General features: G+C 39.4%; 1 protein-coding gene across 1 annotated transcript; it reads right to left on the bottom strand.

Annotated features, from left to right (window-relative positions):
* Nucleotides 1-1,182: 1,182 nt before the first annotated feature.
* maml3 (mastermind-like transcriptional coactivator 3) lies at nt 1,183-91,860 on the bottom strand. The gene is made up of 5 exons (XM_056731621.1): nt 90,861-91,860; nt 36,434-38,011; nt 5,752-6,024; nt 5,416-5,491; nt 1,183-4,352 (listed from the first exon to the last, which is right to left on the bottom strand). The coding sequence occupies exons 1-5, from the start codon at nt 91,242-91,244 to the stop codon at nt 3,361-3,363; spliced, it is 3,303 nt and encodes a 1,100-aa protein (XP_056587599.1). The 5' UTR covers nt 91,245-91,860; the 3' UTR covers nt 1,183-3,360.
* Between the last annotated feature and the right edge of the window lie 9,967 nt (nt 91,861-101,827).

Genomic DNA, 101,827 nt, shown 5'->3' with positions numbered 1-101,827 from the left:
TGCATCCTCATTAAAAGGAGTGGAGCAATAACACATCCAGATAATTTTGCTGTATTTGACATGATGAACTTTGGAATTGGAACTGTACTTTTATATAAAAATAGAGAAGAATTTTAAGCTGGGACTGGAGCTATTCGTTTTAAAAATGTCAAATAAGCTTATTTATAAATACATATTTATATATTTAAGGTTTACATTGGTTTGAAAAACATCCTGGTGCTCAGGACCAATTTGATAATATATTTTAAAGACGCTTTCTGCCATCTAGTGGTCATTACAGGAAATAGGCTGCGCAAAGCTTTTCAGTCCTTGATTAAATTCATAGTAGTGCACAGTATAAAATTTTACATTTCAAAACATCATATTACTATCAGTGTCAATAACGTAAAATGTGTCTTATTCTATAAACACATGTTTCAAACATATTTGGGAGTAATGTTGCTTTATACACTTTTATTTCGTCTTCTGCTTGTCATTTAAAGTCTTCTGATGGTTGTTAGTTGATTTACAGCACTAGCTGTTTCACCAAAGCAGAATAAAAAAATATCTTATTTAACAAATGGACAAATTGCTGAGGGACTGAATGACCACATTTTGCAGAGGGGCAGCAGTCACCTCCATCCCACTGCAGCACCCAAACAAACCCATTTCCTGCACCCCAGTCTTATCCCTGAAGATGAATAATAGTATTGTCCAAGTGACATATCTCCATTCATCATCATCAGAAGAGGGACAGAGACACAGGGAAGTGGAGCATTTCATTACAGTAAGATATTAAACTGTGCTCTTTAGCATATGCCTCTTTAATAAGGACTGGGAACACCTGCCCTCCATCTCTCCCTGTCATCAACAATTTCCATTTCCAAACATTAGAGCTTCACGTTGTCCTGAAAGTATTTATAATAAACAAATTGGGGTACATCTTTGTATTTTCCACCTGTCTTAAGTTTGCAAACAGTATATTTTTAGTTCCCACCCATAGTCCTATTTTTTACACTTCAGAGGATTTTAGAAACTTTTAACTTTTAATTTAATAAATTAAAGTCCCACTTTCCACGTATTCTTCATTGTTTAGAAACGGATAAAGGCTTTACTGAGCATGCCTGCAAATTTCATACTGACTACCTTGTTATTCATTAAAATAACTGCATGTGTAAAGTGAAACAGGTATACAAATATATAGAGGCTCATTTTAATATCTGATCAGTGAGAACATTTTTAATGATCAATCTCTTTAATGTATTTTTTCTGAAAAACAATTTCTTTGCTGTAACTCTGGCAATACCATTTACATTATTCTGTACATGGAAAAAGAAAAAAAGCACTGCTCTAGATACAGAGTAAAATCTTAAAACTAGAAAAAAACCTTCAAAATAAAAATTAGAGGAGGTTTACATTACAAATTAGTAGTAAGACATTGTCTGAAGTGCAATGGTATAGCTCAGATGAGTTTAAAAGTGGAAAAAAAGATGAAATAAAAATACTTCTCTATCTTCAACAAACAGCAATATCTTTACAGTGAGTAGAGACGTATCCTCTGGTGTATTTAAAATTGTAAAAACATATTTACAAATAACTGTATCTGATATATATATTTTTCCATCACATATATGTCAGCACCAGTATGAAATAAAAAAAAAGAGTAAAAGATTGATGTCTTCAACAAAAATCAAACATCGCGTTAATCTTAAACTTGGTCCCAGATTGGTGATATTTGGTGAGACAAAATGGACCTCACCTCCTCCCTTTGCAACAATATAACATCAAACACTGTATTTGTGAATGTATCCCATTAAGACAAAAATTAAAACATTTTGTGTTGCCAAAAAAAAGTTACCAGGGCAAGTCAGTCACACTGTTACATTCCTGTTACATTCCTCAGAGAGCTGAAACAATCAGACTGGACTTTAAATAGAGTTTGATAACAGAGAACTAGACACCATAACTATGACATCATACAGCAACACTACAGAGGAGAAAAACTGATATTCATATTTATGTGGCATTTCAACAGAGTCAGTCAAACTAGCTGAGAACTTAAACGATGCCTTTTCATTTTGAACACTTGAAATGAGACCAGATTAAAACTTAGAACTCACTGAACACTAAGGAAAATTAGGTAACATGTACGAGATGGTTTGTACAGAAAAAGCTTCCCAATATTTGAAGTACCAGAGGCTAATGTGTAAAAATAAAGTAAATCTATGTCAAGTTAAAATTTTAGAAAGTAACGAAGTTATCGCAGCTTTGATATCTTGGGGGAGCTTGAAGAAATTTTGTGGGCTCAAAAATCAACTAGCAAATGTTTTCTAATTGGTAAAATGAAAGATAAGTGGTGTGAACCATAAGCTGAAATACAGTATGTAAGGTCTGTTTCCCTTTTCTATTTTTAAACCAGTGTTCACAAGCAATTACTTTTCAAAAACAAAAACAAAAATGAAGCAAGTCTTAAAGGTTTGAAAAATAGATGTTTCAGACACTAAACCAAAACACTAAATGTGACTAAATTATTTGACAACCTTTGAAATTGTGTGTGGGGTGTTAAATTAAACCGCCATTAATCCGCTTTGATCCGAACGAGTTGACGTTATGGTTGTATTCCTCTCTAGCTGCCATTGTGACTAAAGAAAACATCTCTGTCTCACAGTTTTACAGAAGGGAGAGAGAAGTTTGTAGCTGCCAAATCTCTTTGAGCGATATTAACGCACACACACAGCTACACTCTTTTGCCGGTTGCCTAGCGACAGCAGAGCATCCATCTTGCATGCACTTAGAGCAAACAGTCTGATGTGTTTGTTGTGATGCTCATAGTGCAAAGCACACATACACAGAACCAAGCACACAAAGCGGATCAAATGAAGAGGATCACAATATATCAAGAGAGAGAACAGACATGTGATACAGAAGGATGAGAGGAGGTGTGTTGAACTGTTTGGGTTTGAAAAAGCAATCTATAGTTGACAAAAGCCCACCTCAAATTCCCTCATACCTTTAGTTTTTCATGAAACAAATGGATGAATTGAAAACAAGACAAAGTTGGTCTATAAAATCTTTTCAAATATCATTTTGCAGTATTCAGTGCCTCTTGCCCTTTATACAACTTAAGGGCATAGGAAAAATGGATAAAATTCTTGAAGCAGCTAAAATGTTGTTTTAAAAGAAAAAAAGGAATTACAACATAAAAGCCTGAATTCTTACGTGAGAAGCGACCACCCAAACAGAGAGGAGTTGGTTTAAATATTGTGACATCACACACATGTAATACACGACATGTAATATATTGTTTAGAATTGTCGACCATGTAATAAAACAAAAATCACATTTCCCATGAAATTGTCCTATCAAAAAAAAATCTGTAGGCTATTGGTTGGGGAAAAACTCTTCCATCCAACCTTCCGTTGTATCCAAATCTGTGCCATCCGACAGGCCGAATGAAACTCCAGCCCCAGCCCCCGATTGGCTGCTGTAACCGTACGCCAGGTCCTGATTGGACGTCCTCTGGTAGCCCTGAGGCTGACCGCCTGGCATGTACGGCCCTCCCCCACCTGATGCACCCGGCATGCCCTGAGGCGTGCCCTGTCCAAAAGCAGTCATGTTGGGCACACCCTGGTTCATGCCTGCCATCACCATACCCCGTGGCTGGTTGGTCCTTGGCTGCCCTGCCATGTGTGGCATCATGGGCCCGCCCATTGCTGCTGGGTTTATAGAGCGTGGGTCCACCATAGCCTGCCCACCCATGGCTTGCCCGAAATGCTGCTTGGCCATCCTAGGAGGCTGCCCGCCTTGCATTGCATAGGCAGGATTGCTGTTAAACGCCACCATGTCGTTTGAAGTCCTGCCACCCATGGCCTGCATATTTTGCTGCTGCTGTTGCTGAGGCCATGTCTGACCTCCACCTCCCATCATGCTTTGCAGTCTCTGAACCTGGGATTTGGCCATCGGCTGCCCACCGGGGGCGACGGCGCCTGCTTTCATTTGCTGCTGTGAGAGTGCAGGGTTTATAAGCATTCCCTGTCCGTAAACGCCTCCTGCCCCTCCGGCGACCATCCCCTGTCCGACTGCGCCCGCCTGTCTCTGCGCCATCGCCATGCCCGTCTGGTTAGGATGGTGCTGCTGTTGCTGCTGAAGCATTTGGCCCATGCCCGGGTTCATACCCTGGTACATGCCTGTTTGTGCACCCGTCTGGCCACCGTACGCCATGCTCATGTCTCCTTGTGAGGGCATGGCGGCAGAATTCTGTACGGGCGTCATCTGGAGGATTCCAGGGTTCTGTTGCTGCTGTTGCTGCATAAGTCGAGTGTTCCGCAGGTTCTGTAGCGTCTGGTTCCTTGCCACCATCTCCTGGGACGTGCCTAAAATAATTGCAAATGAAATCACATTAACTGACATCTGTTGTGCTCTGTGCATATTCTGTACATGACAATCCTATCCCAATTAAACTCAAATGATCTTAGTACTCTCAATATGGGAGTAAATCACTGTCAATTGTAATACGACACGGAAAAAGAAACCAGATGTTTGTGTGTGAGGACGAAATTAACACAAAACGCAAAGTATCTTGCGTTTCTTAACCTAAATGTTAAAGGGATAGTTCACCCAAAAATCTCAATTTTGTAATTGATCCACCCTCATGTGGTTAAAAACCTTAACTTTCGTTCTGTGGAGCACAAAAGAAGATATTTTGAGAAATGTCCGAAGTGATTTTGTGTCCATACGATGTAAGTCAATGGGGGACAATGTTGTTTGGTTACCAACATACTTCAAAATATCTTCTTTTGTGTTCACCATAAGAAGGGAAAGTCATACAGGTTTGGAATGACACGAGATAAATTAATTGTGAAAATCATCTTGGCATAGCCATGGTAAACAAACCCTCCTATTTAAAGTCAAGTGCCTCTTTTACCAAAGCTTGTTTAAACAGAGATTGAGCAGAATCCACATGAGGGAGTGAAATATTACACCCATCGACACCTATAAGAGACCAAACCCCCTCCAAACACACATTTATCATAATTTAATATTCATTATGACCAAAGAATCCATCATTTGAGCGAATGTATGCGTGTATTTCAGCTTCATTAGCTCCAATGCTAGGAAATACCTTGTGTATTAGTGGACAGGCAGGAATTCGAATTGTCAAATAGAAAATGATTTATCAGTTTAAACTGAGGAACTGCTGCACTTAAAAGCTTTAAGGAGGAGTTTACATCTTTTTAAGTTGACATCATCTTGACAAGTTTACAATTTGCTGCAAGCCCCTTTAACTGTGCTCAAAATCCCCTCGGTCACAAAGTAATATAATCATTATTTCACATTAAGTGGCAATGTGCTTAGTGTTTTTATGATAAAAAGCTTGGGTGGGGGTTGTTATCCTCCTTTATCCTCTACATGTGTGTGTGTGTGTGTGTGTCTTGCCTTGAAACTGCTGGAGTGGGTATGGATTCCTCTGCGCCTGACTCATCTGTCTCGGGAGATGCTGCTGTTGCTGCAACTTGAAAAGTAAAAAAAGCAAAGCAGAAAACAATAGATCAATATCAACATTCCATATCATCAAACAGCTTAACAGAAAGCACATTTACATTTTTAGGTTGTAGTGTTTTTTGACCTCGCTGCTTATCATCAACACCCAGGTCATGTCTATTGCTTTATAACACTGCAAAATGTAGCAATGAAAATCCTACTTATTGCAGATTGTTTTCACCTGTTGATCTCATACACATGCATTGTAGTGTGATGTAAACAGTGACTCACCTGTTCTGCCAGCATATGCTGTTGCTGGTGTTGTTGTCTCTGTTCTCTCATCAGCTGTACTTTCTGCTGCTCCATCAGGTGTAGCTGGGCTCTCTTCTCTTGCTCCATAGCCATCATCTGCTTCATCATGGCCGCCTGCTGCTGCTGCTGCGGATTTCCCATATAACCGCCAGGCCCCGCCCCATTAGGCCCAGCTGAGGCCACGCCCCCTGGTGCTCCGTGAGGTGGCTGGACTCCACCCGTCTGCCGCTGCAGCCCAACCACACCTTGATCCTGAAATCACAAGAGAGGGGTTACTCAAAGAGTGTTCAGTACATCTATTCGGCCTATTGAACTGTTCAGACAAAACTTGGGGAAATTGAATCAAAACTTTCCGTTTACAATTTTAGCCCTTTCATTTCTATGCCTTTTTAATAAAAACAAATCACATCTAAGAACTTTTGAATTCCCAGTGAAATTAAACATTACAATGCCTATTTTCTCGTGAAATATTGTGTCATTTTCTTTTTAAATTCGGGTGCCCTCATAATCTTCAGTTAAATGTACTTTTAATGTACTTAAATGTACAGTTCGGAAAATGTACTTCCGTCCTGCAATGACTGTCCATCTTAAATGACATTGGGGCAAATCCATGCAAATGTCAACCTTAAGATGAAAAACTCAAGTTTTTACCAACGTTTTTTGCCATACGGATAGGTCAGATGTCAATATGTGGTGGTTTAAATACCCAGGTGAAGTCTCTTTATGAACCTTTTTTTTAAAGCATACCTTTCCATAAGAGAATTGTCACATCCATAAGGGTGCATATTCTCATAAATGGACACATGAAAATTAAAATAACTATTTTATGTTCTATAAAGAGTGACCCCTTCTCTGTTTGTTGCGTATTATGGCTTCTGCTTTGTGCATTTTCATTCACAGAAATCCTACATGTTGCCTCTCAAAAACGTGCATCTTTTTGTCACATCCATAACAAACCCTGCATTCATTTTCTCCACTTTCAAAAAACTCATGTATAGACTGATATTTTTCTGATGTCTGGACTCTATCATCATGGGTCTAGTCAAATATAAACAGATTTTGCTTGAAAATGTCTCATCCATAACTCTGGAATTACTTGAAGTCAAGACAAGTCCAAGAACTACACCAAGAGTTTAGGTTTCGAGACCTAGATCCAGACAAACACATCAGTCAACTGCAAAATTTGTCAGTGAACCAGTCATGGTGACCAAAAAAGCGCCCTATCTACACGAACATCTCCATGTTGATCACAGAGAGGCCAGAAGGGGGCAGTGTTGATTTGTTTTCTCTTATCACAAGACTCGTCCTCCCTCTCTCTCTTTCTCTCAGAAGTCATCTATCTCCGTTTCTTCCACCTCTGTGCTCATGTCTCCATTCCATTCTAGCTGTCGTTCCCTCTTTCCTATACATTTCCCCTCACCTCCCCTCGTTTTCTTCTCCTTCACTCTCGCTGCTTTACTTACTCTTTTTCATTACGACCCCCCCCCCTCCACTCCCTTCAGCTCTTTCTGCAGATGGCTTAATCATGAGCGGTGTAAAAGATGTGTCTCCTTTTCCTGCCGGATAATGCGTGTGAGCCAAATACTTCTCAACCAGGCGGAGAGGGAGAGAGGGAGAGAGAGAGACAGAGAGAGAGAGAGAGAGATGAGGGGTGAGAGAAAAGGACTCAGATGACAGAAAAAAACATTAAAGAGAGGGAGCAAAGAAAAAATAGGAAAGAGGGAGAGAGAAAGAGAGCAGGTAGCCAGGCAACAGTGGCTGTAATGTTGAGCAGATGGTGCTCATAGGAGCCATGATGGACGACAGCGGGCAGCAGCCGAGAGAGAGATAGAGAGAGAGAGAGAGAGAGAGAGAGATAGAGAGAGAGACACAGATAGAGAGAGAGAGAGAGAGAGAGAGAGAGATAGAAACAGGCTAAATCTCTCCTTTAACCTCTCATGCTCCTTTTCCACCTTCATTCACATTTTGTTTGGTTTTACAATTGTTTCCTGGACATCCACCTATCAAACTATACAGTCAATCAGGTCTTTCAATCCAGGATATATAGAGCATTAGAAGCAAGATCAATTTGAGTTCAATAAACAAATCCAACCACTAGTGCCTCATTGTCCACCTGTCTGTCATTGTTTGACAAACAGATAGTAGCACCCGGCCCTGCTTGAACAAGACGTTGACATGCTGGACTCATACAAACACCTATGTTTTGAAAGCACCAAAGAAACACAACTGACCTACTTACAGTTGTCTCACATTTCTGTGCCATTAGTCACCAAAAAAATGCAAAAATAATTATCACAATGTCTGCCATTGGGTTAAGCTGATGTTAGAACAGCAAAGAAAATTCAAACAATGTGATGCTTTGAAAGCCCCACAAAGCCAAACGGCAAAATCAACATACCAATGATTGACCTGTAGTTGTACAGCACATGAATGCATTTTAATAAAAAAACTACAAAATGCACCTTTAAGCATTTAGTTGGTGAGAGCATCAAGTGTGTTGATTTAGCAAAGTCAACAAACACACAGCGATTGGCAAGACTATCATAACATGCGAGAAAACTGTAGTTTGCACAATGCAATATAGTACACACCGCAAGACTGTATTGATCCAATACATACAAGAATTGATTCCAAGTAGTGAGCCTTGGCCCAGATCAGACACTAAACTTCCCCTCTAATAATACACCACAAAACACAGTTCTTATATAGGCATTTATGAGCGGTAGTAGGAGGACATAGTGACTTGACTACTTCACTTAAAGTTATGCCATTTTCAAATCCATTTGCAATTTGGGGTTGCAACAAAATACAAGCTGCTCTTTGTTAGTCGATCTATATATATATATATATATATATATATATATATATATAAAAAAAGTTTAATGGCTAGTGTCAATTATGCCAGCTACAGCTGAAAATCCCGTGCCATCCTCCTGCGAGAGCCTGCAGACTGACTGACCATCCCAGCTCAGGCAATTCCATCACCAATGGAGAGCAAAGACGGACTACTTTTCACATTAATGCTAAATTTACAATACTTGGTATTTAATGCTAAACTTAAGAAACATGAAAGAAGTTTGAAGTTATAGCTGCACTCAGTTACATTATGCCATTACTGTTTTCCATGCTTACACCATTTTCATTTGAAAACTATCACAAAATAAGACCAAATTAGACATAAACAGTTTCAACAACTTAAATGTCCTAAATCACAACTAATAAACTCTCCCCATTCTTCATAAACATTTACCCAGTAACCCTTAATCAAAGTCACCTAGTGCAGCTGTGACACGTCAGAGGAGACCTGGCCCTCCCAGCTGAGACTGGTTTCTCCAGAGTTTTTTTTCTCCACTTATTTATCATTGGAGTTTGGGTTCCTCGCCACAGGGCAGTGTAGGCTTGCTCACAAAGATACTGCATTTATTAGATTTTATTAAGAATCATCTTGCTTGTTCTATAAACACCATGCACTGTGCTGTGTTTTACTGTTTTTCTTATTTTCTCCTGTAAAGCTGCTTTGAAACAATGTACATTGTGAAAAGCGCTATATAAATAAAATTGAATTGAATACTAATCCGGCATCTAGAGAGCAAGGTGGCAGATGGTTGATATAATGGGAATATATAATTGTAAGATGTACAGAATTTTTGATTCTATGGCTAAAACGAAATGCATTTTATTCACTTAAAACTCCACTTTAAAGTGCAATATCCACCAGCAACATTTTTGGCCGATTTCGGAACTGACACTTGGCAGAAAGACCACTGTTAATCTAATCGGGCACAGTTAACATCTGACAATCTTCAAATAGCCAAATATTGGGCAATTCCTCAGCCTGGCCTGAATATATCAGTCTATCACCATTGCTCTTATTATTAAGTGTTAATTGGGATGTGTCAAAAAAAAACATGAAATATAAAATGACTTTTCAAATATGTATCCTTTCTCTTCTGGGAAAACAGACAGAAACCACTGATGACTCATCCTGCACACAATTTCTTGTCCAATAATAATTTCCTACCTTTAATAACAGCTGCAACTGAAAGGTAATTGGAAAATCATGCAACATCTGTGATATAAATAGAGCCTACTGGCTACTTCTCAAAGGGCATCTTCCTTTTTTTAATGTTCCAGCATAATATAATAGAAAATATGTTAACATAACAAGAAAACAGTATGCAGGTCTTTAATGTTTTAAACTATTTAAAAGTAGCAATGTTTACACAAATTGATGAATGGAGAAAACACTACCAGGAAAATATCAAGGGGGCGCTGTCTGTCACAACTACCAGGACCTGATGCCCCTTTCATCAGATTATTTGGTGGCATATCAATCACGCCAGATCTACTGAGAGCTTTCACAAAAACAAATGAGAGAGCCCAGCAGGCAGCAACAGTGAAGAGAAGCAAATAAACCCAGAGCTGAAACCAAGAAATCTGCAATCCAGATTTACCACTAACAAAAACACACATTTGTTCAATTACTCACTGATGCTTTTGATGTGTAACCCTTTCTTTCATCTGAACAAGGAAAAACCTAAATATTTCTTCTATGCATTGTCAAGATCTCCACAAGACACCTGTTGCAAAATAGGACTGGCAGTCATCTTGCACTCAACTGTAGCATCCACCCCCCCGTTTCCTACTCTCCACCTTTTCCTACCACCAACACTCTGCCCTCCCTTTCCTCCCCATGTCGCGTTATCTCTCCTGGCTTCTATATTTTCCCTCTCCCTCCCTCCATTTCTCTCTGCACAGAAGCCATTAGTGGTGGCCGTAAAGCCATATTTCTGTCTACAGCTCAATTACACACGGGCGTACTCACACGCGCGCATACACCGGTTCAGCATCAGTTCATCAAGCATTATGGATAGAAACTCATCCTCAGCCCTGCACACTTATTTCCTTATATAAATACTTAATAAACTTGCCATTGAACTGATTAAAACATCAACGTACTGACCTCAGTTGTGCTTTTTCAAAAGTTGGTAAGAAAAGAAGAAAGATTCACATCTACAAACTGCATCCTAGTTTTGTGCGTGATATTTGAATTGCAACGTTTGAATTGTTATAAACTTGAAACACCCAATCAGATTCGAGGAATAAACCGGAATATTTGATGCACGATTGGAATTGCGCGACAGTAAAACCTTCAGAAAATAATGTGAACCGTGCTGCAGAGATTCGCCCAAGATTGAAATTTAGAGTTCGCATTTGAGCCAAAATTCTGAAAATACAGCCATGCAGACTCTGTATAGACTCTAACAATGCACTGAACCCGCCAGATATACCAAAGCTTGCTGAAGCTTCATGTGGTACGGATCATTTATATACTCAGCACTGACCCACCGACTGACGGATGTTCGATTAGCATGTAAATCACATCAGATCTGTCACGTGAAACAACAGGAACCCAGCTCTTTAGAACAAGCGTGCATAAACACGCAACAGATCGAGAGTCTGAATGAGGCTACCAGCTTCCTTTGTTTGGACAAGCCCGTGGCCGTGAAATTGTTCATCGTTCACTGGCTGAACCTCAGACTTTAAGAAATAACTACAAAGAATACACAGACACCCACAAGGAGCACAATTAAACACAGGCCGACCCATTCTGTGTGGATGTGCAGGTAGAGGTAAGAAGGGAAAGTGATGAAATCTGATGTAAGGATGAGAAAAGGTAACAAAAGCACAGAATTGTCTCCCTCGCACTCTCCCTTCTCCATTAAAACTCGCCCGGATGCTGGCGTAGCCTTCGCTTGCTCACAGTTTTTCTTTGCGAGCATAAAACACAGTATTGGAAGCCATAAACTATCAGATTCAGTTCTGCTTTTATAAAAGAAAAGTCAAGGATGCGCGTGAGTCTGAATTTTAATGGCTTTCCCTGCAAAAAGCACAACAAACTCGCAGCTGAATGTCACAACAGGTGCTTGTGCGTATCTGTTTGTAAATCTTCCCTCATTCTTTCGCTCCTCTTATGTTTCCTTTGTTTCTCGCAGCTGCGCCTTGTTGAAAGCGATCAAGACTAATTATTCGAGGCTCGACAGAAGCAGAAATTAAGATTAACTTTATTATCTGAGTGAGCGAGAGACCAAAGGTATGTGTGTGAGAGAGAGAAAGCGAGAGCAGAGGGAAATGTTTTAGGCTGTTGAAACAGTGTTTGATTGGTGAAGGGTTTTCGAGAGCATCTGTGACAGATTAATTGTCATCTTTTACGGTCTCGCTTTCCTGGGATGAGTGAGCCAATCATGGCTCCCCTCTCAAGAGGAAAGATAAAACAACCAATCACGGCCTCACGTCTCTATTCTTTACTTTCCGACATTCCTACACAGAGAGACAAGAACAGGCTAAATTGAGTGTGTGTCTGTGTGTGGGTGGGTGGGTGGTTGTACGTGTGTAATGAGGAAAATAGTGTGTGCTAATACAACACAGAATTGTAGCACCTAGATAGTGTTTAAAGGCGTTACAGGCATGTGAAAGATGCTTAAAAGCGTTGGGGTCAACCATATGTGTACTTCATTTTGATTAAAGCATTGAAGATATCTTTTGCAGAAAATTAAAGGCCAGAACGCACTGCACCAACCACAGTGGCTCAGTTCATCCAAGATGATAAATGCGTCTTTTATCCATGTATTTCATAGTATTGTTAACCAATAAGAGCCTAGGAACAAATATATAGTATTTATATGCCTGCTGTGCATGTATCAGAGTATTGCATTACCTTACCATGAACTTTAATGGAATAAACTGATACAGTATCTAGTTTGCTTCGCTCAAAATTATTTAGCCAACCAAAAAATTAGTTAGTTCTGCACCGCAGAACGCGAGGAAGAGCAACTCTTGATAACAGAAATCACATTTCGACTAAACAAAATTTTGCAACGCTTGCCCCGCCTTTGAGGTCTTCTGATTGGTCCACTGCTATGGAACGGACATTGATAAGGCTCAAAGAACGGTCAAACGCATCTGTCTGCTAACGTGTTTACATGGAAAAAAAATGAAAACGTTCATCAGTGGAACGGAAAAACGCATTCGGTGTGAACCGCCCCTAAGATATCTAATCAGCTTATACATGTATTTCAGTTCCCTTATAGTCAATAACATTGTTGTCAAATAAAAAAGACTGCATGCCTTTACTTCTGTAAACAAGCAACATTGGAACTAGTGACTTGAACCAGCTCCGTCCATTTTTATATGCAATATGAATCGGTCAATCAAACAAATATTTCACATAAAAAGAACAGACTAGCATGGTTTAGGAGTGTACTATTGTATGTGTAAAATTGTATGCTATAGCTTTTTGACATACATGTTAAGTGGCCATGCACAAAGAAGGGATTGATGCATACGCACTAAAACACAAGACTATTTGTACAGAGGACACACAAGAGCTGCTTGTGTGCCCTGCTAATGAAGAAATTTACATCGCACACCATATGTATAGGCATGATACACCGAGGGCTTTAGCTACAGTGCTCAATTGGTTTTAAAAACAGAGCGGTATTGTTTATAAAAGTGTTCTGAATATGACAACACTTCACGTGCGCGTGTGTGTGCGCGTGTGTGTTTGCGCTTGTGTGTTAGTGCATCTTTAGTGTTCAGTTTCACAACCTCCCTCTCCCAGGCACTTTTTCTCCTGAGCAGCAATTACCAGGGCCTTGATTTATGTGTCCAGTCAAAAGCGGCCTCCTCCCCCCTCTCTTTTTCTCTTTCTTTCTCTCAGTACTTTTATCAGTAAGTCATTCTCAACAGCACCGCAGCCACCCCGGAGACAGACCTCATCAGATAACATGCGCACATACACGCGTGCGCACATTAAAATCTTTAAGAAAAAGCCTTGTCCTCTTGGGACGGGATGCAATCATTTAGATATCTGAGAGTGTAGCATCTGCGCGTACATAGACGTGCGTGAGCATGTACGCTTCATGTCGTATGTTAATGTGGAGGGCACCGCGCAAACGTTAGCGTGCTCTATCTGTCCTGCGTGTTCTGTCTATGCTGAGGGATGGGTTGGGGGAGGGACTGAAGAATGCAAGGCCTCGGGGACTTCCGAGAGAGAGGGAGGGTGAGAGAGAGAGAGGTGGAGAAAAAGAGGGAGGTAAACAATCCGGCACACTTAGAGAGCGCAGAGGGGAAATAGAAAAGATGGGTAAATGCGTTTAAGAACACACACACACAACGCAACCCAACACAGAACGAAGAGCTGTTCGTGGGCGAGGCTCTGAGACACGCTCGCTCGACAAGTGGAAGACGAGGTGTCTTTTCTTTTTTTACACAACGTGACAGTGTTGAGTGTTGACGGCTGGGAGTGTCATTGTGGGCAATGAGAGGGAATTACCAGACATGAAGCAAACTAATTACTGGCTGATTCACTAATTACCTACAGTGAACAAGACAGAGAGAGAGAGAGCTGCTAAGTGAGCATCTCCCCTCCTGTCACGAAATAATAGGTGGGAGAAAAAAGAACAGCGGCTTGAAACAATGTGCTTTATGACATCATAATGATAAAAGAACAAAGCAACGTTTGTCGCATTTTTCCTTAATGAATGTTGGTGAATGAACTGGCTGGAAAACTAGATGTTGTTTTAAACACAATAAAATACAGATTTCATAACATCAGGATTGCTTTTACGCTAACTGGCTGCAGGGCTGGGAATAGGTGGGCTAGGGGGAGCATCCCTCCAGACTTTCTTTGGGCCCTGTCCAGCTGACCAATAAAAAAAATGTAATATTACATATTTACTTTAATGTATTATCTATTTTTAAACAATGATCTGGCTAATCAGTCAAGGCTGACCCGTTGTACCAGGAATGCCAGCACAGAATGAGCGTACACAGAGCTTGGGGAGAAAACATCTGTCATTCAACACACCACCCTCCACCTGCATGTTTCTTATACCTATAGTATTCTACTATAATTTGATTATGCTTTCAGTTAACAACAAGAGCTAAATACTCCTAGATTAACAGTTTGAGTCATTTTCATCCAGGTTCAAGTCACAGAGAACACGCATTCTGATAAAAAAATCTACCTTGAATGTCCTGCAAGTAGCTTTGGATAAAGCATCTGTCAATTGAGATTTTGCAGATATTTCATCCCCCAGTACTACAGAGAAAATGTCGAAAAACTGAGTCAATTCCATCTGGGCCTAGGTTGCTAAGTTGTTACTATGGCAACGACTGGTTCCACCGAAAACGATTATCGAGGGCCCTAACGCCGCGTTTGCTGTCCCAACAGCCACCACACCCAAAGGGGATATTGTGGATCCTGAGAGGGTCATGTCTATATTGATTTCCTTTCTAAAAACGCTAAGGAGGAAGACGCAATGAAAGAAAGAGACAGACAGAAAGAGAGAGAGAGAGAGAGAGAGAGAGAGAGAGAGAGAGAGAGAGAGAAAGAGACAAGGAAGAGAGAGAATATGACAGCACCAGATATGTCGGAGAGGAGTGATAATTACTTGGATAAAGAGGCAGAGCAAAAGGGAGCGAACAAGACAGAGCCAGGGTGTGACTGAGAAAGAGAGAAAGAAGTAGAGTTAAAGAGAGGGGAGGAATGCTGACACTAGCAGAGAGGCAAAGATCGAGATCGAGGAGAGAAAGACGGCGGCTCATTTGCAGTCTGTCTTGGCGGAGAGGGTCATGAGCTTTTGCACACGCTCAGAGCGTGCCTGTCTGCATTAGCTAACGCAGCGCGTAGCAACAGGGCTAACGCTAGATCTCGCACACGCTCTGTAACGGAGGGATGAAAGACGCAGGTTAAGACCCTTAAATATCACTGGGATTTAGGTCTGAGAGAGGAAGAGCGAGAAAGAAAGAAAGAAAGAAGCGGTGTGCTAAAAGGTAGTTTGAGCTTAGTAGCAAAGCAAGCATGTCATTTTCACAACAATAAATACAGTAAGCATACAGTAGAGAAGACCCTACAATCACATAAAATGCAATCACACACGCACACAAGGCCACCTGCAGAGAAATGAAGCTTTTAGTGCGTACACTGACTCAGGCTTTTTCAGTTAGCTAATGATCGTGAAAAAGACCCACTGCTTCCAATAAACACTTGCAGTCATAGCATGTGTATTAGCCAATTTGTGCACCCGCCCGAAGAGTCTAAACCATTTCAATTCGTCACTCTCTCCCGGTGATGCGAGCTGAGGAGGGTGGGAGTTTAGAGTTCACAATTTGAGGAGCTAATTCGCCTGGGTGGCACCGTAGCTACATTTCACAGCTAAATAAAGTCAGTTTCACACTTACTAAAGGGTTACATGTGATAAGATTCCCGGCTAAATAGAATTAGATATAAAAAGTATGTAACATGAGCATATGGTTGCCACCAGCTTCTTGGCTCTCTAAAAGCTTTAAAGCTGCACAAGAGTGTTTCAAACTTGGGTTAATGCATGCTTCAAGTCTGAACTTGTCAAGCCAAAACGAGACAACCTCACATGTGATGGCGGATGTACTTTCTGAATGAAAACCCATCTTAAGCTGATGACTGTGTTTTGATACACTGTATCTGGTGCAAGCTGGTCAATATGTTCCGAAATTCAGTTCAGATTGGGCTTTAGCATCTTAAAAATGCATGACCAGTTGGTGGCTTGTTTGTTACTGGTCCAAGATGGTCTGCAACTGAATTACCCATGCCCATATTCCAAAACAATGCTAACCAGCTTATGTTGGATTTTCTAGCAGTTGTTATCGCTATCTAAAACAGGCAGGAAAACAAGCACCGCAACAAGCGAAATATAATTCATTAAAATCAGTCAGAAACGCTGATAGATACACACAATCATAGGCGTCTGAATGGCATGAATTCCCAGGTGAGTCCGAAGACATGACCATGGCTATTTTTGTCCCATCTGAAAAAAGGAGAGAAAAGAAACGGAAAAGGAGGAACGGAAACTAGACTCTAAATATAGTCCAATGCGACATTCCAGAAGAGAATAATACTCATTCCCGCAGTTTGCCCACAGATATAAAGAGCAGAGGGAGAATTGTAATACAAGCAATAAGTAGTGCCCTTAGAAACCAAAACATGATGTCAACTGGATTAAAGACTTTTGCCTGTTTAATGAACAACTTCATCCATTTTGTGTTAATGTGATTCTCATCACGTCACAGTGCGCTTTGAGACAAGCAAAATATTTTAAATGTGAGCCAACAAAGAGATACTTGTCAATTAGAAAAAAACAACAATAATCATTCTCTTTACAAGCCTGTCAGCTTCAAGAAACAGGTCAAATGAGAATAAAGCAAGCCACACAAACACAGTTTAGAAATATCACTTGTGAAAAACTGTTTAATTTCTATTCATAATCGTGCCAGTTACAAACACGAAAGACTGCCCACGCTTGTATGGCAGTGTCACTCACTATCTGTATATGTAGAGTTTGTTTTAAAACATGTACACATTACAATTTATGAATAAAAAGGCCCATTTAGCAACTTCAAATGGCATTCCCCACTTATCATATGTAATTGATTTATTTGTGATTGAAATAGTATAGTAATAATTTGCGATGAGTTTATTTGATTATTAGAAATTGATTGGACGAAAGTAGGCATACTAAAAAATTTCGGAATTGAGTCTGGTGGTTCGAGGGTCAAGCTTAGAATTTTTTTAATAGTATCCCAGTATTTCTGCTTAATGTTTGTCGGATTTTCATTTCTGCATTAGTACAACACAAATACATGACGTGGAGTCTAAATTTACAATGCACCTCAGTAGGTTGTATTTCTTTACTTAAATCTGGTATAGAGCATACAGCCCGACCTTTTATTTGAAAGAAATGGAAGGGGGGAGAAACAAGATAAAGGAAGAGCTTGTTTTCTGCCAGTTCAGCAGGAACTGTTTGTGCTATTCCAATCCAAGGGTGACATGTGGGAAGAGGGGGGGAGGCAGACATAATCAAACGCTCAAGAGCAAAAAAGCACAAAGAGATGAGATGAAGATGGGCCATTCAAACCAATCACACACTGAGACTGACAAACAAATCCATCTAGCTTCATAGCACACATCAGAAAGAAAGACAGGAAGTGTTGTGGAGAACACAGGAGACACAGCGAGAAAGTGAGAGAGAGTGAGAGAGAAGGGTGAGAGCACAGGTCAGCAGGAAAACAGAAGGTCTGCTGACTCGTCAGGTTTAGTGCCCCCCTCCCCTCATTAGGACCGAATGTACCACACTTTAACAACAAAAAAAAGAGCACAGGAGAAAACTATCGTTCGTTTTCATTCAAAGCAGGAGATTTGTAATTACTGGTAAAAACATTGCAAATTTATGTTTTTAAAAAAGTATTTCAAACTTAATGTCATTAAAGCAGAGAGCCCTCATCTCAAATGCCAACTTGAAACGGCAAGGTCAAACTTCTCAAATAGGAAAAATAGAACATAAAATTTCAACAATAGACTAATACTGCAATTTGCAACTATACAATTTTGCCCAAATCCCTTGTAAATAGACTTCAGGGTCCAAAATTTACAGTTGCCAAACGGAAAATGACAGTTAAAATTGGCTTTGGTGACTAAAGAAAGCTCGCCAGTTGGCTTATTGCAACATAATACTGTAAATGGCTAAACTGTAGGAATTACACTCTGACTTTTGCCAATGCGTATATACTCCAACAGAAAAAAACAGAAATGACCCCTGACAGCTGTTAACTCAAAAGTTTACTTTAGAAGGGTATTTACAGTTAGTGGTTTATTTCTTTCTTCTTTCAAATGACAGCCATGTGTGCCTATGTGAGTGTGTACTTTGTACCTTTGTGACGACCAGTTTGAGACCTTTTGGCTTGTCCTTACTTTCTGACAGCCCATTAAAGGGTTGTTTGGAAGATAAAACTTGGTTTTATTTTTAATATATGGGTTAGCCACTCAGCTCTGATGGTTAGGGTTTGAGTAAGGGGCTTGCGCTTGCATTATGTCATTGAATGTCCTCAAAAAATAGCTGTGCAAATCTTTGTGTGTGTGTTCTGTAACCTCTAGCGAACAGAGCTCTGTGTGCAGTTTAGTGATGTTACGCAACAGAATATGAAAGCACTAATGGTTGGGTAACTTAATCTATTTAGTATTAACCCAAGATCACCAGAACAATCCAGGATTTAAATGACCAAGATCAGCGAATGAAATCCACAATGCCAGAAATAAATACTTTAAAGGGGTAATTTGACCGAACCAAATAGAATATTATCGTTTGTTTAAGATGTAATGCAATATGCATTCACGATTAAAGGTTAAAAAACGCTGTATTTTCCACTAACTGTGCATGTTTGTATATCCTCGGTGCATCTATAGTTCCGACACTTTAATTTATGCAATTTTATGTGTCTAATACATGCATGGGCAACTTATAACACACCAAAGACACAGAAAAACACGTATTCGCACCATATGACCCCTTTAAAGCCTATATGGAAAACAGAAGACGACGACCAAAAGATGGTTCGAAATGCAAAAAATGAACAACAGAAATAAAGAAAAACGAGCGAGAGAGAAAACAAAGAGCGATTGAGTATTTACTGCCAGATTAGTGACTGCCGTAACATTATCACACTGCTGATAGCAGCAAGAGTTGGGAAGCTCAAACATTAGGGAAGAAGAGAACGAGTGAGGGAGGAACACTAGAAGAGTGGCAGGAGGCTGGAAGAAACAGACATTTAACTATGACAAACTAGAAAAAGAGAACTAGTAAAAAAGTAAGAGTGATGAACAAGAAGTATTAAGAAACTGGGAGAAAAGCTAGAAGAGACAATAAAAGGAGGGACTGAAAGTTTATAAGAAGAGCAGGTCCGTAGACCTTAAAACCGTTTCCCTAATGGATGTTCACTCCTTAGCATAAACTAGACATCAGATGATTTGAGAGAATGCCAGGCATTCCTGAGGCTGAGCCAGCACGAGGAATGAGTTTAAAGGGAGGATTGAGTGTCCTCAAGCCTCACATCTCCTTCTCACTGCTGGAATGCAACTCCTTAACCTCTTGCGTACATCCAAAGGTTAAAGAAACCAGAAACCTGTAGAGTGAGTGAACGTCTACTTTGGTCTGTATTAGGGATGCACTTATCTAATACTCTAGATCGGAATTGGGGCCGATACAGGTCTTTTTTCCTGGATCGGGTATCGGACTGACATGTTCCGTTCAAATCCGATCCGTTGCATCACCCGAGGAAGTTACTACTTACATACTTAATTACATTTAAAAAAACCTTATTTTTAAAAGTAAAAATATTTAAGTAAAAGAAAGTGGTAGGATTTAATGTCCTCAAGAATTAAAAGGTTAAAAACAACATTTATTTATGAAATGTAATGGAGTTAAAAGTATGATGTTCTTTACAATATAGGCAAGTATTTTTTGTCCAAAGTATAAGCAGATATTTTAAATTGTACTTGAAAGTAAGAATACTTAAGTTATATCCACCTCGGTATCGGCTGATTCGGATCAGGACCGGTATCGCCATTGGTTCACCAAATGTGAACTTAGCTTTGGGGGATTCTCAGACGAACAGAACAATGTTTTAGTGTCATATACTTTACACCTCAAGGAAATTATCATATAATTGCCTCACAGTTAAGTCAAAGTGTGCACACATTTAAACATAGATAAAAAAGAAACACTTCCGCTTTAAATGACACTTCAAGGTAATACTATACATTTCAGAGGGCCTGTCTCATTCTTCAGAAGCTCAAACATCTCTGTTTATTAAGCTGCCGGAGACGGTTTGTGAGTAGTGTTAAGAACTGCTCAATGCCACCAGGTCAAGATTTCCACTTCAGTTTATCATATGCTTCATGTAGTCGACACTACAGCCCTTGCATCTTACATAAAATAGGTTAAATTGCATAATTTGTCTGGTACTGTAAAGAAGACCATGATTGCTTTACTTCTGTATTTCTGAAAACCAATATTACATGACTGGAATACCACAAAGAAAAATAAAGCCATTCAAACCGTTCAGAAGAAACCATCATGCCGTATCCTTTGTGCTTTTATTTGCCACTCAATGTTAGGTTTCTAGCAGTCTCATGTCTTCATAACAAAGACATCTTTTTCACTTCGTTTTGGTCTTTCGTCCACATTGAGACAGTGTTTTTGTCAACAAAAACAGAGCTTTTCTGAAATGCACTCGAAAGTGGATACATTTGAAAACTGCTTTTTCGCATTGTAGTGTGGATGTGTAAAACGGAGGGGTATAAAAACGATGACACGTTTTTCGTCATGTGACGCAATTGGTTCGGCTGCTCTCGTGTTTGATACCATTAATGCCAGTTCATGCATACTTCAGATTGCATTTTAGGAGATGGAATATTAAAATACTCGCTGTTATTGTTTGGTAGCGGAGCGTGAGTTAAGTGTCACTTTCACAGCTTTATAGTCTTGTGTTACCCGCAGCAACATCTATATGTAACCTCATCATCCGTCTATTTAAAAAACTTTTTCCACATTTCTGCGACATAAGACAAAAAGTAAAAAGTGTCTGAAAGAAATGACTCATGCTGATGTGTCTTAGGTTTTCTTCATGCGCATTACATGGATGTAAGCGTTTCAGATGTTTCAGTGTGGATGGGCAACGTTTTGGAAATGCTTGAAAACGCTAGTGTGAACGAAATCGAACTGACTCTAACCTTAACCCTAATGGTGTCAATGAAGCAATACAGTCTCCTTCTCTTTCATCCACTCTGATTTATGACAAGAGCTACCAAGATTGCCTTTAACAGCCCTGACAACACAAGGTCTTGCCTCACCAAGACCTGCGCAAACACACATCTCCATGCATTCCTCCTCGCCAAGGTTAAAGCGAACGAAAACAAATAAATGATCGCATCACGACCAACGTGTCTACCGAGCACAGACTATAAAATAACCGGTAAGGGTTGGGGACACTAATGAGGCTGTGGAGGTGAAGGTGTTTATGGCTGAAACAAATGAAACAGCGGAGGAAGGGGGCCAGGGCCTCAATCACACGCCACGGACTCTGCCAGCGGCAGGTAGGTTCGCTAACAGCGGTTGCAAATTCCCTCCCCCTGACAGCGAAACCGAAGCTGGTAGCACCGGTGATAAATGGCCCTCTTCGCAGCAGGGGCGTCCTCGCGGGAACACCGGGTTTTTGTCTTTTGACTCCTCCTGGGGTCCGCAGGCCATAACGTTCCCAAATGAGTTCCGGTTTAGAATTTCTGTGTGCCCTCTGTGGCTCCAATTTTAGAATTCTTTCCCGATGCAGCGGGCACAAAGCTGGCATTTTTCATGGCAAGGTGCAAATCCCGAATGAGTGATTGAGAAAAATGGGGGTATAAAATGGTCTCTTGTTAAAATGGTGAGGATAGAAAGATCAGCATTGACAGAACATGGCAGGTGTCATATGAAGGGCAAAAATAAATACAAGGACCCTTGAGAACAGGCTGAAGTAGGGGTTTAACACTGTTATCATAAATCTGACTTTGAACATGTCAGCAAATATAGCACATATCTTACATCACACATTGGTAAAATGCTGCTTTATCATTTTGGGGAATAGAAATTATTTGCAAAAAATATATTTTCATAAATAAGATTAATTTAAGCAAAATTTAGAAGCTGTCTGCCCTGCTCATGGTTATAATAATAATTTCACCTGCTTTATTTACTTTTGTGAGTTAACATTACTGAAACATCAGCTGTTGGGTTGTCTCTTGACGTACATCATTCAGGGTTCTGAACAGGGCCATCACAAATTTTTACTTCATGGTTATCGTGCCCAAAATATGTCATGGTAGCAATATTATAAAGATATTTGGCTCTTAAGGCATAACTTTAAATGTGTCAAATTATTTTTGGTATCAGGGTTACTGCCAATACTGGTACATTCTGTACCCCTACTTCTGATGCCTAAAACAAAACCGTTAAACCTAAAATACCTACAGAAACCAAAAAGCATCCACAACAAGCTTTTCTCTTTCACTCAATTGCTTTCATCACATCTCTCTAGGATGCATGGCCTCACTTTCGTGTGCGCATTAACGTCCCCCCACTCTCTTGATTTAGCCTTCCCACCAGCTTACAAGGGATACACACACGAGCACACACACAAACACACACATCACAGTTCATAGGCAGAGCTTAGCGGCGTGGAGGGACAATTTCAAGCCTAGTCACTCTGCGGTGACCCCAAACCAGAGACTGCCACTGGATTAGACATTTGCTTGCTTTCTGTCACACACACACACCTTACAATGTGTAGCAATGTTCGTCTCTCATTTTCACACTTGCTTGCTAATTCATTCTTGATCTCTTTTTAGAAGACTGTGCTTTTCTCTCTCTGTCAAACACTTTTCCCAAATCAGCCGCCAGAAGCACATGACAGAGGATCTTTCTATTACAGTTCAAGTTATTGTCCATTATTAACACGATTTCAATTGTAAAGAATCTAAAATATCTGTCATTTTATAGTGTATATACACAATACACAATATAAAAAGAGATTGCCTGCTCTTTAACTATGGACATTTGGACACAGGAATTATAATAATTAAAGTAGTTCACCATGCATTTATACCAACCAACCTACTGTAGAAACACTGATTTATTTTAATTATAAATATTATATTTTTAAGTGTGCAGGCTAACTGTATAGTCTGTGTCTAAAAGCGCAATCATGACACATAGACCCAAGGCAAATGGAAACCATCACCTATACCAACAGTCTTATAGGGCTCTATTCTAAGCACACACACTGCACCACATACCAGTGTGTGTGAATCACGGTATTAAATCCTAAGGATCAGTGACAACTGCCTCAATATAAAGGAGGGCGTACTCCGGATCCGGAATTGGTATGCAGTTTTTCACCTCACTTTCTCCTCCCTCCCTCCTCCTCAATGTGCGTAACAAACCTACACGGAGCAGGTCCAGCATCTTGACATTCCCCCAGCGTGCGTCTCACTCATCGCATAACACCGCTGTCCCATCTTTTCCTTTCACTCTCTACCTTCACTTTCTTCACCTCTCCGTGTTATCGCTCGCTTTTGGAGAACTATCTCGCTCCCCGCTCCCCTTTGCCTCCCTTATCGGTCTGCTCCAGTCCACCACACACACAGGCAAACAAAGAGCTCCATCGGCCCTGGGAAGAGGTGTCGAGAGGGGGCATCGCAGCCAGGGGTTGGGCTGCTGGAGGGGGAGGAAGGGATTGGGAAGTGGGGGTGGGGTAACAGTTTTTATTACGGGTTAAAGAGGCAGATATGCTCATTAGGGTTATTGAGGAAGTGACTGTGAAAGGCGGCGGCGAGATCGAGGAGGAGGGAAAGAGGGAGAAAAACGTTATGGTCTTTGTGTGAATGACCATGTTTGTGAATACTGTTGAAATGACAGGAATGCTTGGGTTTTGATAGATGGCTAGTCAAGAGGACGAGGGTTGAAAAAACACTTTTCTGTATTTCTCTAAATATTGCTATGACACTGGAGAAGAAGATAGAGTTGTCAATTGGCCAATACTATCCTAAAGCTCCCACAAACATGACTTCACTTGCCTGCGATATGGACTGTACCTGCAGTCTCCTCCTCTCTGTCCCTCTCCCTCACTCCTCTCACTACCTCCGTTTCAATGGAAACAGGCAAAAACGATCCATTACCAGTAATGAATTGATTCAATTGGGCATAATGGAGTCATTTATCTATCAGAGAAAAGCCAATTCATGTTGAGAGAAAGAAAAGTGAGGCGGGAGGAAAAGCGAAATGGAGTTGGTGGTGGGGTGTGCATTTAAGGATTGCTCTCATCTTTGGTAACTAGGGCACGGCGCTGAAGCTTTGCCATAACATGCCATGATGCCGAGCAGCGCATACGCACGCAATATGTGAATGATTCAATTCCGCCTTAAAGCAGAGGGGAATGCGTTTCGCCGGAGAGAGCGGGGACCAAATTGAAAGTTAGTGTGCAAAGTGAATTATCTTGGGCTTCGTTGAGCTCTACTGGCTAGGGGGTGAGAGGGTGTTTGTGTGTGTGCGCGCATGCACAGGTTAAAGACAGGAAGCTTGGGAAAAAGATATTATATGACTGCAGAGGCAGGTTGAATGAGGTAGAATTTTGCAAAGAAAAAGAGTTTTATAGTTGTTGTAAAATATACTGTGATAGTTGTATTATTCCAAGCTATTCTTGAAAATTTAAATTTGTATAAATGATATGCAGTATATTGTTTGTTTAGAATATATATATATATTTTTAAATACATACATGTTATCTTATTTTTCAGGCTAATATTTGTGACTGTACATATGTGAACTACTTCCCCAACAGGACCACATAAAAAGACAAGGTCACAACCAGAAGCCATTTGTACCAGCTCTATCCTGTGGAATACCTCAAAAACTTTCTTCTGTTCCTTCCTCAAAACATTATGCCTCCGTCATAGGTCGAACATAAATGGTGTTCTGAAACACCATAAGATACAGAAGACCACCAAAATGTCTTCAAGCACTTTGTTCTTCCACTGAACTTTTGGCATTCATAATGTACACTTGATTTAACAGAAAACACCCCAAAATCGTGATAATAAATGTAATGGAAAAAAAGAAATGATAAAAAAGATATTAAATGAATGGTCCTCATTTGTTCACTCTTATGTCATTCAAAACTTGTAAGACTTTTTTTGTGGAACACATATGAAAATATTTTGAGAAATCCATAGCTTTCCATTCATAAATTGGAAGTCAATAGGGCCCCAAATGTTGGTCACCAACATTCTTCAAAATGTCTGCTTTAGTGCAAAGTATTCCTTTGAGGTACTTGAACTGTCCCTAGTAATTTCAGGTCACTTTGGTTATAGAATGAGGTTTTGCTCGCATTCATCTTGAATGTTTATTTTTCATTTATCACTCCAAAAACGCCTGGCAATCATATCCTGCCACGGTATTTAAGAGCTTCAATTGGGTCAAACATAAACGCTGCATTCGAACCCAAACTGTGAAAGATTATCTCAACCTGTTACGAAACAGACAGACGCTCTGTAATGTACCTACGTAAAACAATAAGATCTCAACGCCCACACCTGCTGGAGCTGAAAGCTCACGCTGTGTGTATAACCTTATACTGTCAGTCGAACCCTTTCCCTCCATTACGTCTCACTGGTTTAGACAAACACAGTGCAGTCAACAGATAAAGCACCAAACTCCACATCGTCGGCCTGAAGAGTCCTTATCGCTGCCTGGGGGACAATGGGTCTCCTCTGATAGGTGACTGCTGCAGTGGCTGATAGGAAAGCTGTCTTCCATCAAACTGTCCATAAATGTGATAAAATGTGCTAACAGTAGTGATGCCAGTGCGGTTCGCCTCGTGTAACCCATGGTAACGGGAGAGAATGGGTGGCGGGAAAAACAAATGAGAGTCAGGGGAACTAGTTGGCTTTACTCAACATGTCTACCCTCAATTTCTTCTATATGGAAACGCAACAACACCACGGATAATAACAAAGGTTTCTAGAGAGGAGAGTACATGTTGTACTCCTATAGCGCAAACATTTGTGTAGGAGTATAAAGGTATTTGTTTCATGTCTAAACAGCGAGCGAAAGGGCTGGTAGATCTGATGAGAAATAACCTGTGTGGTCACCGCAGAATTCCCTGCGTCCTCCGATGATAGAGCTGAAACAGCCAAACTCCCCAAATAACACACACACAGTCTCTCTCCCTCACTCGCTCTCTCTCTCTCTCACAGAGAGTCCACAGGCAGTGGAGAGTGGGTGGTAAAAACAGCGTGCACTGTTCCTCAGGTTGCAAACAGAAAGGAAGAATAGGAGCAACAAAGACAGGAAAAGAGATACACAGTACAGTAAATGTTTACCCAATGTTTTTAAATACTTTTGAAATGCGGTAAAAAAAATCTAATTACAGAAGCAAACTGTAAATTTACTAGTAAGTCAGGGGTCAAACTAAATTAAAAACATGTAATTTTACTTTACAATAAACATTCTTTTACGTTCTTTTAGGCATCCCATCTGCCTAAATATAACCACTTTTTACAATCTAGACATGTGATAAGACCTACTTTTAGTATTCGCCTGTTAACCGATATACTGTAGGGTATATGATGTTAGATAATGATTTCTTAAGTTTTAGTAAGAAGGATATAATTCAAAAATAAAATATTCAAAATGAAGATGTTTTAAAGTTATACATATCTACGGTTTCATCTTAACAACATAAACAAACGTTACTGCGCATGCGCACTCTTGAGACCCCAATTTAACTTCCGGTACACATTCAAAAGCAATAGAATGCCTGTAGATTATTTCTGATAAGAAACCGAGAACCGTTACATGGCCAAAGTTGTCTCTCCAATATTTTGAATTTTGACTCTGATACCAAGCTCCACCGATAGATGTCAATGTACCATACAATTTGTTTAAATGCGACCAAACTGCAGGACCCATAACAAAATTCAAAACAACTTTTATTTAATAAAATAATTATACAATAAAATAATAATATATATTTATTTTTATATAAATTAAATATAATATAAATAGTTATATTATGATAGACACTAACCATACACAAACCGTTAACTAGGGGTCAGGCACACGCGCATCTGATGAAATTCTAATCCTAATTCAAAACTTTATATTTACATATAGTGTTTATTATACTTTGTTAAGACTCTCCTTTTGTGTAATAGATCCATATGTCATTAGATAAACCTGTTGATTCATTTTTGAAAGAGCTACTGTAAAAAACAGTGGCACATCCATCAAAACTCATACATCAAAACGCACAGAGAAGTGTTTATGTTAACATACACTGTTAATCTTGAACAAACTAACTCTCAAGTGTCATTGAGTCTTGGTGTTGACAGGTTTGATCTGGTCTCATTCCAAGTATGGATGCGCTGAAGATGTTCACAGTTTTAAATCACCTATATACATAAACATCATACACGCATGCTTTACTTTCAACACGGTTATATCCTAAATCTCTTTGTCAACACGAATGACCTAGTGTCCCAGTCAGTCAATGACTTTATCAGGAGTGATTTTTGTATGCAGGCACTTCTTAAGAAAACTTAATAGGCTAACTTTAAACTTCAAACATAATGTCACAAGCCTAAGACGCAAGCGCATAACTTACAGTCGGAATGCTTATTTCTTGGAAGAAACAGATCACATGAAAAAAGTACACCTCTTGTAACTATAACACAAGACACTATGTTTTCTAAACTACCCATCAAACCACACCCACAGGATTGTGGGATATCATAGACAGGGAAGGATACTTCCAAAACTGGCCATGAAAGCACCTTTGCAGACATTATGTTACGCGAAAACTGAGCTAGGGCATGCCTTGATGCCTTCCTACCTCTAAATTCAGCCTGAGACTGCAGCAGTTTGCCAGTTTCACACAGAGTAATAATAAGAACCAAAGAAGCAAATTAAGTCACTCTCCAAATAAAGCACAAGTGGGGGGTCAAATAAAGAGCTAATTCACTTATAATACACAGTTTACTCTAAATGGTATGTTGACACAGTATGCACGTTCACTTTCATTGCCAAGTATTCAAGCTGACATATTAACTCTTTCCCCGCCCAAAGTTGCCAGCGCCAGCGTTTTTTTACATTTTCACAAAATTTTGATGGCTCACAGTACATTTCCTGTAATTAATTTATGGAAAACAATATATCAAATGAAAGAACAGAGTCTCAGCTTTCAAACAAAAGAAACTGTATACTTCTATCTTCATTTGTTCTTTTTTATCACCCCTTAGATATGAGTAGGTTTCTTAAAAAAATGCATCACTTTGTTATTTGTAATTTGTAATTATTTAATCAAAGACTCCACCCAGATTAAACTCAGAACAATAATTAAAACATATAAAACATATACGTTCAAGGTTCAGACCTTCTGTACTTTTCCCAAAGGTGTGTAACAGCGCCCTAAGTTCCCGGGAAAATTATGTGACTATTCCGAGTTTTTGAATAACCTCCGTCCAAACCACTTTTATGAAATGTCCTTTTAAGTCCTGCATGCAAATGTCTCCTGCTCAGTCTGCTTGTTTTATTATCCAACTTAGGTCCGATATAAAAAGGCAAAACTAACACTTCTCTTATCAGTGTAAATTAATATTACCGGTCTGACGCCAATCTGTCCGGTGTCCTTTCCCTCACCATAGTAGGAAAAAATAGCAATCTCTAACAAAGATTGATGTTTGCACATGCACTGGCAGACCTCCGTTACAATCAATCGACATGTTTTTAACTGATGAAGTGAAGTTGACGCCATTGTTACAGTTTATTGCTTAAAGCCAAAGCTTATGAACATGTGCACTGAGAGGGGGACCAACCAATCTCAACAACCTGAGAAACGGAAACTCACTGATATGGTAGGGGGTGGGACATCTTCAGACATACGCTTTATAAAAAAGCAGAAACCAGAAAAAATCCAATCGTTTTGTGAGTAGAGTGGCAGCGGTGAACAAAAGCCTTTTTTGAAACTAGAAACATGAACATCCATTGTTAAACACCCAAAAAACAATCAAAGCTTCGAAAATCAAAGAATGGCACCTTTGTGCCACATTGTGCAGTGTATAGTTCATTACCACTTTTTAGGATCTTAAACTATGGCAATTGAATTTAAATTTGTTTAAACGGATAAAATATTGAATGTAGATTTGATCAATATGTATTAAATGTGCAGTTATACAATAATAGTTAAATCTAGTATTCTTGTATTACATAAAAAATAGAAAGTCACTCTGCAGGCCACTGCTGCAAAATGCCAAATCTCAAAACATTTTTGAATCTAATCTAATAAAAAGCGGCCTTGCTTTCAGAATCAGACATGCATTCTACCATACTCTATTGCTGTAGTGTACAGTAAATATAAAGTGCAGGTCAAAACATCCAACACATTTGTAAAAGAGTGTTTAAGTTTACAGCCAAGTGTGCGACACTTTCTCTAGTGCGCTTTTTGAAGTGTGTGTGTTCGATCAGGTAGAGTAGAGCGCCAAAACTCTCGGTCTCTCTGCAGTGTGGATCAGGTAGCAGGGTTGCTTGGATTATGCTCTTTTAAGAAGGGATTAACCATGTTTCAGCGTTCAAGGCAAATTGCTCTGAGAAGGCATCTCTGGCTACAAAAAAGTTAAATTCTGCGCCTAATCCTTTTCAAAGCTCCTTAACTCGCTCTCTCTCCCCATCTATCGCACTCTCTCGACCTGTCAGTGAGCATTTTGAGAGCTGCCGCCTTTTTAAGACAATTCGCCCACCCTCCCTTCGACTTTCTTTTGGGAGGTGACGGTTCGGAGAGCCTTTCGGAAAGATAAGACGGCTCGCGTCGGCGCGAATGACGCGTCGATATTACGCTAAATATAAAATAATGACATGCCTGCTCGACTGGCAGATGTATAATGCCTCAATGCATTTTCCTACATGGAAGGAGAGGGAGCTGACACAACATTCTCACAAAAGTTCTTTTAATGCTTTACTATTAAAATGAAGTCAACGTGTCACTCGGCGGAGCAAAGTACGCCTCTGCCGTGCGGCGGTTCGCTTTAGTTCAAGGTGTGAAATGGTGAAGGTCTTTCAGGAGAGAGCGGAGCAGCTTGTGTTGATACTGCGTGCGTGTGTGCGCGTGCGATTCAAGTGTCATATCCATGACTTTGCCATATGGAAAGAGGCAGCTGTCGTTCTTTTTTTGTGTATGAGAGGGTGTGCGACCCAGGTGTTCCTCTCTCTTTAACTTCCTGTTTCTCTGCTTCGTTGTGTGGGAAAACAAGCAGTAAAGCCTGAGGAATGAGGATAGCGGTTGAGCTCATGTTAGTTCTTAGACACGAGCAGTTTGTCTAAGAGCAGTATGGTTAGTATGAATTATTAAACTACATTAAAGGTGCTGTGTGTAATAGAAAGGAGGACCTATTGACAGAAATGCAATATAATATACATAACTATGTCTTCAGAGGTGCACGAAGACCTTACATAATTAAGTGAATCTAAAATTGATTTCTTTTCTTCTGCAGAATGCAAAACAAGATATTTTGAAGAATGTTGGCAACCAAACAGAACTGCAGCCAAATTACTGGTATTGTATGGACACAGAACAACCAAAACATGTCTCAAAATATCTTCTTTTGTGTTTTTCAAAAGTGATATACAGGTTTTGACGTGCATGAGATTGAATAAATCTTAACAGAAATTAGATTTTAGGGTAAACCATTCCATCTATCAGATATGCAACACTAGAAAACAGTTTAACTTGGTGTCGATACTACTTACCCTTACTTTTGGTATCGACCTTAACTGAGTGGGTTTGTTTTAGGGCACAGAGATGTATGCCATCCAGCAACAGTAAAGACACTAAAGACTAATAATCCCATCTTTTGCTTATATTGTGTCAACATTACTATTAGCACACATACACTGCGGACATAGACAAAGCTCATACACACGCTAAACTCCCACCTTTCCTATCTCGAGACTGCCATTGATTTCGGAAGTAAAGCGCTATGAGCCATGGTATCTATGGCAACATAGAGCGGCTGAGGCAGCCAAAGTTTCTCTCTCTCTCTCTCTCTCTCTCTCTCTCAGTGGTGAGGTATCCTCACTGGAGGAGGTGATAGCAGAGCTTGGGAAGGAGAGAGAGAGAGTAAAATCATTCTTATTCTGCGCTACAGGCCAGAGTTGGCTTCATAGCAGACTGGCAGCAACGGCATCTCGGTCCCTGCATACTAAACAGAACTCTGTCGTCCGTGCGTACACAGATACACACGCTCACAAGAAACGTGACCGCTGTTTTCATATCCAGACAATTTTAGAAACAACATTCATACACACAAACACAACCGCAAATCACGTATGCCTCGGCACGAATTACACACAAGACAGGCAGACGTCCACTGCAGCTCCCAGTTTCACAGGACACCATATGCCCCAATACACATGCATCTCCTCCTGGCCTATGCACTTACACCCCCCCCCACGCTCTCTACCCATATCTCTCTCTCTCTCTCTCTCTCTCTCTCTCTCTCTCTCTCTACTGCTGCCATGATCCATGTGGTCTCTCCATCTGTTAGTGTGAGCGTGTGGACAAAGAGAAGAGTGCAGCAGGAGCGGTGCTCACAGACTAGTCACACCATCAGATGATGCACAGCACAGTCCGATTCAACCAGCTCACACCTGCAGCTTAAGACTCATTCACTGCAGGTTTGCATATGCACTGTAACATGCTATCACAGTCTAGCACACTGACCTCATGGGATAGGAATTAGGAATAATTAACATATAGCTTTATGGCTTTGTGGTGTTTTTTGCTCTTTTCACCCAACAAAGCTCTTAAAGACTAAAGCAACAATATCCTCAAATTGAACGCGGACAAGGATTTTACCAATAGCAAACCAGCCATTTGCAAAATAAGACAATAAATGTTTTTAAAATATTCATGTAAAATAAGAACTACAGCAATCAACTTAGTTGATGCTTATCTTTTATTCACATCTGTTTCTGACTTCCAGAACGACAATACACAATTAAATTAATATTTTTTAAGCTCTTTCAAAGTAAAATTTTGAGTGTGTTCTGTTGACGCAATATCATTTTTTTATGAAAAAGTATCCTAAACTAGAACACAATTTCTCAAAATATCTTCTTTTGTGTTCCACAGGAAACTGACCAACATGACAGTAAATAAATGCCAGAATTTCTTTAACACTACGCTACCAATGCGACAAGAGCGCACTTAGCATTAGCCCCAAAACAGCCACTATGTCCTCTTTACTGTTTCTTTAAGCTCATTCACGGCTGTGTCAATATAGTTCAGTACAGAGATGTTGACTAGAGGCCCCCTGTGAATACGCAATGGATAAACATACATCATTACGGGACGTCAAGTGGAGAAAATATTGTTACAACAGGGGATTGTGTGTGTGTTGACAAACTCTCTACACAACTACTTGCTAAAACAACACGGCGATCACCGTATCAAGCCTCTTTCCTTGTTGACACGCACAAACCCCTTTGTTTAGGCGGCACAGTCGGTCTGTGGTGGTTTTGTCTGGTGTCTGTGTTGTCAAGGATACAACGAGTGCGGTGTGCTTCAGCCCCCACCTCTCCCCTCCTGTCTTCACTCCTGCAGGATCTGAGAGAGCGGCTCGGCTCGATCCCTGATGCAAGCACCAAGTATCTGATGGGGGGTGTTTGAAGGAAAGCAATACCTCTCTTTCCTGTGAATAAAGAGCGGTGGGGGAAGGGGGCAGTGGTAGAGCAGTGGGGTGGTCTTTTTATGATTTCTTTGAATTCTCACTGTGTTTGAGGTTTATTTCACAAGACCCTGCACTTCCGTGACACATGTAGAAATACAGGCACTATAGACAGAAAACTGGATACAAATATGAGAGTACGGCTGTCATTATGAACCCATAAGACTGGAAATGATAAAGATAAAGATATATAATATATACCGTACTGTTACATCAATATGAGAAAAAACAACACACGTATAATGAGAGTACTTCCAATTAGTATTGATCATTAGGATCCATACGCAGATTGCAAAGATACTATGATTGATTTAATGTTAAATAAATGTTATATGGTTATTCTCAACATTGATTCAAAATTAAAGCAATTATATTTGCTATATGGGTAACCCAAAGTGTTATACTTAGGAAAATAACCAGAACTGAAGTACTACCACTTGTGGTAGTGGTGGTGGATGCTTCCATGATAGCACACTTACATCTGGGAAACGTCTATTTGATGTCTGCATTTACATCTGCAAAATGATTTTTTATTGTTTGCTCATTTGCAAAACGTCTCTGATATGTTTCTTGTCTGGTGGCATAGTGACGTCTATAAGATGCATGTAAGATGTTTGTGAATCAGACTGTATGCAAAACTGCCCTTTAAAAGACAATTATCAGATGTTTTTATTTATCATTCATAGATATCTTTTAGATCTCCTGAGTTAAGCAGACATCTAACAAATGTAACTGTGCTATCCAAGTTCTTATTTTGGCAAATATACCAAATATATAATATATTATATGCAAATATAATAATATTTATATTATTTTGTTATATAAAAACAAAAAGCATCAATTTAATCAATCATATCATAATAATGATACCTGGCACAGCCGATCCCCATAACATCCATGACTGTACAAACTTGCTCTACAATGACATTAGCACTACACACAAACACAGACCATAGCTCTCACTTCCCTCTGTGATCACTCACAAATAAATTACAGCCGTCACAGCGATATGCAAAATGGCATGGAGTGACAATCAAAGCCTGACTAACAAGCTTTTAAGGACCGCGGTAAAGTTTCATAATCACACGCTAATAAGATTATGCAAACTTGCCATTCTCAGATCCGTGTATAAAAGAAATATGAACCACAAGATACACTCTACGCTACATGTGTGTTAAAGAAGCCATTGTGAGAAAGCTTTGACCTCCTTTTTACAGACATCTTTACCTCCATAAACAACCATAAATATAACTAATTGCAATTCCACCCCCATTCCAAGACATGCCACTGACAGCATCCACCACACATTAATCAATAACCAGATGCTATTGTCTACCTGAAACCAATAAGATGCTGTATTTAATGAGCATTATCCAATCAAAAACTTTTTTCAACTATTTTTCAATTCCATGGGACACACCCTGAGCATAAAGAAAATCTTTAAAGTGTAAAGACCCTTGCACATGGAGTCTAAAATATGCATCCGACATTTCGGAATGTTAAAAAATTTAATACGACCTCACATTTTGTCAATCACATTTAAACACAATTCAGAGACTCTGTACAAACGAGAGCCAAATACGAAAAAACGCATACGAAAATTTCGGACTGTATGTGCAAAGACCTTAATTCTGAAGGAAAGCTGAAAACAGAATTTGACAAAAATGTAATTTTTAGAAAAGTAAAATCGTCTGAACTGTACGCAGCCCCTATAAACTAAGCTAAGCTAGCACCAGGACTAGCTTTTGTCTAGTCGACAATAATCTTGCTAAGTCTATCCCTTACTGTTCTAATATGTGTATAACAGAATTTGACTCTAATAGAGCTTGAAAGGTGGTGTGTTGTAAGGACGAAACGCAACAATTCTGATATACAGACCTCAGGCTAAACAAAAACTAGGATTAGTGATGAAGACACCAGTTGGCGTGGTCTTATTTGGAAAAAGAAACACGAATTAGCACATGTCTGGCATAATCATATCTACTACATTTAAAGCTTGGAAAAACACTTTTTGTTTGGGAAATCATGTGGAGTAAGGTATGTCACTGCACGGCATGTTTAAAACAGGATTTGTCAGTAAACATGCTGTTTTAACAGAGGGATAAGGCATGACTGCAGTATTTTAACATCGATAATGTGTTTTAAGGAGGTAGCAAATTTGCGAATGAGGATAAATTCCATCCGCCTGCTTTCATAACCCTTTCATTGAATCTCCTGTTACACATTTTCCATTATTCATATCATCTTTTACTTAAAGCTCTACCTTCATTCTGATTTCCCTGCATTCTCTCTTTTTCTTTCTCTCTACCTCTCTTCGCTTCTCTGCTGCATTTTCCTCAGGCAGCAAAAGAACCAGCCATCATAAATCTGCCCCTTTATTGCTTCTGAGGAAAGAGAACGAGGAAAAAAGGGCAGGGAGGGGTGAACAAGCGATGCGGGAGGGAAAAAAATATGAGGAAAAGGGGTGGAGGAATATCTAATCTCAGAGCAAGAGCAACAGAGCCCAATGAACAGATGGATAAAATGAAAGGAGGAAAGAGGGTGTCTGGGAGGGGCTGAGTATGTCACCATTAATGAGAATAATTTACAGTTCAGAAGCTAACAGACTCTAGACCTCTCTGTAACGGAGACCACCACCATCACCCATCCAATAACAAAAGGCAGACTAACACTCTGCTGCCATTTCGAGTAAATAGTAAATAACGAAATGTGTGATCTGAGGATCATGCAACAGACAGCATGGCACATCTCGTTTAAAGTGGATTAAACCATTATTAGCAACTAGCAGTGACAGAGCAGTGACAAGTGAGTGAACAGCAATTAAATTGAAAATCCTCTCAACATTCCTATTTCCATGAAATGGAGTGAAAGAAAAAGGGATTTTGCCGGCCACAGGGACATTGACAACCGGTGCATAGCCATAAATATATTGCAGCTTGTCGATTTCCTATTCCAAGAGCTAGCTGTTGCTCAGGGCAACGGCCACCATTATTGTCATACTACACAACACGGACATCAAATCCAGAATTATGGATAAAGAGTTATCGATTCAACTGATAGCATGGCATGCCCAACGTGTACCTCGTACCTCAATCTTTGAGCTTGATTTCAAATCAGTGATGTTTTTAATATCTGACTCCACCTTGAAAGGCAGAATAGTTTAAAACTACATCGGCTACTTTCACAATAACCCACAATAAACCTGAAAAACTTGGCTAAAGCCTGAATATTAAGGAATGTAATACCATTGTGCTTTTACTGAAAATGTCACAAACACACACGAACATAGACAAAGCACTCCAAGCATTGTTAGCATAGCACTAAAACGGACCACTCACTGTAAAAACCAGTTTTTTAACACTCCCCTAAAAATTCCCAAATGTAGCTCAGCAACTTGAATCATGCCGAATGAATTTCAGATTGCATTTAGTATGTTATTTGCCACCATATAGCACAAATAAAGCACAAGCCTCTTACCTGTACGTGTGGCTGCATAGAGCCATACGCTAAGCCTTGACTCATCGCTTTCTTCATCATCAACATCCTCTTCTGATCCTCAATTAGATGGGCTGTCTGGTTGGGCATTGGCCCTGGAGCTTGTGGCGGTCCACCCCCCTGCCCTGCGGTGCCCTGCATGTAGGGCATCATTGGGTTTTTGGCTTGATTGGCCATGGGTGGCGTCATCCGCTGACTCATATGGTCTACACCACTGAAATGAGTCAGCGGCTTGGTGTTGCTATAGGAGAGCTGCTTATTGAGGTTGTTTTGGGCAGCCAAGTTATTAGGTTGCTGCTGCTGCTGTTGCTGGTTAAGCATGTTCATGTGGTTCTGTGGGAGGTAGTTGTTCATGCTTGGTGTTTTTGGCCCCATTGTGTTGGCAGCGTTAAAAGTCTGCGGGTACATCATGGGGCTATTTGGTTTATCTGGGTTAAAGGGTCCACTATACGGGCTTGTTGGTGCTCCTGCAGGTGACCACTTCGCTGCCTGGGACTGTTGTTGGTGCTTTTGTTGGATGAGCTTGGCCCGTTGCTGCTGCTGAGCGGCCATTTGCTTCAGCTGCTCGGCAGGTGAGAGTTCAGAGTTGGGTGGAACTGGTACTGCTCCACCTGTGCCTCCTCCGCTGGGGCCCCCTGCTGTTACCTGGGTTGATCCCACAGGGCCGACACCTGGACCTGCATTCATCATAAAACCATTCCCAGGCCTCGAGGTCTGGGTCTGAGCTTGGGTGGGCGTTTGCGGAGAACGAGCCACACAGTTAGCGGGCGATCCCGATGCCATTCCAACTGCTGGTGACTGCTGCAAAGGTTGCTGGGGCGGCGTGCCACTGGCGGCAGTCGCAAATGGGGGACCAGAAGACGACGGTCGCACCTGAGGTGACCCCATGGGCATCTGACCACTCTGTGGTTGCGGTGTACTGCTGGGTGCCGTGGCTACAGGGTTAGGTGCTGGGTCTTGTGCAATCTGTGTTTGTTCCGTCGTGGCCCGTGTGAAGTCGCTCACCTCCTTTTTCTCCTCAAAGTCCTCGTTGAAGAGGTCGTGCATGTCATCCTCAGGCACCGTATTAGCCAGCTCATCAATCAACTCCTGCCATTCCTGGTCATTCAGATTGATGTCAGAGAATAGCTTGTTTTGATTTGAAAGTGAAGTATCCGAGGATTCGATTCCACCACCGTCGTCCAAAGGCTCCTGTTTCATGTCCTTAAGCAGGCTGAAGCCGTCATCCAAATCCAACGAACCATTAAGTTTAATATCAGGCATTCCACCGTTCTTGCTTAAATCCTCCTGTCGTCCGCTAATGTGGTTGGTGCCAACATTGCCATTGCCAGTTCCATTGTTTGAGGCGGCACCGTTGTTGCCCAAGGGCAAGGTGGGCTTGATGTCCATTTGATGAAGTGGAGAAATGGGCGGGAGGCTGCCGAGCGAGTCCATTCCAGTGCATCCTTCCTTTCGGAGTCTCTTTGTAGTGGGAGAGTAGCTCCCATCACTGAGGCCATTTTGGTCACCATTTAATGGAGACCGGGCACTGTCCAATTTCCTCTTCACTGTCTCCTGGAGCTGTAAGAGAAAGCAAAAAAGGGAGAACAACAGAAGGTTATTTTAGGTTTAGTTTAGAATTTAAGCAACAACATTTTTCTGTATTCTATCTTATCTATCTTATCTTATAAGGTTACCTACTTGAAAAGTTTAACCAAAAATTATATATGTTTTATTTACCAAGGAAGAATTAGTTAACCAAGGAAAACAGAAAGTCACACAGGTTTAAAGCTACATGCAGGCAAGTTAACAATGACATTGCAGTTAACAATGGCATTATTCAAATAGTTCTTTACATATCAGATAAAAGGCACGTTTACATATCAGAAAAGATGTACATAGGTAATGTATTTTTGTTATCAAAACACTTTTGGTTTAGCACACGTTGTGTCAACTTTCGCAACATAACTGTGGTTACAAGTAACAACAAACACTAAAAATAAGGCATTCACCACTGAGAGCACTTTGTATTTTTCAAAGTACTTTACAGCGGATCTTCCACTGGGGTATTCATTTGACGTCAATGAGGGCAGGTATTTTGATCTACACAAACGGCCTACACCTCCCACAATTCCAATGTTGGTTTTTTCGTAATCTGTCCAGGTGCTTGGGTTTAAACAGAGGTCTCATGAGAGGCACTAACAGGCTAATTTGAAACAGAAGCATGGTCCCGTGCAAGGAGGTCCTTTCAGCATGCCACTACTTTAAAGCCCACCTCAATAGGTATATGCAAACCAACACTTGTAATTTCATTCTGTTGTAGAAATGGAACAGGATGGTAAACTAGTTCAACAACCAACTCATCGCTTAGTCAGGCTGACCAAAATGTTTCAATGTACTCTAGCAACAGCGCTTTAAGAGAGTTGATTTAAGAGATGTAACCCTCAAGAAACACATTGGTTAAATCAAATTAACCTGGCAGGTTTCCTTAAACCAGAATAGCAAACGGGTTCATTAAACTAGCTAAGTATTTATTACCGAGCAATACAGCAAAGGGCAATGTCATAAATAAAATATAAAATAACTCTGTTTAACAATAACAATAAAACAACTAATCATACACTAAACATAATTAATAACATCTGGCATCACAAACATACAAACTTCCACTGCACTGAGAATCCCTAATACATAAAAGTGACAAGCTTCAGTTAACACGTCGTCAACACAGAGAGTGAGCGAGCATGGAGATGAGGGAATTATAGCTGCAAAATGAACTGACAGTTGACGAAGTTTCATTGTTCACACATGGTTACACTCTCATCCCACAATGCTCTCCTGCTTAATTTGTCCCAGGCATTAAACTGTGTATAAACGGCTCATCACAAGCTTGCGAGACACTAACACGCGTGTACGTGGAGACACAGATAAGAGATAGGATACGAGTCTCAAAAACCCCATAATATTTCATACAACAAAATGTTCATATATTCCTGAATTCATTTGTTTAACATTTTGTTGTGCCACTTTGCAGACGGTGCCTTTCTTGCTGCTATCTCAGAGCATCGCGGTGGGAATGGACAACGGCGAACACTGACGCAGAGTGATAGATGCCTTCTCAGAGGTGAAGATGGAAAAGGTGAGAAGCTTTTCTCATCATCTCCCCTCATTTTTTCATTTGTGCTAATGACTCTCACAGTGAACACATTTAACGGTGCGTTAATTACAGAGGTGAAGTGCGTGCAAGATGCTTTTTGTGAGTGAGCGTGTTAAACACAGAACGCAGACGAACCATAAGAACATTAGTGACAATTTTCCCCATGATACACAACAGCAGAATCCCACCCACCGTCTTTGCTTATCCCAGTGGACCTTGGTGGTGTGTATGTGTAAGAAATCTCACTACGGCAAAACATGCTAAATGAGATTCTGAAAACAACAAGATTCATGGATCTTCATGCGAGCTCTCATCGGAAGCAATGCATCTACTGCCCCTCCCTTTTTGCATTCCAGCTCTTGCTCACTCACTCTCTGCATGACCAAAAGAACAGCAAGATCATGATGGCACACAAGAAATTCAATTGTTCGCTGGCTAGCTTTTCGCAAAAGAAGGAGATAAGCATGATAAAATGGGTAGCAAACAAAACACTCGTTGTGTTGACATTTACCTCTTTGGGTATGAAACACTGTCTGGTTAGTGGTGCTGAATAGAAGCTATGCAATTTCAAATATGCACTTTGCATTCGTGTTGAATGTATGTGTGGAGGGTCTGGTTTTTCAATGTTACACCACTGCCATGTGCAACAGCCAAGGGGGTTGTCAAGGCAACCGGTGTCACGATTCCTGTCAATATTCGTGACGTTTAGCATGCCATAAAGATGATTTTGCCGACTGTCACTCATACACAGACAGAAAGAGCGAGAGAAAGGGAAAGAGAGAGACAAAGAGATGGAGACACAACAAAACACTCATGTTCTGAATATTTGTTGTTTATGAGAGGGTAATCCCAGAATGCATTCAAAATAAGTAAAAAATTAAACCAAGATGAAAAATAATCATTATTAAACATAAATTTTATTTTGTATTGAAGATGATGACCCTATTTGATTTGGTCAAACTCTTACTGCAATTACTTTCATATAATTTCATATTTCAATAGCAAGTCAAAAATTACTAAAAAGATTATTAGAAATCCCCAAAACGTTTCACAGGCTCTTTATTGGAGGTTGTTCAACATTTTGTGAAAATCTTTTAACATTTTAGGGAGCTTTGGTCTACCACTTTCATTTGGTTTTGGTCGAGGATCAATTTCAGGCTGATGTGCGTGCTTTAGTTGTACTTTGCTAGTATTCGCTGCACTGCTTTTTAAATCTGCCGGCACTCACAAAGCATGTTCATGGATACGGCATGTGCGGGGGGGGTTAGTCTGAACTAAAGCACATTGTCAACAAAACAGACATCAGTTCACTCACTGCATGCGGTTCATGTCTGGCATCTTTTAGCGCTGGGACGGCTTCATATAACAGTTTCAAACGAACTCCAAATCCAGCGTTTATATAACGTTCATCACCCAAATGCAGTCAACAAGCAAACACCTGAACTTTGTGAACATATGCTCTCTCCTGAACACAAATGAAAGTGACGTCTGCGCATGCTCCTTCTCCTGCTCTAAGCATGCCGAGTACTAAGTAAAATTGTTACAAAACTTTCCAAAACAATCACCGGGGGAGTGTATTGAGCACAGAAATACTACGTAATACGCCAAATTCGTTTTTTGACAAGTTGACCATGTTAAGCATGAGAAGACAGCACGTTTAACATTGTAAAGAAGTCAGAATGCAAGAAGCATTGCGAAGAACCACTTTAACAATGGATGTTGATGTTTCTAATAGGAAAAAAAAATGCTTTATATTTCACATATTTCAAATCTATTGTTCAACGCTATCTCTCTTCCCGCCAAACAACTGGATTTACAACTGGTCTATATAAAGTCCCTCCTTCCGAAAAGCTCTGATTGGTAAAGATGACCCGGTCTGTAGTGATTGGTTCCCCACTTAGAGTGTGTAAAGATGTCCCCCCCATAACATATCAGCCTCTCATTGCACGTGTCTACATAAACTTTGGCTTTGAGCAATAAAAAAAACAGTAACGTCAACTTCACTTTATCAGTTAAAAACATGCGGATCGATAAAACGTAACGGAGGTCTGCTAGTGCATGTGCAAACGTTAATCTTTGTTAAAAAACAAAATTTTTTGAGGGACATGACACAGGATCGAATGGCATCAGACCGGTTATAATAATTATGCCTTTTTATATTGGACCAGAGTTGGATAATAAAACACGCACATGGCCAGCAGACATTTGCAAGCAGGACTTCATAGGACGTTTCATTGAATATTTTTTAGACAGAGCTATGCGCGCACACACAATATCAGTGTATTACACAGAACAGCTTTCACAGCCGGTGTTTAAAGTCATGGGGCTGTTATTTGACCGTTGGTTATCTTAGAATGTGTGTTGCTGAATTCTTATTACCAGCTTTAGGACTGTGATGAAAGTGAAAGTAGTTTAGTGCGTAGCTCAGTCAAATGTTTACAATCTCTGATAACCGAACACTACTCCAGCGGCTCTTCCTCTTCTCTAAGGAACACTTCACCCATTTTTTTGTGTATTCCTTAGGGTGGAGGTTATTAAAAGCACTCTGAATAGTGACATCATGTGCCCGGGAACTAGAGGGCTGTAGTCCGATCCAGCCATTCTCTGTAGTCCTTGAAAAGCGAATTCTGTTACAGATGATATCTCGATTGGCACTGAACTTTGAGCTTTTTTATTTTGCAAGTATTATTTATGCTCTAACAGCAACATTACACATGAACTAAAGGTTGAAAAATGGGATCACGGGGATCCTACACCGTAGTCTTTAAGGGTGTTCACACTTCAATCCAGAGAACCAAATTCAAACCTCGTTCGGTTGACTCAAATGTCAACTGGGTTATTTTGCATTGAAGCAGGATTCAAACGCAGCTAACTATGTAGGCAGTTGGAAGTCAAGCAGCTTACTGCTTTTTGTACTCTCAATGCCTCTTAAATTCATCAATGATTTAGCCAAGAATTCCCTCACTCCATTCCTTCACCTATCTGTGATTTATTCCTCAGAGTGGCACACGATGGATATCAATAATGATTATCTTCCTGAAAAGACTTTGCATGCTAAGCATGGCGTAATTAGGTATGTTTAGCACAACCCCCACTAGCACATCTTCACCGACGTCTGGGTCGAATGTGTGAGGAGTACAAACTCCATAATTACTGACACGCAAACCCCAGGTAAACCACGGACAGACAGCCCCGGGTAGCTAGCAGCGTTCACCTCCAAAACACCGTAACAGGATAAGAACAACCTCCCCCAGCCGTAACTAGCATGGCAGGGTTAAGAAAACACACAGCCGAGATAGAGACAGAAAAAGCGAGAGAGAGAAACGAGAAAGCGTCTGTAGAGGGGGAGGCTGATGTTTGTTTTTCTCCATTTCACCGCCTATTAAAGTGCTCAGTAGCTCACACAAACACACTCCCTCTCTCCTGCTCTCTTCACAGTCACCATGTGGGAGAGCACACGGATAAAGAGAGGGAGAGAGAAATACAAGAGGGAGGAGGGAAAGACAGAAGAGCTCTTCAGACAGAAGATAATGCTTTCATGTGACTGGAGAGAGAGAAAGAGAGAGGGAGCACATTGGGGGGAGAAAACCACCAAGGTGCAGTTGTTATAGCAACCTCCTGATCCTAAAGCCCCTCCCCCCGGCTCCTGGGCTGAGTGCAGTGGACACTTCTGCCAATAATCTCCTTTTCTCCCTTTCTCTCTCTCTAGCGGTCTCTCCCTCCCTAATGTTTTCTTTCCTCTCCCTTCAATACGGGCACTATACTTTTCCGTCTTGCTGCGTTCTCCTGTATCTTTAAGCGCTATTCTCGCATATTTGTATCATGTATCAACCTTTAATCACATCCGATGCTAAATGTATGCGAGACAATTCAGGTATGGCAGCAAAAGCAAAGAAACTCGGTTTGTTAGATTTGACCAGGTACCGCCACACTTTTTTTGTGAACTGTGAGTAATCATTCACATAATTATCTAATTTGCTATCGCCTTTCCTCTGAATGTCATCGGACATTGAAAAACCCATAACAAGGGTTTGATTTCAAGTCTGGTCAAGGAAGACGGTTCATGCAATATCTTGTTAAAAGAGATTGATTGACTGAGGATTTCCGTGTTACTAACTAAAAGTTAATACAGTACGTACACACACACAGACAGGCAGATACACACCATCAGACAACAACAACAGGTCTTGGCTGACCTCAAAACACAAGCTTGTGTGTGGAGCGAGTGTTGGAGGCTGATCTGTGTGAGTGTGTGTGGGCGTATGTTCAATCCTCATCAATAAACTAAACTTTTGAATGTACATCCTAAAATAAAGGCAGTCCGACCTTTGACACACATCAGATAACACGAATAACCAAACACACAGACACTTATATACACCCTACATTGTAAATATCAATCAGACGCATGTCTGTGGGTTGTGCGTGTGTCTGTTCTTGGTCTAAACTCAACAGACTGTGTAATAAGCTGATCAAATCTATAGCCTTTTAATTTAAGAGGTAAAAAATACAACCAATGACATAGGCAGGCACACGCCAACTAAACGTCTTTGGCAGGTCACACGCAACTTTAAATTGTTTTGTGGGCTATACATGTCATGCACTTGAATCTGTTTTGCACCAAAATTTTGGAATGTTGTGGTTAGCGGATAAAAATGTGATTACCTCACGCCTCCTCTCTCTCTCTCTATCTGTTCTACCTCTCTCTCTCTTTCCATCACAAGTTCCTGTCTGTGGGATACAGAGGTTTATAAATAACTCTCAGCCCAGTACAGTGTTTTGCGAGTGTGTGTGGTGCCAGTAAGTGTTAAGATGGAAGAGGTGTGTACCGGCTAACTCTAACATAATAAGATATTAATGAGGGAGAAAGGAGAGAGAGAGAGAGAATACATGGGGGGAGGACAGGAGAAAGCAACAGCAGAAGAAAAGAGGGTGGAGAACGAGGGGGCACGGAGAGTCAGCATATGAGGCTTCCGCTCGTTGAGCAACACCGCCTTCTCCTAAACGCTGCTAAATACTCGCTCGCTCTCTCTCTCCTCTCCCTCCCTCACTGTTAATGGCAGCCTGTTTAAACACAGGCTGAGTGAATGTGTGTGTGTGCACTGTAGCGCCTGGGTGCATGTTAAACACAGCCCCTGAAATCCTACTCCAATCCAATAAAGCCTTCAGCAGCCCTGCCAGCAGAGACAATTACTGCACCTCACCAAGAGAGAAACTGAGAGAGAGAGAGAGAGACCCAAGAAACACAGGGAGCGAGAAAGAGAGAGAAAGGAAGCATGAAGAGGGAAATAGGAAAGACAAAGAGCAGTGAACTCCGCATAATAACAAACTTGTCATGATCATCTGTTCATTAGTCACATCATCTTATAGATAAGCAGGACTAGAGGTTTCTGGATTTTTTGCCCTGCCCATATTTCCACCTGCACAAATATGCTTAATTTATGGCTATGACCATACCAATATTTCGGCACAAGTACAGTTGAACCAAACCAAGCAATTTTGGGTAACTATTTTGATTCCACCACTAAACATCCTGTGGTACTCAAAATGCAAAATTTAAAACGTCAAACAGCTATACTATATAAACATTATGAAAAAATATTAAGGTTCAAATTTAGTGATTATTAAAGCTGCAATCCATAACATTTGTCTCAATAGCGCCATCTCTGTTTGAAACACAAAATTGCAGGCAAATTGAAATATATGTATTTTTCTTTAAATGGTCAAGTCTAACAAATTTGGCAAAATTGTACACCTGACAGCTCAAATTATAAATCATTATTATAAGCTAACTGTTGTGAACCAGAACAAGGTATGAAGTAAACAAAAATATGTTGGTCCATTTTCATTCAAAAGTGACAGATAGCAGTAATGTAAATATAAAAAAAGAAGTAGGTTCATAGGCTTCATTTACACTGCAAAACCAAAAGCCCTGAAGTTTCTTACATTAATTTTGTGTGTCATATTCTTAATCATTTTGAATCATACATTCTTCACTGTGTAATGAAAGTCTGATGGATTAACTTGTTTGACTTGCACTGCTTGCAATTACACAGACACGCAAGTTCTTACATTCACGTTTTAAAGATAATGGACGACTAAATGCCTTTGACCTAGGTCAGAATGGAAGCCGTATTTAATTTAAAAAGGAATGAAAATTAAGCTGTGAATGACAGACAAAGCATGGCAATGTCCCTGACTATGGTCCATTTACAAGAGTAAAGCGAGAACCCAAGAATTACATTCAAAACTAAAAAGAATTACTCCAGTACTGTAGGTGGCGCATGTACAAGGTGAACGTATCTGGTGTGTATATGCATATAGACAGATAGAAGATACCTTTTAAAACCAAAGCCAAAAATTTTAACCAAATTTACAGTACGTTCTGACATGTAAGAAGCAGCCTGCGGATTTTGTAACACTTTTATAGAGTGTATAAACATCCAAAATCTTACACAAGTCAACACTGTTCAAGACCAGAAAAGCCATTGCACACCGTAGATATTGCTTGTGGTCTATTTCCGCATGTAGTGGATACTTCGCGTTAAATAATTATTACCAACTGTCAACAGAGGGATTAACCAAATGAAGAGGTGCCAAAATACCCTCACCTGTACTGTGTGAATGAAGGAAATGAATAAGAAGAACTATTCATGATTAACTCATTCATTCCAAAACACAGACAATACTGTGTAATGTGAAGACTTGTAGCTGAATGTATGCGCTTTTTAAATAATGTCTGTTCCACACACGGTATCAATTCTTAACTTTTAAAGTGACTTTAATAATATTGAGGACAATGATAAATGCCATTCAAAATAAAGGCTCAAGTTTAGTGCTTTACAACCTGACAACCTTCTTCAGAAACTTAGGCAATGTGTGTTGTAAATAATGCATTTCGGCACATCTGTGTGGCTTGTGAGTTTTATCACAGCTATATGCTAATCATGCGCTAGCGTCAAATGAAAAGATATCAATAACTAGATGCCTCATTCAAGCGCTCCAGGCATCTGCCATCTTGGAACGGTCCACTGACATCACTCGCAGTTTACTAGAACGCCACAACACTGCACAGCCATGGCTGTGCATTTAAATTTCTGAAAAACTGCATACACTTCCGTTGTTGTCGAGTGTTAGTGTAGGAAATATTATGTTTAAATTTACACAACGGGTCGCCAGATCTGTGAAACAAAATCATTATTCACAAGCCTAACGTCCCTATTTCAAATAACAGAACATGATATTCATAAATAAAATCATCTTAAAGCGCAGCAAGGAGAGCAGGAGAAGGAGTATCCATAGACGTCACTTTCACTTGTGCGCAGGAGAGAGAGTATACGTTCGCGATGTTTAGGTGTTTGTTTGTTCACTCTATTTGGTTGATGAATGCTCTATAAACTGTGAATATTACGCTGAATTTGGAGATCGTTTGAAACTGATATATGAAGCCGTTCCAGCGCTAAAAGATGCCGCACATGAACCGCATGCGGTGAGTGAAACTGATGTCTGTGTTTTGTTGACAATGTGCTTTACTTCAGCCTACCCCTCCTCCCCGCACGCGCCGTATGATTTTGGAAAAAAAGTACAGCTGTATCGATCTTTTACAAATGTGATCAAACTAAATACTTCGAAGATAAGAAGTATGCAGTACTACACTATAGTTACTCAAGATTAATATGAGATTGGCAGAAACCGCGTGTGTTAGGGCCGCTTTAAGATTGACATCTATATAACAAAATCCTTTCACTGCTAACCTATGGATAGAACAAACCGGAGCAACAGTTACAAAGTAACCCAATTCCATGGAAAGGCCGCAGACTTAGCAACACAGACCGGCTCCCACTGTTCCAATATGGCGACCGACCCACATTTAACAGCCCATAGAAACAGATGCTAATGCGGCATCTAGTTATTTATATCTATGTTCCAATGGCTATTTAGAACCGACGGTACAGGTTAAACTCCTCATAAAGGGGGGGGGGAGTGACACCCACGAGTGCAGGAAATGAGAACTACCTCCCTTCTTATCATTTTGACTACTTTATAACTCGGAAATCTCCTCTCTACACTTTTCCATCCAATTACCCATCTGTTTATGCAAAGTATTTCTGTTTATATATTTCCATCCACTTTCACCATACCTCCCTCTCTCTCAAAATGCTCTTTTTCTTTCTGTCTCTATTTTTAGTGTTCCAGAGCTTCCTGTTCCTGGAGCTGCACCACGGCAAGGGACGGGGGAGAGAAAGAAAATGTGGATGGGCGGAGGAAGAAAGGAAGTGAGGAGAGGAGGGGCATGTGCCTGCTGTCCTCAGTCCTCTGTAAATCAAGCCGGCCATTTGCCTGTCCTTTTCCTCTCTGCACCACCTCTGTATCTCCCTCCACCTCTCCCCTCATGAGGAGATCTGCCTCAAAGCTGGAGGGAAGTCATAAAACGGTGAGGCGGGTAAAAGAGAGAGGAAGAAAAAGAGAGCTGGGAAAGGAGGGGAGGGTGAGTAGAGAGTGACCACCCGTCCTGCTTTGCGTTGTACCACACAGCATTTTCACCCATTGTCCCACGCGTCGCACATTGAGAAAATGGCCCACATTTTCATCAGCCTATTGGGTTGTAGTTGTCACATGAAGAAACGTTCTTTAACCCAAAACGTGCATGAGACGCTTGTTTGCACTATCGTTTATTTAACTATTTAACAGTTATGTGTCAAAGCAATCCAGTGCACACCAGTGTCCAACGAGCTCATACAAACGCAACTATGTTTTAAAGACTGACTTTAACCCAATGTGTGAGAAGACGGCACTGATTTCAGTCATCAAGATGCTGCATCTGTCAGTAGATGGGTGGCGATCCTCCCATGTCAACTTGCCGGACAGAAACTCACTACAACATCGTTAACTGTGTGGCTTTGAAACTGTTTATAGGTTGTGGTTAGCGTATTAAAATTATTTTCAAATAATGGAATGCATCATTTAACAATAATAACAAGTTTTCTCTACTTGAGAAGATCTTCAATGTGTACAACATGATGATTCTGCGTCTAATCTGTATTTATAATTTAAAGAGACAGTACACCTTAAATTGAAATCGCCATTACGATGGTTTTATGTTATATAACATTATCTATGCCTTAATTATGTTGTAGTTGGAATGGACTAAATAATAAATTATTTTTACGAGCTAAAAGCTAGAAAACATATATAAAGTGTTTCATTCCGTTATTATATCCCAGTTTCACGCTACCTTCAGTGTTGTCCCACATTGTCCCATACTAACGGATTTCCTGTCCCACATTTGGTTTGTTGGGTGGTGAAAAGTGAAAAGATGGACAAAGTGCATCTGAATTCAGACACAATGACCTTTGCATTAAGTTAAGGGAGTTATTTACACCAAATGTGAAATAGAAATGCATCATGAATTGTCAATGAATGGCCTTATTTACTCCAGTACAACAGGTGGCGCTGACTGACAAACAATTTCACTCTTGCACAACAAAAGAAGTGCACACTTTTAAGCTTAGGGCTATTTGCGTCAGTGCAAACTGTTAATGGTGTTAATGGATTTGCTTAGTTTTGCATAACCGTTTCATTCTCTTCTAGTGGATTGCACAGAAGTAGCGACATTGAAATGGTACTGCATCAGTGGTCAGACAGTTTTCATCATGTCAAAAGGTCTTGAAGGGACAGTTCAGCAAAAATACAGTATTAATTATTTCATTCAAATCCTGTGTATGACTCTTTCTTCTGTGGAACACAAAATAAAATATTTTTAATAATGTCTCAGCGATTCAATTGGGCTCAATTTTGTTTGGTTACCAACATTCTTTGTGTTTTGCAGAAGAAAGTCATACTACCTTTTGTTTAAACTCTCTTAATTATGCCAGCTGCAAATGGGGTTTATTTGTGGGTTGTATCTGGGATTTCCCCCTCAGGGTAGCATAGGGAGACTTTGACTTGATGCCATTTAGGCCAGGGGAAAATAGGGAGAGAAAGAAAGAGAGAGCGACAGAAAGAAAAGAGCTTGTCCTCCTCAGCTCACCGGCCAGATGGTATGGTCACCAAGGCTGCGTTGTTCCCGCAAGGAGGTGCTTTGATATGATGCGTGTGTGTCTGTGTGCATGTGTACAATGCCCTCCTGTGTTCTACATATAGTGGCTTTATGTTTCCATAAACATCACAGCGTCTTTACAGAGCGGAATAATTTGTTATAGTGTATGTTCATGGTTTGGGGGGTGGTTCCATTTAAAGGGATAGTTCGCACAAATGAAAAAGTTGGCTCACCCTCTTGTCATTTCAAACCTGTATGCCTTTCTTCTGCAGAACACAAAATAAGATATTTTGAAGAATGTTGTTAACCTAACAATAGCGATACCCATTGAATTACATTGGTTTTGTATGGGTCAATGAATAGGTAGTACCATTGTTCGGTTACCAACATAATTTTTTCAAGAAAAATTGCCGGTTGTGGGGAGTGCTCCGATCCTCAAGATCCTTTTCCATTCCCCTCTCTCCAAAATAGCCAACAACATACCATAAAAAAATATTGTAACATAAAACAATATATATGGAGCGGTTCATTTTAATTTATTCATGAGATTATTTATTTGTCAAATCCAAAAAGAACTCTTTCAGGGAATCATTAAGGAACTGGAACCACTAAGTGGAATAGGAACCAGAACCGGAACCAGAATCATTAAATCACTAACGTTAACCATCCCAAGAGCCCCTATTATACGGGCATTCTCGAACATATACAGCTGAAAACTAGACAAAGCACAGCAGCAACGATTACATTACAAGGAAAAGCAGGAAGAAGCTTGTTTTTCCAGATGCTTTCTAAGACAAAAAAAAAGTTGAGACAGTGACCTCACCTGACTCACATAAATATACTTCTTTAAAAGACACACACATACAATGGACACTAAGCGTCTTTGCAGATTTAATGATGAGCAAGACACCTGCTGACTTCAAAAAGGTGTGTGTGTTTGTTCATGATTGAGTCTGAAGTGTGTGTATTTGTATCTGAATAAGTGGATGAGTGCGCACCTGTGCGTGATTCACTCGGAGCATGTGTGCAGCAGTCTGTCTCGCCTAACAGGCTCACAGACAGCGGTTGGCTGAGTACAGCTGAGCCAATCGACCATCAGAGACGGAGAAAGATGCAGAAATAGGAAAAAACACAGCTAGTCGTACGGAGAGATGCAGATTATTTGATGTCATCGAGCATCACTGACATATTTTCCACTCTTGCTACTTTCTCCCTTTTTAACGTTACACTTTCTTGCGTTTTTTACCCCACAAAGCTGTTTTTTTTTCTTCAGGGGTGGCAGGGGTTTGGTTGGAGGAGAGACAGAGTGGCTACCATGGAAACAAAGCACATCACCGATATGAGCATCCCTGATGGCGCACAGGCGAGGCAATAACTGTGTCCCACTGGCCTCACTTTGAGCGAGCTTGCGAGTACGTGCCTGTGTGTGTGTTGTGGTATGAGCAACAGAGGATGCGCTGTGTTATTCAGTATTCTACGAACAAAGGTTTGAGAAAGAGTAAGATTGCAACAGTGTGTGTGTGAGAGAGGACACAGAGCCGCTCTCGTGTAATTGGCCCCAGTGTAGGCTCTCGGGCGGAGGGCAATTTAAATATTATTGAGCGACTAAGTATACTCTAATGAGGAACTGGAGGAAGAGAAAAGAGGAATGCCGTAGGAGAAATACAGCTCCTGAACTTACAGGCTCCTGCAAGGACCTGAGAAGCTGCCGCAGTCTAATTCTGGGCACTAGTATCACGAAATATTCAAAATGACGGCTCCTTTGTTTGAACACAACCTCTTTCTGAAGCCATTTTGGAGCAAATACATACAGTGATTATATGCCTATTAATGTTTTGTAGTATCATCCAATTCTCTGTGTGTGTGTCAACATTTTTCATTTCCTGTCAAGCTGCTCTCAGAGTGTTGAGGGGTCTCTGGGAGAATGTCTGGGCATGTGTTAATGCACATGTGGATGGTGCTGTAACCATTTTCCCGTTCAGTGGTGCGGATAAACATGCAGGGTGCTGCCGCCTACGTGAACGCTCGCACACAGACTAAATATATGTGCATAGATCGGAGATTCAAGTGGGACCCTATTCTCGAAACTACTGCAGGGCTGTCACGATTAATCGTTTGATTCTTATGCTCAGTTTCTCAATGAGTTACGGTTAATACCACCACATCAAAAAGCCAGAGGGCGCTCTCGCACAGAAACTCCAAATAAGCGCAGCGGCCGCAGTAACACAGAAGAAGTCTGATTTACAGCATACAAGGGCATATTTTATCGCTATTCTGAAAACCTTTTAACATATTTTTATGATGATAGAGTATATTAATGATGATGATGTTTGACAAGTGTTGCATTTTCAAATGCATGTTGTAAACGACTCAATCTTGTAGTGATTTTAGATCAAACAGTACTTCCTACTGATCAAATAAGGCGTAGTTCACGGAAGAGCAGTGCATAAAACACACAGACTAAAATATGTCTAACGATTATTTATATTTTTTAATAACAGCATGAATACTATTTTATATGAAACTTGTAAGCAGAAAAAAAAATCCTTAAATCTTAAAGACCCAGTGATATCAAAACTAACGTTTTTTTTTCCTTTTATTAAAAACAAGTGAGCCTTAAAGTGGCCCTGCAAAGATGTGTCATGCATTCTGACTTCTATACAATGTTCAACATGCTGTCTTCTCATGCTTAACATGGTCAACTTGTCAATAAACAAGTTGGGCGTATTACGTTGTATTTCTGTGATCGATACACTCCCCCAGCGATTGTACAGGTTTCAGAAAGTTTTTTCAAACATGTAAAACTGTTTTGTAACAATTTTTCTTAGTCCCTTATTGGACAATTCTTCCAGAAAAGCACGCGGCACGGCCACTCGGCAGCAATGTGAGCAGTGGAAGCAGTATGCGCTGACGTCACTTTCACTTGTAAGCAGGAGAGAGAGAGAGCATACGTTCGCGAAGTTCAGGTGTTTGTTTGTTCACTACATGTGGGTAATGAACGTTATATAAACTGTGTATTTAACGCTGGATTTGGAGATTGTTTGAAACTGATATATGGAGCGGTCCCAGCGCTAAAAGATGCAGCACATGAACCGCATGCGGTGAGTGAAACTGATGTCTGTGTTTTGTTGACAATGGGTGCGCACCTGCTTTGGTTCAGCCTACCTCTACCCTATGATCTTTTTATTCTTTTCATTAGACTTGCACTACTGTCACTGTGGCTATCACACTGTTAAATGCAGCGTTGGGTGGCTAAGGCTGACTGTGCGATCCGTAAATGCTAAAATTTAGAGTTACAAATTAAAAGGGGGAGGGGTTACTCGATACGTCTCGCGCTCTCTGCATCTTTCAATTTACATTACATTACATCAACATATCAAATAATGCTGCAGGTTCCAAGGCATTGCACAGGGCCTTTTTAAGTCCCCGTGAACCATAGGTTGCGATCGTTTTTACTTCTGTATTCTGACACATTTCTGAGTGAAAAGGAATTTTAAGGAAAAAATGAGTGGGCGTGGCATTCGTTTTTCACTGCGAATTGATTGGATGTGTAAAAACAGCTGTTGCATTCTGAAATTAATCTGGCAGCAGACAGTTGAATGTGAGGAGTTAACAGACACTCCGGCCAAGCAGTCTAATTTACATCTTTTGAGATGGATAGTCATGTCAGGGTGGAAGCATTTCCAGATTTTAACTGCAGGGTACATGGAACTTTTAATTGTAAAAAACACAAATCTTGATAAGCAATTCAGTATAAACGCTGAAATATTTCATGAAAAAATTTATCTCACTAGGACTTGCTTAAACCTCCTCATCACAAAGCAGAAACTTATTGTTCACCTGTCAGAGTTAATATTTGATGGCAACAAAAATGACCACCATTGTGGTACATTGCATCATAATATAAAACTTGATTTGCAGACTCCTTGTTATACTTCAGAGCATTACTATAATATATCAGTTTCTTTTTCTGACCGTTTGAAATAAAATAATTGTGTAGACATCCAGATGTTTCTTTTTGGCATATGTTGAAATCGCTCTGAGTTTCCCCACACGACTCTTAAGAAAGGGCAAGTACACCCACACACACACAAACACACACAACACCTCAGATAATTACTCTTAAGTAGTCTCTTTAAGGCCATATTAGAGGTCAAAACTCACAACAGGTGTAATTCAAAATATAACCAGTGTGGCAAGAAAATAAAGAGCTCTTACTTTAATCTTGCACCTGTCAAGACTGCATGCAGATAAATCATAGATGGGACAGTTTTACTCCATGGGAGCCTTTGATCGGTAAAAATACTGTTTGCCAGATTGATAATGCCCAAAGACTTTTAACATTAAACGTATTAATAGAAAGAGAAAAGCAGACTAATCAGGTTAAAGGTTTGGAATCTCTTTGTGACAACAATTTTAAGCTAAATATTTAGATCAGGGCACTAGCAAAGCCAAGGTCATGGGTTTAACTCTCAAGGAATGCATGCACATATGACTGGAATGTTATAAAAATAGCCAAAGTTTTGACTCAATTTCATATGATTGTTACATTTGATCTATTAGGAGTTTCTGTCCGTTAGTCTTACCTCATAAAAGTAAAGTAAAATTCTGTAAATTTCTGTGCAAACTGTAAAACAATTATTTTTCAAACCATTACGAAACATTATCCGATTGATTTAATAAATAAAAAAATTGTGCCACAGCCTAACACTATTGTTTGAGCCACATGGTTATACATTTTATTGGATGCAAGATATGAATGGTTTACTTTAGGTCATCATTGCATCTGATATTAGGGAAAACAAAAAACACACAATTCACATTTAAAAGTTTAAAAATGCCTATTCACATTAAATGTGTATTACTGATACAGCAAGATGTTTAACTGAAACTATGGACCATTGTTGTTGTTTTGTCGTTTTTTCGGTTCACACACACTGATCAAATATCATCAGAGTAGAAATATTTAATATATATTGTACAACCCGCCTACTCATTACAAAAGTTCTATCATAATTTCTATTAATAGTTGGTCTCCTAACAGAACCGCTGTTGCAATAAGGCAAATAAATAAACACATTGCTTCGTTTGCCATGAAATGTTTTAAAAAAATTAAACAAATGTGAAAACAATTCTATCCTAAAGACAGTTCTGAGGGACTGAGAGCATAGAAAATAAACTTCGATTAACATGAACTTTCGACTGGATCCAGAAATTCGTCAAATTAAATAAGTAAGAGAAAGCAAAAACGTAAAGGGCACATACTGATGACTCATCTGTATGTGTGTGTGTGCATGTGTGTAGGCGAGATAAAAGGATGGAGCTGTATCCCAGACAGCCTTCTCTGTTTGTTGGACCAATTAGGGATCGCTAAAAGAAGCTAATCTAATCACAGAGGCGGTCCCAGCTGCTGTTTACACACACATGCACGCTGAAGGGGAGACACAGAACACCCAACTTTTGTGAATGAATGCTGGGTGTTCAAAACACCTTCATTTGTTCATTCAGATTTGATTAATTCATGCGTTCATTGTTTCCTTCGACACAAATACCGTCTTGATGCAGATGCTTTGCAATTTGTATAGATCTTGACATGTTTACTGCCTGGCGTGTTAGCGAATGAACTTTCACCTCAAAGGAATACAAAGTGTTGCGTCTTCCTAACAAAAGCTTTGATAAGTGCAAGTGACACAAATACAGCCAGTTTGAAGCGTACAGAACTAGTTCCATTCTTAAAATTGAAATACAATACATGAAAAGACAGGTGATGTATCTTTATGAGCACACAGATAGCTTTAGTAAATCAGACTTAGGATGTGAATTGGATTCTAAACAATACTAAACATTTGGACACTTGACATTTAGCTGCTTGGTATAGTCTGTAGCTTCATTAAACATTAATAAACCCTGGGACATTTAATATCAAAAACACAAATTTAATTAATACATTACATTAAAGGTCAATGGGGCCTGTTTGATGGCCAGCAACTTGCATCACCTAGTGACAAATTGAAAACATTTTGAATGTGTAATATAATATTTTATATATATTATACTTAGCGCCTAACTTTTCATTTTCTCTATAAAGGTCGCCTTAACTAAGTGGACACTATACAACTTCAAGTGTGAAGAATGAAATACAGTAAAAATGCATCGTTATTTAATGATAAAAACAAATAAATCTGAGAACATTTACAGTAGAAACACATCATCAATGTGGAAAGTTTAGTTCATCCTGTTTCTCAACAATGTTTAAATAGGGACTTGGTCCCGCTGATGTGAACCATCTAAGAGGGCAGCATAACTTGCCGCGGCATGTAACTCAAGCGCAAGTAAATGCTCCTCCGTTTCGCACATTTTCTCAAAGGGGAAAAACACAGATGTTCTTTTAGTAAATGACAATGGCACACACGTTCACGCACAAACATGCACGCTCAAGGAAGCCGAGAGAAAAAGCGCAATAGCTAACAGCAATACTATTCATCAAGTGTGCCACAAATAGAACAAAGTAATTAGACTGCAGCAGAACAAGCTGAATTAGAGAGACTTTGAGATTGTAAGAACTGTGTGTGTGGGTGTGGAGATACAAGTGAGCAATGAGGCCTAAACGCACGGCAAAGCCAAGCAGCAAAATATTCAACAAAAAGTCTTGGGAGAAGATGATACGAGAGGTTTTTATAATGCGTCAGGAGAATTGTTTCTATGTCAGCGTGATACTATTGATTCTTACTCCCGAGTGTGTGTGTTTTTGTTAGCGCAAATAGACCCCAGTCTGTAATCTTCAGAAATCACAGTTATCACTGCTTTGGTGACTGTGTTTAAAGGTCAAAGGCGTGAAGTCACACCTACACAAACAACCTGAAACCTTTCAAAACACGATCGAAATGTTAGATTGACAAACATTGGTCGATTAATCGGTCAGATCATTTTCATCGTCTTATTTTTTATTTTAGTTTTCTGATTATTGACTGATAGAAAGGGTTGACACGCTTATTATCTGTTCCAAAATGTACCTAAAGCTATGTTGAATGAATAAGATAAGTGATAATTTGGTAATATTCTATAAAAATTATTAAAGATGCACCGGTGTATCGGCCAATAATCTGTATTTGTCGATAAAAGCAATTTCACACTATCGGCTATGATAAGGGCCGATATATTCTGTTAATCAAAATAGGACAGGAGAACGCAATGAATTTATGCTCCGTATAAACATGTTTTAACAAACATGACCAATTTAATATTATTATTAATAGTCATTATATGAAATAACATTCAGAAAGTAATTTAATCTTCAGAAACAGTAACAGCAAATATCATTCCGAATAATCGGGTACCGGTGGAATATTTTGTATCGTGCATCTCTGAAAATTAAGCTAAATAAGTGTCCATTAAAACTCTTTATTTATATATAATTTATATCTATATTATTTATATAAGAGCTTATTATTTTAACCCAGCGTTGGGTCAAAAAGGGACGAACCTATCCTCTGGGTCAAATTAACCCCCAAAAATGTTCACATTTTAACCAACGATGGGTTACAACAACCCAGAAGTTAATTTGCTTAACAGGTTTATAACCTGACAGGTTTTATTTGCTATAATTGAATTAAACATAACATGTGCTTTTCATGAGATGGCTACAAAAAATGTCAAATATGTATAAGATTTTTTGGAAGAACATCTCTTTTTTTACATTTGACCCAAATTCTAAACTTGGCTGCAACTACACCCATATTAACCACACAGACCTTAATGACTTCCTAACAGACCTTATATTCAGGGGGCTCTTAGAGTTCCTCTCAACATCTTTCTGAAGGGCATAAAAAGTCTTGAAGAGCGTCAGAAAAACACTGGAGGGCTGCAGAGAGTTTGTCGCACAGAGATACAGAAGAACATCCTCATCTGTGCCACTGAATCATGATGCTCTCTACAAAACCTAGTACACCTGAGCCCTGAGAAAGGGGGAGGAGGGGGAATCGAAAGAGAGAGAGAGAAAAATAATGATTTTTAAAGCAATGCAAATTGTTGCTGTAGAGTTAGGAGCGCCTGGCACACACACGGCTCGGCTCTCCCATCTCTGAAAATGACAAATAGAGCCCCATGGGCTCCGATCAACCCATCATAACGTCCGAAAAATAAATCCATCTCATTTACGCGGTACAAAAAACTCAATTCCAGTGGCACGAACGCACACAGTCAGTCTGGACGAATGACTGGGGCTGTACTCAGGTGGTTGCCCGCCCTGTTTACCCACAATGCCAAGCGGTGCGGTGGCTCCGAAGTCACATTTGGTTGGGTTGAGGAGTAATGGCAGGCTTCAGCGAATGTATTACGATGGCAAATGACAACATTAACATATAAATGACTTCCTACCAAACACATCTGCTAATGTGTGGTTAGTGCCAGAAACACACACAAAAATATGACTATTTTCTTACCTCTCACACAAATGTGACTAAGTCACAGCATGGACAAGGGCGTGTGCTTGGACACATTTGCTAGTCTTGTTTACCGATGGCGCCTGTGGGTGTTGTGTGTGTGTGAGCACTGGTTCGCTGCAATGGTTGTCCAATGTCACAATCATCATGTCGCTTAAACACACCCAGTCCCACACACACCCTCACACACTGAGTGTGTCAGGAGAGAGACTGGTTTGGACAGGAAACAGCATGTCCAGATTGCCCCCTGAGACAGGAAAAGGATTGGGTGTCTTGTCTGTTTCTGTGCCTGACGTTCAGTGACGCCACTGAGAGAAGAGCTGCTGTAGCTTTAAAGGGACAGTTCACTCTAAAATGAAATTTCTGTGATCCTTTACTCAAGCTCATGTCATTACAAAATGTCTGATTTTTTTTCTTTTTTGGTTGGACTATCCCTTAAAACTAGTTACGTTTCTGTCATTTACAATCATTGTTTAACAGCAGTATTTCCAAACCATATGGATGTAAAAGAACATGGGGTTGATTTAGTCACAGGTCTTTCATTTTGGGTTCACGGTCCCTTTAATAAATACACGAAATTCAGAGTTCACCCTGTAACATTCAAATGAACTCTAAAATGAGGAAAAACGATCTCGGTAGCAACAGCTTCCAGTACACCGCATTATTTCAGACAGGGCAAAACGGTCTGAGAGGGAACCAGTCTGAAAAGAAAGAGCGTGAAGGCAACAAAAGGCGAGAAGCTGTTGCCTGAAGCCTGTCCTCTTCCCCTTTTTCCTTCAGCTTTCAGTGTCTGTTCCCTCGCTTTTCCTCTTTTTTCCCCTCTTTCCCTCAGAGCGCCTCCGGGCATCAAGCCTGCCACACGTCACAGAGCCTGGCCGCAGAGAGGAGCGCGTGTGTGTGTCTCCCTGTGTGTGTGTGTGTGTGTGGGGGGTGGCTTTGTTCCAGAGCTGTAAGGACTGTTTACTCACATGCGCACTCAAGCCTGAGTCGCTCTCTCTTTCCACACACACACACGCTATGACTACCACCCATTTCCTGTCAGCCAATCAGCTTCCTCTCCAAACTCTCGGCTCCTAAACTATCTCCGTTTCACTCTCACCCCACCAACCCATCTGTCTTTCCATGCGCCAGTGCATGCGATCTCTCCATCTTCCTATGTGCCCTTTTTCATCGCTTATTCATGAGCTCTCCATCTCGGTGTAAAACACACTCTCGCCTTCTCGCGACCGGTGTTGTAGCTGTAACCATGGCGACACCGTTGACTGACACTGCGTGATAGGCACGCTACTTCTTTCGGGGGCCGGTTCTCTTTAAGGGGGTGGGCATTACAGTCGGGACTCTTAAAGGGGCAGTTATGATTACCGCTCCTCGAAACCGTCCCTCGGCAGAAACAAAGAGGTCGTCTGGAGAACAGTGGAGAATTAAAGGGATTTTTTTAGGGTAGAAGTGCTCTGGAAACGTTAGTATCAATTATGAATGACGAAAGGGCACCCTCTCCCCTTTCCATCGATTAGCATGAATGATCATTCTCTCATTTGCAGACTGTTTGATGTAATTAGCACGCATGCAACAGTGATTAATGCTACGGGTTTGAACAATAAATGATCAAGCACAAGTGCGTGTGTGTTTATGGTTGTGGTGGTGGTGGGGGGGGGTCACAGAGGAAAGGAGGGGAAGCGTGTCAGACGGATCTGATTGCAGCGTGAGGTCTTACAATATTAACCACGACTGTGACACTCAAACACACACTTGAGAGACACCGCCTGCGTGTTCACACAGACAAAGAAAGTCCATTTCTGCCAAACGGATGGGAAACATACAAGGGGAGTCTCGCAGTAACACGTCCAGGTCAAATTTCTGCCCAAAATCGAAAGAAAAAACAATTATAGTTGGCAAGAAGTTAATTACTGTAATGAAGTCATTACTGTAATGTGTCAAATTGTTACTTTTTTCATTCCCAGTATGCCTAGTAGTACTTTTAATAATATTTTCAAGAACTGTTATACATTTTAGTTATTTTATTTCTAAGTTCACCTAAAAATAAGAATTCTGTTACCATTATGAGTTTATTTTTGTCGTTATTCATTTTGGATTTTATACATTATAGTGCCTTTGTGGTGATTTAAAGGTATAGTTCAAACAAAGATTTTTTTTCATATTTATTTACAAGACCTAAACTCATTACAAAGCTGTATGATTTTCTTCTGCCAAACACAAATGATGATGTTTTGAAAAATGTTGGCAACAAAAAACCTTTGGCCCCCGTCTGACCTCTATTGTATAGAGACAAAACCAGTGAAAGATTTCTCAAAATATCTTCTTTTGTGCTCCACAGAAGGAAAAAAAAGAAAGTCATTCAGGTTTTAAATGACATAAGAGTGAATAAATGATGACTTTTTTGGGGGGGGGTGAACCATCACTTTAAATGAAAAAGCAATAAAGAAAACAGAGTATTACTGCAATAACAAATGAATTAGAATTACTAACATGATGGGAATTACAAAAAATAAGTGAAATATTAAATATGTAAATACAATATTTTGATCATGAAATATATATTGCTAATTTATTCAGTATCCTATAATAGGCTTCACTTTCTTTAAAAAAGAAATATAAATAAAATACTCTTCTTTTTACTTCACATCCCTCCTCACCCTTAATTGAAATCGTGTCAAACAGCTTCATTCAGAATAACAACATAATTAACGAGAGATCTGGATGTTCATGTTCCTCAAACCATCGCCCGTCTTCATCCCTCCTCTCTCCATATCTCTCTCAATCTCACTCTCGCTCTTCCAGCTCATATCCCGCGTGACAATCTCTCTCCTCAAAAACACTCCCATCCATCCTTTTCATGCGCTCTCTCCTTCTCAGCCTGTAGTGTGTAATCGTGTGATGGGGGCTGGTAGGTCTTGACTGGGGGGTAGGGACACACACATCTGTTTCTCCTTTATCCTTACTACTGTGATAAATGTCCAATTTGATGTTTTGATGAATATTAGAACCTAAGAGACCGTTTGCACACTCTTTCAAGGTGAGAAGCATTTTACCTGTGCATATACCACACAGCTGAGCGCACACGCATGAGAGTGTGTAAAGACGATTGTTCCGCTGTGCCGCGACGACACACTACAGCCCATCTGGCTTTAGACTCTTAAAGCACCCATCGCTTGAGATGTTCCAGCCTTTCACAAACACTGAGAGAGACGAGCGCACACACACAGTACGCTGCACTTTCCCTGGCTGCCTCCTTCAGCCAATCAGATGCTGAGGTGACTCTTCTACTTCCTGGTCTCCACAGACACTCTTAAAGTGATAGCAACATTTTCTTGCCATCATACACACTACTGCCTGTTTACACAATTGGAAATGGTGTGATGTTGGATCGCACACTCACGCGAGCCTACAAACATGTGCCCACAAAACGGTGCCAGAAAAAAACCTTCCTCCATTTCTCTCTCTGCTCCGTTTGGCATTTGAGAAGCTGCCCGAAGGCGTTCAGTAACCACGTCACCAGACACAGGGCATTGTCCACACAAAACACTGCCAGCTGCCAATTAGGGCAGCCGTCTGCTGGACAGACAACATGCGCGGCCAATGAGATTGTCCGTTTAGTAAGCGAAGGCGGGGGTTGGATGACAAGAAGCTGTGTCAATGAGCGGTGGAGCTAATGGGGGGCTACTTATCACGACAGGGAGAGACACACACGCAAACACACGCATACACACTCTCTATGACCCCTTCCGTCATATGTGCGTGAACACCTTTTGGCCACACTTCTCAAACAGAACGGCGAGCGTGTGGATGGCAGTACGCACGGTAACCATACGCACGCACACACAAAAAACGCAGAAAAGGCCAGACCTTGTAGCCCACCCCCAACAACATCGCTGATCCCTGGGGGTGTGTTGACTTCCTCTTACTCCCTGTCATTCAAATGTCCTCTGTCTTCGACAAGGAGATAGAAAGAAAGCAAGATGGAAGATAGAGAAGACAGAGAAAAATTAGCACAGTATATGAGAGGAGAGCGAGAGAGCACAGGAGAGAGATGGAGACAGAGTGAGAGATTCAGGGAGTACTGGATGAAACAAGTTCAGGGCAGTTCTTCTGCCAGTTCTTCCTCCACACGCATTCCTGTGGCTGCATGGGGCGCGCGTGTGTGTGTTTGTGTGTCTGTGTGTGCGCTAGGCAAGACAGACAGAACAGAACATTGTCAGGCCAGAAACATTAGCTACGCAAGTGCACAAATGTAGACGCGACTGCTTGTCCATCCACTGCAAGCATGTGGCCCTGTTGTATACTCTCACTGCATGCTAATGTTGTGGTAACACTTCAATACTCTAGGGGGCGATAGAGTAACCAGATGTGGATTTTGTGTGGATTCAGGTAGCTAGCAATAAACACTGACTTGAAAGGCAGCACTTTATGTTTATGTCTGCCATATTTGCACTTGTATCAAAACTATAAATATTGCTGGGATTAGATGCTTCAGGATACAATGATGCATGAATTGTAATATGACCATTACATATGTTTGTGCATGTCAAAACCTGTCCTGTCCAGCACGAAAAAAGTATGCTTTTAATAACCTTTACAAATTATTAGCATCCAACTTGGCAATACCACAATCACTCCTTCCACAACAGACAGAAACCTCAAAGTCATATTTGATATACAGCTCTCCTTCGATGATCACATTGCAAAGACAACGCGGTCATGCCGATATGCTTTATTGAACATTAGAAAGGTTAGACCCTATCTCACTGAGCATGTGGCACAACTCCTTGTCCAGGCCCTGGTAATCTCAAGGTTGGACTAATGCAATGCTCTCCTTGCTGGCAAACTGCTGCAGCTGGTTCACAAACGCAGCACCACGATTCGTCTTCCAACAGCAAGCAAGGGCTCAAGTGAAACCCCTTTCATCTCTCTCCACTGGCTACCTGTTGAAGCCTGTATCAGCTTCAAGTCACTAATGCTTGCCTATAGGACTATCACTGGATCTGCACCGGCATAATTTCACACACTCCAACACCCCATCAGGATACCTGCGTTCAGCAAACGAGCTTTCCAAAAGTTCAGTAAATCGCTTTCCAAATTTCCCTCATTCTCCTTCACAACTCCTTCCTGGTGGAACATTCTTCCTAACTAGGTCCGGTCAACCAAATATCTCACAACATTCAAAAAAAACACTTAAAACCCATCACTTCCGTGAATACTTGACAGACAAAGGAAAAAAACACATCAACATGTAGTGGTCTAGCTTTTGTTTAAACCAGTAACTTTGTGTTGGCACCTATTGCATCATTGCTGCTATATGACATATCGCTTATTGCTCCCTAAACTATTTGTTAGTCGCTTTGGATAAAAACGTCTGCTAAATGACTTAAAGTTAATTAGCATTCAAATAGCATCCAGTTAGCATGCATTTAGAACAATTATTAAAATGTTTTTAATTACTGTTATAGTGGTATAAAAACCATACTGCAAAACCCAATCCAAGTCGTCAGCTTTTATAGCCAATATAAACTCTTAAAACACTTAAAGGTTCTCCTCTAGAAAATGTGTCAAAGAGGTGCCAAGTAGTTTACTTGATATAGCAACAACCGGCAATTTCATCTCATCATCACAAATTTGTGGGAACATCTGATGTGCGATTTTGCCTAATTAAACTCTGCCAGAATCAAGTTACTTTCAGAGTAGGTAAGCGTAAAAAAAGGGAAAACTGAAATTCACAGACAGGTAAGTCATTGAATGCCTATGCTGTCCAGGAAATGATTTTCCACCTATGGAAGGGGAATAGTTACCCAGAACTGTCTATCTTCATACAATCCAAATAACTTTCTAAAACCCTACATAACCGGTTATACCTTACATGTGGAAGTGGAATGATCCCAGGAAACCAGATATCTTGTTTCATGACAACCCTGAACCTCACACAAACACAGATAAATGTCACACCTCAAACACAGCCAGAAAAAAATACTTGCACTGAGACCTGAGTAAAGATGAGAAGTGATACCAGCGGTTTCATAGTGACAGAAGGATTACAGTTATCATCATGCCAAGCGCTGCACGTTCATGCATAAAGAAGTTTTAGAGCACCTTGAATACGTCAGACTGCAGCACAAATCTGTCAGTTACAGAAACCGAAGAAGACACTACGATAAAAGGTAGCTTACAAATTGTACGATTTGAGTCTCACTTTCAAACTCAAGGATGGATACAGAAACGCTCCACTGTAAACCCTCAAAATCCCACTGTATTAAAACAGCAACAGTTCCTCTTTAATACCTGCAGTGCAATGTAATATCTTATTACCAATACAGTGGGTCAAAACTATTTATAAAGCAACTTGCATGAATAAAACAACACTTAATCATATTATAAGAATATCATTTTATGACAAGTGCTTTGTAAAAACAAGATCGATAATGCTTGGTTCTGTTCTTCTTTTATCGATCATTTGCAACTTGCACATAAAAACTCAAATGTTAGATGAAAAAAAATCCTTAAATATAAGTAGAAAATCTGGCCTTTTATAATCTGTAAACAATCAACAAAAGAGCTAGAGACAAACTGCCTTCAAATACCTTCCAACCTCTGCTTTCTCATGTTACTAATATAACAAGATTATTATTTAAAGATTCAAGTTAATATAACATTAGATACACATACTTGCAAGGCTCAGTATGTATATATTTTTTAATAATATGCAAGACTTCTCTAATATTATCTCAGTGCCCTGTCAATTCTCTAGAATAAACTCATTTAGTTCACAATGCGAACTGAATTGAGGTTCCATTACAAAACAGCTCAGTTCAGATCTGTGCAGCATTTAATCACTGCGTCTCACTGTTGGTGAGTATTACTAAAATTACTCAAAATTGAAAGATGAAGCAGGTTAAAATAAACTGGTTAAAATTCTTACCTTTACCCATAATGCAGCGGAGATGGGGTGGAATAACATAGAAAAAGGAGAAAGAAGAAAAAAGTAATTATGCAGTCCAGAACATATTACAATTCAACATCACATTTAACAAACAGCTTTACAGAGTTGTTTGTAAAACAAAGTAATAATCTGTATATCACATTGCTGTTATATGTGTTTTTGATATAAAAACTACTACTAATTAGTTTTAAAATGCAAGTATGTTTGACTGACAAAAAGAACACCTGTTGATCGGTGATTTTATCTCTTAATCTTTTTTTGGTTCTCAATCACTAGTTTTTGTTTTATTACCTAACTAAGTTACAGCACTTCTAGTTTCAAATAACTTTTTTATTTTACTCATTCACTGTGATATTAAATATACCATTCTGTTTTTGGTAGGTTAAACTGAACAAGCTTAATATATACACAACACATTTAAGTACAGATAAGGAGATACAAACATATATACACACACACACAACCTCTCTCACATATAGATAGAGCATTTACTACAAAGCAAACTCAGAGATACAGTGAGGAGTCATACCCACAAACCCACACAGACCACATCACACCTTTGCAAAGTCCTCCAGGCCATTAGGGGCTACTGACATGATCTTTCTGCTCCCGTTTCATCCTCATTTAGCTTACTGGCAAACTGCAATAATCACCTTTTTCCTCTTCTTACAGACATAATGAAACAACAAGCTCTCTTTATACTTTGTAGAACTTCTCATAGAAAGTAGCTGTATGCTGGCATCAAATAGTCTCTACACTTGATCTTCCCAATCAAACAAATACATCTTAAACTAAAATCATAAGAAGTTCAAGAGACATTTCTCAAAAAGAGAGATTTCAGATTACAAACCTAACAAATCGTTGAAAAACTATTTCTACAGTATGTATAAGTAAGTAAATCTTAAAAAAGAATCTACAGTAAATCTTAAAACTATTTCTGCAGTATGTAAACTGTGCGCAGTTTGCCAATTTTGTGTCCGAGGAATACCCAAATGACCTACTATACTTGCCAAAATGTGCAGTATGTAACAGAGAACTGCGTGGGATCCTGATTTGACCTTCCGCTTCCAGTGTGAGGAAAACCAGACAAGATATCAGCCGTGATTTTTAACATCTCCTTGACTCACTACTTGATCATCTTGCCAAAGCATTGGATTAAAAAGAATAACTGTATTCCGATCTGGATGCCACTAAATAAAACATGCAATACGTATAGATGTGCAAATATTTTAGTTTTCATTAATCATGAAATGAGTGACCAGTTAACCAATTTATGGCCATGCCTTCCAGTGGGTGGTTAGTGGACGGTGTCACAAAGATGTGCTTTTGGACAGACTGACCGTAAACAAGCCACAGTCATGTGATGTATTTTTGGTTTCGTATAGTATTTTATAGCAATATATAGTAAAAGTATGTTGTATGCTCTCGGCAGTAAGCAGTGAACAAAGGCGTAAAACGTGACGACATCTTAGCCTTGTGTCAGCCATCGTAGTACCTCGAAAAGGAGGGGTTAAATTAAAAAAAATGAACCTTTAAAAACTGCCTATTTCAGCTGTTGGGCTGCTACTTCCTATAGGCATAAACCTTCAGTCTTCAAGAATACAGAAATACCATTATTTCCTAACTGGAAAATCAAGATTAGATTCAAAAACAACAATAAAAACTGATCTATGGCAATACATGTAACACACATATATAGGTCACTGTGCAAGACATAAACAACAATGGACCAGAAGCATTTCCTTTTTCAGTTTAAAGGAGTCATTGGATTAAAATCAGACTTTTTATGTGTTTAGGTGCTATAAACGCACTCCTGGAAGATCTACCAACTGAGAAAACTTGAAAAATGACAACACAGTCACTGTTTTGGTGAGGCTTTCAGAAGAAATCCCTTAGAAACAATACGTGAAAACCTGCTTGTTTGCGCGAATCACTTCAAGCTGGAGTGCTTTATCAAACTGGGACAGTGCAAGCAGGATTACCTTCAAAGTTGTTCCTCAAGATGGATCGAGCACAACTGAACGAGACAAAGCTGCCAATGCAAGTAATGTTTATCAACAGTATGAAATGTCGTATAAGTTCAGTATATATAGGAGGATAACGTTAGCATGTGAACGCCAAGAGAGCCAAGTCAGTGTTAAACTTACTCTATATTATGTGTTATTTGGCAAATTGGCACTTGGAGTTTGGCTGTATGTATGTTAGTACATTATGTGCGTTAATATGTTTAGCTGCGGCAAGTTGTCACAATTGTTTTGCAAATGAACCAGCACGAACACAGAGGTTGGTTTCGTTGTAAACGTCTCGAATAATTCGTCCTTAGTCTAAAAAAATATGTCACAGCAAACAGAGCATAGTTATGTTCACACGTTGTGAGTTTATAACCTACTTGTCAATGACAAGCACTAAAATCCACGTAGTTTCGCTGAGATCTGCAGGTGCGCATTCCATGGATTTTAGGCAAATATACATGCACAATAAGAATGTAAATAACTAGGATGCGTTGTTTGCTGTGACAGATTTTTTTAGTCTCAGGACTAAACAAAACTAACCGCGGAGGAGTTCAGAAAATATCATTTAGCTAAACGATGGCGAAGGCCAGTCTACACGTGTTGACACGCTGGATGGAAGGGAATTGGGGTGCGCAGTAACTCACTATCATTTAAAGAGACATACACCAAAACAGTTTGCTGTGAGCATAGCTGTTTTTGACAAGGCAAAAAAGTTTTGGTTTGACATATTTTGCTTAAAAAGACTTCATGTGCACAGACATTTCATATAGACCCTATAAATCATACCAACTTGTTGAAAGTGCTTATCCGATGAGCCGTTAAACATCAGAAAAACATTATTACAATTATTTAAAGGTCTCATGAAGTGTGCTTGTTTTTTGTTTTATACTGTTATATGACATCTACTTATGAAGTTCACATGGTTTCTACATTCAAAAACATTAAAATCAATTTTTTCAACACAGCTTTTGAGTCCAGCTTTGCAAACGCTCGGTTTAAATGAAGACTTTTTAGTAGAGGTGCACCGATTGACAGGTCAGAAACCGGAATTGGTCGGTTTTCGCATGATCGGCTGTGACCGGCCGGTCAGTCTCACGTCTTGCCGATTCGAAGCCGATCGTATGTTGCCAGCGACGCAGGCAATAACGCCAAATACGGCTGTGTTTCACAGCTCATTTATGCTTGTGACTGCGTGGTTCCACCGAACTGCCCGAGTCTCCACGCGTGTGCACACAAATCATGTACTGCACAGACAATTTTGAATTTGCTTTGAATTTCTATATTTCAAGTATGAATTTACATATGAGGATGTATTAAAAAATTATATCTAAAAAGTAAAATCTAAACAAATAGGTGATGCTTTTATCTAGAACACAATTTGCAATATTTGCAAGGCCACAACATTACAGTTTATTTATTACTTTGTTTATTATTTTTTTTATTAAAATGCACCATCCCTTTATACTCTTTCTGGCTACGTTAAAAACACTGATCAAGAACATCAGAAGAATAGACATTGGGGGGTTTAAAGCCATTTAAAGGTGAGGAGACGAGAGATGAAGCAGATCTTTTAGCTTCTGAGTTACATAAACTCAGACCCTGCGTTTGTGTGTGTTAGCGGCAGGCAGAGGGAGAGATGTGATGCATCGTTGCACAGGAGTTAAGACTGCATACAGTAAGAGTACAAGTGTGGGGGCTTTACAGCAGCGGACCAGTGTCTCAGGCAAAAACGGTGTAATCGTCTTACTGTCTCCGTGAGTGAGAGCTCTCTGCTGTCATTATATAACTGCTAATCCACACGCACACACAAAACGGCAACAGTCAAGCCATGCCACGCTTTGACCTCACTCCAACACCCATAGATGCACACACATAGAACAATAAATTGGCTTTTCATCGTTCAAATTATACAAATAGCCAATTAATTGTGAATTGAGTTCCCAAATTGAGTTTAAACGCGTCAGTGGATCATTCTGAAATGTGGCAGCTTTTGTATAAAAAGCAGTATGAATAAAAATGGAAAGTAAAATGTGACAAAGCTGTTGGTTTATGGACCCTGGTTCATTTAAAAAATGTCACAAAAAAACTGATGGACAACGATAATAGAAATATGTGCAGATGAAGCAAACAAACATGAATGGATTAACAAAACAAACAACCTGATGAGTCGCATCATTTAGTTGAATCTGTGTCAAGTACTCATGGTGTAGCCTTATCTGTCAGCGTCTACCTCGAAGTTTATGATGTCAACATTGTACAAAGTTTCACAGGTGGTTTACCATCAAACCGCAGACATACTGAACCTGAAAAAAGGCAGCACCTTATGGAAGGTAAACCCTAGTGTTGCGGTCTCTTGTGGCCTGTAAACATCCGTTTTAAAAGGGACATGAACAGCAGGGAAAACTCAATATGGTTACACAATCATTCATTTTAGAAAGGTATATAGGACAGAAATACACTTCAAATTGATAAACAGATTGATGAGAAGAAACAGACAAATCCTTTATCACAAAACAGGGCTCCCGACTGCGACTAAATGGTAGAGCATTTTTAACTAACAAGTATGGAATGTCTTCTAGTTTTTATTTCACGTGCAAAGACGAGTAGATCGCGACCCGCCACCAGTGCAGGCTGTGTGTGATAGTCAACTGCACGGGTCACTTCAAATCCATTCACAGCAAGATTGAACGCCAGGCGAATGCTCTAGTTAAGTTTTATTTTACGTCATATTTACATGTGTTGTGTGAACATTGGGAAAAGGGTCCTTAATACACAATAAAATCATCCTTAGAACGTTATAACACAAGACCTTTAACTCTTTCAACGCCATTGACGAGTTCTCGTCATTTAAAAAAAACGGTTCCCCGCCAAAGACGAGGTATTACGGCAATCAGTGTTTGTACTGTTTTACAGCAGGTGGCGCTATTACACACCTTTGGGGAAAAGTACAGAATCCCAGAACCTAGAACGTATATGTTTTATCGGTTTTTAAAGATTGTTCTGAGCGGAATCTTTGACAAAAAAAACTTTAATTATCTCAGCTTTTTAATCAAAGTGATGCATTTTTGTAGAAACCTACACACATCTACGGAGTGATAAAAGATGAAATAATGAAGAAAGAAGAATGCAGTTTCTATTGTTTAAAAGCTGAGACTCGGTTCATTCATTTGACATGTTTGTCCATATATTCTTTTTAGTAACTTTACTTTGAGCCATTAAAGTTTGGTGAAAATGTTAAAAAACGGTGGCGTAGGCTGGCAACTTCTTTTTTTTAAAGGCTGGCGGGAGAAGAGTTAATTTTGCTTAATTGGGTAACGCTGTTAACAATTAAATATCTTATTTTTGACAACACAATTTCTGTTGGTTCAAATTAATTCAGTCTATTTAGCACCAATCAATAACAATGCTTCTCTGTAGACCTTGCCTCTATTTAAAAAAGCGGAACCAAATCTGCGGTCATCAAGTAACTTGTCAGTATCAGTAATACAGTTATTTTAGGGAAAATAATTGAATTATTGCATTGAAGGCTGAAATTACTTGTGCTCCAAGTAAAAAAAGTTAGTCTGGACTCTTGAGCCCTGCATAAAGTTTACTCGCTTTTGTTAATTCCAGCAATGGAGTTGCGTTATATCTCTCCCTCAGTAACAGTCATGTCTGTATTTTGTTCCGTTCCTTATATGTTGATGATCCTTTGCTTATAGTCATTTGCCAAAAGTCTGAATCGAAAAAAGGACCGTGAACCGAACCGCACTCAAGTTCCCTCGGATTCTAAAAACAACTCTGAGACGACAAACCTGGCATTTTAAAACACAAGACTTTTTATTTCAGAGGACTGAGGCAATTACTATCGTCCAAGTTCGTCAGGTGCTGGAAAATAGTGCAACCAGACCGTAATGGAGACTTAACGGTGTATAGAATAGATTTGAAGGAGAATTCATGAAATGAAGTGCTACCTAACACGACAGCAAGTAAGAAATGGCGCTGTGGTGCTGAACTTCACGTTTTTCCTCAGAACTCCTTTGGGCATTCGGAAAAATGTGTACCGGCAGACACAAACACTCACACAAACAAATAAACAATATCATTATTTTAACAAGCCACTCTCGCACTGGCTTGAGTGTTTTAGCTGATGAATATAAGCGAATAGGAGGCGATGCGGTTGAGTAAACAGACACTGATTGTCTATGTTTCCATGTCTTGTCATTTACCTGTGAGTAATCTCAAATAATAAGTAACATCTACCCAAGAAAGAAAAAGCAAACTGTGTAAACATAAAACATTTTCAAAAAACAACTTTGCGTGAAAAGTTGTTTTAGAGGTGATAAAACTTGATACTTATAAACTTATAAAATGCCATGATTGATGGTGCAATGCATTGCAAAGTCTATATATCTACAATATTGTCAACAGCTTGACTAATGAACTACATTATATTACCCTAATGACTGGATTATTGTAATTAATATTGACATTTAATGCACCAATTTATTATATCTTTTATTGATTAAAGCAAAAAGCCACAAGAGGATAAGTTACAGTACTACTTTGGGGTCGATATAACACAGGATGTGTTCTACAGTCCAAAAAAAAGGGGGATGAGACAACAGGATGGAACAGAATTTTCAAGTTTCAAGTAAAAGTTTTGTGAACTTAAAAACACAACACAAAAAGCAGCAAAATACTGAATGAGGAAAAAACACAGCGAAATGAGTTGCATTCCAAAGATGCCTATCTGAAAAAAAAAAAAATTTGAAAAAATGTGCAGACTGAATGCTGAAAGGTTCCTTTTTTCAAAATGGGGAATCTGAATACTAGCTAATCATACTGCAACAACCAAGAAGAAATACATCTGCAACTGTCTAGACTTGCGGACCGAAGGGACAATTTTATGAAAAGTTGAGCATCTCTCATACCAACACACTCTCACACATACTTTTGAGCTATGAGCTAACTGTGAGAGTAATGAGGAATTACAGGAACTTCAGCATACCAAGATCTTGGCTTTTGAAATTGCATTCTCTTCCCATGATATCTAATGCCTATGCTCAGTCACACAACAGCTTTCGACCAATCAATGTTGAAACCAACCCTGTGAACACGGAGTAAACATGAAGACGTCAAGATTACTAAGCACAAAGGCCTTTAACAAGGATACGAGTATGAGCCACAAAAAAAAGACTGTTTTAACCCCGCACAAATAACCTTCTACCCAGCGTGCTTCTCTCTCTCCTTCAAGAAGGCCCGCCCTCATTACATTGGTGAGAGCGTATGCTAGCTGAGGATGTATTTTTAGACTCATGTTTGCAGATTAGCCGGTATTTTTAGACAGTGTTATCCAATAGCACACCCCCTCCTGCACACACACGTCACTGGGGCTCTGCTTACTACTGCCCAACCCGAACTGAACATTTCAGCGTGAGAGAACACGATAGAGAGAGAGAACAAGACAGAACAGGACAGGCAAGAGATGAATGTTAAGTTTATAGTAAATATAAAAAATGAAACATAACCGAGTTACTGGAAAGTACAAAAACATACCACCTTAAGAAGACAAAAATGTATTTGTCTGCTTTAAACGTTAGAAGAACTGACAAACTGAAAAAATAGATTGAACCCGGTCTGAGCTGTTTAGGATTGAAATGGTTCTCAAGCAGGTATAACTGGTATGCAACTGGTTTCCCAGCCTGACCAGCTGACAAGTACCAACAATTCCTTGCAGCCTGTCCTCAAATTAAAAACGACAAGGGTTGTTTGTGCATGTTGCTTGTCAAGACAAAAGTTCACGTTTGAAATTTAAGCACCCTCTGGCGATTGTTATGAAAACAAGCGCATATGCTGTTTTGTGCAGTCAGATAAAGATGCATTTATTTTTGCAAGTATTTATGGTTTAATAAATGGCTACCTATTCTAAGATACTTTAAGAGCACCTAACCCCATCCCCCCCTTACCCTAACCATATGTCAACCATAAAACACACAACACATGAGAGCCAATAGCATTTCAAACTCAACACTGACAAAATTACACTGTTTGTCACGAGACATGAAAGCCATTGGTATTTCACTATTAATTCTGACATAACATGGCGCCAGAATTTGAAAAACAGGAAACATAAGAAACCAGAAGACAACAGATGGTGATCAATTTCGCATCTGTTCCTCATACAAATTGATCGTTTGACCTCGGTACACTTGGAATATTTGTACTTTTTAAACATAACTTTTCCGTCTGTATCATGTGTTTGTTATTTAATAAATAAATGTGTTACGTTTAGGGCTGGGCGATATATATTGCGATTCACACTAGTTATACGTGTCTAAATCGATTCTGAATTCGATTCTGTTTTATGCACAGCTTTTTCGAGATCTACGGCTCTTTGATCAATAGGAAGTACTGCTCGATCTAAAACCACAACGCGATTAAGTCGTTTATAACGTGCATTTGAAAAAGCAACACTTTTCAAACATCATTATAAATATACTTTATAATAATGAAAATACCTGAAAAGGTTTGAAGAACAAAGATAGAATATAACCACTGGCATTTCCTGGAACTACACGTGTGTAAATCGTTCTTCTTCTGCGTCCCAGATTCAGAGTTTCTATGCTAGAGCACCCTCTGGCTTTCAGACGTGGCAGCATTTAAGCGTAATTCGTTGCGAAATTGAGCATAAAAACACACAATATATCATCCCAGCCCTACTATTTATAGATCAAGCAATAATCAACACTTAATTTATAACACAATCAAACAACAATTCAATCATTTTCTTAGGCTATGACAGCATAAGCTCCATGGAGGACACTTGTATCATAATTGTGAGCTAGAGGTTCAGAAAGGGTCGCGAGCGGACCTCTGTTTTTCAAGAGGTCATTACATAATTTTCTCTCTGAAATGAGCACAGTCTAGTCTTCTCGCACAAACACACCGACAGATCCGAGATGACAGGCAGGCTGTTCCCGGCTGTCTGCATCACTGTCACCATGACAACTCCCAGAGATCGAAAGAAATAAAAGGCTAGTGCTTACCTGATCAAAAACAGGATGTGAGGGCTCAAATGCGAGCAATGGGTTCCGTTACCAGCCGAGCGAAGCTTTTATGAAGCTCAACATAAACAAACAAACTCGAGAACAACCTGTGACCATTGATAATGCATAAAAATACAACGTCAACAAGGTCACATTACACTATCTATTCAGCAAGGAAAATTTGAGCTAATATGAGATATATCTGTAGATAGAATAAAATCCCATGCGTACATTAAAGACTGAAGCACCGCCAGCATATTGCTTTAGGGTGAAGTGTTTACATTTCTGGATGTAAAAATATTACTCCTGTCCTAACTGGATATACTGACTTGACTATAAATAAGCCATTTGTAGGTTGATTTGCCTGAAAAGTGTAAACGCTGGCTGCAGTGCAATCAAAACATTGCTGTTTGTTTGAGTATCCCAGCCAGACAAGACTCAGTTTGAGGCGGGTCTAACCGTTTGACCAATGGAGGGAACCTGCTTGAACAGAACCCTGCCCCTGAGATGGATTTGACTGGATTTCAATGGACGAAACGCTTTAAAACAATATATAAACAGTTTCTGAGAGAAACAGCGTCCCACTTTATGAATTTACATCCTGTTTGCTGGAATGGAAAAATGGAAATTCCGTCACGAATTACGCAACCTCAAGTTGTTCCAAACGTGTATAAATTTATGTTGAACACAAAGAAAGATATTTAGAAGAAAGCTAGAAACCGAGATTTCTGGGGCACCATTGAATACAATTAAAATGGTTTGTTTTCCAAAATTTTATGAAATATTTTCTTTTGTGTTCAACAGAAAAAAAAGTATGGTGGCCCAGAAATCTCAGTTGCTTACATTCTTCCAAATATATTGTTCAACCAAGCAAAGAAATTGACAAGGTTTGGAGCTGCTCGAGGGCGAGTAACAGAATTTTCTTTTGTGGATGAACCACCTGTTATCCATTAAAATAAATTTGGAGACCCAAGTAACAGGGCTCCAGACTAAAATTTTTTTACTAGGAGCACTGTAACCCCTGACTGAATTTTCTAGCGCAACCGGGAAATTTAGGGGCACACCTTAAATCAGCCTGCAATGAATATATTGAATTTTTTCCCCAAAATAGCTGTATTACTGACAAATACTTTGATAATAAATAGACTCAACTCACAGAAATAACATTGTGAAGTTTTATTTTCATTTCAGAGGGATATGATATGACTGAATACCAGGGAATCTGCTTTTTTATTATGTGCTAAAATTTTGGAAAGGGCTCGTCTCAAGTTATCAACAGATAAATGGCATATTCTGAACTCCTCCGTGATTAGTTTCATTTTAAACATCTCAAAACTCAAATCCATAATCCTCAGGCTCAAAAAAATCTGTAAATCGTGAGTCGTGACCATTTAGTCGCTCGCAGTCTAGAGCCCTGAGTGGGATGTTCATATTCACTGTTTATCCTTATCCGATAGTAAAACATTTGACCGATTAATACTGTCAGTAAAATATTTAAAATGTATGTATAAGTTAAATCATATGAATGATATTTTTATTAATAGTAATAATACGTTTTTAAATAAAGATTAAATCATATGCTATACATGTGTTAACAAGGTTTTCCTGGCTCAAAGTGAGGCGAAGGTGATGCAACGCACGTGTACGCCTATCGTCTCTTTAAGTGGCTTAACAAAACACGTATATTAAAGTAAAACAAACAACTAACAACTAACAAGTTATATAAAACATTACATTTATTCACCTTAAAAGAAAAGTAGACATTTTTATTACAAGCTTTTAATCCTTTTCAACTAATTTTTCAGGCGATAATTAACCAGTCTTAATAAATGAGCAAAGTTCATTCAAATCCTACATTCTCTTGTGTTTCACTGAGCTTTGAATGATTCGCTGATCTCTTAGGTTGTGTTCATAAATGCCATGTTAGTGCGGTTTATTTGTGTAAGTGTGAACGCTGCCACCCAAACCCCGGTGCACTCTGAACTAGGGCTGCAACAACGAATCGATTAAATCGATAAAAATCGATTAAAAAAGAGTTGGCAACGAATTTCATAATCGATTCGTTGGGTCGCGCGATGCAGAGACGTTTGATTATAAAAAAACTTTATTTGAGCGCGGAGCGGAGTGAACACACTCGGTCTCTCTCGCGTACTGATGCTAGCAGAGTTCGGCGCCTCTTAGACAGGGAGGAGCAAAAATAAAATTAACGAGTGGAGGAAAGATTCATGGCGGAGGCAGAGAAATCCGCGCGACCCAAATCATCCAAGGTGTGGGAGCATTTCACACTAAATAAACAGAAACAGTCTGTTAACAGCAAAATATGCTAACGCGACATGACATGGCGCTGGAGCACCACTGCAATGATCCAGCACCTGAAACGCAAACACGTTGGACTCTTTGATGAGGAGGAAGGGAGTTCAACAGCAGGTTAAGTCACTACAGAATCCTACTTTTGCTCCGTTTTGAATTGAGGAACGTGATGTCCCTTGTGCATAATTGTGCAAAATAACAAAATTTTGCTTGTTTTAAGCAAACAATCACTTAATTTTGAGGTGGTTTTTTTTAAGAAAACAAGACATCATTTCTTATGCTATTTCATGTCTAGTAAATGTATCTCGATTTAAGATTTTTTTTGATATTTGGACTAACAATAGGACAAAACTACTAAGTTAGAAAAGCAATTTTTGCAGTGTATCATCTGTGCTTTGTCCCATATAGGTTATTATTGACAAATATATTTGTGTGTGTTGTACTTTTTATTTTAATTTTAAAGTTCTTTTATAGCACTTGGTCATCTTAAGCTTTGTTAAAATGTGTATAAATGAACCTTGCACTTTCTACAATGATGGTAATAATTTTATGAATAAGCTTCAAGTGAACTTGAGAGAGAGAGAGAGAGAGACAGAGACAGAGTGTGTGTGTGTGTGTGTCAGTGTGAGTGTAGTGTAGAGAAGAAGTTCTGACATTCAAACAAATCCTCTTAAATTTTCTGATTTGTATTGCTCTTTGTTTTTTATAAATTATTTATTGTTCTGGCAGCTCAGGTGGCACTTTATTTAAAAATAGGCTATATATTTGGCAGATGTCAAGCATACATATGTATGTTTTTGTGTTAGTCCATTTTTATTTTATTATTATTATAACAGCTCAGGGATGTTCAAGAAGCATCATGTTTGTGTACTTTCTAAAGATTTTAGTTCTGTTTATGAATAAAGGGTTGGAAATGAATGCTTTTCGTGTTTTTAGTTTTTATCCGATTCATTGATTAATCGGAAAAAGAATCTACAGATTAATCGATTATTAAAATAATCGTTAGTTGCAGCCCTACTCTGAACAAGCGGACAGAGACCGCTGAAAAGATGGGTCTCAGCCCACTTTCAAATGAACTCTGCCGCAGTTCGATTGAAATATGAACGCAACACGGACCAAAGGCTTCGAATCGAACCAAAAACAGGAAGTGATAACAATATACGATGCAAAAATCAAATGATTTGATAATATACAAGGAAAGTTTATTAGATATGTACTTGCACATGTAACGGATGACTTCCTGGCGCCGTTTTGACAGCTTTAAACACTTCATGAGGTCTTCGCGAGTTACGGTTTGGATAAAAATACTCTCATATGCATGTCCGGTAAGTTCCGTTTTAAAATACAAATCTGTCCAATCATGTTGCACCGTTAAACGTAAGCTGTTAGGTTCGATATCTTTAGGTTCACTGTTAAAATGCCAGTCTTTTGCCTGGAGTCGGAGGCGGCACGAAATTTGGCTGAGGCGACCACCTCCAATTTCTCTATACAGGGAAAACCCTGTGTTGGCTCACGGAGCATGCAGATGCGTGCAACCAGGTGTAAATGCCCTCCGAATCTTTTCGAGGCCGATTAAAATCCCATCATGCAAATCACTTGACGAAACTGGACAAGTGTAATTCATCCGATTGTTGAGGCCACATTTGTCATGGCTTTACTCCTCCAAACGGAGTGCGTCACTGGCAGCCTCACCCAAGCTCGAGTTTGTTGTTTTACATGTGGACACCTGACAATCACACTCACAACACACTGTGACATTCACTGTCTTCCCGACGTGTCTACACAACAGCGAAATGAAGCTCAGCAAAGCTAATACCAAAACTACTGCATGGGAATATCGGTGCTTGCATTCAATTTATCCTTTACATAAACTTATCTCATAGAAACTTCCCGTGGTTCTCTTTTAGACGTGACGTAAAATTACGAATGTGTATATGAATAAGTTATAAATAATGTTCGTATTTTGTGTGGGAATAGCAGATCGGATTTATATCTGTTTAGCTAAAATACGTTTATGCCCTCTTTGGATATTAATCCTGGCTGGTTGAAAACAAATGAAACGTGCTTCCCAAGGCATTATCTCTGCATTCCCGGGACATCCGTGGCATCTGAAAAGGTGTTTTTTGCCACGGGTCCAATACTTAATAGGCTCCAGATTGTCCCCACAACATGTAACTTTATTCAATAAAAACTAGCCAAGCTTTGGCTTGAGGTAGGCCTGCAATTTCTTTTTTTCTCATTTTGAAGTCTGCATCCTCCTTATGTCGCATGCATAGGGGTATGTGGCGGACAAACACAACCTTCAGGGGAACGCCTTCGAAATGAGACACAGGCATGTATTTATTTAATTCCAATTTTATATTAGAATCTTATCAGTTAACGGTTAATGTTCGGATATGGAGTGTCGGTTCTCGGTTAAGACATTTAACCGAAATGAGCATCCCTTCACCACAGTATTGATTTTTCACCAGTATGTGTCTTTCCTGGGATTCAAACCAACCAATAGAGCTACAGGAAGGTCATGTAAGAAGTCAATGATGTCATAAACATTATATGATTGGATTTCCAGACGTTAACCGTTGTGCTTTGATCAATGATACAGATTACAGAATGCAGTTTAAATATAATCCTTGACTACATTTACATGGACATCAGTAATGTAATTATTTGCCTTATTCGGAGCAAGACAATACTATGATCAAGGCGAGTTGCTATAAGAAAATAGCTTTCATGTTCCTGTTTTACATGTAATAGTTCATAGATCGATTATATGTCCTTACACGTCATACGTCATTTTACTTCCCCACGCGACATCCTCTAATGTTCCCTTCTAAACGGCATTTCGTAATGTATCAATTTCATTAAGAATTGTTAATATTATTCTCGTTTCCCCTTCGAAAACAAGCTCTGAAGACATGCTCTTTTGTTTGCCGTCAAACTGTTGACCATGCTGAATGTGTTTCCTGTGGCAGAGTGCCTCGAAAAGTCCTACACGCCTGAAATAATGCGAATAAGATGTATAAATGTCTATACTTTTTTTCGATTTGTGTTTACTACGATTATGATTTGAATTACATATTGAGCTCTATTTACATGGCACATTCTTAGTCAGAGTATTGTCGTAATCATGTTAATATTGGAATATTGTTGTCTATGAAAACGTGGTCATGTTTGTATTTCCATTTGGTGACACACTTCAGTTTTAAAGTAATGTACGAATAGTTATATTTTTATCCAACAATAACAAATGAAGAAACCCATAACATAAGGTACACTGAGCCCGAGAGATGATTTACCCAAATTAACTTTGAGCAATGTGTGCGTTTGTACATGTGTCGTGCATGTCAGCGTGTGTGACTCAGCTGTATCCTGGCAACGCAAGCAAAAGAGGGAGGAGTGTAGTACTCTGTCTCTCTCTCTGGTTCTCTCTAAGGAAGCGTTTGTTCTGAAATATGCATGAGTGTGAGTGGCAGTTTCACTTTTCTTATTTCTGTGTGCTTGGAAAGCAGCTCCGTTCTTCAAAGATCAAACCTGCAGTGGCGGTTAACGTGAATCATTAAGGGACAATACATCCAAAGATACATAACGCCAGCCTGTGGGACACTTATTACAGATTGCTCTCAGAAAGGGTTATTAGGTTTTACTTTTGTTCAGATGTGGTTATCATACCAGGGTATTCAATGGACGCAAAATTATAGAACTGTGAAATGCACAGAAGCAACTTCATAATACACTGACGCAAAGCTCATCTGAATGTGTATGTGCATTAACAAGGAAGTGCATGCGTTGAATGACATGAGGGAGGGATAAAAAATGATGACTACTTTCAGATGAAGACTCCCTTTAAATTCCTTGTGCGACATACACAAGCAAAGTCCTGCATCACAACAAAACTAAACCCCTCCTATTATATTCAGCTTGTTAAGTAGAAATAAATTGCTTTCTTTCAAAACTGCAGATCTGAAACATTTCTCTAATATCATCAGAAATTGTTTTATGAAGCTACGGTTGACATTCCAGACACTGACCCGAGGATGAAAAGATCAAATTAAAAACACTGGGGAAGCCAGATACGGGACCACCTAAACACAACTCTATGTTGTAACATCAGCAGATTCATCACAATTTCATGGTAAAAAAGCTTGCATGCACACATGTGCTTCCATGATTATTAGATAATTATATCCAGACAGAACAAAGCAGAAAATCCAAGGTCCATTAAGCTTCTTGGTAAAAAACACTCAATGCACGCATGTGCATGCAACAAAGAATCCATTCCACATGATGATCTGAAGTACGCTGGAACGTCTCTGATTGACTACACTTGTTTTTAAGATTCATCTACTAACAAAAGTCCCTGTGCATTGAAAATATACTTTGTAAACATAAGAAAAATGACTTTAGAACATGTAGTGTGCGAGTTACTGTAATGGTGCAGACATACAGCTTGTGCTTAGTTTCTGATTCAGCGTAAATGGGGAAGAGGCCCAGGAGGAAGGAAACAAGTTAAGAAACAAACGTGTTTAAAACAGAACACATACATAACAACATGTTCTCCTCTTGTATGAATCATGACCAATAACGGATTAATTTAATTAAAGGCTTCTGTAAAATCTGTAAAATAGGTCAAATCTTCAACAAATTGTTTTGTTTCTGACCGCTAGAGTGGAGTTTTGTTAAAGACTGAATCCATAACACAAATACCCCTTGTTAAAATGGTATATCAAGGGTAACAGACTAAAATTTTAATCAGATATGAAGCACCAAGTACATAGGAGCATGTTTATTTGATCCAAGATGCTCAGACAACAAGGCCTATAAGCTTATTTTGTTTAGATATTCTATAGCACACAGTCTATAATAAAGGACAAACAGATCTTACAGGAGCCTGCTGTTGGTCTGTTCTGTTTTTCAAACTGATTTATGGTTCATTTTAAGGACATATGATGACAATATTGCTTTTTGTCTGTTCTATTTCCAATTGCTATCAAGTATTAAAGCCTGCTCTTAGTTTTACAGTACAAATGTAATTTTGGTTGAGACAAGGACTGTGTGATGTAAGGAAAATTCTGAAATTTGTCAGTCTTCTCTGAAATAGTACACATAACCAGGCAGTTTTAGAGCACTTAAGCGTTCAATTTTAGTTAATAAAATGTCTTTTAAGTGAATCTGAATAATGAAAAAAAAAAAGAACAGCCATGATCTGTTCACTCATCGGATGACTTGTGATGAGTGTTCAGCCCTGGTCAACAACACTGCAGTAATGTCACAGATAATCAAGACTTATTTGTGCGTCTTAACTTTGCACGTGTTGTGTCTGCGCACCAGTTTCTGTGTGACTCAAGGCTCGTGTTGTGTGTGTGTGTTTGATGACACTCATCTATATTTAACTGACTCTCTCATATGCTATGAAAGAAAGGCTGGGGCACAGACTGACTTGCAGGCATCTCCCTCATCAATAATGAAGCAGTTTGTGGTTGGTCTTCAAACAGGCACGCACAAACTTGAAGCTGCTCCACAGGTTATTTGGATCTATCCTCTTCAAAGATCAACCACTGGTAAACTTGAGATGGGTAATATATTCTCTCTTAGGCAACAATGGGCAAACAACACAGTTGATGTCTGAATATGTACTGTCTATCTGAACCTATGACTAGCGTTTCTAGGATCCTCGAAAGAACGCTTAAAGAACTGGCACTCAGACAAGCTCAGAACAGATGTGATGTGTCATCAATCCTCAAAGATCCAGCATGAAAGAAGATGGTCACATGAGATGGTCAAGAGAGATAGTGGGAAGATGGTCAAGAGAGCCATGAATCACTTGTTTTCCCAGAACGAGCCGTATAGGAAGAAAAAGGTTTCACTGTTTCTGGATCAGTCCCTGCTTCTTAATAACCGAGATGACCGGTGACCAACATGATGATGTCATCAGAGCCCATCATACTTGCCCCTTAAGAACATACAGGGTCCTTATTTCACGTTTTTTTTTTGTTATTTGTCTCTAAAGCAATGTTTTTTAACTTCTGAAATGTTAAACTGAGAAAATGTAACCCGGGATTCTCTTCTCAATATGTTTCTCTATATTGTATTGTACTAGTGGAGAATCATGGGTAATCGGGTTTAAAGATTTATCATTATACCTATGGCTCCACCACAATGTGAAGATTTATACCCACAAAAACACAAACAGTGCAAATATTACATAGGCAAGCATGAGTGTGCACACAAATATAACACTCATGTAGAACTGCTTAGTCTTACGAAAACTGCCAGAAAATTAAGGCATGAACTCAACACAACTCAACAAAAAAAGGAGGGAGAATCAGGATACTTCGTGCAACATTTATTGATTCTGTGCTTTTGGCAGAAAAAGATCCATGCTTCTAAGAGAGTCTTTTAAAACAGTGAATCCAAACCGAGGGAAAATACCCTGGAGGGTACTCAAACAGGTTCTAGGGAGAACACAGAACGATATCGATTTTGATCGGGGACTATATGAGACCCTGGATCACAAAACCAGTCTTAAGTAGCATGGGAACGTTTTAAGTAAAAGCCAAAAATACATTGGATGGGTCCAAATTATCAATTATCTTTTATGCCAAAAATCATTAGGATATCAAGTCAAGATCATGTTCCATGAAAATATTTAGTCAATTTCATACCGCAAATATATAAAAACTTTATTTTTGTGCCTGCGACAGTGCCTCTGATTAACAAATTCAAAAGCAATTTCCTCAATATTTTGATTATTTTGCACCCTCAGATTCCAGAGTTTTAAACGGTTGTATCTCCGCCAGATATTGCCCTATCCTAACAACCCATACACCAATAGAAAGCTTAATTCTTCCAAACCAATAAGTTTGTTATTCATTCACATTCGGCTTTACAACTTTTACATTCACACACGGGCACAGCAACCTTACACACTGCATGAAATGTAATATACATGATCTTGTAACATGTACTCTATAAAGAATTAAAAAAATCTGTATCAGTAAAATGATTATGTAAGGAATAATTGTTCAATTCTCTTTCTAAAAATGTACCGGAGTCAATTATTCTGCTTATACCACGGTTACCACACCACAGGACATTGTTCAAATGTTTCATTTCAATGTTTGTCATGTTATCGTCTTTAAAATGCTGTTGATGGTAAGGACTACTTTCTTGCACATCTCATTTCCGTTAGAGAGAACGGACTCGGAAGCTTGAGCCACGTGGTGTATGTGTGTGAGTGAGAGAGAGAGCAAGAGATCGCGCCCACACCTGCGTTTTTGTGGTTAAGTGACAGAAAAGCCAGTGATGATAAATTATTCGTCCTCGTATTGTTTCTATCTTCAGCAGTAAAAAAAATCATGTGAACTTTTGAAAGAGTAGGTCTATCAAAACACATTTGCTATCAGTTATTGCTTGAAGAGGAAAACAAACCAATAGGCTTTCAGTGTTTATTAATGCATCTTGTTTTTCTATTTTAGCTATTCGATTGCAGTATATGTATTTATTGTTTTTGAAATACATTGTTTATTGAAACCGAACAGCACACGTTTCCATTAACAGTAAAGTTTGACATTATAAACGTCAGATCAAGAGCAGGATGCTGTGTGAGTTTGTGTCCTGTAGGCTACACTACAAACCAGTGGTTCTCAGCTATGGCCCGCAACATCCATTTTCCTGCCGAGTTTAGCCCAAGCTCTGATAGAACACACCACCAGAACAAGCTAATCAGTTTCTTTAGGAACAGATATGCATTCAGGTAAATGTGATGCTGCGCTAATCTGTTGGTGTAAAGTTTGTCATTAAAGTACCGCGGGAGCGATTCAAGCGCGGCACCTTAACGCGATACACCAAGCAATTTGCGCAGTTCTGTTACTGAAGCCGCTGACTAGCTTGTTCATGTGTGTTAAATCAGAGCTTGTGCTAAACTCGGCAGGAAAATGGATCTCGCGGGCCAGGGTTGAGAACTACTATGACCTTTCTGTTCTTTAAACTCGTCGAAGTTTATAACAGTAAATAAAATCTGGGCTTTATGACTTTTATTTTTTACATGTGTTAGAAGGTTTTAGCAGAAATAGATGAAAAATATTGATGACTCATCTCGCACTCACAGGCGAGATTTCCAATTAAATGTTCTTTAAAATAAGAACATCACCCATCCATTACATCACCGGTTTTTGCCAACCAATTTAAAAAGATGGACAAGCCCCGTCCAAACTTCCTGTTTCAGTTAGATCTACATCAAAACAGTATAGAATATTCAATATTCAAGCCACTTAAATTAACAAAACCTTCAAAAAAGCCACCACGCATACTCTTTTAAACACGACTGATGGGCTGCGAGCACAAATAGATCTCCTCTTAATCCTTGTAGTGCACTTTCTATTCTCTCTTGGAAAGAGACGGGTTTCCTGACACCCAACCCTTGCGCGAGCGAGAACTTGGACATATGCATAGGGATCACTAGGTGGTGTATTTGTTCGTGTGCGACTCCACCGCAAAACACGGCTCCCGTAAACAAACAAATTTAAAGCACAACAGGCTCACTGTCTCACAATGGGCCTCATTCATGATGAAACATTTATTCGTAAATATAAATATATAGAACCTTCACGACCTTCCTCCAGATTCACAACTACTTCGTAAACGTCAGATTTCATAGTTAAACATGTGTATGTTAATAAATGCCAATCACTGGTAAACAGGGCGCATGCACGCTCATTCACAATTAGCATAATCCCAGTTTTGAATTACTGCTACGCAAATTACGTATCTATGAATGCTGTAGAATCCTCTGGACTACATTCTCAGGTTTGGCTAGAATATTGCATAAATGCACAAGAGACTAATAGGCTATATGCTTAACAAAAAAATTAATACATTAAACTGTCTGGCAAAGCGTTTTTAGTCAGCTGAAATGACACCTGGTGCTCTTCTGAAAACAACCAGCTGGTGGCGCTTGAGAACCCTTCGGATCCAATACGCATTGGTTGCTGTGATTTGGAAAATGTTACATGTTGCTAGTATCTTGTTTTGAAGAATATAACTGCATATAAAATGCTATAACTAATAATATTAACTTTCCATCTTTGTGTTGTACAAGTATGATGGTTGGTCAATGTAGTCTTTGTCCCGCCTCTCCTCTACTGTGATTGGACGGCTGTGTAAAAAGGGACAGTGCTGAGCTCTGCATTTTACCCAAAGTTAAAATAAAAGAAACAAGAAAGGGAGAAATATCATTATGTTACAAATTAGTGCATCAAAATGCAGTGTCATCAGTTTGTCTAAAAGAATTCAGAACGTTTTAATGTTTTATACACACCATGTACACTTGATTGGAAGCAGCTGTACATTTTATCCATACCAAACTAACAATTTGAAAATACAAACATTTTCATGAATTTACGTCAGAACGACTTTTCGAACAATTTACACCAAAAATCGTTCTCTGCGTGTTTCATGAATGAGGCCCGATGTGTGTAAAGAAGATGGTGACAAGAAACAATTGCATCGATATTGATTAAACTGCATGGACTGTGTTCTGCAGTGTTGACATACACCTTGTCCTACATTCCAGTGGAACATGTGAACATGCAGAGCAGCATGAAAATGTGTGTTGCAATGATAACCATCAGTGAGGCTTAAAGGGACACTTCACCCAAATATGAAAATCATATTCATCGTTTACTCCCACTCGTGTCATACTAAACCTCTATGACTTTCTTTGTTCTGCGGAAAAAAACAAAAGAAGATATTTTGAGGAAGGCTGGTAACCAAAAAAAAACGTGTGGACAAAACCACTGAGACATTTCTCAAAATATGTTCTTTTGTTTTCACAGTCATTTAAAGATTTGGAGTGACATCAAGAAATAAATAATTAATGAGAGATTTTTTTGGGGGTGAACTGTAATTTTAAGTGTAGTCACGGGCTGTCATAATAGCAGTGATAGTGGGAGTAGGCCTACAACAATGTACTTTGTGGCAAAGTATTATACATATTTACTTGGAATCTGTTCAGAATAAGCACAAGAGATTATGTAGTGAAATGTAAATTGTTTAATTTAAGACCTTGAGGCCATTCATATTTTCTCTTTGAATAGACTTTTAAATTCTGATGGAGTATTCCACTGACTCCAGCCACATCTCTTTTGTCTCTGTTGCTCTTGAATAAGTATGCTTATCACTCATACTTAAACAAATATCGACTACAAATAGCAGGTTAAAGGTGCTTTAATCAGTTTCTCAAAGGCAGAAAGTTACTTTAGGTGACAGTGTTTCTGATTGGCAAAAAAGCATCATCCCTCCCCTGCCCCAGGCTGTGAGAGAAACAGGTGTGATTACTCAAGACAAATTTGAGTGATATTAATCATGTGGTGAGGCGAGACATGTGGTATTCCAAAAAATACAAGTAAAATCGTTTCCAACAGCTTTTTAAAAATCCTTTAAAAATAAAAACTATTGAAAATACAAAAGAACAAATCCTTTGATAATAATCCTAGATGCTGTTAGTACTTTGAATAAAACTTAATCTTCTTTATAGATGTATATCTTTGGTTCTATTTTTTATTAAAAATGATAATGCTTCTATTGTTTCTTAAGTGTTCATGTAGCTTAAATGAAATACTGATCAAATGTATATCTTGAATGTCTCTGTGGAGAAAAGCCTCTGACAAATGTAAATGCAATTTTTTCCAGGAAAATATCAATGGCTTCATGCCACAGAAACAGAGAGGACAGATAATTTAAGACTGTAAATCAGTAAAACAAGCATTAACAATCTCTAGTACTAAACATTTTGTTTTCAAACAGTCCCAGACAGATATACCCGCCCTAAACTCTATTGGCTGAGCGAATGTTGCCATATTGGACTTGTAAGGATTACTTTTTTGTCTCTCCTCTTTAAGATAGGACATGAGAAAGAATTGAAACATTGAAAACAATAAAATACATATCTTAAACTGTTTTGTGTTGTTTTTTGAGAAATTTTAAATTTTGCCCTAAATAACGTCTGCCAGTCAACCTTTTAAGTGCATATTTGAACCCTTACACAACTGTAGCTGTGCTAACAGCGATTTAGTTCTCCTCAAAACCATCCTGAAGGCAAGAAAGAAAGTTACACAGTGGTAACTGTGCACTTGGAGTGTCTGACGTCACAAACCTCGTGCAGCCCTGCCAACTCAGGAGTTAAATATAGACAACGGGCACTGGTCCCAAACACTGCAAAACAATGTGATACCACAAGCACTGCTTCAGCTGGAGCACAGACTCACAGATTCTGGACGCGTCCTAAGAATTGCTTAAATGTGCAAACACGCATTCAAAGAATAACAGTCACGTTTCAAGAACTGCAGCCAGGTCCAGAGGTGAGTTTGTGCTAAGAACTAAACTTTTTGAAAGAGATTTGAAGTCTATATGTCCCGGTTTACACCTACTATTCTTCTTTGGTGATACAAAGACAGATGTGACATTACACCTGATCATGTCTGATATTCATTGAATGTGTCATACATCAGATTTCAAAGCAAAAGTCTTCTTTCACAACAACTTATTAACAACACTGCAGCGTTTCCAATCACAAAAAGGACCAAAACTGCCTAAAAAGATGCAAAGTTTCTTCCAGAACACAAATGTGATATTTCCAGCTGAAGGTATTTCAGTGGATTAGCTGCATTAAACAAAAAACAGCCAAAAGTTACAATTCTGTCAATGAATCCCTCCATTTTCGTTTCAAACTGAGATGCCGTTATTGCGAAAAGCACATTTGCATGCCTTACCATACTACACAAAATAAAACACACACTCAGCTAAGTTTCGTCTCATAATTCTACTTATTTAAAACACAACTACATTAAGCAATGAATGAAGACAATCACTGTGGGACTTTTAAACCCCTGTAGTGAGAAACATAACTGTTTTTATGCAGAAGCTACAGGATTATTTCTGATGGAATTTTGAAGTATTTGATGACATGAATGCGCTAGAAAATCATGTATTTCCATCCATCCACCAGTCCATCCTTCAAACCTGCTTGTCCTCTGTTGCATCTAGTGAGGGCTGGAGCTTATCCCAGTATCTCAGGCCACGGCCAAAATACACCCTGGATTGGCCAGTCCATCGCAGGGCATAAAACAGTTATTTTCCATGTTAACTCTGGTTTCTGACCTAACTAGAACAAGCAGAGCAAGCGGCAGAGCTTTCTGTCAAAAACATGATTTCAAAATCATCTGCCTTGCCTTTAGCTAGCCCCTCCCACACTGTAAACTCGCTGGACCTACATTCTACCTCGTGTACACATAAAAGGGATAGTCCACACAAAAATTAAAAACCTGTCATGAATTACTCATCCTCAAGTTGTTCCAAACCTGTATAAATTGCTTCATTCTGTTGAACACAAAGAAAGATAATTTGGATGAATGTTAGCAACTGAGATTTCTGGGGCACCATTGACAACCATATAGAAAATATTACTTTTGGTTCTGTTAAACACAAAAGACAACATTTTGATGAATTTAGGAAAACAAACAGTTCTGGGGCACCTTTGAGTAACCTTTTTTGGCTACCCCAGAAATCTCAGTTGCTGACATTCTTCTCAATATCTTTCTTTGTGATCAACAAAACAAATACATTTATACAGGTTTGGAACTACATGACTTAGAAATTCATGACAGAACTTTAGTTTTTTGGGTGTATGATACCTTTTAAACATCAAGCATGCACAAGAGAGAATAAATGCGGAAGTCATGTGTTCTTAATTCTGCACTCTTCAGTTGTGTCTAGCGTTGCGTGTGTAAAAGACTTGCAAAAACTGCAAAGCGGTTCTGATTGGCTGTGATTGATGATGCGGTGTCACACAATTTTCACATTCAGTGTGAACAGACAAATTGCTTGTTGCGGCTGGTTAAGAACAAGGTGTTACAAACTGGTTTCAAACTGTACTGCTTTGACACACATTTCCCCTTTTTTTCTTGAGAGCTGACTACATAGCCACTAAACATCCCTTTAACCCTTTGGCCATACACTAAAAAGTGTAACCATCCATTATATGATTAATGTATAAAACATCATGAAAAAATGTGGTACAGGTGTGGGCTAACAGACTATTATTAGTCTGTGACAAAACCCTATTTTGAATTGATTTTCTCAATGTCTAATTGTCATTTAAAATACAGTTCGTCCTGTTTAAGAATCTAGCTCTCTCAAATGTACCTACAATGATTTCATTCGAACATCAAATGCACGTGACACAGCTTGCACACTATACTACTATAAAGCCCTAAATTGCTGTATAGGTAAGGTTAGATACCTCCATTGTGTGGGGGGGGTATGAAGCAAGGGGCACATTTCAGACCCAAACTCGACTTGATACAGCCACCTAGCTGCAGCACAGTTCTTAGTGTGTAGAAAAGAAAAAGCTAGTGGGGCTGCGCTCTCTTTAAATCGCATCGTATTCAATGTGAAGCGTTTGTTGCCTATGTACCGGCTCGCAGTAATGTCCACATCGCACAGGGGGAGGTCTTCGGCACCGGCCATTAACGCTTTGTGAACCACCTATATGTCACCCACAGAAATTAGAGTCACTTAGCATTTCAAAGAGGATTTCAGCGCCCCGACACAAAAGGCAAACCCTACAACATAACGACACGATGCTCGGCCCCGCAATGGCTCGAACTGACTATGAATATGTCTATTTAGGCGACTTATTTTAACACTGCGATATATCAGCACACGTCCCGATAGTTTGAACATCCACACAATAGAAAACGGGTTAAAGCAACGTGCTACAGTCGTCTGTGTAGGCTACGCGTGGGGCCGAGTCTGGAATACATAACGTAAATGCATTCGTTTCCGACGATTCCCCTTCATTTCCGTCAAAAAACGTCCTTAGTATCGTACACCTACTGTTCGGAGTAGACAAACATATCTAAAAACAACAGGCTGCTCTTTCAAAGAGCGCGCTCAAGAGATGAAACTGAAACAAGTTCGTGGTGAACGGTCTTCAATTTGAGGAATGTTACACTGTTACATCAAACTGTATTAAAGCGTAAACATATTCTAGTACTTTACAGAGCCAAGATGATTTTGACTTTCAGTACACACGCTGCTATCTAAACACTTCTGAACTGGAACTAGTAAAGGAGGAGGAGATCAAATGACATCACCAACTATGTGCAACTTTACAAAGGCTGATCTGCGACATAACTACAACATCCAAAGTTACAACGAACTGCGTAAAAGCTTTTCATGTTAGCACAGGAAGCATAAAACTGCGATGGACGCGGATCTTAAGTTGTGACATGTGTTACGATCGAACTGATTTTCAGTTCCGACATGTTATTTCCGAAAGTGTAAAACCACAGACGGCGAGCGAAAGTTTAGCATCTCAATCCAAATACGAAGCACTTTATTCATTCAAAACAACGCGTGAACTCACAGGCATACATAGTTCGCAAAGAAATACGAATAAAGAGTCGCAATGTCCCGTATTTAGGGCTGAACTCACCGCGATTAGTGTGTTATTCCTCTGCTCGGTGGTCGCGCTCGAGTCGGGGTCTTGTTGCTTGTTTTGTTGTTTGCTGTTGCTGGATTTCTTGGCCCGCTGCTCTAAACTCCGCTGGTAGAGACTCACCGTCTCCCGGCGTTCGAGCTCCAGTTGCTCGGCATGCGCTTGCTGGTATCGGTTCTCGCAGCTGACGTGGTGCCTCCGGCAACCCTCGATCCGCTGCCGAAGCCGCTCGACCACCGTGCTGTGCTTCGGTATACCGACATTCCCGCCGGCGCCGCTGTTCGTCGCATTAATGCCCGAGTTTAAGTTCACGTTACTGTTATTAATGCAAATGCCGCCGCCGGGCGGCACGGCAGTGGGGCTGGCAAAATCTCCCATCATCTGTGCCTGGATGCACAGGATTTGGGAATAACTTTGTCAAGCCCCCTGACTCTCTCTCCCCTCTCCAAATCGGGGCAAAAGTCCGCTCCGCCAGGGAGACGGATACAGTGAAATGTGTCGCTTTCAAAAGAGTGTAAATACTCGGTGGCGGCTTCCCTCCTTCGGGAGGATCACCGTGTCAACCATTCAATATTGTTTTAACACAGCCGTTTACGAGACTAAAGACAACAGTGCGGGGCCGCGGAGGTGCGAGAGAGGCGACCGGGTCACTGTTACTCTCTCGCCTCTACTGGAGCTCCATCAAACATCCGGATGTTACTCGCAACCATCAGCCCGTCGTTTTATTGTGTTGTCCTTTTGAAAAAAGTTTTGCCGTGTGCTACGAACACGCTCCGGAGTTGTTTCGTGAACTTGCATTTCATTAGTTTGTTAGGCGAAACCCTCCCCGAACACGAACATGGTGTGCGGTTTCTTAAAGTCCCGATCGCTGGAGAGGAAATCCTACAGTCGCCAATGTGTACAGCAGCTGCCACCATCACAATAATCAAGCGCTCCCCTCCTCCATGCTAGCGGAGTGATATCAGGACAACAGCCGAGCGAAGAGCAGCCACCAGGCTACGAGCAGCACGTCGACTACGTGGAAAACACGGCGCGGTGTGCACGTATCTGGACTCGGAGTCATTATTGACTTTAGAGGAGGCGGATGAAACAGCAGTGTAGTATTTACCGGCGCGTTGAGGTACTGCGTCTGATATTCACCTAAGGACAGAAAAGAGCGCTTTTAGACTGTGAGGTATTAGGAAACACATTTAATGTTTAATGTAAGACACATTTACACATTCTATATTTTAATAGATAATCGCAGACTTTCTTTTGTAAACAAGACGATGAAAAAAATGTTAAGTAAAACCTCCTCGACATGAGATTATGTTAAGATAAAGATTATAAGGTTCAGTATTGTTAAAAATAAACAGACTTAGATTGTTAGCAAACTTTTTTTTAGATTCATTACGCATTTTGGAAGACGTAAACAACCTTGGTTTAACGATGGTTCACACAAACTTCCTGTTTCAGATTTTTAACACTACACAACAAACACAGCCAACAGCACATTTATAACCACATACATCTTTTTAACTCATATATATATATATATATATTACTTAATTGTGAATGTAAAGTTCAAAAGTAAATCAAAATGAAACCGGAAGTGCCTTTGAACCAGTGCTAACATCTTGCAAAATGGCTTATACACGGCTCAAACAACAGCTCGTTTTTCACTGGAACTTTCTTCAAAGCCGTAAACTTGTTTGTAGTAGCGTCATGTTGTCATTGTTTTATTTTTGGTGAAAGAGCTCACAGATGAAATGTAACAAAATTAATTTGAAATCGTTAAACACATGTTTAACAGAGACCCAAGAAGTAATAGGATCAGGTGAGGCCCTGAAGCATTGGCTGCAGTCAGTAAATGATGATAAGGTGGCCGCCCGGTTTTGTAGGTAGGTGTGTGTGCGTGCGTGTGTGTGTAATTGTTAAAAACTGCTGCTGCCCAGTCTGGTTTGCTGAGTGTGGCTAAAATGAATTGCAGACACATACATTCTCTCTCTCTCACTCACTCACTCATACACACAAGTATAGTCAGGGCATACTTTGTAAACACCCTACCTATATTGCTGGGTCAATTCTGAACCTGTTTCTCTGGGCCATCAAGATCAGCTTTTCTCCTTTTAATCGTGTATAATAAAGCGTGCTAGACATGTTGGTATTGTCCTAGATTGTCTCATAGGCATTAAATGAAGCAATGATTCAAGGATGTTTATTTAAATACAATTCACTGACGATAAATTCACAATTTTTATAACTCAATTACAAGTTCATAAATGTCATAACTAGTGAATCATGACTGTAGATTTCCATCAAGTATTGGTTTTCACATTTATTGGTCTTTCACTCTTTTACACTCTTACACAAACAAAACACTGTGACAATGTCAAAAGGTCTTGAAACTATTGTAATTTTAGATATACAGTATATCTCTATAGACTTAGTGTTCTTTTTGTTGTTGAAGAAGTACATGAGACGATCCAGGAATCAAATGTTTATTTGTCCCCTTGTGTCCATAGAGGAAGGAAGGAATACTTTTGGAGTAATTACTCCACCTCAGCCCTTTTCTTGAAAAAAATCTAGAGGTCTAAACATTCAAACGTTTAGGAACATAAAAAGCATGTCCACCCAGGTCTGGAACTCTCTGTACTTTCTGGAATGGGTTTCACTGAACGTAATGTCTTATAAAACCTTTAGTTTTGTTTGGAACGTTTTTGACTTGTACGTTATTTGTTTATTTGTCTTGAGGGTCTTGCCCTTGGTTCAGAAGCTACATAACTGAACTAGAAATGTGTGATTTAAGCAACTTACCTTATCTGCACTGTCCTTCACATCAATATACTTACAACAGACATGGCGTAGCTACTGTAAACATAAATTAAGAGTTTGTCATTTGAAAGCAGGTTCAACCACCATTACCAGTGATTACATTTACAAACAGAGTAAGCAGATTCATAATGTAGATGTTATGTAAGTGTTACATTGAAACTGTTTGGACTTCAGCAATTTGCTTTTGAATAAACGCTAAGCTGGAGAAGAGCAAAAAAAAGGCAAATTCTCAAAAGAACCCTATAATGTCTTGCCACAATTTATGCATCATTCTACTTACAGTACATAAAATGTGAGCTCTACTCTCTGTTTGTGATCTTTCTCATTTATCAGCAACTGATCCCAATAAATTTAATCTCTTTCCATAACTTTTCTATTTTATTTCTATAAACGTAAACATAAAATTTTCTTTGCTTTGTCTCTTTTATATGGGCGCTACAGAAACAGAGAGGAAAGATGTCATATGGTCCGCGTTTGCTGTGATGTTGTGAGACATTGTAAATATTTAATGCGGTCGCCCATCCATTAGAGTGCTGATAAACAGAATCAATGGAGTTGATAGATTGATTATCGGGCAATAACACAAGGGGGTGGATGGGAACATTCCAGCTCGGCTTTATTTTAGTCCTTTTTCCTCTGTCCCTTTGCCTCCCTGTTTACAGGAATAATAGCACTTGTTTATACTTCAGCGAGGGCCTGAAAGTGGAATTGCATACGGTTTTAAATGTGTTTATGTGTTGTAGAAGAAAGCCAGGGAGTAAAAAAATTGTGTGACAGATATATATTTACAGCAGACCCTTGCATCTTATGTAGTGTACATGAAATTCAGTGATTCAGATTGATCAAATTCTAGCATTCCGCATGAATCGAACCCATGCGGTTGGTGTTGCGAGCACCACATTTGATCATTTCAGCTACAGGAATGCCATTTGTATATATGAATACTGAGTAGGAGGTGTGTGTGCTTTTGCAGACAGCTCCACACCGGATACGTGAATTTCTATGTGTTCTAACTGACTTGCGTGTTAAGAATGAGGGGGATCTCTGACTCATTCCCCTGGCATTCAAAAAGGAACTGATCTCTCAAGAAGAAATAATGAGAGTTTTAGGACAAAGGATGGAGGAGAAGAAAAGAAAAAAGATATTGAACGCAGAGAAGAAGACAGAAGCGAGGAATTATAGGAAGAAAGAGAGAAGAGGAGCCCTGACAGGTGAGCTGGCAGCCTGTGGCTTGCCGTGGATCAGTGGAAATGCTCCCAGTCACGTATTGAACACACAGACTCTTAACATAGAGGGAGGGGAGGTGTGTGGGTGTCCTCTTTTCTGCACTGTCATGACCGCACACTGTGTGTCTCCTGATTCCACAAGGAAAATCCTTTAGTACCATAAATAAAGGACACTGCACCTGGACTACATGGCACTTCACCGGGGTCTTTAAAACAGCAAAAATGAATTGTATGAGATGTTAAAGATGCACTTACTTTCTTTTTTGTACTGGCCAATGTAAAGCAATAGTTTGTGTAAGTTTTTCAATTATCAGACATGATTAATTTATTCTATGAAAGTCCAGTAATGGGAAGGTTACCAAGATGGAATGCGAAGTAGGTCTGTTTTGATGTTTGGCTTTAGCCAGAGCAGGTCTACACTTTGAAGACAACATGGGTTAGACATGTACTGTCTGACCTGTTTTGAAAATGGCCATTATTCTGCTCAAGGACCCTGGCTGGAGAATCAATAGCAGAACAGAAGACTGCAGCAGACGGTGGGCTGGGTGAATAAAGAGAGCGAACGATTGGACTGGTCAGAGCTCTTAGCCACACTTTTGTTTGCTGCCTTTTCTTTCTTTTGGATTGCATAGGAAACCTAAACAGAAAGCACTGCATGGTCAATTTTCCAAAAGTCAGATGTTTAAAAAGTTAATTATCGATTCTGGCTATACATAGTTTTTAAATAATTAGGAGTAAAATCGATTATAAAATACATTTGCATATTTATTTTTTAAAACGTGTATAGATATATTTTGATTGTATTTTTAAACTATAAACTTGCCTTGCTGTGGACACTTGGATACATGTACAGTAGTCGGCCACAGTGGTGTCTCGGAGGGCACGTTTTATACAATATATTTGTTTTAATATCACCTAACGCTAAATTAAACCATCCACATATAAGGTGTATGGAAATGGAAAAAACACTAAATGTTAAGTTCTTAATACTTCCATTTTTGTATTTTAAACTGTACTGTAATATTTAGATTTTAATATTATATTTAAATAAAATAGAAAGAAATACCTTCATTTTTGGCCAAGACTGCAGATACAAAATACAACAAAACCACGCACTTAAATTTAAAAACGGTTTGAAAATGGGTATGAAATTTCCTCTTTTTCTGGATCCCTCCCATCCATTTAAATGCACTCACACATTTTTTCTAGGAAGCTAAATGTATATTTCTGATCTTGCTACAAATGGATCGACTTCGTGAGCTGGAATTTAAACAATCGTCATCAGCTAGTAGAAAGTACATACACCATAAACAACAACAGCGTAACAGACACGGCTCGCATGAGACTGAGTCCTGCTTCATCTGTCGAGGGTATTTGCCATGGTTTGATTACAGCGGAAAGACAACCCCGAAACACTCAACAAAGAGACATTTCTTTTTCCCAAAAGAACAGATTTATGCATCTTTTTGTCATCTTGACAAAAGAACTCAGGCATGCTTGTGCTAATCATACTAATTAAAGAAAATGAGATGCATGGAACGCTTCCCATGATTTCACTGTCCATATGCAAATTTAATTGGCATACACAATGCTGTAAACTCCAACATGCTTTAAATATGTTTTATCGGTGACAGAATGCCCAGAACAAGAGCTTCCCAGAATAGAAAATCTAACAGGTGGAGATAAAGACTTCTCGCTAAATAAAAACTTAAAAAGAGCTAATAAAAATCGTCTATAAAATGACAGAGTTTGACAACTTTGTTTTCTTTGACGTATATGTCTGCAATCACAGTAATGGCTGTCAAACCACTAATAACAGTTTGTTTGGTCTGGTGCAATTAACATTGTAATGTAGCAACCAGGTGATGTGTGCACACAGAACGCTTACACCGATGTAATTGCTCTATTTTTGTGTGTCTGAATTGATGGCAAGAGCTACGTAGGCAAACCAAAGGGTTTAGAAGAAGAACATGATCTCACTGTTTGTTTATCCAGTTAGGCCTAGATTAGTGTTTTTCACGATTGTTGTATTTTGACCAGTCATGCTGAGTTATGAATATTTTTAAACAGTGTCCTTTGGCCATGTATTGTTTTGAGAAAAATGTAAGACCAGTTTCATGAATGGAGTGTCACAATTTGGAGAAATATTGGTGTCCTATAACTTTTAATGGACACAACATCGGTTTCGTGTCATTAAAAATATAGCCAGAGTGTACCATAATTCAATAAATAAATGTCAAATGCCATATTTGAAATCATTGTTTGGATTTGTTCAGACACTTTAGTATCTATTTGAGAAATGTACGACCTAATGTGCACCAGCCAAATGTTTTTTTTCGGTTTAAACCTTCCCAGGCCATATTGACAAGACAAATTCAATGGCAACAGATTGACAAAAGACCAAGAGAGGACTTTAAAGTGAAACTCATAACGCTAGGACTTTGCAAAACATGAAATGGAGTTTATGACAGGTGAGTTGGAATCAAGTTTGTGTGTGTGTTTGCATATGCTAGAAAAGGATAATAGTAAGATCAGCATTATGGATATAGAGGAAAAAACGTGTTGTTTTGTGATCAAATCGACAGATCAAGTCTGTCATCAAAATACGGAGGTAAGAAATGTGACTTGACCCCCAGCAGGTGAACACACGCTGTCACAACCATACCTCGACCAACCGGGATCTGTTAAATATTTTAAAGGCAATTCCATTAGTAAAATGAATTGCATGTTAACAGCGACTCATAAGAAAGACACAGGAACACATCCAGTGATGTCCTCACAATATATTCATGGATAATCGATGTGTGAAATGATTTGTCGTATGAACAACCACGTTTTCATTCAAACGCAGTCAACACAATTATCCAAAACTGTGCCAAAAATACTCATTAGTGTTGGCCGGTGAAAACCCTGAGATTATTTGATCATTTGAGGACATGAAGAGCTGCAGCCAGGACACAAACACACGGCTTAGATTAAACTCTCTATTTAAATGCAGATATGCTCAGAAGTTAAGATCCTTGCGTTCTTTAGCAACATACATAAGACTTCAAGTCTGTAGTTGAGATATTGAGGTTAAAGCAAGCCGTTGGTCTGATGTATAATAACTTCTGTATAAGGGCCCACATTACCTCTAACAAGTTATTAAATAATGATATATATATTTTTTAATAGCACCTGCCTATTCAAATGATAGGCCTGCCAATCATTTTACATCCATCAACATAATAAATAAATTTACATATATACAATAACACAAAACATTTTCAAATCAAATGATGAACCAGCTTGGCACTCCATCCAGGGTGTATCCTGCCTTGATGCCCGATGACTCCTGAGATAGGCGCAGGCTCCCCGTGACCCGAGGTAGTTCGGATAAGCGGTAGAAAATGGATGGATGGATGGATGATGAACCAGCTTTAATTTTTCACAGTCTTACGAATTCTGGTAAAACAAAAAAATATATATATTTGGTTAAACTTAACCATTTGACCACATTGGATTAATTCAATTGATGACTGGGTTGTAAAATAATGAATTACAGTAAAATTCTAAGTAAATTAAATTAAAAAAAAAAACGAACAGAGATTCAAGCAAACAAATAAAATGAGGAAGTGGGTGAACTGGTGGTTAGAATGAATCGCACTACAGTTGTTAACTGATATGTGTTTGAGTCAAACATAAAGAGCTATGGAATGTGAAACTACAGGTTCATTCACAAGAAGGTCATTCGGTTTGTTTACTGAAGCTGTTTGTAATTGCTTTTCGGAGGATCTATTGACATAAATGCAATGTAATATACATATCTATGTCTTCAGAGGTGTATAGAGAGCTAAAATAATGAAGAATTATGTTTTTTATAACCTTAGAATGAGCTATTTCTATCTAAACACACCGCAAGTGCCCTTACATTGAATTCACCATGTTGTTTCTACAGCAGCCCTAAATGGACAAACTGCTCCACAGAGCTCGTTTCATAAATGTGTTATCTCCTTCGGCAAACAAGCTTCAATGAGACAACATCTTAGTCCTCTGTCAGCCACTGTAGTGCTTTGAAACTGTGGGGTGGAGTGAGCCATCGGTTGCAATTTGCAACCTCACCAATAGATGCCGCTAGATTTCATGCACTGGACTTTTAAATATTACTTGTGCAGCACAGGTCATATTATACCAACATTTCAATTATGGTGTTAAAGTAAGTTCCCTTTTTCATGCCAAATTTCTCTGAAAGTAAGTATTTACAGTATTAAGATATCCCATATCAGGCAGTTCAATTGTATATGTAAGCTGCCCATTTACAGATTTAATATTTTAATATTAATATTAATAGGAGTATCTTCTGATAAATATCTTGAGGCCGTTAATGGACTACACAGAAGTGAAGTGATTTGAAGCATGTTTTGTATTGGGTTACATCTACTGCATCACTTTGCGGCACAGGCAGATTGAACCTCAGCTGGATGTCACGCTTCAAAGCACTGGAGCCAGGTTCCGTTCCTCCTCTTCCCCTGTTTTGGCGGGCCAAAACGTGGGCACAGGGCACCTTCACTCCCCGGTGTGCACTATGTTAGCATATTATCACTTTCTATGGTGTCCAGCAAAGTGATTTCCATGGATAGAAAGATTTTTAATGTATAATTTAGGTTTAATTGACCCATAAAGCTATTGATTTAAAGAGGTCATATGACACGGCTTAAATGAATATTATCATTTGATTTAGATGTAATGCAATGTGTATGTAATATACATGTGATGTTATTTCCACATAGCATGCATGTTTGGATCTCCTCTTTGCCCCACCTCTCTGAAACATGTGGATTTTTACAAAGCTCATCGCTCTGAAAAGCAAGGTGTGCTATGATTGGGCAGTTAACCAGTGTGTAGTGATTTATCAAATACTGCAAGCATGTGACGGATATGTAACGCCTCTAATCATATTTGGAACATCAGGTTCCACAGCAATTGTACTGACAGGTACGCCCATCGTACTTCCGTTTACATTTGGGTGGTCTTAGTCAAATCCTATCACGAACTGACATAGATTTGTGGGGGTGTGGTAACACGAGGCATTTCAGGCTGGTCTGGGTGACATAGCATTCGCTTTTAGATAGAATGCATCTTTTGTTCATTTTTGCAATTTTACGTGTCCAATACATGCAGGAAAATTTGTAACACACAAAAGACACAGAAAACATATACGCACGACATGACCCCTGTGATGAAGCTGTTTAACTTAAGTTTTTAAGTGTTTTCTTTTACATTTTACTACTACATAAAGCATATATCATATGTTAAGCTACATCACTACATTTCTTCAATACATTTTTATTTTTTTACCTAAAAGTAGTCTTTGTGAACAAAAGTATTTTAATTGAGAATGGCACTTTAGTAAAAGTAAGAAAGTACTAGACTTTTTATGTACTTAAGTTTAAAAGATTAAAAACATGAAAAAACATTGTTGAAATTATGATATAGGCTTTAAATGTATTAATGTATAAATTTAAATCACTCTAATAAAGTATAAATATTTGACAAATGTACTTGTGTTGTCCATCTCTCCACAGGAGTCTACAGCACAATTTCTTGCAATGTATTTTATATGTCAATTAATATATATGTAACAATTCTCCTTTTTATTATTTGTTTTGAAAATACATTTTTTATTATTTTCAGAAGTTATTATTTGAATTGTATTTTGCTAAGACATTTCAGCTGGAGGGCCTGACCTTCTGCATTCTATGATATTATATTACACATCATGCAACAATAAATGTTTAAATTATTGAATGCTGAATCCTTTTTACATGACCTACATCTTGCTAGCGAGCACTGATTCTAGGGGGGGGGGCAGAGGGGGCCAGTGCCCCTGTGTCAGCACACTTGGCCACCCCACTGGCCCACCTAAATCTGGAATCGTTTCTGGAATTGTTTACCACGAGATTATATAAAATATAATTTTGTAAAAATGAAATGAAAATGCTTATCATTACACATCATATTAAAATACTGACCTATATTTTCCGGTGTTGCGCATGTTAAATCTACATATAAAGGCAATCGTGCCTATACAAAGAACCTGCTGCTGCCAGAGAACGTTTAACACTAAAGAAATTGTATTTGTTAATGAAATGATATAAAATGTAGCTTACATTTATTGGGGTGAATGTTTGAAAAAAATGCACTTTTGCCTTATAATTAAAATAAATGGTGTGTTTTCCAAATGACAAATTAGCACAGTTGAAGTAATCAATGCAGCTTATTCTATACTGTCCAGTATAATACTTGTGGTGTATTTGAGAGTCACTTTTTATTTACACATTTTCATAATTTTCCAATTTCCAGTAATATGAAGAGAAACAATCATAAGGCCATAATGTCATTTTTTAATAAGAAAACTAAACACAATAGTCAGTAAAGGCTGGAGAAAGAAGATGCTTCTGAAAAAGAGTCAGAAATGCTCAAAAGCTTAGAGAACAAAGAAAGTCCAGGGGACAGAGGACCCATCAGCAAGGTGATTTAGTTGTGCAGAGAACTTTTTAAACATGAGTTTTAACATGAGTATTTAGTTTAGATGGAAGTGTGCCAAAACCTCATACAGTTGAAAGAAAAAGTGTGTGAACCCTTTGGACTTACTTGGATTTCTTCATAAATTGGTCATAAAATGTGTTCTGATCTTCATCTAAGTCACAACAATAGAGAAACACAGTCTGCTTAAACTAATATCGCACAAACATTATACGTTTTCATGTTTTTATTGAACACAACATGTAAACATTCATAGTGCAGGGTGGAAAAAGTATGTGAACCTTTGTGTTTAATAACTGGTTGACCCTCCTTTGGCAGCAATAATCTCAACCAAACGTTTCCTATAGTTGCAGATCAGACCTGCACAACGGTCAGGAGAAATTTTGGACCATTCCTCTT

This window comes from Triplophysa dalaica, chromosome 2 (genome assembly GCF_015846415.1).
Source record: "Triplophysa dalaica isolate WHDGS20190420 chromosome 2, ASM1584641v1, whole genome shotgun sequence".
NCBI lineage: Eukaryota > Metazoa > Chordata > Actinopteri > Cypriniformes > Nemacheilidae > Triplophysa > Triplophysa dalaica.
This window is presented reverse-complemented; position numbering and strand designations above follow the sequence as displayed.

What these genes read in the sequence shown, in the direction of transcription:
- maml3 (XM_056731621.1), bottom strand. Translation starts at nt 91,244, where the DNA reads ATGATGGGAGATTTTGCCAGCCCCACTGCCGTGCCGCCCGGCGGCGGC. An exon ending in AGCATATGCTGGCAGAACAG is followed by an intron (nt 5,492 to 5,751) that starts GTGAGTCACTGT and finishes TTACTTTTCAAG; the next exon opens with TTGCAGCAACAGCAGCATCT. An exon ending in CCCACTCCAGCAGTTTCAAG is followed by an intron (nt 4,353 to 5,415) that starts GCAAGACACACA and finishes CAATTATTTTAG; the next exon opens with GCACGTCCCAGGAGATGGTG.